The sequence below is a fragment of the Trachemys scripta genome, chromosome 14 (assembly GCF_013100865.1).
Source record: "Trachemys scripta elegans isolate TJP31775 chromosome 14, CAS_Tse_1.0, whole genome shotgun sequence".
Lineage (NCBI taxonomy): Eukaryota > Metazoa > Chordata > Testudines > Emydidae > Trachemys > Trachemys scripta.
Window position 1 is genome coordinate 28,770,414 of NC_048311.1, and position 144,179 is coordinate 28,914,592.

General features: G+C 46.2%; 2 protein-coding genes and 1 long non-coding RNA gene across 6 annotated transcripts in view; 2 read left to right on the top strand and 1 right to left on the bottom strand.

The window, feature by feature from the left end:
- Positions 1 to 25,212: 25,212 nt before the first annotated feature.
- RGS9 (regulator of G protein signaling 9) lies at positions 25,213 to 93,794 on the bottom strand. Of its 3 annotated transcripts, none has more exons than XM_034789707.1 (19): positions 93,656 to 93,794; positions 80,524 to 80,620; positions 72,699 to 72,749; positions 72,432 to 72,538; positions 71,542 to 71,593; positions 70,336 to 70,394; positions 69,081 to 69,157; positions 66,505 to 66,586; positions 65,205 to 65,267; positions 50,620 to 50,649; positions 49,895 to 49,956; positions 45,463 to 45,576; positions 44,433 to 44,548; positions 43,806 to 43,893; positions 42,961 to 43,099; positions 41,981 to 42,066; positions 38,422 to 38,539; positions 30,255 to 30,757; positions 25,213 to 26,556 (listed from the first exon to the last, which is right to left on the bottom strand). In XM_034789707.1, the coding sequence occupies exons 1-19, from the start codon at positions 93,716 to 93,718 to the stop codon at positions 26,400 to 26,402; spliced, it is 2,064 nt and encodes a 687-aa protein (XP_034645598.1). In that variant the 5' UTR covers positions 93,719 to 93,794; the 3' UTR covers positions 25,213 to 26,399. The 3 variants fall into 3 exon arrangements, 2 of the variants coding, with proteins under 2 accessions (XP_034645598.1, XP_034645599.1); XM_034789708.1 differs by having other exon boundaries at positions 26,421 to 26,556; positions 30,255 to 30,392; XR_004648158.1 differs by lacking the exons at positions 25,213 to 26,556; positions 30,255 to 30,757 and having other exon boundaries at positions 38,525 to 38,539; positions 41,981 to 42,069.
- LOC117887285 lies at positions 44,547 to 62,662 on the top strand. The gene is made up of 3 exons (XR_004648159.1): positions 44,547 to 44,723; positions 58,949 to 59,115; positions 61,353 to 62,662. It is a non-coding gene; the product is annotated as an uncharacterized LOC117887285 (long non-coding RNA).
- Positions 93,795 to 105,952: 12,158 nt separating the features above from the next.
- The window catches only part of GNA13 (G protein subunit alpha 13), a 40,175-nt gene continuing 1,948 nt past the window's right edge, over positions 105,953 to 144,179 (top strand). The window contains exons 1-4 of one of the 2 annotated variants that reach the window (XM_034790289.1): positions 105,953 to 106,333; positions 110,882 to 111,108; positions 135,756 to 135,806; positions 144,125 to 144,179. The exon at positions 144,125 to 144,179 is cut by the window's right edge and continues 1,948 nt beyond it. In XM_034790289.1, the coding sequence (XP_034646180.1) occupies positions 105,970 to 106,333; positions 110,882 to 111,108; positions 135,756 to 135,806; positions 144,125 to 144,179 (697 nt within the window). In that variant the 5' untranslated portion in view covers positions 105,953 to 105,969. The remainder of the gene's footprint in view (positions 106,334 to 110,881; positions 111,109 to 135,755; positions 135,807 to 144,124) is intronic. The other variant, XM_034790290.1, reaches the window with a different exon arrangement.

Here is a 144,179-nt window from a genome sequence, read left to right on the forward strand (position 1 = left end):
AAGTGACACAGCTGTTTTGTCAATGCTGGGAACTAACAAATCCAAGGACTCTAAACAGTTCAAAAGGACCCACTCATGCCAAGTGCTGATACCAAGGGAAGGAGGGTGACCAAAAAGATGGAGCAGCTTTTAAAGGAGACTCTCCCTGAAGCAGGGAGAGAGAAATGGTTTGTGGATTAAAGGAATAGATTTTGCCCCACTGGTCCTGTGGGAGTGTCTGAAGAAATTTAGGCCTCCCCTGCCTCCTAGGGATGGCAAGCTTTAGAGAGGCAGATATATGTACAGTGTTTATTGTTTTGAGATCTGCTTACTATGAAATGCTTTTGTTCTAAAGAAATAATGTCTTGCGTTATGCAAGCTGTCTGGTCACTGGTTCCCACTGTCATGGCTCCAGTATGGGACAGAACTGCCGGCCCTGGAGATAAGTCAGGCCTGTTGAGGTAATCACAGCTGATGACAGAGGACTGCTGTGCAAGCCGGGTCTGAGAGTGGGAGAATCGCGTGATTCCCCCGCAAGAGACAAATGACAGCTTGTGACCCGATAGCTGGGTGGGGGGCACTCAAAGAGACCAGGAGTCAGAGGTGACATTAGCTCAGCTCAGTAACTGTGACACACAGCTGGTCAAATATGTGGAAGGAATTAGCAGAGATGGCTGCACAGACTTCCCAACAGGGAGCGGAGAAGAAATGACACTCCATATCCAGAAAAAAACCCACATTTCTTTCTTCTTGCCTGCCTGTGTAGCAACCCTCTGAATGGAAAGCGCCACACTGGGACTTAAAGGAAACACTCCCTGCTCCTGAGAGAGTGCCTATACCGGGGCGGGCAAATTTTTTGGCCTGAGGGCCGCATCGGGTTTCGGAAATTGTATGGAGGGACGGTTAGTGGAGGCTGTGCCTCCCCAAACAGCCAGGCATGGCCCGGACCCCACTCCCTATCTCCCATGCATCTCACCCCCCTAAGGTCCACCCCACCCCAGGACTCCTGCCCCATCCAACTCTCCCTGTTCCCTGACTGCCCCCCCCGCCGTCCCATCCAACCCCATTCTCCTTCCTGACTCCCTCCCCCCCCGGACCCCTGCCCCATCCAACCATCCCTTCTCCCTAACCGCCCCCGGAACCCCTGCCCCTGACTGCCCCCTGCTGCCCCATCCAACCCATCCTCTCATTCCTGACTGTCCCCTGGGAACCCCTGCCCCATCCAACCACCCGTTCTCCCTGACCGCCCACAGAACCCCTGCCCCGACTGCCCCCCGCCACCCCATCCAACCCCCCTCTCCTTCCTGACTGCACCGTCAGGACCCCTGCCCCCATTCAACCCCCTGTTCACCGCCCTCTGACCGCCCCGACCCCTATACACTCCCCCGCCCCCTGGCCACCACCCCGAACTCCCCTGCCCTCTATCCAACCCCACCTGCTCCCTGCCCCCTTACCGAGCATCGGTGGCTGGCGGCGATACAGCCGCACCGCCCGGCTGGAGCCAGCCACGCACCATGCAGCACAGAGCACCGGATCAGGCCGGGCTCTGCAGCTGCGCTGCCCAGCCATCCAGAGCATTGTGCCGACGGCGCCACGCGCTGAGGCAGTGAGGGAGGGGCTGGGGGCTAGCCTTCTGGGCCAGGAGCTCAGGAGCGGGCAGGAGGGTCCCGCGGGCCGGATGTGGCCCACAGGCCATAGTTTGCCCACCTCTGGCCTATATAGTAGCGGTATCCACGGTAGGAAAATGGACACACCAGGCTGTGTCTAGTTCGGGGTCTTCTACTATGAAACTCAACTATAATTCCTCTCAATAAAGCTTTGACATTCCTAACAAAGCTAAAGCCACTGCAACTTAATGAGATGGGAAAAGTACATCAAGCTCATTAAGTAATTATGAGGGAAAATCCCTGAAGCAGATGCCTGTGTTGCCCAAAGTGCAGCTTACTTTTAACTGGCAACTTTGGAAAGGATTCTGCTATTAAAGCGTTATTTGGTCCCAAACTCACAACAAACTCTTTCATTTGCTTTACCAGTGGGAACGAGATGGGCAAACGGTGTGGGCATTGGGGCTACTTCTTAGTGGTACAGATCAAAGAGAAGACTTGACCGGGAAACCCTGGCTGAAGTCCTGGCCATATGGAAGTCAATGGCAACATTCCCATAGATTTCAGTAGGCTCAGGTTTTCACTCAATGTGCAGTAAGCTGCTACGATCTCAAGAATCAAACAAAGAATATCTCTGTATGTGTGTGAGAGATACTACAGACCCTTAAAAACAACGAGGAGTCCAGTGGCACCTTAAAGACTAACAGATGTATTTGGGCATAAGCAGGGATGGCTGTATGTTTTTTGCCTCCCCAAGCACAGCAGTCAGGCGGCCATCGGCAGCACGCCTGTGGGTGATCTGCCGATCCCGTGCCTTCGGCGTACCCGCCGCCGAATTGCCGCCGAAGCTGCCAGACTGGCGGACCTCCCGCAGGCACGCCACTGAAGGCTGCCTGACTGCCGCCCTCACGTCGACCAGCACGCCGCCCACCCCGGCTTGCCGCCCCAGGCACGCGCTTGCTGCGCTGGTGCCTGGAGCCGCCCTTGGGCATAAGCTTTTGTGGGTAAAAAACCCACTTTTTCAGATGCATGGAGTGAAAATTACAGATGCAGGCATAAATATACTGACACATGAAGAGAAGGGAGTTACCTTACGGACCCTTGGAAGAAGAAAAGGAACATGCTACCCCTGTCCAGTATATTTCTTCTACCAATCCCATAGAAATGCTGTCCCTAGAGGCACAGGGCACTAGCTGATCCACATTCTCTCTCTTTTAATTTTTAAAATGAATTTTCATCTAATGCAAGGTCATGGATGTGACCCGTGGAGAATGAAAAGTAGCATGGGCCATGGAAGTGCAGACGCTCTTCTGCTCCCTGACCCCCACTGCCCTCAACTAAATGTGCATCCCCCTTGGCCTAGAGGTATCAGTACTTGGAGTGCTTCACATCTCGCTCAGTACTTATCCTTGGTGCTGAGGCTGCCGGCAAAGGTCAGCTGTAACAGGAGCGTGGGGGAGGTTAAGTCATATTTGCTTGTCCACTGGAAGCTGGGCTGAGATCACTAGCTTATTTCTTATAGCTAACTGAACAGCCATGGGACGGTACCAGCTGCCAGCCACCAACCAGCCTTAGTGATGACCAAGGGCTGAAAGCTTCATTCCCAGGTACCAGTTCTATGAGGCATATAGCCCCCAGGTGCATGTGTTTTGTTCTTTCACGCAACTCTGGCACACTTTGATGTAGTGTCCTTGGTCAAGCTGGGCTTTAGAAATTCATCCAGGGGCAGGCAGATTTAATGGGTGTCAAGGCTGCCAAAGGCTTCATGATCTCGGTGCCCATTGGATACACAAAGGTTTACGGCTCATCCTCATCTGCCAACTGGGCCTTTCATGGACTGTCTGGGCCTTTATCCTCACATCACAGCCCCGCACAGAGTGGTTCAATTGGTCAGTAGTGTGATATTACCATTTGCTGACAAATTGAATTGAGCAGAAACATACTGTGCTATGCAGAAATATTTGCAAGAGCTGGGCTCACTTCAGTGAATACCAATTATATCTTCCTTCTCTAATTGCTGGCAACTGGCACTCAATCTGAAATAACACATGCAATGCGCATCCCTTTGCTTTTCAGCTGTGGCCTTGTGTTCAGGGAAGCAGAAAAGGAAACTGGCGATCAGAAAACCATGCCAGCATCAGGACAATTATTTTTCAGTGACACCCAGGAATATGCCCAACACCCACCCACAAGATTCAGGGCTCGGTTCTGTCATCCTTTCTCGTGTTGAGTTGGACTTTCCTCCAGAAGGATTCCTGTTAATTTCAATTGGATTCCTTGTGCAGCCAATGGTATGACTCAGTGAGAGTAAAGGTGGCTGAAATCGACCCAAAATGTTTTATTGGATGAACCTCAAGTGGATTGGACCAGGGATGGGCCAAGAAGGGGCTGTGTTTAGGGTTTTTCCCCCAAAAAAACTCATCATCTTTATTTTTAAAATGCCCAAAAGAATGCTGGGTGCCTCACAATAGATATAAAGAGACATAATATTTGCTTTGAAGAGCTTAGACTACTTTTTCCAATATGATGTCATAAAGCAGTAGGGTAAGTATTAAGGAGGTAAGGCAGGGGTAACACTGATAAAGATAAGGGAGTTACTCAGCAAGGACTACTGGATGGCATGCAGGATAAAGAAGGTGTATGTAAAAATTGAAATAAAATCCCGTCTTTCCAGGGAGTAGTTTTGTATTAGGACCACAGTGCAATGTCGGGGCAAAAAGGCCTAACGTGATCCTTAGGTGTATAAACAGGGGATCACGCGTAGGGGAAGTGATATTGCCTCTGTATGTGGTACCGTTATGGGAAGATTATGTCCACTTGAAAACAACACTGAAAACTTTGAGAGGCTTCTGTGATGAGCCACAAAAATGATCAGAACTTTGTAAGTGGACTCTCAGTTTATAATGGCCCATCTGAAACAAATCACCCCAGAAACTATGGGGTGACTGATCCATATATTGCCACTTGAGCCCATCTTTACCATGCAGTAGTGTCTGTGGTAGGGGATCTGTTACTGTAGCTACAAAGGACAATTGTTCGGACATCTTTGCTCCCAAATGGTCTAGGGCAATTTCTAAGTAAAAATACCCAGTGTTTTCCATCCTCCCTCTACCTCAGAACGTCTCTAATCATGGGATCTTTACTGTCATGTGACTTCAGCGTGGTAAAATGGCCAAATTCAGAGGCAAATGTTGTTTGCTCAACAAACCTGTCATTAGCTATTTTTTACAGCAATTCATGTTGTTGTTTTCCTTTTCATCGGTAGTTTGTGGAATTGCGTGGTCAAGAAACCTCAGCTATTTTAAGGTCCTGTGAAACCCACACCCTTTGCTAGCTAGCTATCCCTCCACTTATTAGTAACATTATCAATAAGGAAGGTCATAAATCGCTCCCTGGACAGGAACTCAAAGACCAAAGTCATGTAACTCAAAGAGGCTCAAAGCAAAGGGGTCCCTTTAGTGTCAGGGTGGTCTGTGTAAAGTTAGGAGACACCTGCTAGCAAGTCCTGGGACACTAGCATCTGTGTAAACTTGCCCCCTCCCTATACCCGCAATCCTTATAAGGTGTTGAATGAATCCGTTTCATGAAAAAGGCACTGTTTAGAGTAGGTCTAACGCTTACATATACCTAAGTAAAACAGAGCCGGTGCTGTGCAGTCCTGGGATGGATTACCAGGGACCACAGGGAGGCCTATTAATTATTGTGACAGACGGATCTGCTTGCTGACTGGTGGATTGAGTTCCAGGGATGGTGTATTTTTTTTTTTTAAATAACAGACCCCTCTGTGCAAAGTTTCAAGAAAACGCAATGCAGTTGAAAGGATTTGAGGAAACACGAGCACAAGCTGAGAGTCCAAAACTAAATAATTCTTGACAAAATCCCAAGCTGAAAACTAACCAGATCAGTGCCATTTTAGCATTTCCCCAAATCTCATTGTCCGGTTTGATCTCATTCATGCTGGGGGGTGGGGGGGAGCTAATCTTGCATTTTAGGAAATTGGGTGCAGATTCTCTCCCGTGTTGCAGAACTTTGCTGGAGGCAGATGGAGACAGTGGGTGGGGGTGGGGGAGGTGCATCAGGTATTTTAATTCGGTGGGCTGATCTGCCCGGCCCAAGCATGAGTTGGAACAGCCTAGAGTTAGAGCAGCTGAGATCCACCCCCACACTCCCATTGTTTCACTCCTGACACACACCCTGTGCTGGGAGGGGTTGGTCAGTTGGATAAACAGCCAACTATGCCAGTTTTAGGCCCTGAGAGCTAGGGGAATTCTCAGCTGGCCAGCAATAGCTACATCAGTGGTTCTCAAACTTTTTTTTACTGGTGACCCCTTTCACATAGCAAGCCTCTGAGTGCGACCCCCCCCTTCTAAATTAAAAACACTTGTTTATATATTTAACACCATTACAAATGCTGGAGGCAAAGTGGAGTTTGGGGTGGAGGTTGAGAGCTTGCGACCCCCCCATGTAATAACCTCGCGACCCCCTGAGGGGTCCCGACGCCCAGTTTGAGAACCCCTGAACTACATCCTGGCTTCGTTGCACCACCACAAAGGAGCCAGATTGCCAAAGACAATCTGTCCCTTAAAGTTACCTAGGACCTGATCCTTCTCCCACTAAAATCAGTGGCAAGCAGGATTTGAGCTCTGAAAAGAGGCGCCTAAAACCATAAAAATCTTAGGCATGTGTCCTCAAACATGCCTAATGAATTAAGCAGTTGAAGTATCCTGTGCATTAGCCCTGTGATGAGAATAAGAGCTGAAATCTGCAAACAGCAATTTTTTACCAAAGACAATTTTTTAAGAGACAAAAAAATGATGTACGTGATTCTAAAGCCTCTAGCTGAAGGTGAAAGCTTCTCATCACCGACTCTCAATATAGCTTGCAGTTCTCTTGGAGGACATTTACTTTTCTCCATTACTGACGCTAGTTGAATTGTCGGATGACACTTTGTTGGAAACATTCAGACTTAGAGGTCAGAGAGAACCCGGCTTGAAAGTGGGAACACGCATTCTTTTGTCTGAACAAAAGTGCACATTTGGAATTTCAAATGCAAATTCTTTGGAGGAAGAATCACTTTTCTGGCAGGCAAGTACAGACAGAGCATTTGAAAGCAGGTTTGGCTTTAATTTTTTGACAAGTGTTATGAATAGATTCTATTTGCCGCTATTAGAGGAAAGGGATGGAACTTTGTGAACTGCTCCCCTGTAGTAGTAGAGGGAAGATAGCAGCACACGGGACAGCCCCCAAAGGGGAGAACAGGTTCTGGGGAGTACACGTGAGAATCCATCATTCCCATGATGATCGGTTACATGTTTAGGGAAAAATTCTCCCCTCGCATCCATATTGCAGATCTTCTGGGGCCATGGTCTAATGGCTAGGACACTGCTCTGGGAAACAGGAGACCTGGTTTCTATCCCTGGCACTCCCAGTGACCAGGTGGGTGACCTTGGCAAGCCATTGCACCACTCTGTGCATCTACTTCCCCCATCCCCTTAAAGTCTGTCTTGTCTCTTTAGACTGTGAGCGCTTCTGGTCAGGGATTGTTTCTCGGTATGTATTTGCTCAGCTCCTACCACAGTGGGGACCCAAACTCAGTTGGGCCCTCTAGTTTGCAATGCAAACAATAACAATAATACTCTGTGCATGGGATTTACATTGATGTCAATGGAAGAAATAAGTGCACACTTAGGCAATGGGGCTAGCTGGGTGCTTTGATACCATGATGACAGACACTTTTGAAATGCCTTAGATGTAGAAAGAACAGGAGTACTTGTGGCACCTTAGAGACTAACAAATTTATTTCAGCATAAACTTTCATGGGCTACAGCCCACTTCATCAGATGCATGTAGTGAAAAATACAGTAGGAAGATATATATATATATATATACACAGAGAACATGAAACAATGGGTGTTACTATACACACTATAAGGAGAGTGATCAGTTAAGGTGAGCTTTTATCAGCAGGAGAGAAAAAAAACTGTTTGTAGTGGTAATGAAAATGGCCGACTACAAACAGTTTTTTTCTCTCCTGCTGTTAGTAGCTCACCTTATCTGATGACTCTCCTTATAGTGTGTATAGTAACACCCATTGTTTCATGTTCTCTGTGTATATATATATATATCTTCCTACTGTATTTTCACTGCATGCATCCGATGAAGTAGGCTATAGCCCACAAAAGCTTATGCTCAAATAAATTTGTTAGTCTCTAAGGTGCCACAAGTGCTCCTGTTCTTTTTGCGGATGCAGACTAACACGGCTGCTACTCTGAAACCTTAGATGTAGAGCCATTCATCTCTGGGTCATCAGTTCAACTCCAGCCCAGGTTGATAGTGACCAGATGGTGGCTTTTTAATGGCCTACATGGAGTTTCATAGTCTCAATCCCTTTCCCAGTGGGCAAAGGAGGCCGCATCATGAAACAAACCCACCAATTCAGCTGGCAGCACCAGAGAGCTGGGCACTGACAGTCATCAAAGGGAAGCAAAGAGGCACTTGCACCACTTGGTTGTCTGAAACACAAAGCAGCTGCAATATTGGTCCTCTCCAATCTTAGGAGGAGCTGGGTGTGCCCACTGGAGATAGCTGGAGTTATCAGCCATCTCAGGGACAGAGGCCACAGGTAAGGTGGCTATACCAAAGCCACCTGCAGCAAACATTTCCCTCCCAGAAAAACAAAACCCAATGAACAAAAGAACTCCTCTCACTGAAATGAACTGAGACAGTTCAGTGACTATGAATGAGGCTAAACTTCAGCAAGGTTCCCAGCCTTTTCAACTGGCCAAACTCAGAGCTTAGCTACACCTGTGTAACCGCAGTGGCTTGCATGAAAACAAAACAGGCAATGTCTGGGGCATACAATCTAGCTTCCAGAATGCTCCCCACGCTTCGCTTCTGGAGGGGCAGGCTCATCTCATTCTTCTGATTCATGTTTCCTCTTTAAGGGTGCCCATGGCAAAGAGAGGAGCAGGGGAGGAGGAAAAAGATGCTCAAAAATGTCTCTGACTCCATTAGCTGAAACTACCAGATTCCACAGTGTGTGTTGGGATTATTTATTCAGGCAGCCTGGCACCCCAGGATGGCACCCCCTTTTCCCTCACCTGAGATGTTGTTAGGGGACATGCCCAGTTGCAAACCAATTTTTCCAACTGTGCCAAAAATTTCAGCAACGCTTGATAAGCCAGAGGACTTGAAAGAGGATAGGAAGGAACCAGTTCAGTCCCTCTGAATGTGTGTTAGATTACAGTCCAGTGTGCTACCCCTGCATCAACAAGGCACACAGGTGCAAGTGTGAGCCTTGAGTCTACACAGCACAGCGTTTTCCCAAAGTATCACTGTTACAGGAAACTGTGCTGGGGTTGCTCACGTTCGTGCCATATTGTGCCGGGGATAGCTACCTGCCTAGCTACAACTTCAAACGTTGCTTCCAGCTGGAAAGATTCTCCTGGTCTGAGAGAGATTCTCTGTACATAAAGTGAGGAGACTGGTAGAAGCAGCAACACGCAGGAGGGGGACTTTCCAAGTGCCCCCTCCTCCGGTGCCCCTACATTACTACCTGTGTAACAAACTGAACCAAACACAAATCACTTTGCTGCATGCTGACTTGAGTGTGGCCTTCCACCATTACACTGGTACTAAGCACTCGCATGGTGTTATGTCATTTCAAAGTGCTGTACAGATATTCCCCCATTTAATCCTTACAAGACATGAGATGGGTACGTGTTATTGTTCCCATTTTACAGATAGGGAAATGGAGAGATGAAGTGATTGCCCAAGATCACACAGGTCCATCATGGCAGAGCAAGGAACAGAACTCAGTTAGAATTCAGCTCAAAGCCCAAATGTGCCACCCAATAAGCTGCACTGCCTGTCAGCGTACAGGTGTACATAGAAGACACTCATTATCCAGTATAGTACCCATCGCTGTGTTCTGATCTCCTAGAGAAATTCCCAGAATGTCCAGGGTCCAACAGACATTCTCACTAACAAAGATATGTTCTGGTCACCTAAGGTGTGATCAGGTGGGCCATTGTTTTGGAGGGAATACTTCCAGGAAGAGCATTATCTCCGATGGCTAGACTACAGGAGGATAGCTAGCCAAATACCTCCCTCTCCATTAGCTGGCAGGGACCAGCATGGTATGTGGTGCTGAAGACCTCATGGAACGTCTCTGCTGATGTAATGAAACAGTAGGTATAAAGGGGGAATGGTACCTTTGAGAAGCAGGTGCACATTAGTAATAATACTTCATGCTTCTATAGTAACTTCCACCCAAGACTCTCAAAGCATTTTGCGAATTTGGATGAAGAAAGCCTCCCGCCACTCATGTAAGGGAGCTCAGTATTTTTACCCCCACTGTGCAGGCGGGGAGAGTTTAAACTGAGGCACAGAGAGATCACAGCCCATATCCTGAAAAGTGACCTCTGCTTTTCAGATGCCCAACTTCAGACACTTGGGCTGCGACATTCCAGCGGTGGTTCCCAAAGGGAGGCACCTAAATCAAGTTGGCACTTGGGGGGTGCTCAGTTATAGGTTGCTCAGCTTGAAACACCCTGAAAGGAACCTCATTTTCAGAACATGCTGAGCACCCGCCCCTGAAATCCAAGAACCTCTGAGGTGGGCCCCCAAAATCAGAGTCTACTCCTTGAAGATATAAGTGACTTGCCCAGTGGCAGAGATGGGAGCAGAACTCTAGTCACATCCTTCCCCTCTTCATCACAAGGCTGAGAAACAAGACCCAGTTCAATAAGGCATATGCAGCATCTTAGCAACATCCCAGGTCCCGAAAACTCAGCCACATCGTCTGCCAGTTTCACAATCAAAGGCTACTCCTCAAGCCCCTTTTCATAGCGTCCTCCTCCTGGAGAGCTCCTCAGTGAGGATTTGAAAGTTGGATGCAGCGTTGTTTTTATTTATAAATGGCATTATGACAAATGGTGAGGGATGAAATTACACTTCAATCAAATCAAACCAAATCCAGCCGGGATCGAGGTCCCCATGGACAATATACACGGAGTTCCTTAGCTTCCTGATTTGAATCACTTTGTTCTTCCAGAGAGTGGGGAGGGAGGGGGGACATGTGGCCTAAAATTAAACATTTTCCTTTTAAGTTGAACACTGGAAAATAGCTAGGAGGAAAGAGCTGAAATATTGTAACTGAAGAACAGCCCAGGACTTTGGCTGTTTGAAAACAGAAGCCAGGGAGCGAGCGATGGTGCGAAAGAGGCAGCGCTGTGTGTCCTACCCACAGAGAGTGTTTGCTGCCTCCCGTCTCTAGCAGTGACTGAAAACCCACTGCAAGGCACTAATCTAATTAGCTCTGCCGAGAGCTCCGCTGTTAAAAGGCCGCGGCACGGTCTACGGCTTTGGTAAAGGCTATCGAGAGGTTTGCTGTGTCTTGCACTACAGTGACCATCATCAGAGTCACTTCACTTTCTTTTGCCAGATCTTGCCACTGCTGGTACAAGAGCCTTGTTCTCTGAAGCTCCCTCCCGTTATCCTTCTTTGTAGCTCATTGACTTTCCAACTCTCCTCTGAACACATCTCTGACCTGCACCGGCTGTGCCTCTAATTGCTCTTATTATTAACCTTATGACTTTAAGTGGCACCATTATACATCTCTCTCTCTCTCTTACCCCACTGTGTTCTTCAAGTTGCATCATGTGCTAATCGCTCTCTTGCAGTGCTGGTTTCTGGACATGTATCTGAGATGCCGTTCCCAACACACCCCAGGGATGGAAGCCCAGTGCCGTCAGTGGTGTTATATCCGGGATTGATTTGGCCTATGGGGTGTATGAAAGACGCTGTATAAAATCACACTGTCTTGTATCATTCAGGATGGTGGAAATCTCATGAGATCAGGCGATTGCAAGACATTTCTGCTATCGGGGGCCAACATTTTCCAAACTGACAAGACTTGGGTGCTGTTAAATAGGAACCCAAGTCCTAGCCCAGGTTTGGCTTTGAACTCAGACCCCCAAACTAAAATGTGCTGCGTTCCAAGCACTACCTCCTCAGTCCATCATTTCTAATATTAAAAACATTGGGTGTTTCATCAGCATGTTTTAAATAATCTTCTCATCACTGGCCATTCCTATGCGCACATGCATGAGCGCACACAACCACGCACACAGAAACATGCACACACATATTTGCCACCACAACCTCGCACCTACTATCAAGGAACGTGCACACACTTACAAACCTACACACGTGAACACACAATCATCTGATTCCTGTTTACACTAAGGCCAGTTTGCACAACTCTGGCCGTCAATGACATTTGCACTCTTTACACTTCCATGGTGAAATTCTGGCCCCACTGAAGCCAAAAGCAAAACTCCCATTGACGTCAATAGGCCAGGGTTTCACCCACAGTGTGGTATAAAGTGGCCTTACTGTAAATGAGACTGAGGTGCACGCACATGAATGTGCGCACAAACACACACGCTCACAATCTAACAGTCATGCGCTCGTCCATTTCTGAAAATCTATTTGCTACAAGTTTCCTCCCCTAAGCAATAGGCTTTGCAAAGTATTTTAAAGAATAATTTGAGCAATAATTCCCAGGAAATCATTTGTTACCCACAGTTAATATCCAATCTGTTCACATTACATCTCCACTTTCTGACACAGAAATCAAGGAGAACACTTACAAAAATCAGGGGCATTAGATTCAAATTGGTGCAGCCTCTGAGGATAATAAAGACTTAGAAAGATGTATAAATTTAAGTGGTTTTGAATAAAGACGGCATTTCAAAAGGCAGCAGAATTGTTACTTTGAAATAAGCCATTATTTTCTGCTTTTTAAATGCTAGTCTTTAATGGGGGATGAGATCCAGACTGCAGAGCACCAGGGAGAACGTCTGATGCAAATGAAAGTCAGGAGTTGAGAGATAGAGGTATATACCATAATGGGCATGCATCGACTGTCGACCTGGGGGAGCAGGGGCCCCAAGCGCTGCCTCAAACATCTGCAGGGAGAGGGTGTGACGGGTTGGATCACAAAAACCCCCTTGGGAGCTGCCACCTGATGTGCCAAGACTACTTCTATCCCTGTTTTCCCTGCCAGCTTAAGACTCCAGCACCCTGTCTTGCTGAGCCAGACACTCCCGTCTGCTCCAACACAGACCCAGGGTCTGAATTACTTGCCCCAGAGCTGCAGGTTTACCTGAAAACAGCTCACAGAAGTGTACTTGTCTCTAGCACTCAGATGCCCAACTCCCAATGGGGTCTAAACCCAAATAAATCCGTTTTACCCTGTATAAAGCTTATGCAGGGTAAACTCATAAATTGTTCACCCTCTATAACACTGATAGAGAGATATGCACAGTTGTTTGCTCCCCCAGGTATTAATACATATTCTGAGTTAATTAATAAGTAAAAAGTGATTTTATTAAATACAGAAAGTAGGATTTAAGTGGTTCCAAGTAGTAACAGACAGAACAAAGTAAGTCACCAAGCAAAATAAAATAAAATGTGCAAATCTATGTCTAATTAAACTAAATACAGATAATCTCACCCTCGGAGATGCTTCAGTAAGTTTTTTCCTCAGACTGGACACCTTCCAGGCCTGGGCATAATTCTTTCCCCTGGTACAGCTCTTGTTCCAGCTTAGGTGGTAGCTAGGGGATTTTTCATGATGGCTCCTCTCTTTCCTTTGTTCTGTTCCACCCCTTTATATATCTTTTGCATAAGGCGGGAATCCTTTGTTCCTCTCTGGGTTTCTACCTCCCCCCTCCCCGGGAAAAGCACCAGGTTAAAGATGGATTTCAGTTCAGGTGACATGATCACATGTCATTGCAAGACTTCATTGCCCACTTGCCAGCACACACATATACAGGAAGACACTCAGGTAAAACACACCCATCTGCAGACAATGGTCCTGGTTAATGGGAGCCATCAAGATTCCAAACCACCATTAATGGCCCACACTTTGCATAATTACAATAGGCCCTCAGAGTTATATTTTATATTTCTAGTTTTAGATACAAGAGTGGTACATTTATACAAATAGGATGATCACACTCAGTAGATTATAAGCTTTGTAATGATACCTTACAAGAGACCTTTTGCATGAAGCATATTCCAGTTACATTATATTCACTTATTATCATGTTTTTATAAAACTATGTAGACTGCACAACGGCACAGACGGCAGGGACAGAGATTAAAGTCCCCTCCCCTCCAAGCACTTTCCTCATGGGTTAGCTTGTTTTCACCCTGTGCTAGCAACACTGAGCTCAAACCACAACCCCATGTCTGAATGTCCCTGAACTCTGGGGGTACCAATCTGGATTCAAGTGTAAAGAAATCCACCAGGATGTCTGGTTTGTTATCTGACTGCCCAGTGCCTCATGACTTGGGGTGGGATCCTGAGGGACCTGTGAGATTCCCTCATCCTCATGAGATCCCACAGCCCATATACAATCAGCAGCTCACCATCATGGTGCAGTCCTTTGGAGAGAGCTGTGTGGAGCTGAAGTGCCAGAGGTGTGGACCTGAGGGCTTCAGACCCCATTAGTTATATTTAGAGTCTTCACTCCAAAGCTTGCCCGTGGGTCACTCAGGCTTGGCACCAGCCAAATCTTTGCAAACCCTCAAGGCGGGGTAGAGAGCCGCTCTAGGCTGGGATCTTCCCTGCTCCAAAGCAACCAGGGGCGGGGGCACCAGGTCCAAGCCTCTTTTCTCCTTCCTCGCTGACTCAAAGGGAATAGAAGGTGGTTATGGTATCCTTCTCCCACCCCCTGCCCCCATGTTAGCCAGGGCCCGTTTCTAGTTGCCATGTTGTGAGTGTTTTATGGCTACCCAGGGTTTGGCAGAACACAGCACGTTGCTAGTGATTATTCGGTACATGAGGAGAAAAAGTGTTATGTGGTGGTGGGGAATAATATATCCCGTTACAGCCCACGCCTGGTCCGTAAACGTGCTCCATGAATGGGTGTCCTGCGGGGGTCAGACCTTGGAGCAGCACTGCAGCTGCACGGGGGATTCTCCTGAGCTAGGGAAGATAGTCTCTGTGACGGCTGTGCCCCCCTCACCCACTACAGCAGAATTTGGTGGGTGGCTTTGCGACTATGGATCTGCAGTCATCATGGATCTTGCCCCAACCCATCCCTTATCTCCCTCTCCCCCCTGTGCAGTAACAGTGGATGAAAGTGGCCCAAAGTGCACTGCTTCTTGGCCTGCAGGGAACAATGACCCCTATGCACAGGGGGCTCCTTGCATCCTGCCCCATTCCTTCACCCTCCCTAGGGGAGTGGAACTAACATAAGCGAATAGAAGCGCATAGCAAATACGCACGGAAAACAGGAAAAACAGCAAACCCACAGCTCAGATGTTAGTCACATTGCGCAGTGCCCAACAGGAAGGTTCGCATACACTAAGGTGATGAGGAGACAGAACAACCCATGGAAAATGGAACCAAGTAGAATAGCTGAGAAGTGTGATAGCATGGGGGAAAAATATAAATCAGCCATTAAAAAAAAAAGGGAAAAAAAGACCTTTATCCAAAGAAAAAAGGATAGTTAAAAATGAGAGAGGCTCTTTATAAGGGCCAGAACTAGGAGTGAAGGGCTCAGCCTAATTCATATACACCCATTTAACAAGAAAAGTCATTGATAAGCAAACCACCTGATGCTTGCACAGCAGCAAAGAAAACACCTGGTTCTGCCTATGGGTTGATAAGCCAATATCTTTAATCTTGGTTTTTTTCCCTTGATGACTGAAGTACACACTCTGTGAGGCCTTATGCTCCAGCCACATTGGTAATAGTGACAAAGCTTTGATGTCCCCCTCATTCAACAGAATGTTGTTTAGTTCAAAGCGAAGAACAGAGGCGATTCTTTGCTTTTAAATTATTAGCTCCCTAAGTCTTCTGTAATGATATAGTTTGACTGAAGTGTGCAGTTTATTAACTACATAAAGACGATATTATTAGAGCGGAGAAAGGCAGCAGAAAGTTTTGCCTTTCAGCTCAGCAGCAGGGGTTTTTGATACTTTGATCTCAATCAATGCTCAATGTCTTTGTGAGATAGAGGGAGCAGCAGAAGTTACCTTTGGCACCACGGCTACATCAATTATTTAGCTCTTTTTCTTATAAATTAAAGTGTTCTTCAACTTTTACCCCAATTTCTGCTTTTGTTTTTTCCCCCAGTTGATGGCGGGAGGGGGGGAGGGAGAGGCTGACTAAAAATGTCTGGCTGCGTGTGCTAATAATAATCATACGGCGCTTTCCTGCATCCCAGCACTGAGCTCACGTCTTAGATGAGCTTCTTCAGAATTGGGGTAATGGATTCTTGACTACAACAATGAAAGGGTGGTGCTGGTTGATTTGGTGTTTAACCACATGGTTATGGGGGTTGTTATAGCATGATTTAATGTATTTAATTATTGCACCATTTAGTTTCTTATACATCCAGGGAAGGGTGGAGTTGGAGACTGCAACATGAAGGCTTATCCAAAATGGAGAATATACACATGTGCCCAGTGAGTCTTTTAAGCTGAGAGCTGCAGGTGACTGCAGAGGAGGATGGGAGTAAGTGAGCTGGCTGCTAGTGTTGTGGATGAAAAATGTGAGAAAGGAAATTACACACATGCTCGCGTTCTGGATTCCTGAGAGTCTTTTTCCTTCTATGCCCTGTTTCCTTCCGGAGGCTCCTTTCTCTGTACCATCAAAGCCCTTCCTGTGACAGGGCTCTGGCAAAGATTCACCTCTCAAGCCCTTGGGTTTTCTATGTCTGAAAAGTCTGATCCACTCGCCCCTTGGCACCTGGGAACAGAGCCCATCCGGGATCGTGTGAGATTCCATAGCCTGTCAGGAAACACCTGGACCCAGATCCTCAGCTGGTGTAAATCAGAAGTCAGTGACATCAATGGAACTACACCGATTACACCAACTGAGAATCTGGCCCTGATCTTTCAGACTGTACCCTGCAGCATTTTGCGGGGGTTGAAATTCTGTCCCTCTGACTGTGACCTTTTTCTGAGGAGGAAATAACATAGATCTTTGGGGAGAGCAAAAGCATGAACTCTGGGAGCTTTAATACACACACAGCACACTGGAGAGAAACATAATTCTGTTTTCATGGTGATCAAAGTTTTGCAAGAATGAGAACATGAAGCGCTGTACCAAGCTGCTATGGCAACATGAATTTTAAAAAGTAAATCGAATTACAAGAGCTTCCCTTTCCCTTTTTAGAGCGGCACGGAACAGCTCCAGGAACCAGTATCACTAAGAGGATCCCATCTAGCAATCACAGCTGCTTCTGAGCCAGGCACATGGCAAAATGTATAAACCAGGTCACCAGGGAGCAAGGAGGAGATTCCACCAGTGACTGGATTCCCCGCCCTCTCCCCCCATTCACACCCCTAATCTAGGCTCTAGCCCTCCATCAGGGCATCTTCACAATGTATTGGTCCTAATTCTAACTGGGGGGAATTCATTCCTGTGCAGAGGGCCAATACAAGACTTATCCACTGCTTAAGTCCCACTCATGCCCTATTTTGAGGGCGTGAGTGGGGTTTAAGTGCTGCACAGGCCTCTGCACCAAGGTGAATTCCACCCAGAGAGCATGATTTCCAAGAGCATCATTACCCAGAGAGCTGTGCACAGGGGCTCTGTTTACCTCTCCGCTTCCAAGCTGCCAAGGCAGCAGTGACTGGAAAGTTACTGATATGATGCTCTGAGTCAGCTATTCTTCCACTGAGCCTATTCTATATGGATCCCTTTCCTGCAATCATCACTGTGGTATGCACATGGCATTGCAGATAGGAAGAGCTTGCAGGCTGGCCAGAGCTACCCACACAACACAGGCTGGCAAAACTGGGCCAGAAATCTCATGTGAGATATCAGGTACTTCCTGCTTCTGAGGCCTGATCCCATGAGATGCCAAGTGCTCTCTGCTCCTTTCGAAGTCAGTGGGCCTGGAGAGCAGAGCACTCAGCAATGCCTGGTACCAGGTCTCTGACTAACAGGCTCTCTCCCTGTATTTGGCACTTTGGCTGCCGGTCCCAGCTGGAGAGAATGGGGTAAAAACAGCAGTCGGAGGTGCCTAAATATGTAGCATTAGACACCCAGAATCCCAGTTGTGCCACATTGACACGCCATGAGGAGAGCTTGCCCTGATGCTGCCCCTACCCTCTGGGCAAATCACGGATTTCAACCTCCAGGGGTGTCAGGCTGGCCCCTTTCACCAGCATAATTCCCATGCACGTGAACTCCAGAAAACTTGGTTGTGTCTCAGCTACGGGCCCATGTTTGGGTCTGTTTTTATGATAGCCAGAATAAAGAAAGAAATAAACCCAACCCGAGAACTTGATCCCCCCACTGCACTGTGTGTGACCCCCTCTGTCAGCTGGGGATAGGTTGGGACTCACATTGTTAATCAAGTATCTTTCTTCTCCCTGCCACCCCCCCCCCAAAGGAATTCTTGTAAGTCCTTCCATTACCACCCCCGCCATGCAATGTCCAACAGCAAGACCCAGGAGCACAAGAGCCGAAATGTCCTGTCAAAAGCAGTTCAGTAGCAGTAAACACTGCCTGTGGGATATGCACAGATGTCCGCTTCGCAGGGCTGAGGCGAAGGGTAATAGGATCTGAGCGGCTAAGGCTGCTTTATGTGCCTGTGCTGAACGGGGGATAAAATATCTTCCTCCCCCCACACACTCACCCCGTCAGCGAGGAGGCAGGTGCAGCAGAGACCGACTCGCACTAGGGCAAAGGTTCTCCTGTGCTGCCACTGGATTCTTCTTTCTTCTGTCAGCCAAGCAGCAGGGAACTTTTTGAGACACTGCCCACAGGGAGCGATCACTTTTCCCAGTCATTAACCTTACACATCCTTCACGTTATCAGAATACTTTGGATGTCTACGTTGCTGCAGCAAGCTAAATCCTCCAGGTGACTTCAGCCAGCTTTAATTGGGCTACCGCACAGCAAGGGGACCTGAACAACCAGAGCCAGAAGCACGCCAGTCTCTAGCACGTCAAGCCTCCGGCGCACGGGTGGGAGGGAGTATCGCCAGACGTCACTGTGCTAGCCGAGTGTAGTGACATGAGCACTAGGGATCTGAGGCCTCCAGAGGGATAACTGATAAGGTCCCGCCCCCGTGTCGACCTCTCAAAGGTGTTTGCATCCTGGAGCTGATCATTCTTACTACTGGCTGTGGACACTGAAGACCCCTCTCTGGGTGCACATATAAATCCCACCTATGCCCCATTTTGAGGGATTAAGTGGTGCATAGAGCTGGCATTGGCCCTTGGCACAGAGGCCAGTTTCACCCTCTGGGCACAAAGCAGCGTCAGCACGGGCAGCAGCCACAGAAGGCCAAACTTCTCCAAACTTCTCCAGTTTGCCTTGCCCCTAATCTGGAGGCCCCATTAGAACTGTACAGTCTCCAGCCCCATTCAGCCCTGGGCTGCACCGCTGATATTACCAATGGCAGGGAAGATTGTTGGGTGTCCACTCGGAACTGGAAGGAGTCTCCATGGGTCACTTAATGGTCACCACATGGCAGTAGCTTTTGCTCATGTCTGTCGGCATAATTGGAAAGCCAGTGCTGGTCAGTGATTAGTCTACTCTCTGTCACACTAGTGGAAAATAATCAAGTCAAATTCTTTGTTCAAAATACCTAGAAATAAGATGCTGATGTGGTCCATCAAAATTTACCTAGGAGCCTGGGTTATGCAGCAGGACTCCAGATCTGGGGAAAGACCCCTTCTGGTGTTGGAACCAAAGCCATAGGAGTGCATTTGGAAATTCAGCGGAGGCTGAGAAGTCAGATTTGGGAGGCCTACTTGCTAGACTGCTCTGACATTACCCACTAATGTCTTTGAGGGCAACAACCAGTGCTGGGTCTTTCCGTAGTACCTAGGAGCCTGGGTTATGCAGCAGGACTCCATTGTGCTAGGCATTGTACAAACAATTCCACCCTGAAGGGGTCAGTGTTTGCAGAACCCACTGCTGCAATAAGGGATTTCTGGTCTTCTCTGGATCTGTTTTACCGTACGCCCTTTGGGACAGGGATTGCCATGATTACTATGTACGGTACAGCAACGAGCACACTGTTGGTGCTACAAAAAAAAGAGAACAAGCTGTCAGGGATGGCCATGCACCGACCAGTTGATTGTGACATGGTAAGCTCCTGGCAACAGGCCGCACGCCTTCCTCACAAAGCTCAGAGGATAATGTCAGAGCTCAACACATAATCAAATCCCTGTTCCGCTACAGTGCGGGGAGAAGCCCACTAAAAGTGGTTGCTGTCAGTGGCCATCGCTGGTGTGTCTAAGCACTCTGTGTCTGTCACAGGAGGAAACCACACGGATACAGCTGGGTTCTAAATAACCACGTTTACCAATGACATACAAACATACATGGCCTAGATACATGTATACACTGCTACTCAGTTAGGTTCTGCTGGCTTCTGCAATAGAAGAGGAAGGTGGCCCATTAGAGCAGATGTTCTCAACCTTTTTCTTTCTGAGGCCCACCCAACATGCTATAAAACTCCACGGCCCTCCTGTGCCCCCAACAACTGGTTTTCTGCATATAAAAGCCAGGGCCAGCGTTAGAGGGTGGCAAGCAGGGCAATTACCTGGAGCCCCATGCCACAGATGCCCCCACGAAGCTACATTGCTCAGGCTTCAGCTTCAGCCTGGGTGGTAGGGCTCAGGGCCCTGGCTTCAGCCCCATGCAGTGGGGCTTGGGCTTTCTGCCGTGGGCCCCAGTGAGTCTAATGCTGGCCCTGCTTGGAGCCGCTCCTGAAACCTGCTCGAGGCCCCCTAGGTGGCCCAGGACACCTGGTTGAGAACTGCTGCGTTAGAGGGTTCCCCAACTATTTAAAGGGATACTTCCCAATTCCGCTACACCACAAAGTTGCCCTAAAATTGTGAGTATTGGGTTCTATATTACCACTGCGCAAAGCAAGTACAGCAGAGTAACTTGTCACACACACGCTGTTCACGACGGCAGATCACACCACATTTGTCACACTGACGTCAGAGATGACCATTGTCCGTAATGAAGAGCAGTGGAAGCAGATCCTTCCAGGAACTAGAAGGGAATCAGGGAGAGAACACGTTTTCAGTTCTCTTTTTAAATCTGGTGCTCGTGGAATATTTTCGTCTAAGGGGAAAGCTTAATCATGAGGGGTTAGTTGTCTCTGTTCAAAGTCTGAGCCAAATCCAAATCAAAACTCCCAAGGCAGACAATGGGACATTTGACTGCAAGGTCCGGCCTGAGTTATGTTATACTGAAGATATTTTTTTCCACAATAAAATAAATGTTGGATCATATTGCCAGCGGCTTGACACTTGGAACAGAAGGGACTGGCAGTATGTTCAGTCTCTGGGAGAAGGGAATGGGGTCAGAGCAGGACATAACCCAGTGTTATAAAAGAGCAGTCCTTCTTTGTAGATGAGCTTGGCACAATATTTTTTATCTCATAATTAAAGGGTAAACAATGACTGTTTTGCACAGGGTCAGTTAGACACCAGGTGTAGGCTGTGTTGCTGTTGGCTTAAGCTATTCATTGCAACAATGACTGTGCTAACTTCCACCTGAGTTTAAGAGTGCAGGCAGAGTGGTACAAAACAGCTAAGAGTGGCATCTGAACAGAGATGTGGGCCCAGCCGCTGACCAGACACTGCTGCATGATTCCCCTCTTCCCTTTGTGAAACTGTCTCTACCTAAGAATAGCTAGAAAACCAAGTAGGTGTTTGCGGCTTTCCACTACCCAGCAGGGCACATGAGGAGTTGCTGATTGGCTCTGAACAAAGCCCTGTCCCTTTCCGGTATTCTTCAGACACAGGGATAGTGACCTTGAATGTAGGAGGCAGTTAAAGTAGGTCAAAATCTTGGAGGGTTCCAGATTCCAGCAGGGGTCTAGCTCCCCTCCTCACAATGGGGTGAAAGAGAGGAGAAGTGGGAATGGGAGTTGCCAGAAGGACTCAGTATCACAGTGGGAGTCACCATAAACGATCGTGGCTGATTAAAAGGCAACACGTCTAAAGCAGACAGAAGGGAATACATTTATATGCAATGTACCACAAATCTGCGGAACTCACTGCTGTAGGATGTTGGGGAGGAAAACAGCTGAGGAAGTGCTTTAAAAAGTATATGAACATGAACATCTGCAGTGACACTTGCTAGGATAAAATGGTGAGGGAGCCACCAGTCATCATGCTTCAAGGCATAAACTCACAAACAATCAGTGTCAGCTAGAAAATTGGTACAGTGTTACTCGTTGGGCACTGCCTGTTGTCCAAGGCCCCAGTTCAGGAAAACACTTAACTTTAAGCATGTGCTTAAATCCTACTGAGACCAATGGGACTTAAGCACATGATTGAGTACTTTGCTGAACTGGGGCCCAAGGCCAGGATTCCTGAGTAGATGGATTATTGCTCAGCTCCTGTGTAACAATTCCTCTTTGGAAGGTTTCCTTCTGAGAGTACATCTACACTACAGGGGGGAGTCGATTTAAGATACGCAAATTCAGCTACGTGAATAGAGTAGCTGAATTCAACGTATCGCAGCCGACTTACCCCGCTGTGAGGACGGCGGCAAAATCGACTTCTGCGGCTTTCTGTCGGCAGCGCTTACTACCACCTCCGCTGGTGGAGTAAGAGCGCCGATTCGGGGATCGATTGTCACGTCCCAACGGGACGCGATAAATCGATCCCCGAGAGGTCGATTTCTACCCGCTGATTCAGGCGGGTAGTATAGACCTAGCTCAGAGAAGCTATTTCGCAGCTAGTGCTAGGAAAGGGAGGGAGGGATGCTGCACCTTTGGGCTCCTGTCTGATTCCCTTTGGGTCTTTGGGACCCCTGAGCTGGACAGGGGTGTTTCTCTGCCAAAGCAGCTACAACTCTAACAGGGTAGGGCCAGTTCAGAAACATCTCCAGCTGTGTCTGACCAATTGCCTAGGTCACCTTGTCCCCAGTACAGGTTGGGGAAGCTGTCTTCGGGATTCACAACATGACTCAGTGAGCATCAAACAGGCCAGGCCAGTAGCCTCGTGGTCTGTACTGCCAGGCAGGAGACCTGGTATCATTCTAACTCCCTCCTCCTGCTCCCTGGACTGGCAGCAAGTGTGCTCAGCCCTGGAGTCGGAGGAAGGTGTCTTGTTCTACCACGCCCTCCCTGGCTGATGAAGGAGCTGCACTGATTGGCTCCTGTGCGTCCCACATCTTTACCATATGCTGCTGTCTGTCAGGATCCATCACTATACAGGGACTTGAATGCCCAGTGCAGGAAGCCCCCCCGCCCCCTCTCTCTTTCATACCTAAATTAAACATTGGAATTGGAATGCCTCAGTGAAATAAGGGCCGGGTGGCAAAGCCCGTCCGGAAGGTTTTAAGGCTGAAGCCAATATATTACATAGGTACTCTTTGCTGTCCCCCATCTCTGTCTCTCTCTCTCTCACACACACAAACACACACACACCTCACACCCATCTCTCTCTCTCACACCACCCCACACACACACCCATCTCTCTCTCACACACCACCCGCACATACACCTCTCTCTCTCTCTCACACACACAAACACAAACACCCCACACCCCTCTCTCTCTCACACACACACCACCCATCTCTCTCTCTCTCACACACACACACACACCCCGCACACCTATCTCTCTCTCACACACACACACACACCCCACACCAATCTCTCTCTCACACACACACACACACACACCCCGCACACTTATCTCTCTCTCTCCTCCCCAAATATCAGTTTAAACTCAATGGTGAGCCTTATAAGGCCACATCATCTCAGGACCTGGATGCACGGAACCAAAGTCCCCAGCAGAGGGCAGCAACTCTTCAACAAAAACAGACAGGGATAGTGTCCGGCCTGAGAGTCTTACAGAATCTTCCTCGGGAGGTGGCCGTTGTGACCCCATGAGAAGCTGTGGGAAACCTTCCCATCCAGTTGTAAAGAAAGGGAGGGTCCTAGTGACGCCCAGGCTGGGACCCCTGCATTAGAAAACTCCCGGCATATAATGCTGAGCAGCAGGAGTGTGGATCGAGACCAGGTGTGTTTGAAATCTGGCAGGATTGCCCTGACGGGCCACGGTTTAGACCATACACAGAAGAGGGTGAGAGGGTGGTGCTGTGGGGACTACGATTTAAATGAGGGGTCCAGTTCTCCTCCCACTTGCACCAGTTTTGCACGGTGCCAACTTCAGCAAGGTAGGGTTACCATATTTGAACTTTCAAAAAAGAGGACTCTCGGGGGGTAGCCCCGCCCCCTAGCCACTCCCTCCCACTTCCCGCCCCCTACAGAACCCCCAACCCATCCAAACCCCCCTGCTCCTTGTCCCCCGATCGCCCCCTCCCGGGACCCCACCCCCATCTAAGCCTCCCTTGTCCTTGTCCCCGACTGCTCCCTCCTGAGACCCCCCCAACTGCCCCCTAGGACCCCACTCCCTACCTGTCCCCTGATTGTTCTGACTCCTATCCACCCCCCCGCCCCCACCAGATCCCCGGAACTCCCACGCCTATCCAACTGCTGCCTGTCCCCTGACTGCCCCCCCGAACCCTCAACCCATCTAACCCTCCCTGTCCCCTGACTGCCCCAATCCATCTCCACACCCCCACCCCGACAGCCCCCCCACAGAACCCTGACCCATCCAACCCCCCCTGCTTCCTGTCCCCTGACTGCCCCAATCCCTCTCCATCCCCTGCCCCCTGACATAACAGCCCCCCCATAACTCCCAACTCATCGAAACCTCTCCCTGCTCCCTGACTGCTCCCCAGGACTCCCCTTACCACCATGCCGCTCGAGCCACTGGCTCCACGTGGAGCAGGCTGCCGCGCTGCCCTGTGCATAGCTCCTCCCCCACAGAGTGCTGAGGCGGGGGGGAAGCGGGGGAGGGGCTCTGGCTGCTGGAGGCCAATGAAAGCGGCTCAATTGGGCCCAGCCACCCTATCAGCCGCGCCGCACTCTGCATGGAGGGGAGGCGGGGGGGGGGGGGGAAATCCCGGACCTTTCTATCTTATTACCAATTCCTCCCGGATGGCTATTTAAAGACGAAAAAGCCGGACATGTCCGGGGAAATACGGACAGATGGTAACCCTAAGCAAGATCCCTCCTGGTTTTCGTGGAGGTCATTGAGAGGAGAATCCGTCTCTGGTTGTGGGCAGCCTGGCAGCTCCCAAGAGGCAGAAGGGAGCATCTCACATCCACCTGACACAGGAGCAGGGTGGGAATCACATCCTGCAAAGAGTGTGGGTCACTATGACAGGACCATGCCAGGTGGGGGGCACTGGGAGAGCTCCAGAGACCCTCCCCCCTCCGCCTTCCCCCCTCAACCCATAAAAACAAGCTCCTTCAGAGGAGATTAAAGAAGAGAGGTTGTCCTATTACAGCCTTGCCAAGCTGGGCTCCATTCAATGATTCCACTGGTGTCCCTCTGATCCATCCCAGCGTTTATATCTATGTTAATCAAAAGCAAGTGGTGATGGGCCGGAGCCAGAACCATGAATCTGAACAGCCTGAGCTTTATGGTGGGGACTGAGGGTGAGAGGGGGGAATTCACACAATGGCCCATCACTAAAGAGAAGGACTCGAAAGCAGATCTTCAGCTGAAACAGCCAATACAGCGAACTGCGTTGGGCTCAATCAAGTACAATGTGTTAAACAGCAGCTTTACTTCCAGCTACAGAAATTGTCCATGTTATCGCGGGCAGGAGAGGTGAAGACTTTAAATGCTGCAGTCGGAATCAGCGTGTTGAACCATTTCAAATTAACATGGACACATCTCCACATACCATTAGAAAATACAAAATAACGCCAACACCTACAGTTGTGGGCCACGTGGCCTATTTACAAAACAACACCCAAGGTTAGTCATGTTTAGGGACTGCCACTGTACATGGACTCGTCTGTAGAAACTGAGAAGAAGAGGACTCTCTTGATGTACTGACACCGTACAAGGAAGGTGATTTCTAACACTCTTGGCAGAGATACATTTAAGGCGTGGCACAACATATCAGTTTAACGTTCAGATGGGCCCAATCTACTGAGTTTGGATCTAGGGCCAATCCTGATCTTCCCAATCGTTCAGAAGGGTGGTTGGACCCTCGGTGTCAAGGCCCATCTTGGCACTGAAGGTCTATTGGAGGTAAGTGGAAGATAAGAAGTCCTTTGTTTTCTGTGGGGTTCACTTTTGTTGTTGGCTAGTGGGTTATGCCAATCCATCTACCTTACAGTTGTCCCATGAGGATGTCTGAGCTTAGATTTCCCCCCATCCCCAGCCATCAGATGCCTTCAAGTTACATTGCTTTAAAATTCAAAGCTGTTAATAATTAGAGATGGGCCTGAACTCAAACCCAGATTCCAAAGACACCCAAACTTTGGAGAGGCTTAAAGTCTGAATTCCAGTCTTAGAAAGGCCTTCAAGACAATTACATTTCACCAGCACAGCACTTACTAACACCTCAGGATCAAGAAACTACTTACATATGAGAGAGTATCTCCGAGGACATATTTTTATCAGCTATAAGGCAGCAAATAAGGTTCATTTATCAAAAAGTCAGTAACAGATGAGTCTGACTTTCTAAAGATATGAAGGAAAATAGGTCAGGAGACACTTAGAGTTCCCGAATTACACACAGATGTGCGCAACTGGGTCTATTACTCATAACCAGGGTGGTTTGAGCCTCTTTGATGCCGAAGCATAATTCTAATGCACTTTTTTAGCAGCATGGTTCATATATTGAACTGTACGTGGTGAACCTTGCAGAGTCAGGGCCTGGAAAGAAAACATCCATTTATAAGTAGGTCACATCCTGTCTGCCTTAAGAGTTGCTTGTTATCCAGCTTTCCCTTGTTCTGTAAAGTTCTCCCAAGGGCAGATAACTTCCTTCACAGAGTCCTTACAAGCCCGGGGGCAGTCCTCCTCTTCCTCCTCTGAGTCTATTGGGTAGATTCTGCTCTCCAGAGGAATATCCACTTTTATCTGGAAGAAGCTGTGTTGTAAAATGAAAACTCGTCATACACAAGGCACTTTCTGAAGTGCTTTCTGAAGACAACCAACGCGCAGCATGGAGTTTGGCTTTGAGTTTTTCTATTTCATAGAATCATGGAATATCAGGGTTGGAAGGGACCTCAGGAGGTCATCTAGTCCAACCCCCTGCTCAAGGCAGGACCAATCCCCAGACAGATTTTTACCCCAGTTCCCTAAATGGCCCCCTCAAGGATTGAACTCACAACCCTGGGTTTAGCAGGCCAATGCTCAAACCACGTGGCTTGAAGAGGGGAGAATACACATACCAACCCCACTGAAGCAAAAGTGCTGAGTGCCACAGTTCCACAGCCAAGTGAATTAAGAGGTCTTGAATTTGTGCTTCTGTTTTTGCAGTTTAGGTTCAGTTACCTGGTCAGGAGCAGAGATAGACCTAAAAGTGGCAGGGGAGGGCTTTCCATTTGGATTAATTTTAGGCTAGGAGAGGAACCAGGGCTAAGGCCTGAGGGTGATGGAATCTCCAGGCCAACACCTCTTGGGTCATAGGCTGGTGTTGTACTATTTTGACCCCAACTGGTGGAACTCTTGACATCACCTCACTAGGTTCCCCCCATCTTGTTATCTGTTCTTCCACCTCCGTGGGCCACATCTGAACCAGATCTGGGGAAAGACTCCTTCTGGTGTTGGAACCAAAGCCATAGGAGTGCATTTAGAAATTCAGCAGAGTCTGAGAAGTCAGATTCGGGAGGACTACTTGCTAGACTGCTCTGACATTACCCACTAATGTCTTTAAGGGCAACAACCAGTGCTGGATCTTTCCAGGAATGCTGCCACCCTCTCTGCCTATTGTCAAGGTGGCCATTCAGCACAAGAACAAAGTGCTCACACCAGGACAAAGGCATCATTTGAAGATCGACTGTGCCTGGAGACAGGCAGCACAAAAACCAAACAAGCTCTCCTGAGCTGTGGTTTTCAATTAGACTGTAAAAAAAAAATCCCTTTGTGGGCCTGAGTCTCAGTTCTCCTTGCAGGAAAACACATTAGCTCGGAGAGCCCTGCATGAGGTAAGATGACCAGGAAGGATACAGACTCCGAGGAGGCTCAATGTGTGTATGTCAGCAGCCTCCCTCCCTCACCATCAGTCCCTGCAGCTCTATTTGTTTATCATACTTGTATGCTCTCCATCGTCACAGTATCTGTGCACCTCACAATCTTTAATGTTTTGCTCTGTTGGAAGAGGCGAATGGCTGCCACCAGTCACAGATCTGGGTGAAGTCTAAGCACTCGTGTGCTGGATTAATGAAGGAGAAATTAATTGTCCTTTGTTTAGTGATAGCTGACACAGTAGAAGCCACCGCACAAGGCACGGACCAGCACAGCAAGGCTAAACCCTGGGGGCTGAGGTGTTTCCCTGGAGACTGATTGCAAACTCGGGGGCTGGAGCTATTACCGGTTGGCAGCTGTGTGTGGGTGAAAGGAACCCGAAAGCCAGGAGACAGTGACAGAAGCAGTCGTGAAGGCAGCCCTGAGAGGGAGCAGAGACAGAGCTCTGTGGGACAAAGGACTGGCTGGAGAGGCAGGCTTGGAAACTGTGAGCCAAGAAACTCCCTGCTGCTGTTTGTTTCTACTGTGGTGAGGGAAACAGGGCTGTGTCCACATTCTTTGTAAATAAACAGGATTGCACCAAAACCGGACTAATAATCAATTTCTTCTCCTAATAGAAACAGCCCAGCAAGGCCCTGAATATGGGCTACCCATTTGGGCCCTGGGGAAACAGGATTTATCCTCACAGCGGGTAAGGAGGCAATATTATCCTGGTTTTTCAGGTGGGGACAGATGCTAAGGGACTTGCCCAAAGTCATCCAGGGAGTCTGTAGCGGAGCAGGAACTTGAAGCCAGGTCTCCTAAATCCTAGGCGAAAGCCGTAACCACTGAGCCCGAGCCAAACTCCCCATTCTTGTGCAGGCCTGGGCCAAGCGGAGGGTTGGAAGATCCCTGGCTACACCCCCAGATACAGCTGGGTCCGAGGGAGGTGAGGAGGAGGAAAGACGACGACACTCAGGAAGGGGTAGGGTATGTCAAACACGCTCAGGCACTGGGGTGCAGGGAGCCTCAGAATCACAATAACCCAGGCAGTTCGTTCTCACGGACACAAATCCTGCCAAACCAAAATCCCATGCGCTCCCTGCTGAATCCACGGGCAGGGCAGACCGAGGGCAAAAGGAACCCTTTGACAGGGCCCCAAACCAAGCCAGACGGGGTCACAGCATCCCTCTGTCACAACGGAGGGCAGTTGGCCCAAACCTGAGTCACAGCTCTGTGAGCCGGGTCTCAACACCCAGGCAGGAGATGAGCCCAGCCCCATGGGATAGGAGCCAAGTCACCGCTACAGGTGCAAGTGTAACCCACACAGCTCACTCTGCAATACCCCCTCTCCTCCAGTGCTTCCCTCAGTGGTAAGGCTTTTAGAAAGGAGGGGGAGACTCCATTTCAGATTTGGTCCCAGCCACCACCACCCCTGAAAAAACCCTCTGTGCGGCTGGGCATTGCAAGCAGCAGGCTGACATGGGGATTTGCAGCCCATGTAATGCGGGGCAGGAGGGCACAGGGCAGGGAAAGTGAGAGAGATTGCTGAGTTACCCCCTCCCTTGCAGAGCTACGGGCCCCGGGCACTGGCTTACCTTGGGGGCTGCTGCCCTGCAGGGCTAGCTCTGAATCCAGACCGGCTCCAGGGGAAGGCAGCAGGGCCTGCAGGTGAGGCTCATCTGTAGCCTCCCACACCAGCAGGCGGTGGCAGAAATGCTGTCTAGCAGCCTCCCTATCCCTGGGCTGAAAGGGAAACGGGGGCTGCTCTGTTGGCTAATGTGTGTGTTGTCCCTCTGGCTGGTTCCTAGCTTGTCTCTACAGGGTTGGGGTGTCATCCCCATGCCCACCCCATCCGCAAGCTTCCTGTTGGCCCAAAGAGCAGAGGAGATGAATGGTTTCACGCACACAATGGACAGGTGTCTGGGAGTAGGTGTGAAACTGGTTTAGGCACACAGCAGTCCCTCCGGGACTCACCAGTTGCAGCCTCCGGCGATCGTCGTCGCTGAGAGCCTGCCCCAAAGGCTGGTGGTGTTGGGGGAGGAGGTGTTTGCCTACTGGGTATTTCCCTCTTTCCCTTCCCCCGTCTCCTTATTTGAAAATTCTGACAAGTTGAAGAGCTTTTCAGAAGTTGTAGGCATCTTGGCAAGACCCTCTGACTTCTCAGGGCTCTTCCACTCATCGGTGAGAGACAGAGAGCACCATTCTCAGTTACTCTGGCCCTGTGCTGAGTGCGGTGCCGGAGGGGGTGGGCGGGGTGGTAAACCACCTTCACACGCCCCATGTTCTGAGACTCTTCAGTGCCCCTGGTGTTAGAGCCATCTCAGAGCTGTGCTAATTTATACCCTACTTCTCGCAATCCCGTTCTCTGAGAGTATAGCTGTAGCACTGTGAGCTCTGTCCATCTCCCTCTCTGCACCTGGCCCACCCAGATGTTCTCAGGGGGCCATGTCTGCCCCATGGGAGGCCCCTTCATGTGCCAGAGAGCAACATATAATTAGGCGGAGAGAGCATGGCTAGCGAGGTGCAGACACCACTACCTGGGAGTCCCTCTCACCCAGGCTGGACGCCTGTAATCACTCAGAGCTGAGTTCCTTCACACACCACAGGTATACTTACTTGGTCACTTTTTTGGACTTCTGCTGCAGTTGTTGTTCCAGGTCATCCAGTGGCTGGACCTTTCCGTGGGTGACAGCCGGGCACTTCGGCGAGAAAGTGGCAAACACCGGTGAGTTTAAACATCCCCGTTTCAAGAACCTGCTGAAGGACAAGGTCGTCCGGGATTTGGGAGGCACCTTGGCTTCCATGTTCCCCGGCACCTGGCTGTTGCAAGTGCCTGATTCAGAGTCCATGGAAATCTCTGTGCTCTCAGTGATAGAAGGAAAGTGGTTAGTGTTAGACTCATTGGCTTCCCACTTCCTCTCCAAGCAGGGGGTGCTGTCCAGGGCTACGCTAATGGGTGAGGGGCAGACAGTGCTGTTTGGCAGAGTGATGGGTCCAGGGGATTGGGAAGGCAGGTTGTTTGGGATGTGGCAGGAGGGGTGCGGAGTTGATGGAGATGAAGGAACAGAGGTACCGGTGTACACAGCCAGGTGAGGGACCGGAGCAGTGAACTGACACAACTGCAGAGAAGAAAAGGAGACATTTTAGAGCAGGAAAAGCTGCCTGCTAGTCATGGGATACACAACACCAAGCCCCAAAACCCTCCCTCTAGCTACCAACTGGAAATAATTCCCCCGGAGAAGGCAAGTGAGAGATTATGAGCATTTGGGGGGATATATAGTTTACTGGAGCTCAGAGATCACAGCAATGTGGGGCAGGTAAATACCTCAGAAGGTAGGTAGGTAGACAGTGTATTTGAGAGACTGTGTGATGGTGCCCTCTAGTGACTGGCCCTGAGATAGGCTAAGGGATCCACTACTGCTGGCTGCTGGAAGAGCTCTCTCTTAGCTCAAATGATAGAGGCTTGTGTTCTTGGATCTGCAGGACCTGGCATCCCTGCAGGATGTACATAGTAATGGTGGTTGTCAGATCCATAACAGCAGGAACCAATTTATCTGCCTAGCACTGAATTACCCCTGGCACATCTACCGTGCCATAGAAATGCTGAGGATTATTAATAACAACACTCCAGAGGGCGAAGACTTGGATGGCGAATCAGGTTGACAGCTTGTGGCCCGTATTGTAGGTGAGGCTGATGAACACATAGGCTAGAATTTCCCCACATGGAGGGCCTCTGACTAGGCCATGGGTGGAGAGGAGAAGCGCTACCTGACCCCGGATGTGTCCCCTCAAAGAGGCTCCTGTCTGCTGGTTCAAGCTGCTGTCTGCTCCTACAGCCACCCAGGGGCGTTCCTAGCTGAGCAGCATGGAGTCCATGGGGCCGTGAGGGAATTGAGAAAGGGAGCAGCTAGAGGACAGAGCAAAGGAAAGAAAAAATATGGAGAACAAAAGAGAGAGACTGGACAGAAAATTAAAAGGAGGGGAAATAACCCAGGAGAAAAGGAGGGAAGGGAAAGGAGCAGAACACATGAGAGATGGTGGCAGCTGGGTCAAACCAGTAGCTCCACCAAACCAGCGCTGGTAGCTCCACCAAACCAGCGCTGGAAACTGCTTCCACGGGAGTGGCCCCAAACTCACTGCAACCCCAATGCACCCTGGAGGAATTTGGACCTGGATCAGTGCCTGCATTTCACAGGCCATTAATAATGGTCTGAGCCAAAATCCCACCAAGAACACACCGAGCTTGGAGGAAAGTTTGAATCCAGACCCAGACTTTTGAAGCTTGAGCTCACCTCTAACAAGATGGGCCCGGACAGCAAAAAACGTATCCACATGTGGGTCTAGACATTCCAGAGTGCTGAGCTGGGGGATTGCCTTGAGACCCATCGCTCACTGCCTTTTGCAGGGCCTTAGGGCAGCTAACTCAGCTCTGATCTATCACTTTTCACCCCAAGATCACAAATGGCTTTGCGAAGGCGGGTGAGTATCATTATCCCCTTTATAGAGCTGGGTAAAATGAAGCATAGAGATGTGACTTGCCCAGGATCAGAACCTACATCTGCTGATTCCCAGTCACCTGCCCGACCCCTGAACCAGTCCCCTAGATCATTGCGGTATTGTTAATGCAAGTTGCCTTTGCTTGTCCTGTCAGCTCAGCCAAATCTTAGCTGCACAGGAGAGCTGCCAGCTTTTCTTCACTCCAAACTCTGACTCTCCTCTCCAAAGAATACAACTTGGTGTTATCTTCAGAGCATCCTCCCCCCAAAGCACTGTGCACTTGGGACAGGACCTGTCTGGTTTTAAGATTAAGTTAGATAAATTTATGGAGGGAATGGTTTAATGGTAAAACATAGTAGTCAAGGAAAACCAAGAAATGGTAGGTAAATTGTATAATGGCCGACAGGGGTCAGGCTGGAGACTCTTGCCTATATGCTCGGGGTCTTACTGATCGCCATATTTGGGGTCGGGAAGGAATTTTCCTCCAGGGCAGATTGGCTGAGCCTCTGGAGGTTTTTCGCCTTCCTCCGCAGCATGGGGCAGGGATCTCTAGCAGGAGGGTTTCTGCCAATTGAAGTCACCTAAAACAGGATTGGGGACTTCAACAGCAGAGTCCAGGGAAGGGGTAGGGACGGTTTTATGGCCTGCAGCATGCAGGGGGTCAGACCAGATGATCATAATGGTCCCTTCTGACCTTAAAGTCTATGAGTCTATGAGTCTATGAGGACAATCCCCGCCTGTCTGTCCCTGCATCAAAGAGCCAGAGGGAAGCCAGATGCGGAGTTTTGTTCTACCTTGTTGCCTGTGGTGGGTTTCCGCACCATCAGATCAACTACTCTTATTATCTTTTCTTATGTTTGTTAATATAAGAAAGAGCGGGCAAGAGAGAATAGGGATTGAACCTCCTGGAAGAACAAAGGACAGAGGAGCTAAAAAAAAAAAAAAAAAGAAAGAAAGATACAATTCCCTGACAAATGCCGCTGCCACCATGCCACCGAATACAGCACTTTTCAAACCTGATTGTCATGAGCAAACCTGATTCATGACACCCCACGATGTGAGGGATTCTCCTCCCACATTCAGGATAGGTTGGGTGGGATGCTTTGAGGACTTTCTGACAAGCAGGAGCTGTCCCCTCCATGACCTCTCTCCTCTGGCTCAATCAGACTTTGGGGAACTCTAAACTTGTTGCTTTGAGCTGCACTGAGAAGAACTAGCGCTATCCTAGCTATGCAGATGCTTCCATCCACCGAACTCCCTCCCATTGGCCTTGAAGATGGCAGATCTCCAGGGGAATGAGGTATTGAAGAAGTCATCTCTTCTTTCTTTCCCTTACATGCTGATATGGCCATCTGTAAGCATAGCTGGGATTGCACAGAACAGGCCATGGCTGCACGTATAAGCCATGGCTTAGGCCAGAACGAGAATGAATGATGGATTCATTTCATGCCACAGGACGGGCCTTAGGGACGGTGAGGCGTGGAGGTGCTCACAGAATCAGAGCAGCAGTAGGGAGTTCGGTGAGGGTGTAAAGGTCTGTCTCCATGAGCTAGCAGGAAGAATGGATGAGCCAGATGATGGGGCTCCAGATCCCAATCTGCCTTTGGGAAATCATCGCTCTCTAGAGAGTCGGAATATCTCAGCATTTCAGAGACTTGGACAGAGTTACTCTGAAGCATATACACTGATGTATCAAAAGGGGGAGCTAGAGGGGACCTGGGGCCTGATTGAGAATCCACTGAAGTCACTGGAAAGATTCCTATTGGCTTCAACAACCGCTGGATTGGGCCACGGTTGTCATAAGGGAGCTCATCTTACCTAATTCATTAAAAAGAGATTAGTTGTAAGCAGGGAGTTCTGGGAGACTATAAGGCTCTATTGTTGCTAGTTACAACTGGGGAGTGTATCTAGTGACAACCCAGTTAGCCCCCCAATCCATTACAACATGGTTAAAGCATGTAGTGAGGGCGGGACTTTGGTTATGGATGGCATAACCAGGCTAAGATCTGACTTGAAGGTGCATGTGTGACGGACACCATCTTGGCTGACTCCTCAAGGACTGACCCAGGGACCTCCAGAACTACAAAGCACAAGCACCAAGGCTGTCTAGCTGCGGCTGTAAGTCTTGTGACCTCCATGGGAGACCGAGTGTGCACCCTCACCTGTGGGTTACACAGGCTCAGAAGGATAATTTGCCAATGGTTTTATCCTAGATGATGCATTTCAGGCTTCTCCAAGGCATGGCTTTACCATAAGGTTCTAAATAAGTCTCTACCAGCAGAAATAACAATATGCTCAACTGTTTAAACAAAAATGTTAAAAGCAGCAGCACAAAAAGTAAATACACACATGCAAAGAGACAACACAATGAAGGACAAACACAATGGTCTTTTCCATTTTCTACATACACTTTTATTAGACAGATGAGCTAAAGCAAATAAAACAAAGAAATGATGGCTAAAAATCAATGGAGATCCATTGGAATGCAATGAAATCCAATGGACACGAAATCCAATGGCAGATACGGAGTGAAGTTCAATTCATAGCATGCTGAGGGGGATGGCCGATAAACAGGCCTACTCAGAGAAGATGAAGAGCAAGGGGTGAACGCAGCCAGCTACAAATGGAATATACTGTGAGACGGGGCACCAAAAATGAGCTTACTTCTAAGAGTGCTGGCATTTGGTCATGATCTTGCCAATCCTGGGTAGATGTTTCACACTCACAGGGTCTGCCTACGCTGCATCAGAGGTGTGACTGAAGCACATATCAACGCAGTGAAGCTGCAGCAACGTGGGCTGGTCAGGCCCACCTAGGACCTTGGGTATAGATGCAAGCAGCTAACCCATGCTGCTGCCCCTACTGCTGTGCCTTCCCGGCTGCTGTTGTTGGAGTTAGCTACACTTCTATCTAGTCACACCTCTGATTGCAGGGTAGAAATGATGGCTGGGCAGTGTTGGGACTTAGATAAAATCTGGGGAAACCAGTCAATGGAGGTGAGAACTAAAATCGATTCATTAAGCCGACTGACTGGGACCTATTTTATTATTTGTGTTATGACAGCATCTAGGAGCCCCAATCGTGTATCAGGGACCCATTGTGCTAGGTATAGTACAACCTATAGAGAGACTATAGAGCTCACATGGTCCTTGGTTTCCCTTAGCTGTACATAAGCTTACAGGAGATCCCACATTGCCTCGGACTGACCTTGCTAACTGCAGAGTGCCCTCAATAACCATGTAAGTGGAAAGTAGCTGGCAGTGCCCAGCACCGTGCAGAACTGACCCTGCCAAGTGTGGGATACGTTTGAGAATGTAATGCCCGCTCCCGCTCCCACTAAAAGCAATGGGGATAATGCCATTGACTTCAACAGGAGCAAGAGCAGAGCTTTAACGGGCAGGCATCCAAATCAGAGTGAACAAACCAAACACACCACATGTTGTTTCAACTCCTCCGGGAAGACCTAGCTGTCATTATGTTAGCGCAGCTCAGGAGAGCCGCCTGCACCCTAACCAAACGTTAGAAGAGGAGCTCCTCTCATTTTACAGTGATACCAGAACGGGACACAGGGACGGCCAGACTGGATCAGACCAGTGGTCCATCGAGCCCAGTATCCTGTCTCCAATAACAGCCAGTACCAGCTGCTTCAGAGGAAGGTGCAAGAAATCCTGTAGGAGGCAGATGGGGAGTAATCTGTCCCCCAGGAAAGGTTCTTCCTGACCCCTATTAGCTGGAGGCTGGCATATACCCTGATGCATGACCATTTATATCCCTTCCAAAACCCTTGGGGGGTTTAATCATTATTCTTCTAACGCTGCATGTTCCCATTACACAAAAGTTTGTTCTTACCTGTCAGTTTCTTGCCTACCATGCCAAAGGCGGCACTCTAGCATGTTCTGATGTGCACGTTCGGCACATTCTCACCTATGCCCGGGAGGAAACGAGGACTGGACAAATGTAATGTCCACAGTTCAGAAAGGGGCTGCAGCAGAATGGTGATGGTATAGGCTAGAGTGGGAGCAGAACCTGGCACAATCTGGACTCTCGCGCTAGGATTTTTAAAGGAGCCTAATGGAGTCATGTCATTAATAATGGGATTTGTGTGCCTAACTCCCCTAGGCTGATTGGAACCTGGCTTTTCCTGGGAAGGTCAATGAGGTTCCTCCAAGGACAGGATTCTCTATGCCCACTGTTAGCGCCTGACTGCCGATGGGATTCCAACCTCATGGGAGGCCTTCGTTGTTCTAACTGACTGGTGAGGGCATCTCTATGGGAGGAGTGGGGGGTAATAGTAAAAGAAAGAAGCAGCCCAGAATAGAAGCAATGCGTGTGAGAGATGGAAGGACTTCCCTTCTCCTCCTCCCTCTCCCCACTGCCCAGGACATTAGGACTGGCTGCTGTCTCGGACAGCATAAAGTCCTGGGTGGAACACAGCTGCACCCGCTCCCATCGACTTGCAAGAGTTTGTCCTGAGACGGGACCTCACGGAGTGGCCCAAGGTGATAATGGGGAATGTCAGAGGCTCCCCAGCTCACAGCTCCAAACCCTTACATGGTACGGATGGCGTCTCTCTGAAATGCACCACCGCACAGCATGGCGAGAGCCTGATGTGGATGCAGCACAGAACTCCTGAGCAACGACCGCTGAGCCTGTGACCTTGACAAATGCTTGGGGAGCTGAACTACACTGGCTACTGAACAAGTGTACTGGCATGGCTCTGCCCCCAGTGCAGAAAGGCTGAAACTCATGTCCAGATAAAGAGGAGAAACTGCTTCTGGGATTCTTCACCTCCACAGCACCTCAGCCCTGTTGCCAGCCACATCCTCCTCTCGCTGCCTCCAGTAAAATCATCCCAGCGAGAGCAGTGGATGAGCAAGACCGAAAGGATTAAAACGTTTTCTGAGCCTCAATGTTTGCCCATCCCCCAGCATCCCCTAAATTCTGAAGGAGGAGGAAACTTCTTTACCTTCCGCCCCTGGGTTTTCCACAAATCCCATCGTGTCCTGGTGACCTTGGCTGGTCCAGCCCCAGGGGCTTCCCAGGCAGGTTTGTATCTCCCTGAAATGTGTTTTGTACCTAACTGGAGGGTTTAGGTTTCAGGAAGTAATTTCCACTCCCCATCCCCTCCAAAAAGGAACAGGAGAGTATTTTATTCCACTAGGGGCTGAATAAGCCCTTCTGACCTCTCCCGATCACAGCGGCTTCTGGGCCACAAGCCGGGATGACCACTGGAAGCTGAGGTTTGTTCATTTTTAACAAGGGGAAAGAGCATCGCAGGGCAAAGACAAGACAAGAGCAAGACAGGCTTTGCTAAAGGAGCAAGGCACTGCTCTTCCACCCGTCTGTCCTAGCAGGAAGCTGCTCTTCCCTCCAGGTCCATGCATGACTCATTACATGGGTGAGTTCCTGAGGGACAAGGAGAAATCGCTCTCACTGCTAACCACCTCTAGACTGAGATCTTCAAAGCTGCCAAGGGAATATGGGGGCCCAATTACCATTAAAATGAGTAGGGCATCCAAACCGCTTAAGTGCCTTTGGAAATGTTAACCTTGTTGCTCCCACCAGGCATCCACCCCATCCTTCTGCACAGCAGCTGAGCACAACTGCAGCCTCCATGTGCTCCCTCCTATTGCCACATGGGTGCAAGACGCCCGAAGCAGAGCTGGCCAGCTGCTCAGAGCAGTGCTTGGGGTACTAGCGGTGGGCATGCTCCCACAGCATGCCTGAGAGCGCCAAGAGGTGATGGACCTTCTTGTGCTCTCCCTGGGGTGGGGTGGCTCTGCCCCAGCGGACCCAGAGGACGGGGACAGGAGAAGGAGCTGAGTGCTACGCTGCCTTGGGCATCGTAACAGAATCACGATCCGAGTTCTCTGGGTCGCAGGCAGGGATTTAAGAAGCAGAGAGACACAAACGGGAGTTTTGGATCCCGGGCAGGGTTTGGGGCAGTTATAAAACATCCCCTTCCCGGACTTGTAAAAGGAGCACATCGCCCGGGACCCACAATGCGATTCGGACCCAGCCGGCTTTCTGACTCTAGCAGCATTGCCGAGCCTGTGACGTGACATCTGCTGCTAGATGCCATGGCAACCTGCAGGAAGCAGGTTGCAGGGAGGAAGGGGTCTGGAAAGGTAAAGCAGCACTGACACCTGCAGGTGGGGGGCAGGAATCTCAGCCCCGGTCTTGCCAGCAGCCCCTTGTCTTGTCTTTCCCCGGCTTTGTGCCCTAGACAAGCCTACTTAGGAAGCTCCTGCTGGAGCTGGCTCCTACGGTCCAGTTTGCTCATAACCTGGGTAATATCCACGTTTGTTGCTGCTTCTTTGGCCTTGGCCTCCTCTTCCTGCTGCCTCAGGACGACGGGGCTGGGGCTGGAGCGGAGGTGACGGCGTGCGAATGGGAAACTGGAACTAAGCACAGAGAAGCAGGGAGTTACTGGGGGACAGAGGCAAAACTGACCAGAAAATGGGTCTCTGTCACCAAAAGCCCAAGGGACCTGCGTGGAGGGAGGGGGGTTGTTAGTGTCCTCCATTTGGAGTAAACGACCTGCTTAACCCAGGCTGCAGAATGCGCTTGCTACAGACTCACATTCCAGACATCGCAGCAGAACCCAGCCCAAGGGCCCGGCCCTGCCACAATTAACTCCCCTTAGCTTCTTCAGGAGCCAGGCTGGGCCCCAGACTCAGTCCCCGATGCTGCAAACGTTTCTGTCTGCACGTGACTATCGCCCCACCGATGCCAGTGCAGTTCAGCCGCAGAATGCACTGAGCAGACTTTTCCCATGGCATTTCCTGCACCTTCGTCCTCCCGGCCCGTTTTCACGCCACCCAGATGTTCCGTTGTTATGAAATTTCATACCAGCAGTAACGTGATGGTGAGATTGTGCAGGATTAAGACACGTCATGTAAACCCCTTAGCTGGGAAAGGCTCCACTGTGCCATGAAGACATCATGAAAATGGGACCGGGTTTGAATCGGCCAAACGGCTCAAATGTCACGGATTTCAAATTATGCTGGGAATATTTTGCCCAGCTCTATCAATGAGGGCCCAGTTCTGGCACCCGTAATCACTCTGAGTTCACACTGAAATCAGTGGAACTATCTGCACAGGAAGGTCTGACTTATCACGAATAAAGGTGGCAGAATCTGTCCCGAACCAAGGAAAATGGCTGTAAAATAGTAGCAAGCCCCCTCTCCTGTCTCATTTAGAATCTCTTAGAGAGGACACTGGATACAGAAACACCTAAATTCCGACACCACCCCAAGTCCAACAATAACCCCCACATTTCCCTTGGCTGGTGCCAATTATTCCAAAGTAACAGATGTGTTTTCGATACACAGCAAATAACACAGCAATTCTCTGAGCAAGAAGCGCCTGGGCTGAAATCCCTCAGCATCCAGATGGCCCCAGGTAGAGAAGAAATACCAATTACAGAAACAGCCCATTCAATTAAATCCCTGAGGCTATGCATCAGATGTGCGTGTGGGCTCCTGTCACAGCGTCTGAACAAAGGCGGTGCATGTATGAGATAACATATGATGCTGATACTGGACACTTTGATCGCATCTTTCAGCTAAGGATCTCAAGGCGCTTTCAAACAGCAGCTGGTTATGAATTCTACCAGCCCTAGGAGACAGGTGACATAATACCCATTTCACAGAAGGATATGTTGAGATACAGAGAGACAAAGAGCCTGATTTGTAAACGTGCATTAGTGCACGCGCCATTTCCACCACTGTGCCAATTAGGCAAATGCATGTGCAAAGTAAGAGGTGTATGGAGTGTGCACATTTTAAAAGCAAACATGGTCTCAGTGAATGGACTGAAGCCACACAAATCAGTTGCAGAGACAGCAGAACAAAAGCGTCCTTGCTCCTAGTCCCAGATATGGGCATAGCAAACTACCCCTTCATTATACACATCAGAAGGTAACTAACACTGAGCCTGAACCATTGAGGTCAATGGGAGTTGTGCCACTGACCTCAATGGGATTAGGATCAGGGCCATTATGTCCTTAATCATCAAACATGTGCTAGAAGGGATGGGAATGATGGGTGAGATTTTTACAAGTGCTCTCTACATTGGCTAACTGCTAGTGACGTCAGTGGGCACTTCACCATTGACTTCAAGGGGCAGTTATTAGTGTTTCTCAACAAACGGTCCGTGGACCGGCGCTGGTCCTTGAGATCTCCCTGACACAGCTTAGGAAGGCAGCAAGCCAGTCCCTGGTATCAGAAAGGTGGAGAAACACCATTAGACCAATGCTCAAACCCTGCCCTAAACGCTTGCTGTAGTGAAATGCACTGCCTGTTTGGCAGCAAATTACTTCCCTCCCTTCCTGAGCAGTTTCACCTACCGGTAACACCACCCTGAGCAGACCTAGAGCAAGGCTCCTCTCTAACCTCTACTTGCAAGGCATATCGGGCTCTGACGGCCCTCTTTGGCTGTTTAAACAGGAGCTTCCATGTCCTCTGTGATGCACAGATCTCTCTCTCTCTCTCCACTTCCTTTGCTTTTCCGTGATGGAACCATTATCAACAACAATGAAAACAAGTATCAGATAAGCAGCCTTTGATGTGTTTTTCTCTCTCAGCATATGCTGGATGCTGTCTGAAGTGTGAATATATTACATCCTGGGAGCAGCTAGCTGCAAACATGAATGCATTTGCCAGAATTACAAGCGACCTCTCCAGGATGTGCGGCACGGCAGCAAGACAGTGGTGGCAGCTGGGCGTGTTACGGAGCTGCACGTTGCATCTGCTGAGGTGGGGAGGGAGGAATCCTGATCAATTCTCATCTACTATTGCAGTAGTATCTGGAAGAGCCCTGGACCAGGATTCTGCACAGCTTGGTAAGGACCAAGAACCAATCGAGTGCTGGTGTCTCTGCAGAGGAGACACAATCTCCTGGCAGGGATCCCAACGTCCCTGAAGCCTGGGGTAATCTGGCATCTGTATCTACTCCTCAATGGCCGTAACACGACCTGCCATTGGGAGTGGTGGCCCCCAGTAACAACCTCATCCAAAGCCCATTGAAGTTAGCAGGAGTCTTTCCATTGACTTCAATGGGCTTTGCATCAGGCCCTATGAGAGCAGAGCTTGGGAGACCCCCTCCTCCTTACTTGCTGGGTTATGGGCTGTCAGGGGCACAGAGAGGAGCTCCCTGTTCCAGAGGCAGCCGCCACCCCTTTTGGCTCGGACATGGCAAGTTTGGCCTGATGAGACGACTGTACTTAAACCAGGCTGCCTGAAGTCCCTGAAACTCCTGCGCCAGCGGATACAAGAAGCCAGCATTTGATCTGGAAACAGTCTTGTGGAGCCGGATTTTCCAGTGCCTGGCACCTTGTGCCAGCGTTCCTTCCCACCAGTGCAAAAGGGAGTGTCAGACACGATGACTCTGCTCTGCTTTGCACTGGTGTAAACAGCTACCCGAATGCAGGTATGACAGCTAACACCACAGAAATGCCAAGTGCCACGGAGCAGAACATAGTTACCCCATCTCGCCTTAAAACCCAGAGGGCTTTGGATGGGATCCCTTTAACCCTGCGTAGGTTCTCTCAGGCCTGATGTACAGCACCCCTCTGGGGGCAGGTAATTATTAGCTCAGCAGTCACAGCCCTTGCATGCAGACACAATAGACAAAAAAGGATTTAGCACTTGCCAGATAGGCTCTGAACTGCACACAAGCCGTTTCCACGGGGTTCACACACCAACAGGGTAATCAGCAAGACGTAAAGCCACTTTAATTAAACAAATGTCTAAATCACAGTCATTTCGCTGACACTCAGGCTCTTTGTATCCCCAGTACAATCAAAAAGCACATAACCCACAATTACACCCCAATTTACTTGCCTTTTTTTCACTGTCTCTTGGGGCACAATGGCCTTGGCCAACATCTCCTTGTATATTGGAGACTTTAAATAGCGACCGTAAGAGTCCTACTGGGGGAAAAAGGGAAACCGGTAGTTATGGATTGCAAACAGCCTAATTAAAATCATCTTTGAGTGCAGCTGCTCCAGAGCCAATGAGGCTGAGAAATTGGAAGTCTGGCCCAGCAGATCTTATTCATTAAAACCAGCAGCTTCTCATCCGACAGGAAAGTCCCCGATGTAGAATTCAGAACGAAAAGGGGATGGATGAGCCTAGCTCAAGACTAAGGTCTTTTAGGCTACGTCTACACTGCAATAAAAAGCCCACTGCCCCGAGTCGCAGAGCCCGGGTCCACAGACACAGGCTCACAGGGCTTGGCTGCAGGGCTAAAAATAGACGTTCGGGGTCGGCCTGGAGCCTGGGCTCTGAGTCCCACCCCTCTCGTGGGGTTTCAGAGCCTGGGCTCCAACCCACGCCCGAACGTCTACATTGCCGTTTTTAGCCCTCCAGCCCGAACCCCACCAGCCTGGGCCAGCTGACCTGGGCCAGCCAGGGTTCTTTTACTGCAGTGTTGATTTCCCCTCAATGTCATGGCAGTGTACTTCAAGATCCGGATTTGCCCTTAAGTTCCTTTAGGCTTCTCCATACAAATGTGCATCCTACCACATGCTGACTTGATCTAGGATGCAAAATGATAGATACCGAATAGGGTGGGCATCTATAACTCCGGAGTTAAGATTCAAATTTAGGACTTCCTAGCTCATAGCCCTGAGTTCTATCCACTAACTAGAGCATGTTGCCTTATAATGGCATGGCATGTACCATTCCTTTCCCACTGCAGGGCAGCAAGTTGTCTCCTTTCAAATAGGGGTCACTTGGGAGCGCCAGCAGCCAGCATGCAGAGACATGGAAAGGCACAGACAAGCTGGGATGCCTTCCGGATTTGTAAGCAATTGACAAACCTTTTTCATGAGCATGTAAATATGAGTCTGAGCAGCATCTAAAACGTAGCGATGAGGGTGCTTGAGACCTTTGACTGTGATGCCCATCGTTGTGCCATCAATGTTAATCCAGCGCCTTGCCCCTGGAGCCAGGAAGAGTCTGAAACCAGAAACAGTCAATTTCATGAGGTGAGAACTTCCACGGATGGAACGAAAAGTGCTTCCAACTGCCAGCCAGAATTAACCCCCGGTTCTTGGTCATACCCTAGGGTAGTAAACCTCCCTTTTGCCAGAATGACCACCTCAGGCACCACCTACAATCACATGCTTTGATGCCACAATTTACAGTATTAACAGTATTTTGCACTCAGGACCTGCTCCAAAACCCAATGTGGGTCTTTCCATAGACTTCAATGGGCTTTGGGTTAGCCTCTCATCCAGAGAGCTCCAAGCGCTTTCACAAATATGAATTAATGACACCTCATAACACTAATGAGAAGTATGGACATAATACCATCCCCATTCTCCTGACTGGATAGAGGAGGCTGACCATCACAGAATAAGACTTAGACAGAACCCAGAGCTTTTGTCTCCCAGCAAGACTGACTCTCTCCCTTGTATGAATCATTGGGTGGATAGGGGAGGGGGAAAGTTGCTTTATAATAAAACATTTGTTTTCTTTATCTAAAGGGGCTTCCTTCCTCCAGTAGGACTATCCCACATGCGTGCTTCATGCCAGCTCCCAAAGGAAATCCTGGCAGATACGCAGCAATCCACTTTTCCTAGAGGAGAGCAACACAAGACAAGGATGGGGATGGCGACACATCAGGAAGATGGACTGAAAACCAAGGCGTCCTAACACTCACTTGTAAATTTCTTCTGCTTTTTCTTTGACCTTGGATTGGTCTCCATACTTCAGGTCCTCACACGCTTCCCAGAACCCCAGGTTCTCTCCTGAATAATGAGGGATCAGTGACAAGGGTGGGAGAGGGACAAAGAAAATGACGGCTGAGTGAAATAAAAACCCTCAATTGAATTCACTTGATTCAATATTTGTTAGCCGTGCGCCTGAAACTCTCCGATTATGACAGTCGCCCTGAGGCCTTCTGTTTAGCGTAGGCTTTTTGATGGCTCTCTGCACAAGGATGAATTTCACCCTAAGTGCATATAAAATTGACATGTGCGATTTCTTATTAGCATCAGTTGATTTGTAGGTGCTCTGGCAACAAACCAGCTCACTCTGCAGAGTGGGTTCTTTGCTGTTGCATTTTATGTCCTCTGCCACTAGATGGTATTGCATGCACTGACTCCACAGCCTGTCTCCCCAACCATCAACGTCAATTCTTAAGCCTTCCCATTTTTGTCTCAGATCACTGCCCCTATTATAAGGTAATGGCTTTCTAAAAATACCCCGTCAGCTGCCACGGTGTGTTGTAAATATGCTGTAGCGATGCTGAGAGGGTGATGGGGGAAGGACAGGAACACAGACCCACCACTGAATTCTTTCTTCAGGAATAGCTGGAAGTTCTGCCGGCCTTTCGGGTCCCTCATCAGCTCGTTAAAATTAAAGGCCCATCGCTCCACGCGCATCCTGGTAGGGATTTCCACTCTGCAAAGGTTTGAGCACAAACACCACCGTTTCCCTCTGGAGTCAGCTCACTGCTCGCTGCGGGATTGGGCATATTAATTAAAAACAGAACGCCCTTCGCTGGAGTGCCAAGAGATTTCCCAGCGCCGTCTGCTTTCCAGTCCGCTGTAATGAGCTCCTGAGATCAGCCCACTAGGTAAGTGGCAATTAAACAACCTTCTGCACAGTGGGATCAGGAATGACAGTCAGAGGGGCCAATTCTGCTCTGATTTACACCAGTTCTATACTGGTGCCACACCACTGGCTTGCTCCTGATGATTTACATTGGCGTGAGGTTAGAATCCAACACAAAACATCCGTCTGGAGGCTGCAGTGGCCGGGGGCCATTGCATCCCGTCAGCAACACAACAGAGCAGTGTACCCAGTCTAACTGACCAGTTCATGTGTGCACTTGCAATGGAATAGATCCGTTAGGGGACACACTGTCTGGGGCTGATGCTTCAGGCCTTAGGCAGGGAAATCTCTTGCTGAAGTTTTGCCTGCCCAGGACTGGGGTCCACACCTATAACTTAGCTAAGGATGCTCCCTTGCTCACAATTGGCCACATTCTGCTCTCGGGTGAATGGGAGCCCCTCCCACTCATCCAAGAGCAGAATTAGGCCCAGAGGCATGGTATGAATTTATGAACTCCCACGCCATTAAGGAAGACTACACTTAAAGAGAAGGCAGATGATACTGCAAGTACAGACGTCAACACTGCCCAGGGACCACTGACCTTTCCACGGTCAAGCTACCTCACATGCGAAGAATAGGAAAGCATTGCCACTTATCACAGGAGAGTGGATATCATGAGTAGGTCAATGCTTCTTTTATTTCAATATCCCGCAACGTAAAGGCTTTGTAAGCCACAAGTTGGTGGGAGAGTAAATACATACAGCTTTGCATTGAGCTCCCAGAACTCAGAGTCATCAGTTATCCAGGGGTTGCTGGGGAGGCATCCGGACATGATGGGATCATTGGAGAGGAACTGTTCACTGTACTTCACAAGCCTGAAAATAATTCAGATGAAACCAAGATCATAGAATCCTAGACTAGCAGGGTTGGAAGGGACCTCAGGAGGTCATCTAGTCCAACCCTCTGCTCAAAGCAGGACCAGATGATCGGCTGCAGGCACCACTTCAACCAACGTTTATAAACCTAAGGAAATTATTACACAGGGCTTGGACCTCTTCCTAAGTGCATGTATAATGGGGCCCGGATTCTGAATGGGACCTCTGGGTACTAATGCAATGCGAATAATAATTAATAAGAACAATGAATCTTTTCCCATCCAGCCACAACACGCAACAAAAACACTCACCAAATGCAGGCCTGTATGTGGTCTTTCAAAAGTGGCCGGTGATCTTGGGGAGGTCCCAGTGTTTGGGAGCTGAACTTAAGACACACCCAAGGTCACACAGTGACTTCAGAAGCAGAGCGAGGAATAGATTCCCTCACAGTATGGTTGATGCTTTGATATGAGAGGAAGGGAGCAGACAGAAAGGAAAACGGATGTTGCAGGAACCTGAACTGGGATCCAAACAACCTGACTGATGGACTTTGGGGACAACTTCAAGAAGGACCTTGAGCAGCTGCCTTACAAAAATGGCATCTTTTTAATTTTGCTGCAGTGGGTTCCCTCCTGGGGCTGTCCTGTCCAGCAGCCTGTCTGAGTGACCCTTGGGTAGATGGGACATGGCTGAGCATGCCCCAGCTGGCTATCACGTTCCTCTCCACTGTATAGCTCATTACTCCGCAGAGCACTTTGAGCTGTTTTATGTCTGAAGCCAAAGTCTCTTCTGCTCTAGTAGGAGCAAAGCAGAGAAATATTTAATGTCCCACCTCCAATTCAGGGGCCGGCCAGACTTGTAATTACAACCAATTTCATTAACACGCTGTGAACGTTTTTTTTCCCCTTCTTCACTTTTGAAAAATTCATCGGGTTTCTGTGTTTAAAATTCATCCCAGACTACGCTGCTCTCACGTGTTCAAAGCTGGGTGCGTGCTGTCCACAGCAGTGATGCTAACAGATATCTTGGCACAGGTCCTATAACTATACAAGGCTGCTGCACAAAGCATATTGTGGGTTGGACACCAGCACACTTGATACTATTGTCTCAGTGGAAATGCCAAGGCATTCAGCGCTCGCATCATTCAGTCCAAGCCATATATTCTAATCGAGCTGCAAATCTAAACCCGTCAGCTCAGGTTACAGTGCATTTCCAGCTCCTCCTGCATTAATAAAGCACTGTGATATGTGCATACCGTCTGGAGACTGATCCTGCTCTAACCAATAAGGATTAGGGTCAGGCCTGATCTCTGAGATTGGCTCAAGGTCCACATTTCCTCAAAGCTGAGGGAAGCTTGGCTCTAGAGACTGGGTTTGACCCAGTATAGAGACAGGGCTAGTCACTCTTGTGTGAAGAGTTTCATCAGCAAATGTTAGCTAATTAAGTATCACAACACCCCTGGGAGGTAGGCAAGTGCCCTCAGCTTCAGTTCACAGTCTGGGAAACGGAGGCACAGAGAGGTGTATGTGGCCTGCCCAAGGCCACAGAAGGGAGACAGAAGCAGAGGCAGGCACAGAACAAGAACTTCTGACTCCTTTCCCCCGTTATAACCACTAGCCCTCCCAGGCCTTCCTCAAGAATGTACCATTTCACACCCACCTGGGGAAATCCACTCCCAGGTAACATGGCCAGTACCAGGTGGATTGCAGGGTGGGGGGAAGGAATCCTCTCCAGAGGGCATGGAGCAGCCGTACAGCCAATGCATGGAGATTGCTTCAGTCCAATGATAGGAACGGTGGCTTCCACGTGTGAAGGTCATGGGGATAGGGCTCGGGACCCTGCTGTCCTTCCCTGTCTTCCTCCATAGCCACGCACTGCTGGGTAAGAGGTGCACAGCCTCCCAAATCCTCAGGGCTGCACCAGTCCAAAGGCCTGAATGCTCTCCACACCCCCAGGAGAAGGCAGGACTTGTCTGTGTGCAATTCCAAATGCTATCCCACTATGACACGTCACCATCACCATCCCCTCGCACTTTTGGTTGATTGATTCTCTGGCCTGTGTTAGGCAGGAGGTCAGACTAGATGATCAAAAATGGTCTCTTCCCTCCTTAAAATGTATGGAACTCCCAGGCCCACAACTGCCCCTGTCCCAGCATTGCCAATCCCAAACACTCAAAATTCCTGAGTGATAAGCCCCTACGCCACATCATGAGATTGGTTTAAACTCATGAATGTTTAAATATCCTGTAATACATTTGGGGGGAAAGGGAGTTGCTTTCTGGGTTTTGGGCCTCTAGAGGTCACATTCTCAGGTTTTCCTCCACAACCATGAGGGACAGAAACTTCTGGGGGTCTTTTAAATGAAAACTGGGATAGTCTGATGTCATCACATGACTCCAAGACCTGGAGCTTTAAGACAAAACACCAAATTTTACAAGACTTGCAGTAAAATCGCAAGAGAGGATGGCACTATCTGCAAAACAGCTGGCGGGGCTTGATGTGCCTGGACTAGACTCCAACGTAAGTGTCCAGCACATGCAAACCTCTGCGAGAAAATAAGTGACCTATGTCTGAGGTTGGGCATCATCATCTCCATGGCAAATGCCAAACGGATGTGACCTCTTTGCCAATCAAGCACTACCCACATCAAATCTAGCTAGGTCCTTATGACGGTCTGGCTGGATGTTCAGTCAGTGTCTATCACTGGAGATCTTATGCCATCTAAGCTTCCAGCGCCCAGGTCACGTAGCAGCAGTGCTTGGTAAACATGCTTTGTAATTCGTTGGTCTCCCATCCCTGAGAGCACGGCAGGTAACTGACATGATCAGGGATCTGTTTGGGAAAAACCCCAATGGGGAGCAGGGCCGCCCAGAGGATTCAGGGGGCCTGGGGTCTTCGGCGGCAATTCGGTGGCGGAGGCCTCCTGCCACCGAAGACCCAGCACTTCGGCAGCAGGTCCTGGGACAAGAGGACCCCCCAGCCGTGGGTCTTCAGGGCACTTTGGCGGCAGGTCCCGGGGCGGAAGGATCCCCTGCCGCCGAACTGCAGCCGAAGACCCGGAGCGGAAGAAGCTCCGGGGGCCCGGGCCCCGCGAGAGTTTTCTGGGGCCCCCGGAGTGAGTGAAGGACCCCGCTCCAGGGGCCCCAAAAAACTCTTGGGGGGGCCCCTGCGGGGCCCGGGGCCTGGGGCAAATTGCCCCACTTGCCCCCCCCCCCCGGGCGGCCCTGATGGGGAGTGAGGACAGTCTGTCACTCAGCCTACCGTGAGGACTAGCCTTCAGCCACCACTTTTAACAATGTGGGACAACCAGGGTATGCGTCCGTGGCACCGAGTCAACAGACTCAGGCTCTGGGAGCTCATGCTACCACGCTGAAAAAAGCCGTGTAGACGTCGTGGCTCAGGCTGTGAAGCCCATTCCCCTCCTTAGGCTTCAAAGCCCGAGCTCCAGCCTCAGCCTCAACCTCTAAGCGCTGTCCACACAACTATTTAGAGAGCGCCAGCATGAGCCCCGCAACCCCCAGTCTGTGGGCCCGGGCTGGGAGGCTTGGGCAGTGGAGACGCGCCCCCAAGCGACTTCATTCACCGCATTCTGCAGAACACCCACTGACACCCAGCTGATGGTGGCAAAGCGGGTCGTGGAGGGGAAGTGTCCATCTCCATTGGTCACTTAGCCCGCTACAGCAAACAGATACAAGACAGAGACACAGCAAAGCAGCCTGTGATACTGGCTGGATTCCACCACTAGATACATTATCTGTCTAACATACTGGTAGATCTGGTGCTTTCCACTGCTGGAACCAGAGAGTTTTCTTTATTGATGGTGCTTTGTTCCACTCTGTTTTCCCAAATAATCCTTTCCTTTTAACCCAGAACCTGGGTTACGTTCACGGCCCTTCCGCCTCACTAGTCATGATACTGACTTCCTGTCAAAACGATGGTGGTGGTGATGAATATGATGATAGGGTCCCTATTCTTAGTCCCTGCTGAGTCAAAGTTCCCATTGGTTATAACTGGAATCTTAACGAAAGACCTGATCCTGTTCCCATTTCAGTTGATGGCTAATTGCAGAAGTGAGCCTTCATGCCAGGATTGAGACTCAGAGCCTTCTCTGCTTTATGAGTCACCTTGGTTTTACCACCAGTTTCCAATCCAGTTATTACACAGCCTTGAGACACTGTGTCTAAAGAACACTGTGTGAGGCCATGCAATTAATTGCCCTAGTGTGTCACCAGCTGTCAAAGTAAATAGGTTAATCATCTCATTAACGGAAGAGAATTAAAGACTAATTAATGTGTGGGCATAAGGGAATCAGAACTTACCCTCCAAGGGAGACGGAAGACTTCACTGTAGACTTCATGATGACTTGCTGATAGTACATAATCTAAGAGTTAACAGAACTGCAGTCATTTGGATGAAAGCTGATCATCTACTTCATCCCTTCTGCAAGATAGCAGGACAATTACAATCGTTTCTGCATCACTCCTAACAAGTGGGTGTCCATGGAGTCCCAGAGTCACTGAATTATTTTATCGCCACAGTTATTTTCATTAGGGTTTTTCAAATGTCTCGAGAATGTTCTATAATGTGCAAGTAATTAGCCGAAGTTCCCCATGCTCTATAATAAAGGAATAATAGCTACAATGGCACTTCTGTCTGCACAATGAGTCTGATCACCTACAGATGCTCTAGGTGTGCGATTATCATTGCTACTTGGTTGTCTCTATGCTGGCAACTTTTGGGATATTTCCTATCATGGTTCTACCACTAGTGCAGCTCCATCAGTATTCAGCAACGGTGGGAGAGGTTTTACCACGACATTGTTTAATCCTGCTGAGAGCTTTCCCACCATTGCTCACAATGATGTCAGTGCAATGCGGGAACATTTCCTGAAAATGCATTAGACTGAAAGCTTTTGGAGGCAGGAACAACGTTGATCTGTGTGTATGAGAAGCACCTATCTTTGGGCACTAATGCAACACAAATTCCAACAACAACAATAAGAGACAAACACTTAATATTTGCAAAGCCGTGAAGGTCAAATTACCTCTCTTCTATAAACATCAATGGTTTTTTTCTGTAAAACAAAGACGCAAAAGCATTAAAAGCAAAAGCATCAAAGTTGGGTGGGTACTCAAAACTACTCTTTAAAAGAAGAAAATGCAGTTACAGGATTCCCTATTGGGAAAGGTTCTCCCGTTTAACTCTCATTACAATTGAAAACAAATACAGGCTAGCATCCAAGCAGCTCATCTAATCAGGGTATCATCAATTCTTATTTAGTCTGCAGAAGAGAAGAGTGAGGGGGGATTTGATAGCAGCCTTCAACTACCTGAAGGGGGGTTGCAAAGAGGATGGAGCTCGGCTGTTCTCAGTGGTGGCAGATGACAGAACAAGGAACAATGATGTCAAGTTGCAGTGGGGGAGGTCTAGGTTGGATATTAGGAAACACTGTTTCAGTAGGAGGGTGGTGAAGCACTGGAATGGGTTACCTGGGGAGGTGGTGGAATCTCCATCCTTAGGGGTTTTTAAGGCCTGGCTTGACCAAGCCATGGCTGGGATGATTTAGTTGAGGTTGGTCCTGCTTTGAGCCAGAGGTTGGACTAGATGACCTCCTGAGGTCTCTTCCAACCATAATCTTTTATGATTCTATGATTCTAATGCTAAGTGCATCTACAGACCATATGTGGCTCCATTAGATGTATGTATTGTATAGTGCCGCCTACTCCATCACAGCCTATGTGCATTCAATTACAGGGTTATTCTAATGGAGCTAAAATAGATTCATTTAGCAGACACCGATTAGATCATTCAATATTAGTTAAAGGAGACAGGAACCAACACATTGCAAAATATAAACACCACAATTAAAAAGCCTCAGAAACAATATCTGCGGTGGAAAGGTGGTTAAATTGTGATTTGAATAGCTCAGACTATGTTATATGTCATCCACAAACGAACGAGCAATTGAAGGCAAGAAATTAACTGCAGGGTGTTTATTCACGCAGCTTCCTTTGAAGCGCAGCACAGTTATTTTGTCTTGAATAAACTGGAGGAGAGAGAAGGAAAGGCAGGTAATGTCAGGGATCTTCCAGGCAAGCCTCTAAAACCTTGTGTAGGCTTTTTAGCCCTGAGTCTCCCATTAAAGTCATGCTGCTAATCTGCCAGGCGTGATCTTTGGAGCTGCAGCCCAGAATTATCCCATCTAATTAACGCTGTGGGAGAATCAGTGCCATGGATTGCTTTGTGGCAGGCTAGCACTTGCGAAAAGTGTTGGCTTGGCAGCCCTAGATACCCAAGTCCTTTGTCCACTGAGCGAGTACAGGATGGACAACAAGACCAGCACAAGTTCCTCCCTCACTCCCCACAGTCTCGCCAGTGAACTCAGCCTTGACCTCGCCCGCTGCATCTGTACTGAGGCAAAACTCCCACTGCAGTTCACAGGAGTTTTGCCTGGAAAAGGGCTGAAGGATTGGGCCCTTAATTTAAAGATTTGGCAGCAATTTTGATGGGCTGTAGTAATACCATTTGGAAAGTTAAATTTGCAGACATGAGGGTTAGATGCTTCTCTTTTAAACAAAAGCTTAGATTATTCAGAATCTGTACATGCCATGTGGGTCACAGAAATATGTCCAGCACATCAGATCCAATCCAGGAGCCAGGTACTGGACACCTCTGACCTACCCCCCAAAAAAGAATTCATTCCTTCTGCTTTCTCCTGACTGCTGCATACTCCCCTCAGACCACCAGTGCCACGTTTGCTTGCTATGATCAGAGAGCTCCCACTCTCCAGCTGCACACAAGCACCCTTTTACACATATGGAGGGAGAAAATGTGCACACCCAGCTGTTTCTGAGAGGATATACTCACCACCTCAGTGACAAGAGTGGGATATACAGCAGAGCATCCAGCATGCACCGTTCTAACACAAATCCAGCCTGTGTGACGCTAACACAAACCTATCCCGGGTGGTACTGACATAGATCTAACCTACATGACACAAGCAGGAGAAGGTCTTTTCAAGAGACATCCATTGGAAATATCATGAATAGATCTGACCTGCTGCAGTGAAAGCGACCTCAGCTGAAACAAACAAGCTAATAGGAAAATCAAAATGAGAGTGATTCCCCACTCAGGGCGGGCTCCAGGCACCAGCTTAACAAGCAGGTGCTTGGGGCGGCCAAGGGAGAGGGGCAGCACCTGCGGCAATTCGGGGGCGGCATGTCCCTCACTCCCTCTAGGACCTGCCGCTGAACTGCCGCTGCCGATCGCGGCTTTTTTTTTTCTTTTTTTTTTGCTTGGGGCGGCAGAAATGCTGGAGCCGGCCCTGTCCCCACTAGATACATGCAGGACCTGATGTGAATGAGAGTGAGGCTTACACAACAAGGGGAAAATGCAACCCCTCGGAGTACAATAAGATCTTTTCACACATGGGATCCAATGGCCTTAATCTGCCTTTGGAGGACTTTGCATTTGATGGAGGACACAACTGCCTTGCTTAGATGGAAGGGACTGATACGTAGCACGTGCTGGTGAAAGACAGGGAAGGAGAGAGCTTATTAAAAAGAGGGTCATTGCTCCTGTTGTCTGTGTACAGGCAAAACTCCTGTGGGTGTCCGCAGCATGCAAGCAATCAGCTCGGAATGTAAAGCTCCAATGGTATCAGCTGATTAGTATTGGAAACTTGAAGACAATGGGAGTTCTGCTTGAGACTCGGATGCAGGCTCATTATTTGCAACAAGCCCGTTATTCTGCATGTGGTTAAATTGTTAGTTGAAATCTGCACCCGCTGCGTCTGTCATATTGGGCCGGATCCTGAGCCCGGTGAAGTCAATGGGAAAACTCTCGTTTCTTTCAATGCAGCATCAGGTTCATTGTAAGTACTGTGGGAGCTGATAGCATATTACATACGGGGACTAAAGATCAGCCTGTGTTTGCACACATTTCCTGTTCGGATTGGTGCCGCTGGCTAAATAGCACCTATTAAAGCCACGTAAAGATTCCTCACATTTCTACATGGGTTGTCTTTATGTCAGATCCATGGAGGGCAGAAAATCATCTGCTTCTACCCATTCCCATAGGACAGACTGAAACCCACTGCACTTCTACTACCTTAGAAAGTATCTTCTTTGGAGAACTACAGTTCTATTCCAACCAAGCTATTTCATGTATAATGGGAGCTCACTATCTTCCTGAGGAGCCCTGAGACATAATCAGAACCCTCCAGATTTACCAAGTGCTGGCTAAACTATTCCACTGGCTGAGGCATGAGGGTGGCTGGTGCAGTTAATTTAGGAAACATCAATGGGTTGACTCCATTAGATCAGAAAGAAAAATCTTCTAAATTAAATAAAAGGCCCCCCTCACCATGGGCAGTGGGTATCATAGGCAGGAGTAGGCTGTGCCTCCCCAAACAGCCTAGCATTGCCCTGCCCACGCTCTGCCCCCAGGCTAGACCCTTTTCTGCTGTTCCCAGCGCTCTGCCCTAGCTGGCCCAGGCTGCCTGGGGCTGGCTGGCCTGCCTCCCGCAGGGACTCAGGGTGACTGGCGCTGGGGCCGTGCTGCTCGGAGCACCGAGGCTGGGGGCGCTGCGGCCGTGCCGCCCTGCCACCTGGAGCACAGGGCTGGGGACAGCCTGACTGGCTCCAGAGCACCAGCACCGGGGGGCGCTGCCACCCAGCACACGGGGGTTGGCCATGCCACCCAAAGCACCGGGGCTGGTCATGCCACCCGGCTGCCCAGAGCACAGCGCGCTGCTGCCTGGCACTCAGGGGCTGGCCGCCCGGAGCACCAGGACTGGAGCCTCGTCGCCTGGCGCTGGGACCCGTGGTGTGGGTGCTTTGCGCTCCTGTGGGGGGAGGGCAGAAAGGGAGTAGGGGGGCAGAAGGGGAGGGGCCAGGGCTAGCCTCCTCCAACGGCCGCCTATGCCCCACACTGATCTTTATTATCCTGGATGGATATTTCTGACAGACACAGTGCAGCTGGATGAGGAGAGAGGAAAGGAGGACGCCCAGCAGAATGGTTGTAGACGGCTTTCATGGAAGTTAAGATGCTCTAGTCTTCTACAGCGCAGCCATGCCACACGCAGGAGAAACAAATAACTGGTGGGAAAGAGAAAAAGAGGAGGGGGGAAGAGTAAATGAAATGTTACCTAGAGCAATAAATCCATGAATGAAATTGACATTGTTAGTCTTCAGAAAAAAATGGAAGCTCTTCTCCAATCTGTCTGTGTTGTAACACCCCTAACGTCCTACCTAAGCACCTGGCAGTATGCGTCTGGAAAGCATTCCTGAGTGTTCCATTTACATTTAGGGATGGAACCTCCCCTCCCTGAATGCCCGTTGTATTGACTTCAGTGAGAGCGCTGGGTGTGCCAGGGATGCAGGAGAGCCGGCCTTTGACAAGACAAACGGGTTTGTTTCTGAAGCACGGGGAGTGACCTTACTTTGGAAATGAAGGCCCTGCAGCAAGAGGTAATGGGCCACCGCGGTAAAGAGCTTGGCAGTGAGCCCTCTGGGATCTCCTCCATTCCCAATTTGAGGGTCACAAGCAGGTGACAGGGGTCATGGCCCATCCCCCTTCCATATTGCTAAACTGGAGGGTGGTCCCAGCTAGATAGGAGGAGGAAGGGTCCAAACTAGATGGGTGGCGTTGCCAGGGGCATCACAGAAAAGGGGGTCATGGCATGGTAGCTGAGCGCGCTGAATCTGGGATGAATTGAAAGGTGGGCACAGTACAGAACACATGATTCCCCATCCCCTCCCAAAGGCTGGTGGGAGTTTTGCTGCGTTTGCAGGATAACGCCCCCTGTGCCTGGCTCTAGACAGTTGTATTCGCCCCTTGCTTTCCCGAGTACTAAATTCACACAACCCTACACACGGGGATGGGGGCTGTGATTTAAACATACCGATTCTGAAACAGCCACTGGATCCTCCCAAAGGCATGAAACCATTAGGAAGTAACTTCCTTCTTGGTCACTTGGCTTTCTCCTGGAGTGGGGCCCCAAACATATCCCCCAAATCCACATCCTCTCCCCCCCAGCTTTGTGGAAGTGAATTGCTATTCTCAGTCCAGCGCCCAGCGGACAAGCCTTCCTCCACGTCACCAGCGTAATTAGCCCCCTGGTTCAGAGTTACAGGAGAAAGCTCACTGAGACTGGTCTCCCCTCTCACCACTAGAAGTAACAGTAGGACATTGTAAAAAGCGACAAAGAGTCCTGTGGCACCTTATAGACTAACAGGCGTATTGGAGCATGAGCTTTTGTGGGTGAATACTTTGCAGGAGCAGGGAGGGGAAATATGCACTGGCAGCATCCATGCTGCACCTGTCATGTGGGTAGGGAGAGGGCTTCAGCCTCCAGAGCTGTCAATCTACAATCCTTAACTCCACACTAAGCATTTTAAGACAACAAAAGAAGGAATCCCAGCGGCCTCGCCCCCACAGCTGCATTTAGCTCCCCTTAGCTTCCTCCCACAATATTTCCCGCCCCAGCATCTCTACTTTCACTGCTTCTGTCGCTGCTAGAAACCCATCCCAGCGACAGTAAACGCTCTGTGCGTCCTGGCGCTCCTCTGCCACCTACAGCTTGTCTTCCCGGCGATTTAGTGCCCAGCAAGCCAGGGTGTGAATCTACTGTGCACTGGCTTGCCAGCCACTCACTGGCCACGTGGATGCTGCTGCCACACGTTGAAAGTTTCCTTGTGTGCGCTGACGTACTGCTCCTTGGAACTGGAGGATGACAAAGTGCATGAGGGAACTTTTAGTAAGTGGGCGCAGGGTCCGCATGGCCAACAACTGTGCAGCAGCTACTGCATCATAGATTCACCCCCCGGCTTGCCTTTAGGTTGAATTCAGAGACCCACTAAAGATACCGCCACTTTTTCCCAACCCACTCCGCCTACAGGCCCCATTCCAACTCAGAAGCACCCTCCCGCCCTGCCGTGCACCATCTCCGACAAAGAGAGAAATCCTACGCTCGGATTTATACAGGAATATCATTCAGCGGCCAAGGGCCATTTACCATTTCCCCTTAATGAGTGTAAACCAGATTCATTGAGTAATGCCCATCAACCAGTGAATTATCACAATTATCCAGTGCAGAAGCTTAATGTCCCTCTAGGCTTAAATCAAAATGCCAATTAGTGAAGGCTCCAGCCAGTCTCATCTGACCGTCACATGCTCTACAAAAGGTTCTGCGTGGTGAGGTTTCTATCGGCATTCAAGCAGCACACACACCGCCCTGTCACTCGAGCCGAAGCTCCGAAGGCAGCATGCACATACACAGCAAGTGGAAGAGGAAAGGATGAGATGTACCAAAGCGTCTCCTAACCAGGAATCCTTTTGCTGGTCCAAACCTGGAGGGCTGACGGGAGGAGCTCCTGGCACACTGCCGTGCCCTGGCTCTGAACATAAGCTGCCGAGGATTAACCCCTTGTGTGCTGGTGAATATCTCGGCTTGTTGGGGCAAAATGCCCCTGGGGTGCTGTTCACGTGCTGCAGGTAGATCAGTTCCAAGTGGCACGCAGAACATACGTGGATGCACCGATAATCAGGGCAGAGCACGTAAAGGACTAGTTTCTACAGCAACAGAGATGGGCCCAGGTGGTATTTGGATCTGGAGTTCTGGGTCAGGCCCATCTCTTCCTCAAAAGTCTTCCTCTGATACTCCACCATGGGAGTAAAGGGGGTTGGAAGTGACATTGGAAGGTTCTGTTGCCAGTTTTCACTGTGATCCTGATTCCGAGTCGCTGCTCCCTGAAGGTAAAGGGCCAGATCCTCAGCTGGTATAAATCAGCGAAGCTGATCTGAGGATCTGGCCGCACTTGGGAGAAGACGTCACTGTTCAGGATACTGGCGTGATTATAAAGTCTCACGGCGTTTCTGTGTCACTTGTTACTACAGAACTAGTGATCCCTTCAGACTTTCCACCAAACATGCTTCTCACAACCACCCCCTAAGGAGCTGCTACACAGGGGCAGCCATTGGTCATTCAACTCCCTGCAGAAAAGCAATGGGGGGGTTAATCTTCACCTGCAGCTCCCACAGGTCTAGCCAATTTCTGGAGCCTGCTTGCCCAACCTGCAGACTGGCCTGCCATAGGGAGGTGTTGGAGGTGTGCCCTAGGCTTTAGACATAAGTCAAGAAGCAGCAAGATGGCCCCTTGTTGGGGCCTCGCTCAACCAAGCCTTCTTCCCAGCACAGCCTGCCCCTTTCTGCTTTGCTCTGTCGCCATCACCTTGAAAAAGAACATGAGGGACCCAAGCCCCAATGTCTCCACAAAGACAAATGACCTCATAGAAACGCAAAGCGCCTCCTCCTCTCCCTGAAATGCACCTTGTGGGTTACTGATGTCCGTCTGGACCGCCACAAAACTTACTTCATGCAGGGTCATAGCCCACACCCAGGCAGTGCCCTCCTCAGGAGGGATAGTTCAGTGATTTGAGCATTGGCCTGCTAAACCCAGGGTTGTGAGTGCAATCCTTGAGGGGGCCATTTAGGGATTTGGGGCAAAAATCTGTCTGGGGATTGGTCCTGCTTTGAGCAGGGGGTTGGACTAGATGACCTCCTGAGGTCCCTTCCAACCCTGATAGTCTATGATTCTTTGCAGCCAACAGTATCTCCTCAGCAGGGCCGGCTCCAGGGTTTTTGCCGCCCCAAGCGGTGCAATAAATAAATAAATAAATAAAGCTGCGATCGTGATGGCAATCTGCGGCGGCAATTCGGCGGGAGGTCCTTCACTCCGAGTGGGAGTGAGGGACCGTCCGCCAAATAGCTGGACATGCCGCCCCTCTCTGGAGTGGCCACCCCAAGCACCTGCTTGGCAAGCTGGTGCCTGGAGCCGGCCCTGCTCCTCAGAGTCGGAAGAGCAGAAAATGTTTTCCATTCATTTAACTGTTGAGTCCCTTTCTGAGGATATGTAGAGGCTCAGACAAACCCAGTTCCCTGTTTCCAACCTCAGGCGCATTCCTGCCTGGCCACTGCCCCCTGGGTTTCACTCTGAATTTCAAGTTCACGTGGTGCAAAACCAAAACCTCCAGGTTTCATATCAAAACCATACAGAGCTGTGCATTAAGCATGATTTTAATGTCAACCCATAAATTATCCCAAGCACGCTTAGGCATGGCCTAGGCACGCTCAGATCCTTTCAGTGACAATGGTCCAGAGTTTCAAGTCTGCAACACACCCTGAAACCAGGGGGGTAGCGAGCATGTCCTGATTTCCCTGCCAACGTTTTCTGCAGCTCTAGTGCCGACCTAAATATGTCAATCAACAACTAAGTCCTGCTGGCTCATTCCAGACTGGCTAAGAGATGTGTCCCTCACCAGGAGGTGGCCAATCACAGAGCAGAATGTTTCACTAGCTCTTGCCTTTCCCAGATCTCCTGGGCTGACCAAAGTAGAAGGGAACACTGCCATGGGAGGAAGAGGAGCAGAAGGAGTCTCAGAGCGAAGAAAATGCTGTTCCTTTGTAGTGCACTGAACTGCCTTTGATGTACAAAGCCCCACTGGCAAGAGCAAAGGAGAAGCACTGAGAGAAATGACAGGTGATTATTTCCAAGGCTGTGGAATTACTGTAACTATGCTTCTACTTGTGATAGCACTAGCTAGAAGCTGGGAATGAGCGACAGAGGCTGGATCACTAGATGATCACCTGTTCTGTTCATTTCCTCTGGGGCACCTGGCATTGGCCATTGTTGGAAGACAGGATACTGGGCTAGATGGACCTTTGGTCTGACCCAGTATGACCGTTCTTATGTCCCGGGGTTTACAGGGTCTGGAAACAGGCAAATTACACCTACTTCTTCATGGACTCCAGGACGGCGTTTGAAATTAAGAACCAGCCCATGAAATTAAGTGCCCATCCTGCGCCAGTGCACGGAGCTCCATCTCTGGACCTACAGCCTCATTCCCGAGCACTGTCAGCAGCTCTCCTCTCTGCTGGGAGCTGCGCAGAGGGTTGTGAGACTGGAGCTGAGCGAGAGATGGGATCTGGGGGATCTGGGCATGAAAAATGCCAGATTCCAGCTGCACACCCCGGACTTGCATCGCTGTGGCCACACTGCCCGCTGCTGCCCAGATCTCGCTTCCCTTCTCAGCCAGAACCATTCACTGGCAGAGTTGGATCTCAGCAAGAACCAACTGGGGTGGAGCAGCTCTTCCATGCACTGAAAAAGGTGCATTGCACAGTCTGGATCCTGTGGGCTTTGCGACCATCCTGTGGCTTTGGCAAGCCCAAACCATAAGGGAAAATTTGAAGTCTCAGATAAGGCTCTTTTGAAGATGCATCTCTTTAAAATGCATTGGTCACTCCATACTACAAATCAGGGTTTGAATCCTTCCTACCACCCACCTCTTTCATGATTCTGTATGTTAGTTAGTGCCTACGGTATGCTCCTCTCCACTCCTTAATACTGGCATTTGTATTACAGTGTTGCCATTCACTGCTTCTAAATATGAAGTAATTGCTCATGTTGTCCCTGCTTGATGAAACTCCCTCCCATAACTTTATAGCTGACTTCCTTGGCTAGCTTAACCTAAACTGAAAAATATTATCTTTCTCCAATTATTTTTACCCTTAATTTGCTGGATTTTCCAGTTTCTGTATCTTGCTTATTTGCTTTATTGTCCCATCTCCATGACACTCATGAAAGGTGCAATAGAAACCGCGGAAGTAGTTATATTAATTGTAGTAACAAACGCTATCATTTCAATCAGCAACTGAGACTAACATGGACATATTTATCAGTAAACTCTACTGCTATTCATAGATTTTAAGACCAGAAGGGACTATTATGACCATCTAGTCTGACATGCTGCATAACACAGGTCTGAGAATTTTACCCTCTAATCCCTGCATCAAACCCAGTAACTTGTGATTGAAATACAGCCCCTCTTTTAGAGAGACATCCATTCTTATTTTAAAATAATTAAAGTGATGGAGAATCGATCACAAGCCTTGGTAAGTTGTTCCAGTGGAAGACGATGCCTTATTGCTGAAATCTGCATCTCATTGGACTTCATCCAACCACAACCTACTGGGCAGCACTAAAAGCCACCTCAGAAGTGCCATGACTCAGGTACTATTTATTCCCCCCAAAAAACTAAAAAAACACCTAGACAGTGAGCAGCTTGTATAACTAACTATCCCAGGCAAGAAGCAAGCACGTTGATACTGCTCATTCCAAAATCAGCTTCAAAGAAGTCATTTTGATGTCTGAAATTAACTATCAATGGGAATATTTTCTCTTCAGCTAAAGGAAAACCAAGTAGACTAAGCCCTAGGGGGGGGAGGATCTAAATTACGCAACTTCAGCTACGTGAATAATGTACTTAGATCGACTTACCGCGGTGTCTTCACCACGGTGAGACGACTGCTGCTGCTCCCCCATCGACTCTGCCTGCGCCTCTCGCGGCGCTGGAGTACAGGAGTCGACGGGAGAGCGCTCGGGGGTCGATGTATCGCATCTAGACTAGACGCGATAAATCGATCCCCGCTGGATCGATCGCTGCCCGCCGATCCGGCGGGTAGTGTAGACATACCCTAAGATGCAATAGCCTGGGCCCAAGCAGAGTCATGAATAAAGCAAACTGCAGTTGAATTAGTGCACGTTTCTCCTGTCCTCATTGTTCCACATGGATTATAGCTAGATCCAGGTCCTATCGAAAACGTTAGTAAAACTGTCATTGGCTTCAGTAGGAGCAGGATTTGGCCATCAGGGCAAGATCCCCCAAAGAGCTGAGTGCTTGGTGAGAAGACTAAAAGTATCATCGTTCTGCTTAGCTCCTTGCAGATTGAGTCTCAGGAGTTTGGGAAGCTGCCAGTCTAGAGGGGCCAGAAAGCCTGGCATTGTTCAAGAAATGCAAGAAAAGCTGCTAGTCAGATGCTGGAAAAGTCTTGTGTTTCAGCCGATTATTCCGGTGCATTAGTTCCAATCAAACTTTGAAATGGAAAATAGAAACAGGAAGCATCCTATCCACTTTGCATGGAGAAGATTAACGTCCAGAGACAACCACCCAGAGGCGCAGCTTAGAGCCCCAAACGGCTAGCGCTGCTCAAAAGAGTTTCATCCACGTTGGATGGATGGGAAATGGATTGTTCACGAAATGGAAAGCTTCGCTCAAAAACTTCCATTTGCATCTAAAATGTTTGGGTCTTTGTCGAAAAACTGAGGATGTGGAAAATTGAAAACGTTTGCTTTTTAGCAAAAACCCGCAAAATTGCAAAGATATCCTTCCCCTAGACACCCACTGCTCTGCTTATCCACTTTTCTCTCTCCTATTCCCTCTCTCCTTCTGCCCCTTTTTCTTGTTCCACTCCTCTTCTCTTTTCGCCCTCTCCTTTCCTTGCGCTGCTCTCAGTTACTTACAGCAACGTACCAAATCGTACTCATTTTCATTTATTTCTGTATTTACCTTCTTTAGATTTAGAATAAATAAAAAGTGCCCACAGACAGGCTCTGAGCCTCCTGTTAATTATATAAAAATTGAAAAGCAATACAATGAGTTCAACCCATCTACGAACACAAACAATATACTGCCCCCAGACATTGGTCTGTACTGCAATCCACCTGCCTCTCTCCAGAGGCCCGGGGAAATAAACAAGCACTGTAGGGTGCCCTGAAAGCCAGCAAATCTGGACTGGATGTGGGAGGCCTTTACAGAGAATGCCCTGCTGGCCACTCCCTCACTATTATATCCAGGGGAATCTAACAGCAGTGCTTCCACTAACTTGAACTGCAGCAGTATATCCCAGGGAGAGAGGGAACACAAAGGGTCTGATTCTGATCTCCCACTGGTGTTAATCAGGAGTAACTCCACTAAACACAATGGTGTCACACTGGCATGAAGGAAAAGAGTGGAGAATCCAGCTCATAATGTGAACAGTGAGAGGCGCAGCTCCCTTGCCTCTTGTGCTAGTGTTCGTTATTTGTCGCTGGTGTCCATGACATTCTCTAGCCCTGCAGTATGCTAAGAGTGAATTTTGGATTTCTTTGCAGTTGCCTGTTATTACTGCCCCTGGGGCTTATTTTCTGTCCCTAAATTAAAGAGTAAAATCTTTCCTGATAATGTGCAGATATTGCAGTACGGACCGTGGGAACACAGGGTTGGGGTTTCAATCATAGCCTTATTGTATGCGTGTGTGTTGGTGGAAAGGGCCCCCGACAATTCAGAAGCCTGCAGTCCTCTTTCAGCTATGGAGCAGGCACAGCAGGGGCAATAGGAGTATACTCTTCCCACCACCCTGCCGATATACTCCAGCTTTGAGCCCAGAAAGCTGAGAGGGTGTTAAAGTTCACGTGGCCCATTCAGGGCCCGATCAAAGCCCACTGAAATCAATGGAAACTCTCGCATTGACTTCAGGGGGCTTTGCATCACTCCTTGGGCTCTCTGCTGAGATGCTAACAAGGGAGTCAACTGTGCTAGTGAATTGTTTCTTTTGTGGTGGGGGCTTTCGTCCAGTAGGAACTGAACTGCGAACCATTAACTCGTTTCACATAAGCCACTGAATAGCCATCAGAGGGTTAATGACGTTTGAAAACATTTGCAAACGTATAGATGTCTTTCCATGATGCCAGCTATAATATTGTGGGGGACAGTCTATCTCATTACTCTTTTCAGCCTCTGCTTGGATCCTCCAGCCCAACAGCCACTCACGTTTTTATTTCCTTTTAAAGGACATTTCAGTAGCTCCCACTTAGAGCAAAAAGAGAAAATACTAAACCCTAGTATTTTCCTCTGCTTTTCAGTCGCCATGGCAACAGAACCCACTTGCCCAAAGCAATTATCTGCCTCTGACAGCGGAGATGTTTAAGGGCCGTTATGAAAATGAAAAGTTTACCGGAGATAGGGTGAGCTTCGTCAAAGCAACCATCACCTTTGATTCAATGAGAAATGCTCTGCCTTCGCTCACCAAGCACAGGCCAAACATATGTTGTCAGCTGAGGCCCTAGGCATGTAAATATGGGACCACTTGAAATACTGTATATACTCGTTCATTAGCCCGTTCATTTATAAGCCGACCCCACCCCCCCAAAATGGATAGGTAAAAATAGCAAAAACTGTATGACCCTTTCATAAGCTGACCCTATATTTCAGGAGTTGGAAAACTTTGGCTCCCGTCAGAGTAAGCCGCTGACGGGTTGGGACATTTTGTTTACTTGGAGCGTCTGCAGGCATGGAGCCCCTTGGCTCCCTGTGGCCGCAGTTCGCCGTTCCCAGCCAATGGGAGCTGTGGGAAGTGCCCATTGGCTGGGAACAGCGAACCGTGGCCACAGGGAGCTGAGGGGCTCCGTGTCTGCAGACACTCCAGGTAAACAAAACGGCAATGTATTAGCTATTCAATTCAATGATTCCATAGAGTTTAAAATCATCAAATTTTGGTGTAGACCTGTTTATAAGCCGACCCCGCTCTTTGATGCGTCACTTTTTTACCAAAAATATTCGGCTTATGAACGAGTATATACAGTAACTGACTCACAGTCTCCACTGTTCACCTTCAGCAAAGCCATGGGTGAAAGATAAGGACGGTTCTAGCTACCACAGTATACACTTAGTCCTATAGACCAGTGGCTCTCAACCTTTCCAGACTACTGTCCCCCTTTCCAGAGTCCGATTTGTCTGGCATACCCCAACTTTCACCTCACTTAAAAACGACTTGCTTACAAAATCAGACCTCAAAATACAAAAGTGACACAGCGCACTGTTACTGAAAAATTGCTGCCTTTCTCATTTTTACCATATCATTATAAAATAAATCAACTGGAATATAAATATTGTCGTTACGTTTCAGTGTCTAGTATATAGAGCTGTATAAACAAGTCATTGTATGAATTTTTAGTTTGTACTGACTTCACTAGTTCTTTATATGTAGCCTGTTGTAAAACTAGGCAAATATGTAGATGAGTTGATGCACCCCCCAGGGGTACGCATAGCCCTGCTTGAGAACCAATGCTATAGACAAGTCTACACCAGGGCTACATCATTTACATTCTCAGATCAATAGCCCTACTCTGATTTAACTAATGTGGCAAGAACCCACTGAAAAACTGATAAGCGAAGTGAAGCTGCCAGATTCTATTTCTAGGGCCAAATTCTGCTCTCTCTCACACCGTACCAGCACAAATCCAGAGTAACTCCACTGCACTCAGCAGAAGTGAAAATCAAATGGGTTTGACTTCACAGTTCTGGTTCTGGCATAGTTCTACATGCCGATCAGTTGTTATTTGGCTTGATATGGCTCGTTCAGACTGTTGCCATGCAACGCTGGAGATCCATGGAGCGCCATTCACACACAATGAGTAGGTCCGCACTGCAATCGGAGGTGTGACTGCAGCCAGCGAACGTATGCCCAAGGTACCTTTGATACAGCTAACGTGAGTATTAATAGCAGTGAAGCTGCAGCAACATGGATTGGACAAGCCGCGTATGTACTCGGGCAACTAGCCCGTGCTGCCATTGTAATCTGAGCAACCTAGATCAAAGCTAGTTCAAGTGTGTCTACACATACCGCAGAGGTGCAGTCCACACCTCAGATTGCAGCACATAGATAGAGCCTCTGAGTGTCATGTAGATCTACCTGCTATGTCCTCATACGATCAGTAAGTTTGAAAGCAAGCAGCCTTACCTAGTTTACCTTATTTTCATTGGGATCGGTTACTCGGTCTAGTCCGTAGTCGAGGATGTCTTGCATGCCTGGCTGTTACAAATAAGAAACAACAATACATTGGTGTCTGCTTTTTCAAAACCATCTTAAGTCATGTGCAGAAATCTGCGGCTAATGAATAATTCCTCCAATTGGTGGAAAAAGGTAAAACACTGATTGATCTTTCCTGAAATGGCCGTAGGGCTTGGCTGGGAGTGCATGGCAATATATATGGGACACCCAACAGAGCAAGAGACATCTATAGAAGGGATAACCAAGAAGCATCCAAGCAGAGGTGACACCAGGAAACAATCCAGGAGAGTTTTAACAGGAGAGATCCAGAGACATCCAGCCCTTGGAGATCAAGGGTGATACAAGGGGCACGTATATAGGGAAAACCATGCTCAATCCAGCAATAATCTATATAGAGGAGACACACCTTGATATAAGCAACGAGAAGGGACAGGATGGTACCACTGTTATGTCTGCCTTGGGCACAAGTGATTTTTGAGTAGTTACCTGAGCTCCATCATAGTTAGATAATTATCAATAATTAGATCTCAGTAGTGAGCTCTTCTGGGGAAAATGGAGAAACAGACCAGGAAAAAAAGTACTTAGTCTAACTCTAAATTAGAACCAAAAGAACCAAATTCAGCCCTGGTAGAACCAAAGGGATTGCATCGGGGATGAACTGGGGCCAAAGTATTTGAGTGGTGCAAAGAGTCTCCCACCAACCGCTTTATCTGCAAGCAAAGGTCTAATTACTGGCTGACATTTGCCTCAGGCTTGACGCATCCCTGTATGTTAACAGCTGGGTTCTCCACTGGCCACTTACTCAGTATACACCATTAAACTGGCTCTTTGATTATGACTGGGATGAGGGAGTCAAGCTCCTGGCTACATGTCAGAGTCTGACAGCACGCTGGGCCCAGCCTGGCTTCACTCAGGAAACACCCTGGTGACATGTGCCTCCAAAATAACAGCCCCCCGGGGGCAAAGGCAGTTAGGATTCTCTGTTCGCAGCATGGGTGATGTGGTGTGTTGTTCCTTACTTCCCCTTTAAGAGCAAGTCTCAGGGGTTCAGGAAGTTAGTCAGCAGAGTGGATTAAAGTCTCTTTTTTTGCGTCTAAGTGCCCCTCTGCATTTCTGGCAGCTGGCCAAGCACAACCTTGGAGGCAGTGCCCCCAAAGCTGCCTTCTTAAACATGCAGTAAATTGCTCCTGGCTGAGCTCTCTGGACCCTATGCCTCCAATATAGACTTTACAGCTATGGAGGACAGCATTCTACTTACAGGTGTTCGATGCACTAGCCAATAGGCTTTCTCCTGACAATCCAGCGCATACCTGTCTGCCTTTTTCCGTTCCTTTCCTGTCCTGCAAAGCAAAGAGTAGGTTTTAATCCCATCAGAGGAACGTGTGGGTTATTTTTCCCTTTTGATGACATTTTCTTGCATGTTAGCCACAGTTCTCACTGATGGGGACAGCGCCGAAGGAATTTGCACTGTTTTCCTTTAAAACTAGCAAGAGCGAGAACATGATGCTGTTCTGACCTTTTCCTACAGGTTCACAAGGCTACATTCAGAAGGTTTGAGTGTGTGCTGCTTCTTCAGGCCACAGCTAAACTCTGCTATTTCTTGACTGCATGTCGTGCTGTCCTAACTTACAACTGACGATTGGTTGAACCCCACTGATATCAATGCAGGGTGCTAGTTTTTGAGTAATCCACCTCTTCCTGAGCTCAGCTGGGATTAGGTGTATTCTCTTCTGTTTGGCCTGACAACAATTTGTTAGAATTCCTCCCTTTTACCTGCACTCAATTCTGCCCCCTCATGTATGTCTGTTTCCTGTAACATTTCAGGTGCCTACAGTGTCTGCTGTTTACCGTGCGGGAGATAACTGTGATGTCTCTGACACCCATTTGTTTGGGGAACGGGTGGTTTTGATGGGAACTACTGTCCACAGAAGAACATAGCAGACACCATACAGGCCTGGAAGCTAGGTAGTCCTAGGTCTAAACCTCTGATCTCTGACTTGGGGTGCTAGTTCCCAATGCATTCACTGCATAGCGATGAACAAGTCACTTCCCCTGTCACTGTCTCAGTTGCCCCGAGTGAAATTTCACAGAGATGTTGGGAGGATCAGTGTTGGCTTTAAAAAACGCTCTGTGCATCTTTTAGGCTATGTTCACACTGCAGTCATGGAGTGTGACTGCCCGAGCTAGCTTCAATCTAGCTAGCTCAGATCCTGGAGCAGTGATGCCATGGTAGCATGGGTTTCAGCCTGGGCTCTACAAGCCTGCCCGGAACCTGGGTAATTACCAGGGTGACTAGACCGCACTGAAGCCAACACTGCCCCAGAGCTCCACTGCTCCAGCACCCTAACTAACAAGATTAAAGCAAGCTCGGGTATGTCTCCATGAGCTGCAATCACATGCCTGGACTGCAGTGTCGACATCCCCTTAGCCTGAGCCAGATCTGTACCAAACAGTGTTAATTTGTAGCAACAAACAGGAATTGACGGCATGTTTCCAAGAGGCAATCTGATAGATTCTGTTCTGACTTGCTTGACAGGGCCAGCTCCAGGCACCAGCCCACCAAGCTTGTGCTTGGGGCGGCACCTGGAGGGGGGCGGCGCGGTGCTCCGACCCCCGGGGAGAGCGGGGCCACGGCCGGGCTCGCCGCACTCCCCCCGGCGCTCTGGCCGCCCTCCCTCCCGGCGCCCTCCCCCCGGCCGCCGGGGGGAGAGCGGCGAGCCCTGGCTGGGGCTCGCCGCCCTCTCGCCGCCATGCCCCCTGCGCTCTGGCCGCCGGGGGGAGAGCGGAGCCCCCCGCCCTCCTCCCAGGGCTCCGGCCGCCCTCCCCCCGGCAGCTGGGGGGGAGAGCGGAGCCCCCGCCAGGGCTCGCTGCCCCCCCCCCCCCCCCCGGGGGGGGGGGCGGCCGGCAGCTTTTTTGCCTGGGGCGGCAAAAAAGCCAGAGCCGGCCCTGTTGCTTGATGCAATTGTAATGCGGAAATGCAAGTGCTGGGGTACCAGGCAACATCTTATATGCAAGGGCCTAGATGCCTAAAGGTTGAGACAGGAATCCAGGGTTAAGCCCCTAAATAAAAGTGGCCTGATTCAAAGTTCAAAGGTGCTGAGTACATACAGCAGAGAAGACGGCACCACAGACCTCATGCTGGCTGTCGGCCAGGCCACTCAGATGGTGATTCAAAGAGAACCTTTTACAACTCCAAAGGGTCAGGGCCTGATTCGGAAATCCCCACTCCAGCAAAACCGGTATTGAAGTTGCTGGAAGCTTTGCCTGAGTAAGGTCTTTTGCACGGCAGGATCCAGCCCCGCATTTTCAACAGAAGTTGTAACAGAAGTAAAGGCAAAAACCTACTTTTGCATGTGCAATGAAGCATTTGCAAAGAGGTATTTGCACATGCAAGAAGGGTATATGCACACCCACACGTGCTCCTTTGCATATGTAAACCACACTGCAACTCCACATTGTGTGTAAGCAAATTTAGTTATACTTGTGTGCAAGAGCAAATGCAGGTGCAATGGGAGAGTGTGAATTTGTGTAGGCCACTGCCCACTCCCTTGAAAACTTGGGCTAAAAATTCTCAGTTAAGTGTCAAACGAATAGCAAGTATCAGGCTACCCCCTGATACTTGAAACGAATAGCAGGTCATGTGTGGAGGAATACAGTTCATATGGAAACAGTTTTCACCTTCACGTTCCCAAGGGACTGTTAATAAGCAGCTGTAAAATTGTAATTTAATATTTTTAATTGAACTCTATTATTTGATTGCACATCAAGTCAACACCCCATAGTCCCTCATGCCCCCAAATAAAGAAGCAGGTAACAGAATTTGAGAGAGCTCACCTATACTGCTCTTTGGCCTGCATAATAACAAAATCCCATTTGTAGTTTATTTTTTTATTTAGCAAGTTGTAATGTTCCTGAAATTAAAAAATAAAAAACCAGTTAGTACAAAATTATGAACAATTGTGACAGACAACTCGCAATTTCCTGCAATATGCTTGGAAGACTAAGTTTATGTATTATTGCGGGCCAGGATTGGATGTAACTTCTCTAGAGGAGAGATGTGAGACCTTGGAGTTCAAAAGACTACACTGAAAATGTAGCAGATAAGTATGGACTTCTGGGACAATTAGAGTGAAGTGTATTTCTTGGGGAATCCCCAGGGAGAAGTTAATGTGAATTCCCCAGCTCTGGTTATGCAAAAACCAGCCTTCTGAAGCTGTGCCCTGAAGAGAGGGCCATTGTCTGCTGATTACCTGTTACAGACGGCCAAGATCAAAGGTCTGAGTTGTATAAAAAAAATGGCTGTACTGCGCAGACTTTGGGTCTCGTTTTGGGTGATAGATGGATGAATTTGTAACCACGGGGAAAACAGCTTTATGTTTCGAAGGAATAAAACTTACCAGAGTCAAAGACTGGAATCAGGGGGTGATCTCTGGTAAGCTTTCTAGCATGCGTGTAGGGTTTTTTTTTTTTTTTAATTATTTTAGTATGTTTGCTCTGTAATGCTTAAATGTGCTTGCTTAGAAGGCAATGGGTGGTGACGTATATCTGCGGGAAATACACGGGTCATCCCCCTCGGACAGGAAGCAAAATGCAGGCACTGGACTTTTAGGCAGTCTGGCTTGTTGGGGATATCACAATGTAGGCAGGGACCTATGCAGCCTTAAAATTCCCAGTCAGGAGGGAGGGAGATGGGGGTCTCTGCCCAAGAGAGGAGACAGCTGGGAGCCGGAAGCCTAAAGTGATGGACCAAAGAGGGTGAATACAGGTGCAATGGCTCTGAAACTGTGACAACACCATTCAGTTCAGAACTTTTGGTTCTCAACATGCAGAACATGATAAAAACACGCCCTCCTCTCTGAACTAAACAAGGGATAGGCTGGCAATTTGAGCTAGAAAAACTGGGTGGTTCTGAAATGAATTTACTATGAACTACATTCACTCTGAATACTTCATTCCAACCTTTTGGAGAGGGTAACTGCCCCACTAAAATGATCATTTACTGGCAGCCCTTTGTCACTTTCCACCCTCCAATCGCAAGAGCAGCTGGCTCGGAGCTGGCAAAGGCACAAACAATAGAACGTCTTCCTACCTTTTCATACTCCTCCAAAATCCCTTTCCTCTTAATATTTTTCTTTGCTAGGTAGATTGCTGGAAGAAAAGCAAAAAGGTTCAGTTACAAGGCAGATCAATAAAGCTAGTCCCTGGAACTGGCGAGCTGACCCTATGACAAAGAGTGGACCATTGTCCATCGTGACATCTTTCCCAGACACAAGCTCCGATCTCACAGAAGCCCACTCAAGAAAGAGGTCCTTAGAGGCTACAGTCTGTCAAGGATGCTCCACCTGTCAATACAGAAGTGCGAGAATGGCTATCCTGCCTCACTCTCGAGCTTAATGTGGTTGATTATGCAGTAATATGCCAACAAATTGTGCCTTCCTTAAGGCCTGGGCCAAAGTACATTGGAGCCAATGGAAGGGTTTCAATTTGTCTTCAATGGGCACTGGATCAAACCCTTAAAAAGTTAGGAATATTTTTTTTTCCAATTGGAGGGCAATTTTGTTGTTGTTCTAAAGCTTTTAAAATATTTTCTTTTAATGTTTAAAACCAAACTGGGTTATTTTCAGAAGGCGAGGCCTTAGGATTCTAGGACAAATATATAAGGTACAAAAGTATCAGGTAAATAAAAGCTGGTGACCTAGGCGTTGGGAGCAACCCCACAATGAACAAATCAGTGTGCACAGGCGCCAACTTTCCTTGGCGCCGGTGGGTGCTCGCGCCCCCCCCCACCCTGACTCCGCCCCCTCCCTGCCCCTATTGGACCCCTCCCCAAATCCCCGGTCCCGCCTCTTCCCTGAGCACACCGCATTCCTCCTCCTTCCCCCTCCCTCCCAGCGCTTGCGGCACGAAACAGCTGTTTCGGGTGCAAGCACTGGGAGGGAGGGGGAGAAGCAGGACTCGGCGGCACGCTCAGGGGAGGAGGTGGAGGCGGTGAGCTGGGGCGGGGGATGGGGCAGGGAGCTGCCGGTGGGTGCAGAGCACCCACCAATTTTTCCCCATGGGTGCTCCAGCCCCAGAGCACCCACGGAGTTAGCGCCTATGTCAGTGTGTACCCTAAAGCCCATGAGCAGCCCTATAATAATGAACCAAGATGATCAACCCAGTCTGCATAGCCAGAACAGCAGGACCTAGAGAAAACAATTAAGATATCATCAGCATCCACCCCTATAGGGGAGTGTACTGTACATCCTCACGCTCCATTCAGCTTTCACGGAGTAGCTATAATGTTAACACTTACCATAGTCGGTATCATCTGCTGCCCACTGCTGGGTGGGCCAGAAATATGGTGTCTGCAGAAAGAAGGCAAAAACAAAACCTCCGTTTTCATGTAGCCACCATCAGCTGCATCTAGCTCTTTAAAATCATTACATTTGTTGGTATCCTATTGGCTACGTTGTATTTTTGTGTAAACAGAAGGAGGAGGGAGTCACCTGCTTTGCAAATATGCTACAAAAAGAAGCTTATCATTCCCCACACGTCTACCATTTAAGGGGCTGAATCAACACACACACAAAATATCCATCTTCTTAGCTCAGCATACGCAGTTAGGAGGATAAAACAAGGCTATTTTTGTTGTTGTTATTAAATCAGGTTTAATGGAGTGTCAATTACATATCCACTTCCTCTGCTTTGACAATCAGTTATTGTTAACAAGGTGAGACTTTCAAAACCATGCAAGCTTTCAGAACATCAAAGGGCATGCTTATGTCTTACTTTGCAATGTTCTCCTTGATATTGTCAAGATGCTGGAGCTTGGATTGGGGAACATGAAGGGAACCAGACAACTGGTATTAATAACCTCATTTGAAAACTATATGATAGTGCCCTAATCTCTCATTGTATGTGGAGGCAAGTCCAACCATGAACCATGATCCTAATTGCTTATCACATCCTGTTTCTACAGTGTATTCTATTTGCTCATCATACTGTCTCCTGAAATTGTTCCAGTGATTTCATTTGCTAGTGTACAAGCTGCCAGGGAAAATACATTCAGAAGGAACCACTGGCGTTTCGAAGCTACAAGGAAAAGTAATTTAATTATACCGAAGCACAGAAGCCTCCGTTTCTAAGCCAAGATGTAGGGTACATTATGTCCAGCCAGCGTTCTCTGTCTAAGATATGACTTGCCTGAAATCTGTAGAGGCTGCTATCTGTTTTGAGGGTGAGGTTTTTCGGCTCCTGCAGAGGGTAGATGTATCCATACTTGACAATTAGATTCCCCAAGTTTAGTGCCTCTAAAAAAAGAGAAGTCAGATATATTGATGATACAAAGAGACTGCAGCAAATTTCAGAAACAACCCACTACCCAGGAGAGAAGAACGTAGGTTGCATCTAACAACGAATTATAGTTTCACGATTCAAAGCTATAAAAGCATTAGATGGTTACGCTCCTACCTTCCTCAACGATTTTCAGATGCTGGATAATCCACTGCAGTATATCACTACCTGCAAGGCAAAGAAAATACCAGACACTATAAATCAGAAGTGGTGTGCAGCCCACAGAGTCCTGCACTACAGTCATCATCTCCAGTATGGAGATGGAGGCTGTGAAGACTATAGGTCCTAGCATGCCAAACCCTATCTTAAGCCAGGCAACTGGCACATATTAAAAATTAAGGCAACTGCACTGCATTCCCATTTATTCAAAGCAGGTGTGACCCACAGGCTTCTGGCCAATTGCCAGTCCAGCTCTTGGTCGGGTGGTAAATGTACAGTCAAACCCATGCAGTAAAAAGGGATCCTGCAGACTACAGCAGGCCCTTCTCAGTTATCACACTGTCCCTTGAGGATGGTACTTGATCTGATGTTTTCCCCTTGTCAAACTGATCTCACCCGTTGGTCTTCTCAGCATTTCCTGTGTCACTCAACTAACTTGGAAGGACTTCACAGCTAACTGGAGAGCAGAGCACGCTCTGAAATGATGTGAGCACAGCGCCACTGGAAAGTAAATTGACCATGCTTGGGGCAGCGGGGGAGACTAGAGCAGAGGAGCCCAACGACCGTAGCTCCTCTGCCCTACGCTCCTACAGCCCCCACAGAGATGGAAACCCACGAAGCCACCAAAGAGGGGCTGCTGCTGCAAGTCAGGGGCACCGGAACGGGGGGGGCAGAGGGCCATAGCCTCCCATTTTAATCATCCCTAAGGACAAATGATGGGGGGAAAGGGGGTGGGGTCTTAGGGAAAAGAGGCTGTGCGGGAACCGGGTCTCAGGGGAAGGAGCGGGGCAGGGGGAAGGGGCAGAACAGGGGCTGGGGCCATAGTTCAGGTGCCGGTGGGGCCCCCCCCCACTGTTAGGAAGCTTCTGCCACCCCTGCTGCAAGTGGGATAAGAGTCACCCCTCTGAAGAGAGATGACGCCAGGCCTACGCATTATTAAGCCCTCAAAGTAGAGATTTAGTGGGACTTCAGCGATCCATAGGCCTCTTGTGCTGGTTCTCTGAATAGGGTGACTTTCACCCAAGGGAGAGCATGCCACAGAAGCAAAATACCCACATCCTTCTGTAGGTCTAGCCTTGTCTGCTCATGTATGCAGAGAGGAACATGAGGCCCCTAATCTCCCTGTGGCGTAATTGCTCCATGTGTACATGACCGATAATAATACACACCTGTTTCCTTCATTCATGGAGCGCTGAAATTTACCTCAGTGCAGAGGGCCAACAAAAGGCAAACACAGTAAAGTCCCACTTAAACCCTAAATGGTGCATTATGACAGGGTGTACCAGGCCTCCTCTAGCCTGACACACCCACCCAACGGAAGAACGTCACTTGGGAAAGAGGAGCAGTGAGTTTAGTCCTTCCAGCACTGCCTAGAGATGCCACACAGGCTCTAGTACCAGCAGAACCAACCAGACTGGATCCCCTCCCCAGCGGCTAGACGGGAGAGACAGAGGCAGCAGCCAATCAGGATCCATCAGGTGAGATAAGAAGGCTTTGCCTGCTTCTTCACGGGGTGGATGCTGGTTGAATTTGAGGCAGAAGAGGAGCTCTCTGGTTCTAACCCAAAGCTCCCAGGCCTGGGTCAGGGCCTAGCAATCTGACTGCACCTTCAGCTGAAGCGTGCAATGAACTGTTTATTTTCTGTTGTGGAGTTGAATTGCCTGGGTGGTCATTTTCAGTTGAGTTTCAATTCACTGCTAGGGGCTTGCTGTTTGGGGAGGCCTTGCTCCTAGACAGCTTTGACGTACACAGGCCATGTTTGGGCTGAAGTGGGACTTGACAGAGGGGGTGAATTTCAGCCTAACGGCTGCGAAGTACTTTGAGATCCTGAGATAGAAGCACAATGGAAGGGCAAAGTACTATCACTACTTAGATTGTAAGCTCTCTGGGGCTGAGGCGGTCTCTTTTGGGGGCCTGTCCAGGACTAGAGCTCCTAGGCACTATGGCAACACAAATAACAGTAATTGCCCTTTACATGAGGCACCCAGCCAGTCTCGGCACAGGGTATTTTAAAACATCTTCTAGCTGCTGCTATTGTGCCTTTAGAGATCTCCAAAAGCCTCCATTTTACAATTCATATTTCTGATGGTTTTTAATGACTATCTTTCTGCAATGACCAAACAAACTCTTTTATAAAGACCAACAATTTTCAGCGTAGCTAGTGAGACTCCACATCAAAACTCAACATAATTGGAAATGTGAAGTGGATGTGTTCTTTGTGAAGGTGAACTCATAGGGAACATTGTATTGCCAGCATGAAAAGGAAGGGAATGCTCATCAGGAATCACACAACTCAATTAGAATCCTTACTCGCAAATTAAATTGAAGCATATAGAAACAATTCAGGTTTCAAAGGCTGGAAATGTATAACTCAGTGATATAAAAAGCATTCATGAAGCCAAGTTGAAAGGGGATTTATCGTTTGAATAGAAATACATTCAGTAGGCAGGGAGGTAGAAGGCTTGGGGAATTGGTAACGGGGAACAGAGTAGAGCTGGTTAAAAAATGTTTTTCTATAGGAAGTTTTAGGGAACAAAAATCTGTTTTGCAAAATTTTCCATGAGAATTTTTGATTTTCAAAAACAACATTTTCACTGAAAATGGTTTTAAAAAACTAAAAATGTTTTCAGTTTTTTAAAACCATTTTTGTTAACAAAAATAATTGTTTTTTTATTTAAATGTTTGGATTTAAAACCAAAAAGCCAGAAGTTTTTCCTGAAAACTGAACCAAAAAATGAAAATGTTAAAAACTGTAAGATTTTGGTTATCAAAATATTTTCAGTTTCTATTTTTTAGACAAAATTAAAAAAAAAACTGAAAAATTTCAGTCAAAATTAAAATTTATATTTTTCACTTTGGTCAAAAAGCTATTTTTGTCAACAATATATTTTGATCAAAAAATATCAACCAGGACTAATACAAAGCCCCTCATTTTTAGGTCGGCATAGGTTCAAATCTAAGAATTGTTACCATCTGCTGGCCATGTGACATGAGTTTTGTGGGCCTCTGTCCAGACATCTCCATCACAAAAAACGCCATCTGAACTGACACTAAATGGCTAGTCCTATGCAAAACCAAGTATGGAATGGGTCATGGAAACGGAACTACCCTCTCATAGCATCAGATGACAATATCAGCACCACTTCTCTCTTATCATGATGGTCAGGGAGTGGTAGTGATGGACTTTGAAGGGGACCCAACTCAGTCACCCTGAAGGCTGGTGGCTGTAACAGGGACCTCAAAGGTGTGGGGTGTTAAGGAAAGAAATGGGGGGAGGGATCTTCCAAGAAGAATCCCTCCTCCCTAAAAGAAAATGTGCCCAGAAGAGCTGTTCTTTGGAAACCATGAAGGAAGTTGGTGATGAGATGGTTGTAGGGGCATGTGATGGGTCAGGGTGGCTGTGTTAGGTATTTTGGTTTTAACTCCTCGCCCCTGCACAGGGGGGCCACATGAGGTCTGGGAATCATTTAAACCTCAGTGATCTGGCTTACATGGGAGGTAAGCGATGCATAGGTCTTGTGCGCATTTTCCACACAGGGGTGCATTTCTCCCATGGGAATTCCCTGGCGTATGCAATGCATGTGCTTTCCTGTCACCTGCTCTCATAGAATGGGCAAAGGTGTGTCCAAATGATGTCACTGGGGGGCAGGAGTAGGCCTGCAGCCCTAGAAAGAGTGTCTGGGATAAAAAGCGTTCAATGATGAAAGAAAGACAACCTTCACTCGGCAACAGCCTGTCTTCAAAGATAAACCCAAATGCACAGAGCACAGTTCTGCTGTTGCTGCTTTAGAAGGCCACCTCTGTTAAATAACTGATCTTTGCTAGCCCCTGGAGTCGTTTCACTGGTTACTTGCTTTTGCAAATAGTACCAAGTGCTTTCTCTTTCAAAATTCCCTTTGAAATAAATTCTGTCATTGAGTTCAATGGGGGTTAGAACCTAGCTTCTCTGTCAAGCGTGGTCAATAAGACATATCAGAGGGAAGCCAAGTTCCATGTACTGAAATGTACTTCAGCTTTCAAAGGCCTCTCAAGGTGATATGGCCTGTATCCGTCAGCCATACACAAAGTCAGCGTCAGCCTCCACTAGCCCTTTCATTATCTTCTGAGGAGCAAACAAAACTCTGAAGCTCTCGCCATTTAAACAAGGCCAGGCTAAATCGCATTCGGTCCCTGATCAATTACTAGCCTCTCTCTTCAAATGTCACCTACAGCTGCGGATTGAAATGTTGACCTTTCCTGACATTATACGGATTACTTTGCCTTGTACTAGGAGCCTGGAGCTTTTATCCCACTGACTGCTTCCTTAAATAGATCAAATTAAAAGATTATTCTGTCACTCCTACCTAGAGAGCTCTGTAAGTGCTCTCCCTAAAAGACACAAATTAAACATGGGTGACTATCTGCCTTTTGCAAAGAAATTCTGAAACTTTTTAGGGATTTGGCATGCCCCTATGTAGTTTACTGAACACGAAGAGCCAAGTTCTCTGCATTGCCTGCAGTGGAGTTGTGCCCCATTTACACCACACACTCGAGTAACAGTGCTATTGGAAGATGTAGGGCTATATAGATGCTATACTTCTCTTCACTGACTTTGTGCTACACCTGTTTAAGCAAACAGAGGGTCTGCCCCATAGTGTGTAGAAGGATAGAAGGTACGATCTAAGAATAAGATTGACGGCCAGGACCTCCCAAGTTCTGCCAGCTATTCCCTGCCCTGACACCAATTCCCATTGTGCCCTTGAGCAAGTTACTTAACCTATCTACCTCAGTTTCCCCATCCAGAAAATGGAGAAAGCAATATTCCCCTACAGATCTTCAGGGCCAAATCCTCCTCTCAGTTATCCCTGTGTAGCCCCAGGGCATCACTGGAGAGAAGGATTTGGCCGAGAAGAACTGCAGGACTTTCTGCAGTCCTGGGTTCCCAAGGGCTGCAGAAAAGGCAAAGCGAGAGCAGAATTTGGTACAAGGTGCGCAAAGCAGTGAGTATTTATAGTGTAATATTCTTCTGATGGTTTCTAGGAGAGGGAAGTAAAGGTGTTGATAGTGTATTTCCAGCGACGTGTGAAAGGAGCTGGCACACACAAAAGGAGAGTGTGTTCGTAGCTGACGGTAATGACAAACTTGGCACATCAAAGCACAGCTACCTGTCTGCTTCTTCTTCAACCTATTCAAATGAGGAAAAGCTGTAATTTAGAGGCACTGAAGTGGGTTGAATATTTTGCTCCTCTCCAGTGAATTCAAGAAAAATGATTATTACCAGAAAATGCTCAAAGGGGAGATTAATTGGTTGCTATTCATTTCTAAAACTCCGTATTACAGTCTCGTATCACTCTGCCCATTTTAATTCTTTCTGGAAATGTATATCCAGATGTGATGGGGCACACTCTCATCGCCTGTTAGATGTGGAGTTAAGAGCCAGTGAGTGCACCTATGACTGACTGATGGCCTCCTGCCCAGTGGGGGGTGGAAGTAGGTAAGGATCATTAGTACTTCACAAGGAACTGGAGGAAACTCAGTAGGGAGGAGACTGCAGAGGGGACAGGATTCTCCTGTGGAAAGAAACCCCCAGAGAGCAGGTCAGGCTCCTGTCAGAAGGGAGCCCTGAGGTAGGGTCAGTAAAAGCACTTCAGAGGAAGCTGAGAGGTGGAAGGATGGTTCTTCCAGCGGAGAAAGGAGGAGCTAGGAGGACCTGGGGAGAATCCAGAGGCCTGGGAACCAATGGGAGGCTGCGTTAGGCACAAGCTGTAGGAAAGCAACATGGGGGAGGTCAGAGAAAGGAAGTGGCCCAGGGAAACAGCAGCAAGTCTGAAGAAGCTGACCTACCTGCTCAATACAGGGTTCCTGGGCCAGAACCCAGAGTGGGGAGTGGGCCTGGGTTCCCCCACCAGTCCCTCAAGAAGGATCATGCAAGCCCACTGGAAGCAATACTGAGCTCGGGGTGAGGCTGACGACTGACCCCAAAGGATGGGATGGAGGCTCTTTTGTATTGGGTTGTCTTGTGAATTTTCAGTTGGACCTTCTTGTTACCCTGGAAGGGGACTGAACTTAGTGACTTGACCGGAATGCTGAGCCACGGAAGACCCAGCAAGAGACAGACGGCCTGCAGGAGATGCCAGGGACAAGGACCCATTGCAGCATTATACCCTGACACAAGGGGACGCGACAGGTGGAGAGTACATGACCTTACGCCATAGCTATTGAAGATCTCTCCGAAGTAGGTATGTAACAAGGGTGGAGAAGGGAGCAGCTCTTCAGTTCTGACACAGTGTGACTTGTCAAGGCCATATGAGCAGTCATTTGTTCTTAACTAGGAATGACCTTCCTATCTGCTGCTTTAAGGGCTGGGGTGAACTCCTGGTCCCATTTAAGTCAATGGGAGTTTTGCCATTGACTCAGTGGAGCCAGGATTTCAGCCCAGATTCCCAAAGATGGGTGCATGAAACAACAGGTCTATATTTGCAGACACTTCTCGTAAGTGGGCAAAATGTCTGATGTGCATGCAGAAATAAGGTATTTGTACAGGCACATGGCCCATTTTAGGCTCCTATCTGGCACACACTGCCTTGTCTATCCTAGAGGTTTAGAACATTCGTTAGAATGTATTAGTAATATTCTTTTAAACCAGCCTGGCTAAGGCGTTTCTGCCCAGCCTACTCAGAGTTAATCCCCTCTCAGGGGGTTAATTGTATATTAAATGCTCATTTGCGCTGCACTTGTTTGACAGAATTCTCAGCACTCTTTACACCGACCAATCCAGCCTGTAACAAAGGAACAATATTCCTCCCCAGTGATGGTAAATGGAGAAAGGGTCTTGATTTTTATCCCTAACGAACAGTGGCCTCCAACAGTGCTGGATGATGAATAGTCGTGTAAACAAAAGCTAACCAAGAATTTTAAACAGCCTGTCTAAAAGCTCCTTCCCCTCTCAGCCGACCAGCCTGTAGTCTCCTCTCTCATTGGATGGCATCATTTCACTAGTTCTCCAATCATCCATAGAGTGTCCTGGGTGGACAAAACCTGTCTTTCCGGTGTAAACAACAAGCAGATTTTTTATTATTAACAAAACTCTCTCAAGTATTCTGTATGCATCCCAGAGTGAGAAAATAAACCGGGAGGAGGGCGAAGGGCACAAGCCCATTTTTTTTCTTTTTTGCCTGAAACCACCAGCATACACGACAGGAGCATAGCCACGGGTGGGCCTGGGTGGGCCATGGCCCACCCACTTACCATCCAGGCCCACCCAAATTGCACCCAGACCATCTCCCCGGTGGGAGCGCCGGACTGGTTGGTGGAGTGGGGCAAACCCCAGTGCCCGGACCCCGCTCCCTGCACCCAGATCCTGCTCCCTGGCAGGAGTGCTGGGCGGGCAGAACGGGGAAAGCCCTACCGCCCGGACCCGCTCCCCAGCGGGAGCGCCAGGTGGGCGGACAGAGCGGGGCAAGCCCCCGCGCCCCAACCCCATTTCCATGGCACGGGCGCACAGGGACTGCAGTCAGAAGGGGTGGGAGGGACCCCCACTTGTCCTGGCCCAGGCCCCACAAAACCATAATCCCCGTAAGTGGAGGTGGCCCCCCGTCATTGCCCGCCCACCCAAAAGTGGGCCCCACCCAATTTTCCTAGCCTAGCTACGCCACTGATACACGGTGATGGGAGTCATATAAATGCTTGTAAATAGAATAATAGTAAGAGAAGCCAGTTTTTGGTTTATTACCATTTGTATGAAGAAACAGGCTCTTCTCCAGAGGCTCAGAAAAATAGCAGGGTAGTGCCATTGGCATCTTACCTGTCATAGCATGTGGGATATTTGTGATCATCACCCTCTGAGTGTGCATTTTGATGCCAGTGTCTGGATTCTGCATCTCCATGAGAAGGGCTTCGATCTGCAAAGCATGATGGGTATAAGCAGTTTTGTGAGAACGAACAGGAGGGCAAAACAACAGCACAGCCTGACCTGGTCCATTTTGTAAAGGCAACTAATCCAGACTAGCACAAAAGGAGAGAATTAAGGGGCTGGGCTCACTCCCCCACCCCCATCCTCTCCCTCTTTCATAGAAGCTGCTTATGTGAATAAGCTACTTGCACAGGCACACTAGCCCCAGTGGGCAATCCCGCCTCAAAGTGCCATCTTGCAACCATTCCCTGCTAGGCTACCCCATAGGAGAGGCACACGCCTGTGATTAGCTTACCTGGCCCCTGGATGTGGCTGTTCCACACGAATTCGCCTAAGAGGGAATTCAGCTTGGCTTTTTCAGGAGAGATATTGACCAAGGACAAACTACAAACATTGGTTCCTTTTTGTTCTGCTAGCAATTTGCTGGGGCATCAAGAGAACTGTTGCAATACCAGTGGGGGTGAATAATAACCCGGCAGCTAGCTCCATTGCATACCTATCCCCTTTTGCTTAAAGACTAACTTGAAAGTGCATCACTCATGGGGTGAATTAGCAAAGGTGTCCACACAGACTGGGGGAAAGCCAAACCCAAGACTGTCTGTTTCAGGGCCTGCAGAGAATAGCTGGGGTGGATTTTTAAAATACAACAGCAGCAAAAGTACGTTCCACTGCTAACGGGCTGTGCAAAAAGTGCAGGCCAGTTGGAGCCTGACGTCAAAGAGAGCACAGGGTGGCCAGCACCTCTCAGGCAGCACTCAGCATCCAGCAGGTTAGGAAGATGGCTAAGGCGTCCTCCTTTTCTTGACTACAGAAATAAGGCACAGCTCTGAGCAAAAAGGCAGCTTTGGGGTTCTTCCTCCCCTTTTTGTGGACCCCTGAACACCACTCTCCTCTCACAACAGTGAGATCACCAACAACCCCATGGAAGCAAGTGGAGTAACAACAGTGTAACATGCCTATAAGTGAGGGGAGAAACGGGCCCATCCTGCTGCTATTCTGAAGCTCTTATAAAGAGAATAGCTCACTCCTGCACTAATACTTAGGCCCAGGTCCTCAAGAGTATTTAAGCACTACCTCCCACTGATTTCAATGGGAGCTGAAAACAATGGGAGTTATGTGACTAAACACCTTTAAGGTTCTGGGCCCTCCGGCATGATTTTTAAAGGTACGTGAGGCACCTAAAGATGCAGATAAGCTCCCAGGTGCCCATCTGCATTTTCAGCCATCTAAATACCTTTGAAATCGTCCTCTCCGCCCTTTTTAAAGACTACAAAATAATGTTTTTTCCCTTTCAAGATTTGATTTCCTGTTAGCTACCAGACTTTGCTCTGAAGATGGAGGAAGACAGAACAATTGCTCTGAGGAGAGGAAAGATGGTCCGTGCTTAGGGCATTAGCCTGTGACTTGGGAGACCTGGATTCAATTCCTTGTTCTGTCCCAGACTTCCCATGTGGCCTTGGGCGAGTCATTTAGCCCCTCTGTGCTTCTGTTTCCCCCCTGCAAATGGGGATAACAGCACCACCCTACCTCCCAGAGGTGTTGTGAAGAAAAATACACTGAAGATGGTGGGGTCCTCTGACAGTGTAGCAATGGGGGTGTAGAAGTACCGAAGATAGCAGGCGTGCAGAAATCTAAAGGTGCAATGCACAGAAAACAAGACCATGACAGGTAAGTTACAGAGCTGCGAACACCACAGTTCTGACCCCTGCGCGTCCCAGCAGCTTCAGTGGGAGCTGTGCCTTTCAAGACCTGGTCCTTTGAGCCCATGTTCCATTTTGACCCCTCGTGTCTGGAGTGGCTGTACAGGGCTCTCAGCATCTCCCTGCTGGGCCTTAACTAGTCAAGAGCCAATAGCTGGTTCACAAAACCCACTCAGTCTTCTGGTGCAGGATGTTCTCTTTTCCTAATGAGCAAATAGCTCCGGAGACTTGTAGCTTTCCTACCCCTGCTGAGCACCCTCTGGTCATTTAAGAAATAACATATATCAAAAGAAACAAGCGAGACAAGCTAGGGAGCTACATCGGGTGGTGCCTGCTGATTCGGCTGCAAACTGCGCACTTTGCTGATCAAAACTCAGCAGGTCTTTTCCTCTTCTCCTAAGGGAACCGGCTGCTTATTAGGGATTCCTAGAGATTAGAAGTTGCCATCAGCACCAGCTTGTCAGCAGGAGCAAGAAGGGCTGTTTAAAATACAATGAGGACATCTGCTTTCTTTTCTGCAGCTTTGTCACATTTTGTAACATGATTTTGCCCAGGAGTGCTCTCTGGATGGTTTTCATTTTGTATATATTGAAGCCACATCTTGGCCTTGGTCCACGGGTGAAGGCTGCCACTGAGATCAATTCACAGCAGGTGAAATTTACCACAGCGCAAAGAGCCAGCACAAAGTATAAGTACAATTGAAGACCCTCGTCAGTCCTATTTTGAGCGGATCAGTGGTTCCTAAGACCTCTGCATAGGGGTGAATTTCATCTCTGGGAAAGCCTCCCTGGTCTGTATTTGGGAGGCCATCAACTGTGAAGAGGAAAAGCAGAATCCTGAACTCAGGACTCGGGGAAGGAGTTTATTATTTGTTTTATGGTAACACCTAGGAATCCCAGTCCCAGTCCAGGGTCAGGATCCCAAGATGCTAGGCACTCTACAGACAAAGAACAAAGCAAACAGTCCCTGTCCAAAGAGCTTACAGTCTAAGTGCAGGAGGCAGCGAGTGGGAAGCAAGCGGGTGGGAAGAGGAGGTAGTACAGTGAACAGAATTTTGAGTGTCAGCTATTTAATCCTCCAACTCGTTACCTGCTTGGCTTTTTCCCCTTGCTTGGAAATCCTGATAAGGAGAGGCTTCTGCAAGTCAAAGCAGCCTCCAAGTGCTAAACGAGCAAGTGTCTCTGGAGCAATCTCCTGCATTGCTGAATATCATGAGTCACCAGCCCAGCCCCATTGACATCTGGCTGCAGCACTCAGTTTTGGTCCTTGGGGGCATCCCCAAATACAAATGATTAAACTCACAATTTCTGCATTCCATCTTCAATACAGTCACTATGTAAAATCCCTTGGCTCAGTGAGGTTTTATAGCTCATTGTTGTGGCTAAGTGGTTGATACAGTAGCTTATTCAAATGCTTAAGGGCACAACTGTCTTCGTAGGCAGGTTAGTTCTTGTTTCATGACATTGGCCACAGCTTTCATTATGGGGTTGAGGTTTGGGGCTGTTTCATTTTTACTCATCAGTGGGTTCCAACTATTCCGGGAAATCAAAAAGGGACACAGAAAACAAATGAGTTTGAAGAAGTGTCCCAGGCTATCTGGACCACAGTGTAGGAAACCTCCAAGATAGCTCTGGTGGGCTCGAGAAGTCTTCTTCAACATGATCTCCTCTGATTGCTCCTTTTCTTCCATCTGGCATTTGTGTTTCCTTGAGAGGGGCGTGTTTCTACAATAATATAGCATAAAAACCCCCTGCAGATAGCCACAGGAAATAGAGAAGCATGTTCCCCTTATGGAGGCGGAGGTGTTTAATGCTGCTTCAAAGTATAGGTTTGTTTCCTTGCAGAAAAATAGCCTTATTGGAAGGCAATGTATAGAAATGGAATTTTTTGTCCCTGTAGGATTGTCAGTTGTATTTCAAATGCTCACCTCCTGCTTCAACTCTTGTATTGTTTGTATTACAATAACACCAATAGGACTCCACCAAGATCAGAGCTGCATTGAAGTAGTCACTGAACAAACACATAATAAGAGACAACTCCTGACCTGAAGATCTAAATAGTCAAGAAAGGCTTTAAGGGTAGGAGGAGATACAGGGCACAGAGAGGTCAAGATCACACAGCAACTCAGTGGCTGACTGGGAGTGGAACCTAAGTCTACAGACTCCCCGCCCAGTACCCTAGCCACTACACCACACTGCTTGTCCTACCATGGTCAATATAAAACTACAATCTCGTCCCTTAACAGTTTTCCCTCCCCACACACATTCCCTTTCAGTTTTTCAGAAAGGTTTACAGTAGAACCTCAGAGTTACAAACACCAGAGTTAGGCTTGGTCTACACTATGAGTTTAATTCGAACTTAGCAGCGTTAAATCGAATTAACCCTGCACCCGTCCACACAACGAAGCCATTTATTTCAAAATAAAGGGCTCTTAAAATCAATTTCTGTACTCCACCCCGACGAGCGGAGTAGCACCAAAATCGATACTGCCGTTTCGAATTAGGGTTAGTGTGGCCGCAATTCGATGGTATTGGCCTCGGAGAGCTATCCCACAGTGCACCATTGTGACCACTCTGGACAGCAATCTGAACTCGGATGCACTGGCCAGGTAGACAGGAAAAGTCCCGCGAACATTTGAATTTCATTTCCTGTTTGCCCAGCACAGGAGAGCACAGGTGACCACAGAGAGCTCATCAGCACAGGTAACCATGCAGGCCGATAATCGAAAAAGAGCACCAGCATGGACCGTACGGGAGGTACTGGGTCTGATCGCTATATGGGAAGAGGATTCAGTGCTAGCAGAACTTCGTTCGAAAAGACAAAATGCCAAAACTTTTGAAAAAATCTCCAAGGGCATGATGGAGAGAGGCCACAATAGGGACTCAGAGCAGTGCTGTGTGAAAGTCAAGGAGCTCAGACAAGCCTATCAGAAAACAAAGGAGGCAAACGGTTGCTCCGGGTCAGAGCCGCAGACATGCCGCTTCTACGCTGAGCTGCATGCAATTCTAGGGGGGGCCGCCACCACTACCCCACCTCTGACCGTGGATTCCCATAGAATAAGTGTGTCCACATGGAGTTAATTAGGAAGAGTTAATCAGGAATAGCTATTTCTGAATAACTTTCTGAATAGACAAGCACTTAATGTCATAGGCTGCTAATGCTAATGGAGATGTTTCGCTCAGGGCCTGTGTAGCTGGAGCAGAAGGATCTGAATTCCACCATCCCTGCTGTCCCCAGGATATTTCAAGTGGCTGTACTGCAGTGAGCATCACAGTGCCAGGCCAGAAGTTCCAGGTGGCCAAGGATTTGCTCCAGTATCAACTCAATGTTGCCCCTCGTTCATTAAACAGATGAGTTGAGAAAATAGTTCCCTGCTCCTCTCAGATACACTTCAAAACACTACTAAACTCGGAGTTATGCCTATGCATCGGCCTGAAAGAACAGACCACAATCAATTATACATTTTTGATGCTGGAAAATGAACTCTTGGGATATATCCACAATACAGATCCCTTCCTCTTTAAAGGCATAAAGTGGATGGACTCCCGCCACTGGATTACTGTGCTGTTTGCCATGTGTGTACTCCCTGCACTGTGCCTAATTGACCTTTGCTTATGCAAACAGGATTGACTTTAAAGCCAGGTGGAGATAGGCTTTGGGATTACACAGCAATTCCCTTCAGAGCAGACATTTCCAAATTCCAACACCTTAACCCAGGATTCAAATGCTGTTTGCGGAGTGTTTTGCCTGTGATGGCAATGCATTCAGAGATGAAGGGGTTGAACCACGTTCTCACACCAACCCCCTCATGTCTTTCCTTAAGACACACGCTCCCAGTAGACTCTGTATGACGCCAGCACCCACTCGCAGTGCTCTAATTAAACATCTGCCACCTACTCCATCAGAAATGCTTGCCCAACTCTGCTCCCTCACGCAGCCTTCCCTGCTCCTATTTGTAAAGAACACACTCCCAGCTCCAACTTTTGAGGCAGTAATGCACCCTTTCATCTTAATCCCAGCATCATCCTGCTAATTTTATTCTTTTCTAGGCCTGCAATTAATAATCACATTTCGAGACAGGGTAACAAAGTGCTTTTACAAACAGTACACAGCTTGTTAACCCACTGAAACGTTATTTAAAAAAAAAAAAAGTGGAGATGGAAAGTGTGTTTCCCTGCAGTCCTCTCGCACGCGCCCACTGCACACTATTGCTCTTTTGCTACAAAAATCCTACCCGCAAATGCTAACCAGCCTGGAAATTAACAGCCTCTGCCACACAACCCTTCTTTGATCAAGGTTACCCCACACCACTGTAACATTGCCGCCTCATGAAAGATATACGCAAAAGTCAAAATAACATTCATACCTAGCCCTGTTCATCAGCAGAACTCAAAGCACTTTATTTAGGAGGTCCATAATATCATCCCCTCTTCTGAGGCACAGAGCAGGGAAGTGACTTGCTCAAAGTCACCCAGCAGGTGAGCTAGGAATAGAAGCCAGATCTTCCAAGTTCCAGTCCTTTATGCTATCCACTATACTGCCTCCCCTAGAGCCAGGGTGCACAACCTTGCCAGACTACTGTACCCCTTTCAGGAGTCTGAAACCTGAGCCTCCACCACTCAGGGCTGAAGCATGTTACTTGGCTTCATGGAGCCCTTTGTGGCATGGGGCCCTGGGCAATTACCCTGCTTGCTACCCCCTAATGCTGGCCTTGCACTTGTGACTCCCTCCAAACCCATCTTCGCCAGGTTGAGAAACACTGATCTAAATGAGTTGACGTACCACTCAGAAGACCTCTGCATACCCCCAGGGGTACATGGAGAACCACTGCCCTAGATGATGGATTGGAGAGTATAGGACATAGATCCCTTAGACATGAAATGGGATTTTTATGCTCAACTGGTCATTTGTTATTTTGTCTTATGCATGAAAAGTCAGCCCCTCTGTGCTGCTCCATCAGCCCCACTCCCCGCTCACTCCTTCTCCTGCAGAAGATGTGCTATGTGTCAATGCGTTTCTTAAGAGATCTCAATGGTTTGGGACCCAATTCTATGTCAGTTCCAGGGGGAAGGGCAGAGCAACGTCTGCCAGGGAACAATCTGAGAGTCTGTCTCCTCCCGTCCCCAAGAGGTGTCAGGCCCTGCTCCTGTACATTTCATGGAGTTTAAGCCCAGATCATCTAGTCCAGAAGTTCTCAAACTTTTGTACTGGTGACCCCTTTCACATAGCAAACCTCTGAGTGCGACCCCCCCCCTTATAAATAAAAACACATTTTTATATATTTAACTCCATTATAAATGTTGGATGCAAAGTGGAGTTTGGGGTGGAGGCTGACAGCTCGCGACCCCCCCAGGTAATAACCTCACAACCCTCTGAGGTGACCGACCCCCAATTTGAGAATCCCTGATCTAGTCTGACTAAAGCGCAGCTCCACTCATGTCTAAGCCCTGGAGCAAGAATTCTACTTAATGTCTGAGAATGGCAAACCCAGATCAAATACAGCTCTGAGACTGGGAGGCTCCGAAAGGACGATTTGAGGGCAAAAGGCTGTGGAGAGAGTTTGATCTGAAGGAATTAAAACCAAAGATGGAGCTGGATTGAAACCTCCAGTTCTGAGCTCGGAATCCAGGAGTCAGGCCTGTTTCTACTTAAACCATTCTTCCAGAAGACGCTAGAAGGGGCTTGAGAGACCAGCTTGAAATGGAAGCAGAGGGCAACAGGCAGGCCCCATCCTTCAGCCCTATCTACATATGAGTCATGATGCAGCTAACACAGAACCGAAGGGAAATGTACATATCCCACCACCAGCCTGAGGCCAGCTGCTGCACAATGGTGGGCCAGGTCCTCGGCGGGTGTAAATCACTGAACGGTGCCAATTTACACCTGCTGAGGGTATGGCCTGAAGCATGTGTAACTGGGAGGGTTTATTTCTTAAGCTCGCTTCACTGCCTAACAGGCTTTCCTGCCACAGCACTTCTGAGATGGTTTATGAGAGAAAAACGCGTAAATAAAGAACCCCAGCAGCTGTCACAGCACTTCCCATTGCCAGACTGTGCTTTAAAACAGCCAAAACTCATGCCTTGCCTTCTCCAAGGGCCATGCCTGCCATACGCCATCCGGCACACGTGTGTCTTGCTGAAGGCTGGGATGAGTCGGTGTTAGAAACTCCTGTTACCAGGTGTTGGCTTACTGGCAGAGGAACCTACAGAATCCTTCCCAAGGATAATCGCCCAGGTCTTTGTTGTCCTTCGGAATCCCCTGTGCTCCTTTCGCATTAAGCTTCTGACATGCTAACTCTTGTCATCACCTGCCTTTGGGCCTGATTCTGATCCCACGGACACTGGGGTAAAGCAGGAGTAACGCCAAGAGACAGACACTAGAGTAAGTGGATCCAGATCAGGCCCCGTTTTTTCTCTTCTTCCCCTTCTTAGTCCCTTATTATCTTCCCTCCCCCTTCACTTCCAGCTCTTTGGGGATTTTGGTTCTCTCCACGAACCATCTACTGCAGTTCCTCATTACAGACAATCCCTTTCATCTACAATATCACCTCTCTCAGACCCATATCCCTCCACTGGCTTTTGTAGCCTCCCATTTCTTCTCTTTTCCTCTCCTCTTTAACCTACCCTCCATTTTTCTCACTTTTATTCTTCGCTGATGGTAACCTCTCAGCTGGTTCTATACCAGTAACGTGACAAACTAGCACTGCTCCCTGCTGGATGGAATCAGAACTGCTAGACTGTGTGTCATAGACCTGATAGTGCCAACAGCTAATGGAGATTCATCTTAACCTCAACTAGTAGAGGCCTGTGCTTTTTGGAGCAGGAAGGGCTGAGTTCTAGCCCCACTGTCGCCCTGAATTTCTGAATGACCATAGCGTGTAAGGAGGCACAAAACAGAAAAGGCTAAGAGGACACTACACAGAGTGGAGAGCGTCAGAATGTAAATACTTAGGGAAGGGATTTAACAGCGTCTCTTTAGCCTACCACTTAAAACCCTATTGTAAACACCACAGCAGGTGCCTGGCACTGCCAGCCTCCTTTAATACGGCAAAGGAAACTCTCAAAACTTGATTATTTCACGCTTTACACTTCCAGGGCACCTTTTGCCTGAGGAGCTCCGAGCGCTTTACAAAGGTGGGTAAATATTGTCCCCACTTCACAGAGTGGGGAACTGAGGCACAGAGAGATTCTGGCTCACATTTTCCAGACTAGACTCTATAATTTTTGGGCAGGTCTGATTCTGGGTGCCCAAGTTTAGACACCACCCAAAACCCTAGGCATGGTGACTTCCCCTCCCCCCACATGGGGGGAGGGAAATGGGGTACTGCTCTCTCGACTTCCTTCCTCCTCTTCTAACCAGGCAACATCATCAGCCAAACCGTTTGGTAACAACCCCTGAGGTCAGGTTACTGCACTGCCTGTTGGGGATCTGGGATGGATTATAAATTAGATCAGAAATGAAAGTGAGTTTCACTCAAAGCCAATTGCCCAGTGGACATTTGTTCATGTTCCAGGCCTAGAACTAGACCCGCCGGACATTTCTATCCTAAAAAACCAAGCAGGAGGATTAAAGCAACTAAACCCAAAAATCATTCAGTCCAAAAAAAGGGCACAAACCCTTTACTGGCTGCTTTAATTGGTGCTGCTGGTGATTCCTGTAGAAAGCTGTTTGCCCTCAGTTTTAGCAGAGCTGTTGTGGTTACTCACAGCACAAGTAGCAGCAGCGTGTGACCCGCATTTGCTTTCTGGATGCATTGCTACAGCATGTTGCTACACACCCCTATGCCTGGAGCATGACAGCCCAGCTCCCTTGCACACAATTAGCTTAGTGGTGTCATTTAATTCACAACCAACCTTGCGCAGCGTGAAGCCAGTTCAGAGGAGCATCAGTTGCATGGCGAAGCTACAAAGCTCATGCGTGGGGGAAGATAATCCGTTGTCACATACGCCCCACGTTGTGTACATTTCAGTAACAAGCTGATGGGCGGCCCACACGGGCACCGTCAAAGGCGCTAGGATTGCAACTCCCACGCTGCTACCAGGACCAACAGCATTGTGACATCAACAGAAAATCCCCTACGCCCGGCTGGCCCAAACACATATGTGGAGAATATGTGATTGGTGTGGGTGCCAGCTGATGGCAAGGCACTTGCACAGACTTGAGCAATGAAGGAAGACTTTATGCAGTATCTCAGCTTCCTATGGGCTTGATCCTGCAAGGTGCTGAGCAGACACTTACCAAGTATCCTCAAGTCCCGCTGTCAGTGAGATTAAAGGTGCTCAGCACATGGGCAGCGACTGGGGGGGCACTCCCCCCCCCCCCAAAACTGTATACCAGTCCCGGTGCAGGCAGCAGAGCTCATGCTAACTGCAGAGCGCCCTTTCTGCACCAGAGCTACAGTGAGTGACAGAGCCCTGGTCAACTGACTTGGGCTCACAATACAGGGCTAAAAATAGCCGAGTTGATGTTCTTGCTAGGACTGGAGCCCGGGCTCTCGGACCCTCCGCCCTCCCCCAGGTTTCAGAGACTAAGCGGGAATGTCTCCACTGTTGTTTTTAACCCCGTAGAGCAAGTCCAAGTCAGTTGACCCTCACTGCTGCAGGGTTTTCTTGCAGTCCCCTGACGTACCCTGAGAGTCTTTCCATTGATTTCAATAGGTTTTGGATCAACCCCAGGTGAGCTGAATGGGAGTGCCCTCCAGCAGAAATGCCAGAACCTGTGCTCAATATGTCTCAGGTACTTATCGCTGTGTTTGAAAAGAGCTACCCTGTTTCCCCGAAAATAAGACAGTGTCTTATATTAATTTTTGCTCCCAAAGATGCGCTAGGTCTTATTTTCAGGGGATGTCTTATTTTTCAGAAATGAAAAATGCCTTATTATCGGTGGATGCCTTATTATCGGTGGATGCCTTATTATCGGGGGGATGCCTTATATTACAACGAGAGGCAAAACTGTAAGTAGGCCTTATTTTCGGAGGATGTCTTATTTTCGGGGAAACAGGGTAGCAGCATTTGCCAGGATAGCTGTAAATTAGTGTGTACTAGTAAAGCTAGGCATAGAAGCCTCTGTATGAAGCCTCAAGGAAACTTCACTGTCAACTCTACATTGGTACAATAGTGGTCTGATTCAGACTGGTGCGGAGCGTCGTCACCTCCAAGTGATGCCAGTGACACCGCTCTGTATGTGGGGGATGGAACCACTGAAAGCAGGCTTTCCAAACACTGGAACAGCTACCAAAGGTTGGTCTTACTTCGTTTAAAAATGTGTACTCCGTATTCGGACCCCCAGGTGATAATAAAGGGCCAGATTCTGCCACCGTTGCTTATGTTGCATAGCGCTAAAGTCATGACTAGCCTCATGGATAATGATGCATGGCCATACATAGCCCAATATAATAATACAGTATACTCCTATTCATCCAAAACCCTGTTATGCAAACCTCTGCATTATCCAAATCCCTTCTTTCTCCCCTGTGCCGCTTATGCTAGGGGGACAAGGAAGCGATTGGGATAATGCAGTGGCTTGGATATAGAGCAGAGACCCCCAGCCAGGAGTGTGAGGAGGAGGAGCCCCTGGCCAGGGAGGAGGCCACCCTACTGCTGAATGGTTCCTGCAACACAGTGAGCAGCCTGCAGCCCCGCTGTCACCAGACTGAGTGAGCGGGACAGAGCAAAGACCCTGGCCAGGACTGCAAGGAGGAGGACCACGCTGCAGGGGAAGTCACCCCGCTGCTGAACGGCTCCTGCCCTCTTGATTATCCAAACTCCCAGATTATCTGAACAAAATCCATGTCCCCCCCTGCTAACCAGATAATCCAGAGTGTACTGGCATTCACTGCACCTATATAGCCCCTTCCGTTTTAGAATCTCAATGCACTTTGCAAAGGTTGATAAGCAGCATCACTCCCATTTTACAGCTAGGGTCACTGAATGCTGTGCATTTGGTTTTGTTTTCATATATAGGCCAATTCTCTGTACCTCCCCATCACCTTCAGTAGAATTTCACAGAGTACAAATCAACCCCGAAGTTGGCCCACTATTTTTTCTTCTTGACAGGACAGAGCTTCTCTGCCAAAGCCACTAGAAACAAACAGCCCCAAAGGAAGTATTGTGTGTACCTCCTTCAGCGTGAAAAGCGCAAGTGTTAGTTGCTATAGGACTCACATTGAGACTGCATAAATTCACACTCCATCTCATCTCACCTTTAAATTTGTGTTCCCACCATTTCCTCCTGTTGGGATGTTTACATACATCCTCTGCCAAAAAAGTTGATGTATAGACTTTTTTTTTTTTTTTGCTGCCCCTGATTGTTTTGGAGTTACCTATATCACAGACCTGAACCAGACAGCTGTACTTGTCACTGGAAATTCAGCTAATTCCATTCAACAGGATAAGCCATAGACAAGAAAGACAGACTACTCATGGGAGAAAAGCTGGATTAATATCTATCCTGTTTAAAATCTTTTCAAATACTGGTTATATTAAAATGCTTTTAAATGGATGTTGAAAAAAATAGAAACACTTTACAAAACTATACATTTCATCCAAACCATAGTTTTTCATCGTCATGCTCTGTAAACGTCTAACCATTATAAATACACACGCCTTCCAAAATGCTGTAGAACAGCCAGACCACAAACCTTTTGGTACGATGCACCCTTTGAAAATGTACATTGGCTATCTGACATATGTAGCAAAGAGTGACTCCTGGGAGGGACAATAAACCAGATTATGGTTCAAAGCAGAATTAGGGAATCGAACTCTTGGGATAATGATTTTTATCCCAGTGAATGATATAGTTAGAGGGGCCCTCAGGGAAAAAAATAAATAAAAAAAACTTTCCAATAGGAGGCATAGTATAAAATTGCATGATTAGAGGAATTAATGTTTTTCGTGGCGGTTTTTAATATCCATATTAAGCACCCCTTCCCGCTCTGTTTTAATACAATGCCTCTACGACTCCCATGATGCAAACAGTGCCATGTAACAGGTTGCCTTCCTCTGGAGCCTGCAGAAAACGAGGACGCTTGCCTCAAATCCTTCAGTAACACCAGAGCAGGAAAAAAAGGATTTCGAAACACTTAATAACCAATAAGTCACACGAGTGCCCTTGAAGACGTTTAATGCAACAAACGATCATAAATCATATGTAATAACAAAATGCCTCTTAACACCGTGCCCGTCCTACTGCCCCCTTGATTAAGCCATACAGGCAGCAAATATTTTACAGCTGTGTATAGGAGTCTACAATAGGAGTCTACAATAGAGAGGGATGTTCATGCTATCAGGTAGAATTTGCTATTATTTTTTTCAAGCCCCTGTTACCTTTTTCAGGAATGCCATTCTTGGCCTGTAATGCTGCCCTTGGTCCACCCGTTTGACAGTCATCGTGAGTCAAGGCAACAGTCACAAAGAAAGCAAACTGAAAACAACAAAACAATTCAAAGCCAGGTTTCCACTCAATTGCAGGGAAGCTGAAGCTGCTGCAGACTGGAGACTGGAGCACTCCCCAGTCTAGAGACTAAGGACAGCGGTGAGCAAACACTGCTCCGCCACAGCCAATCAACAAGCAGCTCCGAGGAGCTGATTTGCATGGCCGGCCGGCCTCAGCGCTTCCCACTTCTCAGCGCTAGGGGGAGCTCGCCTGCACTCACAGCGAGGAGAAAGGCTCAGGAGTGGGGGGGCGAGGGCGTGCCTTCAGCCAATCAGGTCTTTCCAGCGTCTCAACGTTCCAAACCCGAGACATTGTTACATGCTGTGGATTGGAATGCCAACTAGTCACCTCAATTTTTGATGATATTTTAAAGGATTCTTTTAACTTTACAGCACGTGAAAGAGATTTAATCAAAACTGTCTTTCAATCAACATATGTTGCTGATGTATAGTGATAAGAAGTTGCTTTAAAAGACAGTCTAAACAAATACATATTTCTGCCCCTGCTTAACATTTCATTTCTAAAAAATAAACCAGCATTTTCAGTTGTTTAATAAAAAGTGCCTTTGCCAACAGTTCTGCCGAAGTGTAATAGGAAAGTATTTTTAAAATCAACATTCCTGATGGTGTTTAAATGTTGTAAGTTGTGAAAAAGTCAACATTCTTTCTGTTTACTGGAAAACATTTAAAAATATTTTCCTTGTTTAATAAAATGTTCTACTACTAGTAACAAAATGCCACTTTGTATTTAGATCATTTTTCTTATTATTCACGTAGTACTTCTATATAAACACCATTCCACAGAAAACAAAAAAGACAAAGAGTTCCCTTAAAGAGTTCCTGGTCAAAGGGCCCAATCTGGCTCCAACTGAAGGCAAAAAGAACAGGAGTACTTGTGGCACCTTAGAGACTAACAAATTTATTAGAGCATAAGCTTTCGTGGGCTACAACCCACTTCTTCGGATGCACAACTGAAGGCAGTGGCCAACTCCCAGTCAGTTCAGAAGCAAGGTAGGGTCCTAAATCAGCCACATACAGGGGACAACAATTAGGTTCTAAGGGCTACAGCCTAGCAAACACTTAAGCATGTGAGAAACTTTACTCACGTGAGTAGTTTCATTGAGGTCAATAGATCTAATGATGTGAGTAAAGTTACTCATGTTTGGAAGACTGGAGCTTAAAATCATGAAGGGATAATGTTGATGAAATCAACAGATTTCTAGAGGCCCTGATCCTGTTACAATGCTGAATGTTTTCAACTCCACAGAAGTTAACAGGGGTTGATAGAAAGTGATCCTTGCAGGCTCAGGCTCTGAGGGCTGTGTCTTAGCTGACCTCAGTAGTAGGTCGCGCCTCAGGAGAGGGAAGGGAAGGAAAGGGACCCAAAAAAGAATGAGGCCAGCCGAGTACTTAGGACAAAAGAAAAAGTGCAGAGCAGTGGAGTCATAGGGACAAAACATGGGGACCCCAGGCAAAGCCCACTCCGAGATCATGTCAAGGGAGTCAGTGGATGTCACCAAGGGAATTCTGCCCACTCCAAAAAAAAGGCCCTACAATCACACAGAGTCTCCTCATGATTGAGCTTCCTCCTCCAGGGTTGATTGATGGGTGAATGCTGTCTGACTGACAGTACTGCGGACTGAAATCCTTCATTTATCCAGACAGGTACAATGGAGCAATGGTCACGCAAACTTCCTCATCTCTCCCAAGTGATGCGCTTCAGCCCTGATCAGGAGGGACAGCCTCTGTGGGTGAGACAGAGGAGAAACCTTGGTGCTATACGAAAACAATAATTGTGCCAGGTTTCATATCTAATACATTTAACAGAAACACCTGCCATCCATGAGGCCACATACCCCAATACATGCCACACACACACTCACCATAAATGTGCCCATACACTCACCACTCACATGTGCACTCATCCATACATATAACACATACACCAAGCACATGCACTTATATACACTCACCATAGACACAATCCCTCCCACCACGCCATGTGTGCATACACCCACATCCACACTGCAAAAGCATGTACATATCACACACATTAATGAATATACACTATGCACACACTCCTTTGCATGCACTCACATACATGCTACACCCCCATATACACATCATACAAGCAAGTGCCAACACACCATACATGTGGATGCACCCACAAAGAGATCAAGCCCATACATACACTATACACACATATGCACACCAAACAGATGCACATATACACTACACTACAGTCAAACACATCTCTCAGCATTACACTCTTTTGTGATTTCCATGACATCACGGCTCCTACACTTCAGTAAAGTACATTGGCTCTGAACTCATTGCAATGTTGTCTCTCCATTAACAGCCTAAAGGCACTAACGACCTCCTCAGTTGCATTGCAGCTCTTCGGAAGCATCTGAATGAACAGGTTTTCCTCCCATAGCCTGTCTCTACTCATGAAGATTCCCATGGGAACTACCTCCCTTTGGCATCTCTCCCAGCCATATGACATTCAGCACGCTTGCTTCACAGGTGGTTTTCCTCTGGAATTCTCTGCTTCCTGCTGCTCCGTGATTTAATGATTATTAATGACATCTGTAGTTCTGCTTGCGAATGCGAGGGGAAATAGATCTCTGACTTCAGGGCATTAGCTGATTGTCACGGGGTTCAGGAGGGATTTTTTTCACCCATTTTCATCCTCTCACAATTGAATCGTCTCATTGTTGTTTTTCCGAAAGGAGTTCATCTACTGGCGATCCTCATCCGTTGACAAAAGGACAGAAAATCTAGCAGCACAGAAATCTCCTGAGGGCAATCAGCAGGAGACGGAAAGGACTTAAGAGTAGACTCATGCCTGGTCTACACCTAAAACTTAGGTCAACCTAGCTACACTGCGAAATTTCACACCCTGGGTGATATAATTAGGTCGACCTAACCCTTGGTGTAGACACAGCTAGGGCGATGGAAAAATCCTTCCGTCGACCAAGCTACCGCCTTTCGGAGAAGTGGATTACCTACATCGATGCAAAAACTCCTTCCGTTGATGCAGGAAGCATCTACACTACAGCTCTACTGCTGCAGTGCCATGCCTCTGCCACTCCAGCCGCTACCGTGTAGACATGCCCTAAGTGAAGTGGAAGAGTAGTGAAGTTGTCTAGTCATTTCAAGGACTATAGTTAATGGAAATTATTTGGTTTTCTCTACAGGAAGAGAGATACTTCAGGAGTGTTCTATGCCTGTATATACGTATAGAGATAGAGCCACAAAGGAACATAGCTTTTAGGTGCCTTGCCACCCAGTGGAATAACTCTTTTGTGATTTCCATGACATCACGGCTCCTACACTTCAGCAAAGTACATTGGCTCTGAACTCATTGCAATGTTGTCTCTCCATTAGGTGCCTTGCCACCCAGTGGAATACACAGCCCCAAGCTAGACATCCAGGCTCCCTATACCCTGCCTGGAGAGAACTAGGAGCCTAAGAATGTGGTCCACAAAAGCCAGTGTGCTGAGCGGGGAGCTGCCAAGGCTAGGCAGAAGGAAATGTCAAGGAGAGCGGTGTTGCCTATGCCACGCCCCCTTAAGTGACTTAGGTGCCTATTTCTGGCCCAGCGGGAGGCATCAGTCTCTGTTTGGGATTCCGAGCTGTGAACCCTCTTCTAGGACTAGGCACCTAAGCTGCCAGTTCCCCTCTTGTAATGTTTAGCCCCATGGTTAGAGAACGCACCCAGGATTTGGAAGACGGGGGTTTAATTTCCCCCTCTCCTTCATGTGGAGAAGAGATTTGAAACTGGGGTCTCCCTCCTCCCAGGTGAATGCCCTAATCACTAAGCTATGGGGTATTCTGGGCCATGTCTCTTTCAGCCTCCTGTTGAAGCGGTTCCACTGTAGATAAATAATTAAATGTTAATTGGCTCAGAGGAATTGGAGCCTCCCCCTTTCCTCCATGCCCTGGTGAGTCCACCAAGAGCAAGACAAGAAGTAATCGGTTTAGTTAGCAGCAAGGGAGATTTACGCTGGATATTAGAAAAAACAGTCTAACTCTATGGATAGTTCAGCTCTGGAACAGGCTGCGTAGGGAGCTTGTGGAATCCCCATCACTGGAGATTTTAAAGAACAGACTAGACAAACATTTGTCAGGGATGGTCTAGGCCAGGAGTAGGCAACCTATGGCACGGGTGCCAAAGGCGGCACGCGAGCGGATTTTCAGTGGCACTCACACAGCCCAGGTCCTGGCCACTGGTCCTGGCCACTGGTCCGGGGGGCTCTGCATTTTAATTTAATTTTAAATAAAGCTTCTTAAACATTTTAAAAACTTTATTTACTTTACATACAACAATAGTTTAGATATACATTATAGACTTATAGAAAGAGACCTTCTAAGAACATTAAAATGTATTACTGGCACACAAAACCTTAAATTAGAGTGAATAAATGAAGACTCGGCACACCACTTCTGAAAGGTTGCCGACCCCTGGTCTAGGCCTACTACTGACTCCTGCCTCAGTGCAGCAGGACTAGATGGCTGCCTGAGATCCCTTCCAGCCCTACCTTTCTATGATTTCACACCATTAAGTGCTGATCTAAGGGTCCCACTGAGGGACACAGCCATCCTACTAAAGAGTTCACATTTGAAAACTGGGGCCATATGTAGCAGGAGTTCCCAAACTGGTCTGCAGATCTGCTCTGTTCCAGCAGAAACATTTCTTCACCTCATAGAAACCCAGCGCAGGACTCTTTCAGGGTTTCTAGAAGTTTTCTGACTGGCAAAACTTAAATCTACATGCATCTCTGTGCCCCTCTGCATGGCTGCTTCATGTCTTCATTTGTCAGGAGTCTCTGGTGTAAATTCAGCTGAGATCAGCTTTGCAAATGACACCAAAGTCAGAGAGGTAGCAAGTACACAAGAGGTCAGAGATGAACTGCACGGAGACCTGTTGAGATTAGAGCACTGTGGGCTGCTGGCAACATGAAGAGTTTCGATACTAATTATGGAGGAAGGCTAGTACTCCATAGTTAAGGTTGCAGCAGGATTTCTCTTTAAAGTCCAATTTAAATGTAAGGGTCTAAAACTAGGGAGAGGAAATAAACTACTTACACACCAAACCATTCTCTTGATTAGGCATCAACAGATAATGATATTTCCTACCTTACATTATTAAATGATGACACAATTACTCAACTGCCATTAGATCCTACTCCTTATAAAACACGTGCTTCAAAATCAGCATATGAATAAGCACCCTGAGGGGGCTGAAGCATCCAAAGAATAGGGCCAAAATCAGGAATGGATTCAGGGCTCCATGCTGTGAGTCAGAAAAGTCCGGGCACCTCACCGAAAAGCTGCTCTCCATTTGTGGGCCAGAAAGGTTGCCCTGCTGAAGCAGAAGCATCAGAAGCAGACAGCCGACTGTCCTCTTAGATCAGATGTAAAGTGGCAGTTAACTACCAAAGACTAGAAATCAGTAAATCCTGGCCTGTGGTGGCTGGGTAGATTTTGAGTTTCTTTGATTTGATTTTGTGTGCGAGTCTGTTGGGACTTGGGCATGAAAACAAGGGGCTAAAAGCATTGGAGGGAGCCAGGCAGAATTAAGGCAGGAACTGTGCAAGATTTCCTTCCCACTCATTGATTTTTGCCAATTTCCTTGCCACTCATTGATTTCTGCCAAGGCACAGTACTAACCTGCTGCGCTCCTGCAAATTCAGTCCAGAAACATACTTACTGGGGAAATCACTTTCTCTCCTGTCTCAATTTTAGAATGGAGCCTGTTATACTTATGTAGTTACGTGCTTCATAAGAGTATTGGGAAGCTACATTTTTTAGGGCCAGATTTTGCCCTGCTGGTCCACAGATCCCTGAGTAGCAGTGGCAACTGCAGATCCTGGACTCGCGAGGGCCCACAAACTGTTACCTCTGTGTGTCCACCAACGTGCCACAAGACACCACCCTTCCTCATCTCTTTTTGGCGAGGAGCGGGCAGAATGCTAGATGCCTGGAGGCAGAATAATGCAGAGAATCCTGCCTGGGGTGAACAACTCCACACCATACCCAATGAGGCACCATGCCTTAAAGGCAAAATTGAATCCTTAATGATTGAAAAATGCTCTAGATCTTCTGACAAAATGCATAATAATAAAAACTCCACAGCAGCTTAATCCAATGAAATGGCAGGGAAAGATCTCATTAGAACCTAACTTTGTGTCATTGTCCTGATGTTAAAGTGCATTGAAATTAAAATCAATCTTGACAAATCTGTTCAGTCTATTCACATCTAACTAGTCAATTCTCCTTGTTCTCTCCCCTCTGAATGAATAGTACAATGTTTGAAAGAGGAACTCTTTTTAATTCTATTTTTTTAAGAGCAAAGTATTTGTTTTTGGTTCCTAAATCACAATCTGCAGTTTGCAACACCAAAACCATGCAGTGTGTGACCCCCTTCTTATCTGAGGAATTGAGGGATAATAGAAATGACGCAAGTAGAATGATATTGTAAGCATGTCAAGCATATACTTCAGACTGAATTTCATTATCTAGCTTTTTCACCAGTACATCTCAAAGTTCTTTATGAAGGTCAGTATCATTATCCCCATTTTACAGATGGGAAAACTGAGGCATAGAGAAGTAAGCAATTTACCCAAGCAGTCAGGGGAAGAGCTAGGACTAGAACTCACACCACCGCTGTTCCAGACTAGGTCTCAATCCGCTAGGCCATAGTGCAGAAATGAAGATGCTTCTACAGCAGCAACATAAAATCTGTGAGCAGGAAGGGGCTGTGTTTGTCTATTTCCTATCTCCCCCACAGACAGGCCTGGCAGCAGTAGCGAATTAGCTTTGGTGCTGGCATAAGTGGGCACAGCGCCTGCTGACTTCACTGGGAATTGTACCTGCCTAACCAAGGCTGAATTTAAAAATCTCACTGAAACACACACATTGCAACAAACAAAGCAAAAGCAAATCATTCATTCCAACAGGGAGAGACTTTAAAAGTGATCTGGAAATGGACACAAAAGGATGGAGTTTCCATCAGATGAGTGGGATTTGGCAGGTCTGGGAGGCACATAGTAATGAAGGCACAGAACTCACTCAGTGGAGGTAATCAGGTCATGGTAAAATCCCTCCTTGGACTGGACATTGCATAAAACCTTGTCTACATGGGAAAGATTTGAATCTAAGGTGTGAATTTAAACTGATATTGTTATACAACCACCCTTGTAAACACTTTTCTTCCAGTTTAGGAGTGTGTGTGTGTGTGTGTGTGTGTAATATCTCTATTTGTTTAACGGTATAATTGGTAAAACTTTCCCATAGACAAGGCCTAAGGCTTCGTTTCAAGGAGACAGAGAAGCAAACAAGCTGGTGGGGGAGTTGTTATGCCAAGTGGTGTAGGAAGAGACTTGAGTAGCTAGAGAGTTTTCACCCCTGGTATTAAAAACAATGGTCCAGTTAAAGTCCTCTGAACAAAAAGTAAAACCTTGGAATGCATTTATCATGCACTCTCCTCTGAAGTGCAACAAAAGATAGGAGTTTTGGGAACATGACACTAGAATGAGGAATCCGAGGAGGTTCAGGCTTCCGCTGTGATGTTTACACAAGGGTGGGGATGGGAGGGAAACAAAGAGGAAATGGAACCTTTCGTTCTTTATTAGCATTTTATCAAAAATGGAGAAAGGGCTTTAACATCTTTAAGACTTGATTATTAGCTCATATTACAGGAATGGTCCCCATTTACGGATGGAAACCCTACAACTGCTAGGTGGAGTGGTTAGTGTAGGCTCAAGGGAGTGCAGAGTTTGCAATCACATATTTGATCTGCCTCAGCTTTGGTCATGGTCATTTTCGTTGATCACCTGTGCATCACAATGGGAATTTAAGCTAACCTACCAACATACGGCCAGTTCCTCGGGTAATTGCTACTACTCAATTGACTTAGATGGAGGTATAACCGCTTTACACCAGCTGAAGATCTGGCCCAAAAGGTTAAAGGGCAAAAAGGTCAGTCATCTTTTTCTTATAGTTTCACTAGTGGCATATTTTGGGTCGTATTGCTCAAACACACACCCAAACGTCATATTGTTAAAATGCATGCACACACTGGTCAATCACACACAAACAAAACAAAAACTGAGCTACGTGGTGCCATTTTTACAGTTACTTGTCATTTTTGGATCAGTCATATTCTTTAAAGGCACACAGACACATACAAAACTCACATCACAGTAAAACAAACACAGGTGCATGGGTCATCTAACTCAGACACATGCAAGTACACACCCATAGCACCTCACATCACTCAGACATGGTCATATACAGGTCATTTTACAGAAACCCACTCACTGATTATATCAAACATTCCTTTTCTCTATCCTTTCCCCATCCCTTAATCCCTAACTTGGGCATCTAGCACTTTTTCCTCTTTCAATACTTTTCTGCCTTTTGTTCTCTTGAGAATATTTTAGGTTTGGAAAAGAAAAAAAAGCCGGGGGAGGGGGTGAGGGGAGAAATGGTTGTGGAAATTGTGACTGTGTTTCATGTGGGGAAACTTTGGCAGTTTATTGGAAAAACTATTTCCTTTAAATCAATACTTAAAAGTATCAAAGTTCACATTCCAGAATACTGGGTATGGTTTGTCTGGAAGTCTTGCAGTGAGTTTATCATGGTTAGAGTCCGTAAATACTAAGGATTAGATTTTATCGGTAAATGTCAGTAAACATTGTCCAAAGAGCCATGAATTTTGGGGGCCTACTTTTCTGAGTGCTCCCTTTGAGCCCGCTGGTAAACAGCACAGAGAGACAAGAAAGGGGTAGAAGCAGGCGAGGAAAATCACGGTTGTCCAGCAGAACAAGATAACAAAAAACCCATTCTGGAGAAAGGGAAACGAGTATAAGGCATTATGATCAAAAGAAGTTAGGCTTCTAACTTCTACTGAGGCTCCTAACTTCCATTTAAATCTTTGGAGGATTCAGCCCTTACTGTCTGTCAGGCAAGCTACTGACCCGCACTTAAAAATCTTGCGTTCATTTTTAAACGAAGACGGTTGAGCCAGAGTCCCCATTTCTGAAAGTCACAACTGCCACCGTGTATCCCCTGCACATGTAACATCAATATTATCCTCCCGATCTGATTTTCCCCTTGCCAGAATGAATTACCATCTCATAGATGAGAATTTACTCAGAGGGGAAATAGAAATAGTTGTTTGAACAATAAAACAAGCAATTCAACCCTGCTCCCCAATTCCGTCAGAGAGAAGAACCAGGCCTCTGCACTACCCTTCCAGCGGGATCTCACAGACTGTTTCACTCTCTGTCTAGTTCTCCATGGTTCTGTTGATTTCATCATTTTCCTTCCTCTCTCACTTTGCATCACTTCACTTTCCCATCCCTCACCCTGTGTTCTTCTCACACAGTTAGTCCTGCAGCCTATTGGCTGTTCCTCACTGCCTGTTCCCCGACTTCCTGTCCTGCTCCAGGGGGTCAAACTGCTGAAACGACACTTCTTTCAGGCTCCTCTCTCGAGCTGCCCACTCCCAGCTGTCCAGTTCTGACTGTCACCATCCAATTGTCCATTTCCAGCAGTCACTCTCAGCTCCCCAGACCCTACTGACATTCCCTGTCCCAACTGTCAGTCACTCCACATTTCCAGCTGTCCACTTCCCAACTGTCAGGAAAACCTCCAAAGCCTTCTAATCACGATATTGCCCCTCTTCTTTTATCAAAGTGAGTGTCACGGACTGACAACATCCTGGAATATTGTGGACAAAGCTGAAGTTGGCCTACAGTGTTTTGAAATCATGCTCCTTCAAACCATCACAGACGCAGAGCTGCCCTGCATATTGTGTTTAAATGCTCAAAAGAGATTTGCATTTACAGATACAAATAAACTCCTGAATTGTTCCATTATCAGTTTGATGTACACATTTCCATAGGTACTGGAACTAGGGATTCCGGTGCACCCCCTGGCTTGAAGTGGTTTCCCTCATACACCGGGTTTACAGTTTGGTTCAATGGCTCTCAGCACCCCTACTATACACATTGTTCCAGCACCCCTGTACTCTTCTGCTTCTAATTATCCCCATTCCTTAATTAATTCCCTATTCACAAGTGACACCACCTGCTCCACTATGCCTACGCAAACACACTGTGCAAGATTCCCTGGACAATTATGTTCCCTTTGCTCTGGCCTGGGAGAGTGACTAATTGTATCTCCCCAGCAGGAATAGAATTGATGTAGTGGCTCCTACATCATTTCCTTCATGTGTAAGAAAGGTCAGAGCATGTTTTGCTATGATTATCCTGAGCTGGTGGACAGTCCCACCCGAGATGCTCTAACCCAGGGGTAGGCAACCTATGGCACGCGTGCCAAAGGCAGCACGTGAGCTGATTTTCAGTGGCACTCACACTGCCTGCGTCCTGGCCACTGGTCCAGGGAGCCCTGCATTTTAATTTAATTTTAAATGAAGCTTCTTAAACATTTTAAAAACCTATTTACTTTACATACAACAATAGTTTAGTTATATATTATAGACTTTTTATAGAAAGAGACCTTCTAAAAACATTACAATGTATTACTGGCACATGAAACCTTAAATGAGAGTGAATGAAGACTCGGCACAGCACTTCTGAAAGGTTGCCGACCCCTACTCTAACCTTTAGCAAGACCAGACTTGGAGGAAGGGAAAGCTGAGCAAAGTGACTTGCTCCCTGGTAGCCTTTCTTCTGCTGCATCGACTGGATCTCAGCTGCAACAGGAAATCTGGCCACTTATTTTATTGTAGTAGTTATGATCCGAAAAGTGACTGTAGAAACGGCAGCCTCTTACTCCACAGATCTGCTGTCTCTGTGCTAATCTACTTACTTTATTGAGTAAACTAAGTTGATTCATGTTTAGTCCTATGAGATGTGTTAGATCTGAACCACTAAAGGGAGACTGGTATGCATTTTGGTCTGGCTATGTAACTTCAACAGAATGGCCAGATAAGATGTATTTGCAAAATATTTATTATTACTGAAATGTGTGGACAGAACCCATTTTGACATTCTGATCCCAGGCTGAGTTTGCAGTAGTGGATGTTAGAAAAAATATCTTACTTGTAAACTGAAGATGTGTAATATGGAATCATAGAGACACCAAAAAACAAAAGTAAACAGGAAAAAAAATGGAGCCACATGATGCCATTTTTCCAATGACTTGTCTCTATTTGGATCAAAACATTAGAAACTGCCCCACCCCACAAAAAGTCCATTTTTGAGTCTTTCCAAGCCCCAAATGACACTATTACTACGACAGCGAAGTGAACATGAAAGGGCAGCAGAATCTGGTAAAACAAGAGAAGGGTGAGTGTGCAGGCAGGCCTTGAGAGAGAAATGTAGGGCTCGGTGTCACAGGAGCCACACCCCTCCCATTTCATCCCAGTTACAGATAATGTGGAAGCCCCCATGAGCAGGGCTGCCCAGAGGATTCAGGGGGCCTGCAGCAAAGCAATTTCGGGGGCCCGTTCCATTAAAAAAAAGTTGCAATACTATGGAATACTATATTCTCATGGGGGCCCCTGCAGGGCCCGGGGCTAATTGACCCACTTGCCCCCCCGGGCGACCCTGCCCACAAGCTCCCTCGTTCCCCCCTCTCTCATCAGCCCGGGGCACACCTGTACATGCACGAATGTCCCTGTGTGCACAAATGTGTAAAAGCACGTGTGTGCATGCACGTACACCAACGGGTGTGTTTGCAAACATGGTTAGGGCGGTGTGGGTGGCACACAGGTGCGCTGAGTACACACACTTCGCAGGCCTGCTTGTCTGGGGTCCTGCTCTGCTCGCACCCTGCGCGTGCCGCAGGACACAGCCACGGGCTGTCGCGTTGCACGCGCGCGGGGAGCACGCATGCGCAGACAGAGGCGCGCGGCCGGCGGGACGCTGTTGAAGGCGGAGTCGCCCCCAAATACCCTGGCTCGCGCGACGCCCTCCCATGAGCTCCGGCACCGCCACACCCCGCGCAGTCGGTCCCTCCGTCCCGCCCAAATAGACACGGCCGAGACCCAATAGGCGGCAACGCTGTCACGTGATGGGGCTGGGTCGCGGAGGGGAAGGGCGATCACGTGACGAAGCGCAGGCGGCGGCGGATAGGGCGGCACAGTCACGTGGCGGGGGCGCGCGGAGGCCCGCCCCCGCGGTCACGTGTCTCTTTCCGGGCGGCGGCAGCTGCGGCCCGCGAGGCGCATGTGCAGGCGCCCGCGCCGAGGGGGCCGTTGGGCTGCAGCTGCGGCGCGGGGCGGCCGCTCCCTGGCAGTCTTCGCTAAGATGGCGGACTTCCTGCCGTCCCGCTCCGCGCTGTCGGGCTGCTTCCCCGGCTGCCTGCTGACCAGCACCGAGGCCGAGCAGCAGCGCAAGTCCAAGGAGATCGACAAGTGCCTGAACCGCGAGAAGACCTACGTGAAGCGCCTCGTCAAGATCCTGCTGCTGGGCGCGGGCGAGAGCGGCAAGTCCACCTTCCTCAAGCAGATGCGGATCATCCACGGGCAGGACTGGGACCGGACGGCCCGCGAGGAGTTCCGCGCCACCATCTACAGCAACGTGATCAAAGGTGGGCGCGGGGCCGGGCCGCGGGGCCGGGAGAGGGGGCGGGGCTGGGGGCCGGCGACCGGCCTCCCGGGACGCTGGCCTGGGGTCGGCACTAGTGTCCGATGGCGGGAGGGGGAAGGTCTGAGGGGCGGCCGAGAGAGAGCGCGAGGGGGGGGAGTGGGTCTTGGGGGGGAGGGGACGAGAGGGGGGGTATGGCCCCCCCCAGGCGAGGGAGTTGTAGGGGGGAGAGGTGAGTGTGTGGGGCGGCGGAGGGGCGAAGTAATTGGTCTCCAGGTGTGGGGGTGGGGGGGAGAGAGCGCGCGCGGGGCTGTGCCGGGGAGGTGGGGGGGGGGGAGAGAAAGCATGGGGGGGGTTGGCCCCCGGCGCAGGGGGGGGGGGGATGAGAGCATTGGAGTGGGTGGGGCACAGAAACCCCACCTCCTGCGGGGGTCACGAAGAGCCTTTATTGGACTATTACCTTCCTCCGACTTCTCCAAGCAGCAGCCCTGTCTCTTACCATCTGATCGTTTGCTGCCTGCTCGGCTTGGTTTTATTTCAATCACTTCACACTTTTATACAACCCAGCACTAGTTTATGCAATAACCACTGAGGGGAGAGTCTCCGGGCTGGCGGGCCACCCTACAGGAAGCAGAGATAGCCTGGGCTGTAACCAGTGACGTACCGTGCTCTCTGATGTGAGGTTCAGTATTGAGGGATTCTAGCTTATTGTGGAGTAGTTCCCTAGCTTTGTTCATGCAAAACACATACAAAAAAATTCATTCTGACATCTTTCAGCTTCACCACTTCCTAGTAAGGTGTCCCAGTGTGGAAAGGAGTAAACAGTGCACTTGAAAGTTTATATATATGTGTGTGTGTATGTATGTGTGTGTGTGTGTGTGTGTGTGTGTGTGTGTATATATATGAGGTGTCCTGTGTTTGTGGAGAGGGATTTGCATATCAAATTGATTTAGTAGAAGCTGCATTGCTGTAAATGTGGAAACTTAGACTGAACTAGTTGTTAAGAGAAGCCCACATATTCATCCTGCTCTGTGCTCCCTCCAGAACCAGAGTGCCATAACTGAGATGTGCATGTGAGTTTATCCGATTGCTGTCATCCTTTTATCTTTTTCTTACCCAAGCCCCTCTAAATTTTTATCTTCACTCATCTCATTTTCAGATTAGACTATAAAGTTTTCAAGGCAACAGGGATAAGATTTTCAAAATATATAAGTGATTTAGGAGTCTTAAATCCCATTTTCAAAGTGTGCCTGTGATTTAGGAGTTAAGTTCCATTGACTTTCAGTAAAACTAGACTATAAGCCTAAAAGTCACCCTTGGAAAAAGGGACCTAGACTCTTAAATTAATTACTCAGTTGAAAATTTTACCCCTAATCTTTGTTCCATTGAGTGCCTAGTATGTGTTCAGGAGCTGCAAAAACTAAATAATAATGCTTTCCCTTACCCTGAGCAAATATGTATTGGGCAGATGCTCGGGGCAGAGTTCTGTTTGTAAATTCAGGTTGTTCTGCTGTAAAACAGTATGCAAATAAGGGCTGCAGTTTAATCTTCTAATACTTTAATTTTCTTTTCATTTGCCAATCTGGAGGGTATGGTTAAGTGTTACCTGAAGAGAATGAACGTTTTAAAAATAGTTTGTATATCACCCTCATGATAAAATCAGACATTTTTCTTATAGAAGTGGTTCTCACATGAAGATATTTTGATCCCATGTGCCTGTCCTGTACTTGCGTCACCATGCTGATTTCCTCTTTTCAGACTTTCTCCTATCTATCAGTAAATCTGATGGTAGCATTAATCCCTCAGTCATGTTATTTTTTAGTAATACTGTGTAGATAGATTTTAAAAGGTCAAATATTAAACTAGTTTAAATTGCTTAGTTCTCTTTTCTTTAAGAATTCATCAGGGTAAAAAGTCAGAGTAGGGAAGTAGTGTGTGTGTGTAATGGCACTAACCATGATTAGTTGTTATAATCAAATCAAAGTCTATATCTTTAAGAACAGAAATCTACATTTTATGAAGTGTTGATTAATGTCACATTGGTAAACGTGTTGACTAACAGTATCTCTGAAATCTATAATTTCAGTGTTGCTACTGTCTTTAGGCATAACTAAAGGAGGTTTTGGAACAAATTGATACATTAAACTGTAATAAGTCACCAGGACCAAATGGTATTCACCCAAGAGTTCTGAAGGAACTCAGATGTGAAATTATAAACTACTAATTGTGGTATGTATTGTTTACATCAGCCTCAGATGACTGGAGGATAGGTAATGTAATGCCAATTTTTAAAAAAGGCTCCAGAGGCGATCCTGGCAATTAAAGGCCTGTAAGCCTGACTTCAGTACCAGGCATATCGGCTGTAGTAAAGAACAGAATTATCAGATATAGAGATGACTCTTCCTCAACATATTGTGTTCATCACGGCTTTTGTAAAGGGAAATCATACCTCACCGCTCTATTAGAATTCTTGAAGGGAGTCAAAAAGCATATGGACAAGAGTGATCAAGTTGATATAATGTCCTTGGATTTTTCAGAAAGCCTTTGACAATGTTCCATACCAAAGGCTCTCAAGCAAAGTAATTTGTCATGAGATGAGGGATGGTCCTCTCAGGATCAATAACTGGCTAAAAGATAGGAAACAAAGGATAAGTATAAATGGTCAGTTTTCACAATGGACATAGGTAAATAGTGGGGACCCTCAAGGATCTGTACTGGGGCCAGTGCTGGTCAACATATTCATAAATTGTCTGGAAAAGGGAGTAAACAGTGAGGTGGCAAAATTTGCAGATGATACAAATTTACTCAAGATAGTTACATCCAAAGCTGACTGCAGAGAGTTACAAAGCGATCTCATTAAACTGGGTGACTGGGCAAGGAAGTGCAGATGAAATTTAGTGTTGAGTACAAAGTAATGCATGGTGGAAAACATAATCCCAATTATACGTAGAAAATTATGGGCTCTATCTTGCCTGTTATCATTCAAGGAAGAGATCTTGGAGTCCTCATGGTTAGGTCTCTGAAAGCATTTGTACAGCAGCAATTGAAAAAACTAACAATGTTAGGAACCATTAGGAAAGAGATAAGACACAATATCATAATGCCACTGTATAAATCCATGGTACCCTGACACCTTGAATACTGCATACAGTTCTGGTTGCCCCATCTCAAAAAAATGTATTGGAACTGGAAAAAATATACAGAAGGACAACAGAACTTACTAGGGCTATGGAACAGTTTCCATATTAGGAGAAATTAAAAAATTGGGACTGTTCAGTTTGGAAAAGAGCCAACTGAGGAGGGATGCGATAGAGGTCTATAAAATCATGAATGGTGGGGAGAAAATGAATAAGGACATATTACTGTATTTATCTCTTCACATAACACAAGAACCAAAGGTCACCCGGTGAAATTAATAGTCAGCAGGTTTAAAACAAGCATAAGGAAGTACTTCTTCACACAGCCCACAGTCAACCTACAGAACTCCTTTCCAGTGGATGTTGTGAAGGCCAAAAGTATAATTGGGTACAAAAAAAGAATTAGATAAATTCATGGAGGATAGGTCTATCAGTGGCTGTTAGCTAAGATGATGAGCGACGCAACCCCATGCTCTGGGTGTCCCTAACCCTCTGACTTCCAGAATCTGGAACTGGACAACAGAGGGTGGATTATTGTTCTTTTCTTTCTCTCCAAAGCATCTGGCATTCGCCACTGTTGCAAGACGGGATATTGGCCTACATGGGCCATTGGTCTGACCCGTATGGCCATTCTTATGTTCTTATCTAACAAGTATAATACAATATATGGAAACAAGGAGATGCCTTAAAGCAGGACACTAGAGACTTCATTGTATTCTGAAATGGTGCTTAGCATAACTAATTTATAGGCCTGAAATCTTGGGCTCTTGCCAGATAAAGTCAACTGCCATAAACTGGCTTCAGAGTTTTGACAAGTGACAAATAGGCCTTGTAAAGTGACGAAGTGAGTGAAGTAATATATTTTACTGGACCAACGTCTGTTGGTGAGAGAGACAAGCTTTAAAGCTTATACAGAGCTCTTTTTCAGGTCTGAGAAACTAACTCCTTGTCATTTGTGTCTCTCTGACTGAAGTTGGTCCAATAAAAGATGTTACCTCACCCAAGTTGTCTCTAATATCCTGGGACCAACATGGCTACAAAGCTGCATACAAATAGGCCTTGTGACATTTTTAATTTGCCAGCTCAGATTGCTTACTCTGTCGTTTAGAATATTATTTACGATCCATACTAGTCATAATAAAAGATAAAAAATCCTTGTAATATGAACCTTACAATAATGCTGGTTCTGTTCTTCATAAGGATCTTAATTTTCTGATTGCAGATATTGACAGCTTTCATAGTATGCTGAGATACAGAGCATTAATAGCTAGGATCCCAGCCCTGCAAATATTTACACATCATGCATATGGTTACATGTGTGTTTAAGTCTTTGCAAGTTCAGGGCCTAGTGTAATAACTAGACATGGCAGATATGGAAAGTATCTAATCATGGCACTTTTCCATTTTTTTCCAAGGTGTGAGAGTCCTCGTAGATGCTCGAGAGAAACTTCATATTCCCTGGGGAAATCCTGACAACCAGAATAATGGGGATAAGATGATGGCTTTTGATACTCGGTCAACAATGGTGGCACAAGGGATGGTGGAGACTCAGGTTTTTTTACAGTACCTTCCAGCAATAAAATCACTGTGGGCAGATAATGGAATCCAGCATGCCTATGACAGACGCAGAGAATTCCAACTGGTAAGCTGTGGCTTTCTTAATACTGTCAATAAAATCTGTATGATGCATTGTTCCTGTATCATTTTTCAGTAAACACTAATTTAAATCTGCCTCCTTCAGGCTGTTATCGTTGATGTATAATGTATATCATGAGGCCTACCTAAAATACTAGCCCATGGAATTACAGATTAGTTATAGCTTTTACTTTTAACCAAGAAAGACAGATCGAGCTGAAACAAAACATAAGGAAGTATTAGTCCCCACTTTGCAGATGACAGAGGCGAAGTTCAGTAAGGTTGACTTGCCGTCATGCTCTGAGTCTGTAGCCGACCTAGAATTGAATCTAGATGGTTTGTCTCATTCCAATGCCTTAACTGCAAGACCATTCTTCATCTTTGGTGCATTGAAACTTTTTAAAAACGATGTGGAGAAGAGAATTAATACCTAGTATTTTGTGATTATTCTTCCTTTAAAAAAAAAAAAGGTGGTGTTATACACTTGATTTTTATTAGAAAAAGGGTTTTTAAACCACTCTTCTCTATTCCAATCTGAGAAATCTTGCAAGCATTCCCTCTGTACATTTCCTGATTCATGAGTGTTATTTTCATGTGATCAGCTATTTTGTTTTGTTGAAGTTCAGTTGGAGATATGGACTTCTAGTTGAATAGCTTGATTCTAGGATGGGTAGGTGTTTGTGTGGGATGGCAAAAGAAACACAGGGTGATTAACCCATTGGAAGTTGCATTTTTAATATAAGTGATATGGAAAGGAGACGAAATTGTCATTGTGTCTTTAAACGAGGAAAAGCCTGGTTCTGATTGAAAATCAAACTCTAGCATAGAATAACATTAAGGTGATTTTCCTAAATAGTAGAAGTTCTGATATAATTTACAAATAAAAATTGTGCATTTGTAACCTTGATCCCTTCTAAAATACTACTTAGTATGCAGGTGAATTTGCCTAGTGTTGCATGCTTAGTAACAATGGGCTTCCATGTCTTCACTTGCTAAGTAATGACTGTAGTTGAGATTGCATTGTGTATCCCATGTAATTCTCGGATTCGTTTTATTTGACTTCAGGGGATTTGGATTTTCAGATTCACTACACATTATGTAAGTAGTTGACCATGCATACTCACTAGACACCAAGTTTAAGGACTAGCCAATCTTTTACTCTCTCAGCCAAATTTAACGTTTCCTCTCCCTCTTTGATTAAAAAATAAATAAAAATCAAAATTTAAGCTCAGACATCTATAAAATTTGACTTTTAAAAGTTCCCTCTTAACACTAAAATGAGATAGCCAGGTGGAACTTTTATCAGAACCATAAATGTGTAGTTTTAGAAGGGAAATTTGGAATGTATAATACTTTAAATTGCAAGCATGATTTGATTTTTGGCTCATCTCTAGTGGAATAAATTTAGAGGAAAGAAGATATGTTAACCCATCAATTTCATTCTTTTACACCAAGTTTCTCTTGTTACTATTGTGCTTTTTAAGTATTCGCTTTTTGTATTATATTGATTGGTATATAAAAAGTTAAACCACTTCAGTCTTGGATACAGGAACTCTGTATTTAACTCTTTGTTTAGTATATCGCTTCTCGGCTCTCTGAGCTGTGGTACAAGTGAAGTATCTCAGGTGACAAAGTTCTGCTACCTACACTGATATTGTGAAACAAAATGAAAATTCAAAGTTAAAGCTGATGCTGTTGGACTAGCCTGTGACAGTGAACTGTTGCAGTACATAGGAATGTCAGAGCTTGCACTTTTTGGCCACTACTGTCGGTAGATTAAGGCTAACATTTTCTTAACTTGATTTTTCACTTGCAGTCTTGTTACAATTTAAAATACACAAACCTAGATTGTTAATTTCATAGTCTTACCTCAAATATGGGAGTTATTTTTATGAACAATAGACCATGATGTCTCCTAAGCTTTTATGGGTTATTGTATACACTGATTTAACATAAGCTGTGAAAACACTGTTATAAATATGTATTGGCCTGAGGCTAGACTGGCTTCTAGAGAACATAAATTGGGTGAGTATTCAGGCAGTAGGAATATTGTGGACCAGCTTAGTAGCAATGCCATATGAGACTAATTCCTGGCAAATGTGCTGTCTGTGTTATCAAGATGTTGGACTGTTGCTAAGGCAAGTGTGATTGGCTGTAAAGGGAGTCTGGTCCAACACAGGAAGTTGAAGTGAAACATGGCTTTACCTTCAGAAAGAATTATAAAGGAGTAAAAGTTTTATCAGTGCTCGGGATTCTCTTCTGGTGTGGAGATGATATTCCTGATAAAGTATTTACTATATATCTATATCTAGATATAGATATCTAGATATTTAAAAAAAAATTAATGAATATGCTCAGTCCTTTAGAGCAAATAGTTCATCTTGAAAACCTTTCATGGAAAATCTTTTCATTAGTCACACTTGGTGTTTTTAATCAGTCTTTAAGCTGAAGAACTCCTCTCCCTTACTATCTTCATTTCTTCCTTAGTCCATCAAGTACACTTTGACGACAGTTGTGACCTATGCACAGTTTTGTTTTGAGTAGGAGCTAGAGTAGGTGCACTCTTCTAAAAGTCACCAGAAAGACTGATTAAACTGTCCCCAATTAGATTCTGTATGAATGTACATCTGTTAAAGAGGCTACATTTCTGGCCTAACCATCTGTATTTTTAAAAGTAAGTTATAGCAACTGCCTTGACTGAATTAAGACTTCAAACTTTTGTTTATACTTGTATTGCTTATTGCCAAAGTTACTTAAAAAAATCTCATTCCAAGGTGTGTATGCCAAGTTGTAAATGAGAACCTAGCTAAATATCAACATATTGAGTGCAATGTGTGTGTAATCATAAGGAGACATGGTTCTTGCCCCAGGATCAAGATCAGCTCTGTCATGTACCAATGGATGATATGCCAGTTTGGTAAAGTACAGGGTTTTTGATGGCATTGCTGAAAGGCTTCGTAGAGGTCTTTTTAGTGGGTTTGATTAAGAGGAGGGTTGTTCAAGCATGTGGCATGGTGTGGGAGGAACATATGGAAGGGTTGCATAGGAGGAAGTCTCAGGAGTAACTAAGGCAGTGGGAGGGAGAATATGAAGACATGAGTAGAGAGGTAGACAGATGAGTTGTGCAAGGCCTTGGAAGTAAGGACTAGAAACTTGAACTTGATGGGAGCACAGGATGAGATGCATACAAGAAAAATTTGCACTTGCCCAGGCCTTGTTCACCTCACAATTTGACAAAGGCTGTTGTGGGGGGATGATGTGACGCCGCTGGAGGAGTTGGATTTTTGGAGATGTAGAAGTAATGACAGGATTTGGTGAAAGTGGAGGAGAAAGGAGTGGAATATGACATTTGAGGTACTGTAGTGAAAGTTTAAAGGTCACGGACAAAGTTTTCAAGAGAAGATGAGGTTCAGTTTTCATTGCCCTGAATTTGAGGTTGTATAGAAACAACAGTTAGGTGGAGATGTTGCAGGTGTAGTTATGAGACTGGACAGAAGGAAAAAGGTTAATGAATAAGAATGGAGTCATCTGTGTGGACATAGTAAACTGAAACTATGGGAATGGATGAAATTTGTGTGCATGAAGGCAGAAGAAAACCAGCTGAGAGCAGAGCAGTGAAGGAAATGAAGTGAGTGAAAGCAGTGAAGATTGCCCAAAGAAAAGAGTGGAGGGGAGAGATCAACTGATTTAAGTGACAGAATATGGAGGGTGAGTACTGAGAAGAAAGGCAGGTTGAGAATGTTATATGAGGTACACCTCAAACTTGTTTGCAACAGTAGAAGAGCTCTTAGGAGAGAGCATTGAGTTTGTCCTTATAACAAATTGATGAAACCTGGGGGAAGGAAGGTTTTGAGGAGAGAATTAGAGCTAGAGATGGGAGCATGGCATTGAAGAATCAACCTTATAGCAGTGCTGGTGGGATGCTAAAACTCAGTTGCAGCTTCTTAATAAGAGGCAGGGTTACTCTGTGGAACTGATGATTTCTAATCCCTGCTTTGCCACTAATTGTTTTGAGCAAACCATTAACTGGGGTTTCTCAAGCTGCAAAATGGGGATGTTACTTGCCTACTTCAGAGGTGCTTATGAAGATCCATCAGTTAACCACGCTTTGAAGATGGAAAGAGCTATGTAACACTTTTATAATGACTAATTATCCTTCAAACAAAAAAATTCATTTAAAAACCAATTCAGGCTGTTCAAGTGATTAATCCACTAACACAGTTTATAAAGCCAGGAATTTCCTAGTTAACTTCTCAGCCATTCCTTGCCTTCATCACGTTCCCTTCCCACATCCACCGCACTCATGCCACCTCTTCCCTCTACTCAGACCATGCAATGCTAACTGACCACAATCACTGGCTGTTGAGAGAACCCACAACATCCCACATTTCTATCACCTAATAAATATTACAAACTTCTAAGCCAATACATTCTATTCTAAACTGTTCCCTCTGTCTACCTGAGTCATGTTGGAAAACATAACCAGCTAAAATCTGCCATATACACGAACAATCTCCTTCAATGCAATACCAAGTCAACATTCCAATCAGTTACAAAACCTCCCTTTGTAACCACTCCACGTGGAGGGAGTGAAATTTGCAGTGTTTTGTGTGGAGGTGGAGGGAGGAAGCGTGTGTTTTTGTGGGTGGTAGATGTGGAAGAGGTAATGTGGAGAAAGTGAAATTACAGTTACAGATTTCAAGTGGTGGCTGACAGTTTAAATAGGGATTTCCTTGCTTTTATGCTTGTGTTGGTGGAATATTGGCTTGTTCAACTTAAACTGTTTGCTCGTTTGGGGGGTGGGGGAGCTCTCTTCAAAGTTACTGGCAGCTGAAGGGGAAACTTCTAGTGCCAGTGCTGTCTTGCTTTTATTACTGAGGAAGGTGCTTCTGTGCAAGAACACAGGTGGGAGAGTGCATGCTAGTAGAAGGATCCCAGGGCAGGTTAAGGGAAAAGCAAGCTCCCAGCATGGTGGAGAAGTACTCTGGTAGGAGTATCTCCAGGCAGGATTTCCTTCTAGGATTTTCCCACTTTTTTGTGACATAGGCAGGACAAAGCTGAAAACTCAACTTTTCAGTCCCGTCATTACTTTGACTCAGATTTTAAAGGATTTGCATCAGGTGAAAAAACTTTGAGATGGATTTAGTTTTGGTATCAGCACTTCGTGAGGTATCCTTTCCCCATTTTGCATACTTTGAGTGACTATTCATCAACACATCCCTTAATAATCTGGAGATATGATTTTTTGCTCTACTTGTGATTTACAGGGATTGGTGGTGTTAGGGCTAAACAGTTTTAAGTGCATGGATGCAGTAATTCCACCTTGGTCTGTGGAGTCACCATTTACAGAGAACTGCAGCTAATACCAGTGTTGAAACAGGGTGGAAACAACTGGATATGCATTTTACCTCTGGATTCCTGTTTACTTGTGGCATTGCCTCTAAGCGAGATCAGATTACGGTATAGAAAACCGGAAAAGGCGTGTTCAGTTAGAATCTTTCTTGCTAGTTTTGCTAGTGTTTCTCTGTAGCTTTACATGTTGCAAAGGAGAGGGGAAAATCTTATGGGATATTGTCCATACTGAGTTCTCTGCCTGATTCAGCTTATTATGAGGAGATAAAATGGTACAAGTAGTCCTGATTCCAGATAGGCTTCTCTCTGGAAGGAGTGAGTCCCTAAATGGCTTGATGAGAGTAGTGAACAGAACTTATGTAACTATTTTTTATGGGACTGGGTTGCTGAAGAGATTGGTATTGAGATAAGTAACCTCTCTCCTCAATGTCACTGGCTTGGAAGTTGGTCCAATAAGATATTACTTCACTCTCCGTTTCCCTCTAATATCTTGGGACCAGGGACATTGCCATTTATGCTACCCATTTTGGGGGTAGGGTGGCAGTAAAGATTGCATTGCCTATAATTTTGTGAAGTGGGGGAGACAAACCACTTCCAAATTGTCTTTCACAATGTCTTTCAGATCTTCAGAAGAGTTTTAAAGTTCTTGAGAATTTGCTATGTATTCTCCCTCTTTAAAAACAAATTGTTGACTTTAAAATATCACAATTTGATTTTGATTATAGGACTTCACATTTGGGTTAAGTCTAGTTTTAGACAATATGAAGAGGCCTGAATTCCTATATTAGAGTATTCTGGGCCTCTGGCCCAAATGTTGGCAATTCTCCAGGCCTCTTAATTTCTGTGGGTATATCTACGGCACAATATCTGCAGTGCTGCAATTACACCACGATGGTGTAGACCCTTACTCTAGTAACAGGGTTTTTTTTCCATAGCTGTAGTAAATCCACCTCCTTAAGGTGGTAGCTAGATTGATGCAATACTTCTTTTGTCGACCTAGCGGTGTTAAGTTGACATAACTATATCTCACAGAGCATGAAATTTTTCACTGCCCCGAGTGACATAACCAGGTCAACTAAGTTTTAAGCATAGACTAGGCTTATGCAAACAACTAGATACTCTGATTTTTATAACACTTTTATTGATCTGAATAATCTTCATTCCAGTGATACTTCATGCTAATTTAAGTGCCAGCTCTCCTCATTTTCCAAAATGGGGCTAGTTTCCCTTTCAGACATACAAGTTCTGCAGTAACTCCATTCTGGCTCTGCATTCCTTCCTTATCCAGCATTCTTTCCTCCTTGCTTATGACTTGTTTCTACTTTGCAATTACTTTAAATTTTGTAGCTGAGTCCTGGTGTGGTATAGCGCATTGATCTCCTAGTGAGAGTTGGTTTTGTTTGCATTGTAGAGCAGTTTGTTCTGCAACACATTTCCAAAACACGTAGAAAATAAATTTCATGCTGCAAGTTGGTAGGCTGTGTTCTGAGCAAGCAATAGTGTGCTCCTGGTGGCCTTGTTAGTCTTGTATGCTGCCTCTTATGGTTGCAATTCTGTATCTAGCCGATGATGTAAAGTCTGTTCAGTGTGGTTTGTCTTTACACCTACTAGTTGTTTCCTTCTGATGCATTTGTTCCTTTTGTAAAGGCAGCTGATAAAATGGTTCACATGCAGTTTGGGATTTATTAAATATGGACTATATTTTGATAGGTATGGACTGGGTATCCAGAATGTTGCAGTTGGCATGCTGCTTCTACACTTGGGAGATGCAAACTCTTCCCAATCGAGAACACCACTGGCGGCTTGCCAGGGGAAGACATTTAATTTGCATATGCGGACTACTTTATAGGGCGTGGTAAATTTCATGGGGAGAAGGATGGCCCAGTGGTTGGGGCACTGGCCTGGGATGTGGGGAGACCCAGGTTTAATTCCCTGCTCTGTCACAAACTTCCTGTATCACTGTAGACAAATCACTTAGCCTCTTTGTGCCTTAGTTCCCCATCTGTAAAATGGGGTTTCTGGAGAGGAGACAGGCTCCACCGAGATAAAATCGCCACCCATTGGAACATCCTGAAAATGACACGCCTACAACCAAGTCAGTCACGGATACATTTCCTACAATCTCTTTAATTCAAAAGAAATCTAACCAATATCTGTTTTATTAATAAACTAAAAAATGTCATCATAGCCCAGTGATATGACACCAAGTGGTAATTAGGAGACTAGGTTTTAATCCTGACTGTGCCATTGATGAGCAGTGTGCTTCTGGGCAAGTCACTTGATCAATCTTTTTAGATTCTCTTAGCATTTTGTCATAGAGAAGTGAGAAGCACCAAAAAGTTAGACTTGTTATAAAGTCATCCTTGTTAAATTTGGTTATAGAAATGAAATTTGACTGTCCTCTTGATTCTGTGTATATCTGTGCAATGGTCAAAAAGCCTGGTCTGAAAGGAAAGGTTTTTTTAATATCTGCTGGTGAAAGGTAGTGACGTATTTTCCAAAGCTACTAGATTACTTGTGGTGGTCATAGTTCAAGGTGTCTCTGCTGTTGATTTCTGCAGTAATTATTTCTGCAACTTGTGAAAGCCTGTTGGAGCAGCCTTTTCCACACTCTGCTTGCAGTGCGGTGTTTGAGATGTTGGCATAATGCATTCAGAGCTGACTTCCTTGTTGGCCACTAAACTTGAAGGTAGCCTGTCTTGTTGGATCACATTACAGGGGTAAAGATGGCAGTGACCAGGGGACTAGGTAGCTTAGGGATTTTTAATTGGATAGAGAACTATATATCTCTCAGTTGTCAGTAGAAATCTAGCCCAAAATGGTGGTAACAAAGCTCACTGTTGCACTGTATAGGTGGAATAAATTTGGTCTCTGTGCAGTTCTAGTCATTCGTGTCAAACAGTACCTCCCTTGAGAACAAGGTTGTCATTTTCAGCAGAGACCAAGGAATGAAAGACTGTGGAGAGTGAACCTCCTTTGCATCTGGATAGTGACTTCCTTGAGGATTGAGGCAAACTGGCAGGGCAGTGTTGGGTGTGGGAAAGCTTGTGCTGCTATTGCCCATGCTGTACCTGCTCCTTGGATAAATAGGATTCAAGTACTCAGAGCTGTCAAACTTGCACCTTCTCATGAGCATTGAATTCACAGCGACTACACGGTATTACAGCTAGTTGCTTTCACATTTGTTGTAGACCCAGACTCTACTAGATTCTTTTTTATTTAAAATGTTCCATGTTCAGTCCATAACCCTTCTACGAACCTAGCGTAGCAATAGAAAGTTGTAACTTTGAGCATCTTCCCCAACCCACAAAGCAAGTGTGAGGAGACCGAAGCGTGGCGGACCTCACTGCATTGTCTAGGAGGAAAGCAGTAGAACAGTTGAAGTGCTGCTGTTGGCTCTGGCAGCAAAGTAGCTGCTGCATTTGTTACTAAATAGTTTAATTTACCTAAGCAAACTGATCTGCCAATTCAGTTTGCATTTGCTGGTCTGTTTACTGATACATTGTGAAATGTATGAGTGTAGGACTGATCTGGAGCTTGTACTTTTTACCAGATCAGTAATACTTGTAACAGTGCTGTTGATCCTGGATATTGAGTATTAAATTAAGTTACAACGAAGTCTTACATTATTCTAACACTAGGTCTCCGTTTATTCCAGTTTTTTTTGCCATTAATATGGAGTAATGAGAGGGAAGGATGGATAATAGGAGCTTGGAACATGCACTTCTGCACTGAACACAAGCAGCTTTGGTTGTCAAATATACTATAGCCAAAATATCATTATTAATGAACATTTGAAGTTTGGAATCTATTCTCCCTACTAAACTAAATTTACTACATTGATTAAATGTGGGGGGGGGGGGGAAGCAAACCTTAATTACAGTTGCTGGCCGTCCCCTGTAGATGCACAAAGACCAAGGGATGGGGGCTTGGCAATTGGAGGAAAGGCCTACGTTACACAGGAAAGTATTTATCTGTGGAGGTATTGGAACTGATGCATGTATTCATGACAAATGTTACATGCATCTAAAAAGAGTAAGGAATTTTGAAAGCTAAAGAATTCAAGGTATTTTCTAAAAATCTCATGACCCATTTGGCCTCACAGAATCCTGAGCCCATGATAGATTTGGATATTTCAAAGCAAGCAGTCTTGAATGCTAAAAGATAGTGAACCCATTCAAATAAAACGCCCACTTTCACAACCTCTTAACCCAGTGTGCCATACTTGCTTTAAATGTCTTCCCTGAATTCATCTGTGCCTGAAACTAAGCATGATAAATTTCAATGGAAAAGGAATTGAGGAAATTATAATGTAGTGTGGAAAATAAAGCTGGAAACATCACTTAACTAAGGCGTTGCTAAGGAACTGGAAAGACTCAAAAATCTCCTTAATGGGCTGCTACAGGATCAGAAATGATACACAGCAAAGTGATAGTCTAATTGTATTTGCATAAACAGACCTGAACTTCTGTATTGTATCCCTTCCCTAGGAGTGCCACAGCAATAGTTTGAAAGTGACTAGAATCTCAGCAGTTTGAAATTGATTAGGAAAACACTGCTTGTCAGAGCACAGATATCATCATCTACTGCTGACTGTTGAAGGGGAGTGGATGCAGAAATTCTAGCCAAGAAAGTGAGAAGCCCTCTGGCAAATTAACATCAGATAAAACGTGAACAGAATTATGCTCTATTTGACTGTCTTACACCGGGTTTCAGATTTTTAATAAGGATTGTTTAAACCTCTTTCCAAAAGCACAGAGGAATTCTTGCCCTAGTACAATGGTTCCTCAACCAGGCGTACGCAGAGGTTTTCCAGGGGTACATCAACTCATCTAGATATTTGCCTAGTTTTACAACCAGTTACATAAAAAGCACTAGTGAAGTCAGTACAAACTAAAATTTCATATAGGCAAGGATTTGTTTATACTGCTCTATATATTATACACTGAAATGTATAGTACAATATCTCTATTCCAAGTGATTTATAATTGTATGGTAAAAAATGAGAATAAGCAATTTTTCAGTAATAGTGTGCTTGTGCCAATTTTGTATTTTCAATATCTGACTTTGTAAGCAAGTAGTTTTTAAGTGAGGTGAAACTTGAGGATATGCAAGACAAATCAGAGCCCTGAAAAGAGTACAGTAGTCTGGAAAGGTTGAGAGCCACTGCCCCAGTATATTAATTTCTGTTGTGAAATCCCATAACTAATGTAAAATGTTGGTTGCCTTATGTGGCATATGGGTGCTGTAGGATTTTCTGAACGTTTTGACTTCGATATTTAGCTTTTTATTTCAAGGATTTTGTAGGCACAGCTCTTATGTCAATTTTTCAATGGTTAATGCACAAAATTAGTGATTTGTCCTGCATTTTGCAAACTGTAATGATTTCACATCCTTAAATGTAATCAAAAGGTTCATAAGTAGTCAACACACTTGTTACACAAAATGTTTGTTTAATCACTTTGGTTTAAGCTTCTTTGTTCAACAAAAAAATTAGAACTTTCCCTTACTCAGTTCAAATAGATTCTCCTAGATGTAGTCAAAGTGACTGACAGAGGTGGTGAAAAGTATTTGGTCTGCGGTTTTTCTCATAAAAGATTGAAGGGGGGAGTGAATTCATGCTATTAAATAGAATCCTCATAAAGGATACTTACCCCAAGTGCATGAGTCAGTCCATATTCTTATGAAGTTCTCCTTTCCTAGTGCACTTGTCTTCTGCATAGCATACACAGCACTAAATGTAACAATTTCTAGTTTGATTGGCAGTTCATAGTATGGGAAGGTGATTTAACAACATTACTGTTCTAACCTTTGTAACTCTTATTCTAATGCAACACACTATAGTGCTAGCATGTTTCCATATGTCAGATTAGTGCTTCTCATACTTTTGGTACACTTGAGAGAGTCCTTGCCAAGCTCTGCAAACTAGCTGCTTTTTGGAAAGGAGCATAGTTCTGAATGATGAGCGACAGACTTGCAGACTCACTGCTGCCTCAGGGTTAGATTAAAAGCAGTTTGAGTTGCAAATACATGAAGTCATGGAGCCAGGGGGTCAGTGCACTGAGGGAAGAAAAAAATGTTTACAGTCTGGTTCCAGTCTGTTTTGCACATAAAACATCTGAAGTTTATAGATGCTTCCAGAGTTTAAATAGTAATTGGGAGGTGGCAGTTTGGTCTTGGATAGTACGTGGTCAGTACTTGTTCCCAGTTGATTTCTGTAGTAGTTAGAGGATGCCCTGGCCTGAAATGTGTCAAATCATTGTAGAATGAGATTCCAAACAGTCATAGTTCAAAAGTACGTATGTGCCATGCCCCATCCTCCCACCCGCTGCAGGCAAGTACTTCCATAAATGGCTCTAAGATTTTATATGGAGGGAGAAGATGAAGAAACTTCTGCACTAAGGAAGTGCAACAATAATCATTTTGACAGAACATCCCATTTCTTTACTTTCATGGGTTGGCTTCTATTCTGGATCTGGCAAACTAAAACAGCTGAGTGCTTAGTATATAGATCATTTGGTATCCTGGCACTTGCAAGTCCTTCACGTCACACCCAGCATATTTCCCTTTTTTTTTCCATATTCCTTGGGCTGACTTGAACCTCTGTGGAAGAGGTTGGAATGGTCTTAAGGGGGTCATCCTCACAGTTTGAAGCAGTGCTGTGGCAAAACTGTGAGCTATAGTGATGTCTTACATCCTTAAGTTTTTGTCAGAGTTTAAAAACTTGCTCCAGGCTCAACAGATGTTGGGCTTTGGATTTTGTCCTTAAACTCTGTGTGCATGTACAAAATCTCTCCACAGCTCAGAGCTGTTTAACTTTTGTTGAAGCCTTGGATTGGTTGGGTGATTCTAATGTGATATGATGCATCTTGCTGTCTGGGTCTCTGGCTTGAAAGTACAGGTTGAACTTCTCTAATCTGGCACTCCCTGGTCCGGCAACATCTATGGTCCGGCATAGACGTCGACTCTGTGGGTGCTCCAGGGCTGGAGCACCCACGGGGAAAAATTAGTGGGTGCGGAGCATCCACCAGTGCCAAGCTCCCCCCTCCTCTCGTGTGCCAGCAGCCCCATGCTTACCAACTCCTCCTCCTCCCTCCCAGCATTTCCGGAGCCCCGTGAACAGCTGATTCTCAGCATTCAAGCTCAGGGAGAGAGGGGGAGGACCTGGGGCTGGTAGCTGGGACCCAGGCGGGGAGGCTATGCTGGGCGCAAAGCCTATGGGTGCTGCAGCACCCCCACCACCACCACTGCTTCCCACACCTATGGAGACCCACTGGCACTCTGCATTGACCTCCCACCAAATTCTCTGGTTTGGCACCAGTCAGGTCCGAACGGTGCCAGACTAAAGAGGTTCAACCTGTATCTCCAGTTGTTAGTGACTGAAAGCTGTTACATGATGGCCGTTTGCAAAACAAGCTGGAGTTTTGCATCTGGTTCATAGGAAAATTGTGCTTGTTCTCACTCTGAAGCAGTAGTAAGTGAGTTTGCAAGTTTTGTTTATTTAAAATAGTTTTCTCCTCCCCTCTTACCACCTCTCCCCTGCCAAAGTGCACACAACCCCAGCTTGTTTGTACACCGCCTGGCAGGTTTCTTTTTTGGGCATTTTAGAGAGAATTAAAACCCTTATTGATTGCCTGTTGGGGAGAGGATAATTAAAAACTGGAACAGCTTGCTTTATTGTCAACTGAGCTGTGGCTATGGTATCTCTGGTACTTAAAATCTTAACTTGATCATATTTCTTTGAACAGAGTTATATGGGGTTAATTAGGATAGTATTCAGTGAACTCTGAAATAATGAAAGTGTTAATTGGAGCAAATCTAAGACTAATTACAGGAGATGTTTACTAAATTCAAATTAGTGAGTTGTTTTGAATAACCAGTGCAAAATCAGTTTTAGGATTTAAAATAACAAATTGACACCTTGGATTAATGAAGTGCTTTTGTTGGACTGCATGTTAAGTTAGAACAGGGATCGGCAACCTTTGGCATGCGGCTCGCCAGGGTAAGCACCTTGGCAGGCTGGGCCGGGTTGTTTGCCTGCCGTGTCCACAGGTTTGGCCAATCGTGACTCCCACTGGCTGTAGTTCGCCACTCCAAGCCAATGGGGGCTCCGGAAAGTGGCAGCCAGCACATCCCTCGGCCCGCGCTGCTTCCTGCAGCCTCCATTGGCCTGGAGCGGCGAACCGCGGCCAGTGGGAGCCGCGATCGACCGAACCTGCAGACATGGCAGGTAAACAACCCAGCCTGAGCTGCGTGCCAAAGATTGCTGATCCCTGGGTTAGAATCACTGTCGTGTCCATCCCTGCTTCTCCTCCTATTTGCAGCAATTTGGATTGCTTTATGACAACTACAGCAGATGTTTCTGTAGAAGAGTAATATCCAGAAAGTATTTGGTGTTTTTAGTATATTTTATGTAGAGTAAAAGCTCAAAAGAGAATAGAACAGCATTTGTTCTCCATGGGACCATGGTTTGGGAACCCCTAGATTAGTCTGATTCTGCAGTAAATGGTGGATGGGAGATTAAACAGGTATTACCAGTTTACAACCTCCTTTTTAAAAGCTTCTTTCCCCTTGTTTCTGCTAACATGGTTAATGTTCAAACTGAAAATGTTAAATTTGTTTCACCAATTACTTGTTTGACCTCCTTTGTTTTCCTTGTCAGTTGCACTTTAACTCATGTTTAGTTTCACTTTTTAGTTTTCATGTAAGTATCAAGTTAGTGTAATGGTTGGATCACAAATCCCACAGAGGTCTCTCTTTAAAAAAATCCAAATTACAGTTTGAGTTTTGGAAAATAGTGCTGTTGCTTATTTCTTGTGAAATCCTTTCAACAAATAATAAATGCGAGGCGTAATCTACGTGATAGGAATCAACTCTACTGTTAAAGAGACACTTTCTGCTGAATGAACAGTGAGCAGTAACAAGCAAAACATTCACATTTAATTCTGTTTTGAGTCTAAAGTTTACCTTGTTCTTTCAGGGCAGATACTGAGATAGGAGTTGTGTTAAAGCAGTCTAGAAGTGAAGCCTTCTCTTCCACAACGGAGTTCTGATTGGGGTTTGGCTTTTTTTCTAAGCATGTAATGTTGTGCACAGAAAGTGCTTAAAAAAGAAAAAGAAAAAAATAAGATGTTTTGAGCAGAGGTGGGACGAGCTGTGATGTGCTTGTTACTGACATGCTTACCCCAGGAAAAGTACTTTGGTGGTGGTAAAACAGGAGAATTTCAGTCAGAGATTCAATCTGTCTAGGGAGCTACACAACCAATCTAACACTTAGTCAAAAATCAGAAATCACCCTAAATTGCATATTACAAACTTAAAAACTGAATATCATACTAATGTATTCAGGAACTGTGACGAGTGATGTATTGTTTTTTGTATCTGATCTCTATATACAGTATCAGTGCTTTAGCTACTTCTAAATTACATTAGACAAAGATTTTTTGTTTACAGTTTTAGGCCTTGACACTGCTACATTTAAAACTGTACAAGCAGTAACCGTGTTTTGACACACTGTATTCTTGAATGGCTTTCTTGCTATTTTGATCAGATGTGACTGGAGCTTTTACTGACACTGCTCTTTGACTAGTCTAGCACTTTTGTCTAACTGATTTTTAAAAAATCTGTTTTAGAGAAGGGACAGCCTCTTCAGAGGCTAGAGGATAATAGTGGTAGTTGGTACACAAGTTGTTTCCCTTCTTCCACTGACTTGTGTGATGTTGGGCAGGTTGCTTAACCTTCCAGTGCCTCAGTTTCCCTATCTATAAAACAGGGAATATTCACCCGAGGCCCTGCGTTCCTTGGTGAAAGGCACTTCTAGCAGTATCCACATGGGAAGCAGTACAAATTTAATAAAAATAGGCAAAGATTGTATACATGAGAGGAACCCACTACTGAACTGTGGAAAGGTGGGAGGAGTGACTAGAGTGAGAGTAGTTGGATATGAGGTGAGGGGGGGATTACGCCATAGAATCCCTGAAAACTCAATGGGAAGTTGTTAATGGATTCTTGGCTGAACTAGGAAGTCAGTGAGTGACTGATGTGGTGATGGTCCTACCAATGTCTGCAGAGTAGCCTACCTATGATGTTAGACATTCTAAAGTTCACATGGCTTCAGGAGGCCATGAGGCTGGAATTGGCATAGCTGTGGCTGTATATGAATGTGGCTTTCAGTGGATGTAGGATCAGGAGTTCAAGGTCAAACTCTCACTCAGTCTTGATGACAAAGGACTTTAATCTGGCCTAGTTTTATTGGTTTAACAAACACAAACCCAAGGAAATTCAGAGTTGAGGTGACTGTCTAACTCAGCAATAACTGAACTATATTTATTGCTAAGATTCCAAAATACTGCAAATGTTACTTAACATTGATGGCAGCAGTGTTGCTTCATGATCAACCCACTTTGAAATGAGCTGTATGCGTTTGGGGAAATGAAAACTAAAGGCCCCTTGCTTTGCTAAACCCACACACACCTGCTATGTATTTGGATAAAACAGTAACCAAAAGCATGCACACTTAAACTGTAGTTTTGAGGTTTATTAAGGTGCTGGGATGCTACAGAATTAAGGATCCTAACTTCCCCCCAACCCTGTTTTCATAACCAGGCTATCTGTGTTAGTTTTCATGGTTTGGGCACTATCTGCACCCCAGACACACCCTCTAATAGTATTAACATTGTGATTACCTGTTGCTCTTAGCGCTGGCCAGGGCTTCTGACTACTTAGCCTTTTCTCCTCTTCAAAGTACAAATAATGTAGGGGAACAGGAAACATTGATAGTGAAGAAATTAATACTGAGTGGGTTCCTTAAATTCCAGACCACTTGCAATTAGAAATGTCCTTGGTTTCTCTTTCTTGCCCTACTCAAGGATAATCCAGTTCCTTGGGGGAAACCTGCAGGTTTCCTCTTAACATAACATAAGACTGGCCGTACTGGATCAGACCAAAGGTCCATCCAGCCCAGTATCCTGGCTACCGACAGTGACCAATGCCAGGTGCCCCAGAGGGAGTGAACCTAACAGGTAATGATCAAGTGATCTCTCTCCTGCCATCCATCTCCACCCTCTGACAAACAGAGTCTAGGGACACCATTCCTTACCCTTCCTGGCTAATAGCCATTAATGAACTTAACCACCATGAATGTATCTAGTTCTCTTTTAAACCCTGTTATAGTTCTAGTCTTCACAACCTCCTCAGGCAAGGAGTTCCACAGGTTGACTGTGTGCTGTGTGAAGAAGAACTTCCTTTTATTTGTTTTAAATCTGCTGCCCATTCATTTCATTTGCTGTTCTAGTTCTTATATTATGGGAACAAGTAAATAACTTTTCCTTATCTACTTTCTCCACATCACTCATAATTGTATATACCTCTATCATATCCCCCCTTAGTCTCCTCTTTTCCAAGCTGAAAAGTCCTAGCCTCTTTAATCTCTCCTCATATGGGACCCGTTCCAAACCCTTAATCATTTTACTTGCCCTTCTCTGAACCATTTCCAATGCCAGTCTATCTTTTTTTTGAGATGAGGACACCACATCTGTACGCAGTATTCGAGATGTGGACATACCATGGATTTATATAAGGGCAATAAGATACTCTCCATCTTATTCTCTGTCCCTTTTTGAATGATTCCTAACATCCTGTTTGCTTTTTTGACTGCCGCTGCACACTGTGTGGACGTCTTCAGAGAACTATCCACAATGACTCAAAGATCTTTCCTGATAAGTTGTAGCTAAATTAGCCCCCACCATATTGTATGTATAGTTTATTTTTTCCAATGTGCATTACTTTACATTTATCCACATTACATTTTGTTGTCCAGTCACTTAATTTTGTGAGATCTTTTTGAAGTTCTTCACAGTCTGCTTTGGTCTTAACTGTCTTGGGCAGTTTAGTATCATCTGCTTCCTGGCTCTCTGAGCTCTGGTCAAGTGAAAAAAATCTTTAAGTTTTATCTGCAAACTTTGCCATCTCACTGTTTACCCCTTTCTACAGATCATTTATGAATAAGTTGAATAGGATTTGTCCTAGCACTGACCCTTGGGGAACACCACTAGTTACCCCTCTCCATTCTGAAAATTTACCACTTATTCCTACCTTTTGTTCCCTGTCTTTTAATCAGTTCTCAATCCATGAAAGGATCTTCCCTCTTGTCCCATGACAACTTAATTTACGTAAGAGCCTTTGGTGAGGGACCCTGTCAAAGGCTTTCTGGAAATCTAGTACACTATGTCCACTGGATCCCCCTTGTCCACATATCTTTTCACCCCTTCAAAGAACTCTAGTAAGACATGATTTCCCTCTTCCACATGTTTAAAGTAGACGTATCAGTCCAATGTTGTTCTGTTGGATCTGCATCCAAACTGGGACAGGTGAATAAAAACATGTACACTTAGGCTATGTCTACACTACATACATTTTAGCGACACAGCTGTGCCACTACAGCCATACCACTAAAAGGCACACCGCGTAGCTGCTGTTTGTCTGCAGGAGAGAGCTCTCCTGCCCACAAAAAAACTCCTCTCCCCCTCCCCCCCCCCCAAACAAGCTTTGTGGGCAGGAGAGCTCTCCTGACAAAGCCCTGCTCACACCTGTGATTTTTGTCAGCAAAACTTTTGTCATTCGGGGGAGGAGGGTTTCAGACCTCTGAAGGACAAAAGTCCTTCAGGTTCCAGTGCAGATAATGCCTCTGGGCTTTTCTACACTGGCACTTTACAGTATTGCAACTTTCTCTCTCACTCGGGGGTGTGAAAAAACACCCCCTGAGCGCTGCAAGTTTCAGCGCTCTAAAGCGCCAGTGTAGACCATGCACCAACGCTGGGAGCTATTCCCCTTGTGGAGGTGGGATTTTTTTAGCTTTCTCCCAGTGCTATGCCATGACCGCACAAGCGTGGCAGTGCTTTAATGTTGCCAGTGAAGACGTATCTTCAAGTTGTGTTATTTCAAAGTCTTAGGGCTCTTTAAAGGCTATCCCTATTGAACAAATAGCAAAACACACATGCTCTACTAAAGTCCTTTAAAATTTAATTGTGAGAACAACTTGGCCTGGTTTTAATTTTGATTACTTGGTTTGCATGTAAATTAACTCACTTTGTTTTTGTCAGTGAATTGGTGCCACTCAGTAACTATTCTGGTTTAAAGGGAGCATTCATTCGTTTGCTGTGCGTTTCAGTCCAAGGAAAAGTTATTTACTTGTTCCCATAATATAAGAACTAGGGGCCAAAATGGTTACTTTCCTTTAAATGCTAGCAGTATACTTGGGCCGTTAGCAGTTTGTTTGTTGTTGAAAGTTTTAGCTTTTAAGAGGAGTTCCCAAGAAGTGTATTAGACTTTGGGAGCTTGCTAATAGTTTTTATAACCCACTGGTGTCTCATGTAAGAAGAATGACTGAAAGCACATCTAGTTATTGCTGCTGTCTTTTGGTGAAGGAAAATTGGACTATGCATCTATGACTTAGGTAGAAACAGGCTGGATTTGTAAAAACTTAATACAACACTGAAAGGAAAGCTGCTGGTTAGAATGTCTGCCTTCATAAGGACATATTAGGTGTTTTCCTCATAATTTGTTTGAAACATAACTTGTGTGATCACACTAAAAATAGTTTGCTTTGACTTTCTTCAGTAGAGATCACAAGACTTCAGGAGGCACACAAGCTGTCTGAATCAAACCTTTCTGAAAATGGAATACTTGACAGTTATGAATCAAGTTATTTAACAGTGAGCTTCCTGTGGTTTACACAGACTTCTGAATCAGAGGGAGGATTGAGGTCTGCAGCTGAGCTGAGCCTGGACAACTTTGATTCCAGTTAAACAAAAGAACACATCTATGAGCATTCAAAGCAATTGGCTGAAATCCAAGAGAATGATAGAGGTCTATTTTAGTTTTGTACCAAAGGTGCAAAGGCTGATGTTCGAACAGAGGAAGATCTTGTAAGGCCACCCTGCAAACCTAATCTCCAGAAAGCCATGCATCTTGCTGTATCATAGTGAGTGTATTTTAAAATACTGCTTTATCACACCACTCGTTGCTTGAGCACATTTGTCACCAAAGTGAAACACTTCAGCACATAAGTTGTCATGCAGAATTCTGTCCTTGGATCAAGTTGTTTTACCTCTTCACTGATATTAGCATCTTCATGTTTATACTTAACCATTCCCTCATTATGCGAGATCCTTGAACTGTGAAAATAAAGCTTAACAGCATCTTTCAAGCAATGTGTAGATATACCACTCTGACAATGAATTTATGTAAACCACGCTTTTGGAGATCACTGCTTGAAATTCCCATATTTTCAAATGTCAGAACAAAGTAGCGTTCGCTTCAATTTCAAGTACATTGAGGCTCCCACTTAAGCTTTGCCTTAGCCGCGCGATAATGTTGTATATGTCTGACCAAACCAATGCCTCGTTTACACTTAAAATGTAGGCTGACATAGCTACATCAGTTGGGGTTGAAAAATCCACACCGTTGAGTAATGTACCTATGTTGACATAACCCTCAATTACAGATGCAGCTAGGTCGACAAGAAAATGCTTCTGTCAACCTAACTACCATTACTCAGGGAGGTGGTGTTCCTATACCAACAGAAAAACCCCATCCATTGGTGGAGGTTGTGTCTGCACTATGTGGTTATGCCACCGTAGCTACAATGCCATAGCTATGCTGGTCTAATCCCCATAGTGTAGACATTTCCCAAGTTAAGGGAACCATGCTAGAATGCGAATTTTCCAACTCATTACATCCCTGATTCTGCTAAGTTGATCCCTATCTCAGTTTTGTAACAGTTCCCTGAAGCAAAACTTGAAAATTCGGTTTGTGTTGGGGTTGAGAGTTTTTTGGTGGGTGTGTTTTTTGGGGTTTGTTTTTCAACTTTGATTTTAAAAAAGTAAGTCCTGAAAGTTTGTGTTAACCTTAAAATATCAAAAATCCAAGTCTTGTCTTCGTTGACTTTTGCTCATGGACTTGGTGGGTTTTTTTTTTAAAACTGATCTTTATTTTCCAGAAATATACAAACTTATTCTCTCATTTCTCCATCTTCTTCTTCTACTTCTCTGATGTACAGGACGTTGTTACATCTTATAAAACTTCACCAAGGTGTCCTGACAACGCACCATCTATGTATTCTTCCGTGTTTGCAAGCTGCAAGCTGCATGTTCATGTAGCCGTCGACAGACACCAGGTAGCGGATCTCAGGATAGATGATGAGCTTTTAGCTTAGTTTAGGAAATAGAGGTATTGAGTTTTTAACAAAGGTTTCCTGTCTCACAAGTGCTCAGTAGGCACTAGAGTTTAAATGAGTGTTAAATTGGAGTTAAAAAATGTCTGTTCCCCTTTCAGTCACTTGGATTTGTCTTTCATGATGACACTTCACTAGTTTTCCAGTCACCATAGACTTGGTGTGCCCTCGACTTTGTTCTCATTTTCTAATTCTTACTAGTGCCGCTCTAGCAGTACTGTGAGCACTCGCTTAGATGGGGCGACTCTTATTCTTGCATCATGTCATTTAGATATACTCTGAGCAGCTGTTGGAAAAAAGATTGTTTGGGATCTTTGGATGCAAACTGATATAAATACTAAAGTTCTCTCAAATGCAAACTAAACTGGGGGAAAAAATTCCTAATCTTTCACTTAGCCATCCTGGGTATTACAAGTAACAATAGTAGATTTAAAGAAAAAAATTAGATGTGACTGTATCCTTTAAACAGAATTGTAATAGTTGCTGTCTTAGTCCTCTTAAATAAGGGCACACTTGTCCTTTAATCCACATAATATGCATAAGACTTTTCTATCCTCTGTATTATTAAAAAAAAAAGGTGTATTAGTGAAGAATATTGTCTTATTTTTGGCCTCAGTAGGTCTCATCATATCCAGTTACTATACCCCCCCCCCTCTCTCTCTCTATATTTATATATACATACACACACACACACAGCCCTGAAAGGAATTATTAAATGTGCCATATTGTCCTTGTACCCCTCTCTCTCTATACACACACACACACACACACACACACACACACACACACACACACACACACACACACACACCCCTGAAAGGAATTATTAAATGTGCCATATTGTCCTTGTATCTTACCTGTACATTCCAAGTGCTCTGTGGGGACTAGATATTCTATTTTTTCATGAGTGATATTTACTGGCTTTGCATGATTGGGAATAGTGTGTTTGAGCAATTCTTAAATCTACCCAAACTTTCTTATTAGACCATTCAGCATGGACGACTAAGTGAACAATGGTGGGGCTGTAGTCAGAGCAGTGCTTAGTCCACTAAAATTGAAGGGGTGCAAGGGAGGCTGAAATGATCAGTAGTCAAGACTCTAACTTTGAGTTGTGTAATGTATAGAAATGACCTGGGTAAGGAGAAAAGACTCTAAAGCTAGAGACACAAGGAGGAAAATGTAAATTGAAGTCCACAAGAACTGAGACTCTTACCTTCTTAGAGGTAATATAAGGTTGAAGCCTATTGTCGGGAAGTTTGCCCCGTTGCTGTCCCATCGGTTGTGTGAATGGATTTCGGTAGATAGGGTGGCTATCATTCCAGCCCAGAGCATGGACTCTCAGGGTACGTCTTCACTAGCAATGCTAAAACGCTGCCACAGCAGCACTTTAACATGGCTTGTGTAGTCGCCGCGGCATAGTGCTGGGAGAGAGCGCTAAAAAATACCTCCATGAGGGGAATAGCTACCAGCACTGGGAGCGCGGTCTACACTGGCACTTTACAGCACTGAAACGTGCAGCGCTCGGGGGTGTTTTTCACACCCCTGAGCGAGAAAGTTGCAGTGCTGTAAAGTGCCGGTGTGGACAAGCTCTCAGGTTAAAGAAGTGGGGGAGGAAAATCTATACTTTTATATAAAAGCATCCTTGTAACTGGAATATTTATTTCCTTTTGTTTTGTTTCATAGCTTTTTCTGACTCTCTCTTAAAATGGCCATCTTCAGGACACATCTTCTGATGCAGCAGCAAACAAGCTAAAAACCCAAGTAGAAGTAGCTTTCTCAATGCAGCTGTTGAAGCTTTTGAGCATTAGTTTGTAAACGTACTGTCAAATGCGTAGTTATAGAGCATTGCCATTACTGTGTGCTAATGTATTTTGCATTCATGTGATCAGGAAATCCCCTCTTCTGGAAAGCAGCTTTTGGTGCTGCTTTATGACCTTTATATGCTGTGGTTTAGGTTGTGTGCTTTAACAGAACAATCACTAGTGTGGCAATAAGCTCTCAGGACTTAAGTGAAAAGGTAGTAACAAATTCATTTAAATGCAGAAGAGTTAAGGCCTCATTAGAGCAATATAGATTCCTTAGACCCCACTATTCTGTTTGATTTAAAAGTTATCTTTGAAGGTTCTTGGGACAACATTAGACTATCTAAGTCCATATTTAGGTACCTAAATAGTCTGATTCCGCCCCCCCCCCCCAAAAAAAAAAATGTTGAGCACCTAACAGGCCCCATTAGAGCCTAAATAAGGATTTAGGAACTTAACTTTAAACATGCTTTTTAAAAAATCTTGTCCTAAATCTTTAAGGTAGAAAAGGTGTTTTGGATTAAGAAAAGATGGAGTCAGGAGACCTGGCATTTCCTGGCTCTGCTGCAAACTTCCTGTCTTCGAGCAAGTTGCTTTTCTATATTTTTCCTCATCTGTCTAATAGGAATGCCCGCCCACCTCTCCCTCACAATTTATGAAGCACTGAGCTTTTGTAGTAGATGGCATTGCAAGTGTGAAGTCATGTAGTCCTGTAGTCATGCTGAACAACCACTGCCTTCCTCCAGCAAACTTTGAAATCTGTTACTGTTTTCCAATACTGTAGTTTGTCAGTTTATGAAAAGTATGTGACATTAAACCCGATATAATATTATATATGATAGTGGTTCTTTAAATACTCGTCTCAGTGTCTGTCCCTTTAAGTACATCAAGCATAGGATGACTCACACCGAAGTCCCTGCCTTGTCTAATTAAAGGCTTGGGTTTTAAAACTGCAGTTTTACTGTGAGTATGGTGTATACTTGCACCAGGTGACTTCTACTCCTACAAATGAAAAAGCTGGCAAAGATACTTAACTTCTGAGCCTGTCAGAACTAGTCAGAAGTTTCTGGTGTCTTGATTACGTTAATGTCCTAATGCCTGCTCAGACTTCCCATTTTAATGTTGTCTGCTCTGGAAAGGACTGACCTTCTCCATCATTTTTTAAAATATTCATTCTTAAGCAAGGGACCTTATCCAAGATATAACTCTGCTCCCTTATCTTTAGTTCTGTTATGACTAAATGTAGTACCTCCTAATCTTGAATATTTTACGTAATTCAAAGTCTCTTGATGCGCAGATTAATTTTATGTACTGCAAAATCTAGTTGACTTCCTGCGCTTACCTTCACTGGCAGAGTAGTATAGACTGCTCTCTAATTGAATTGATGGCCAAGTAAGCCATATTTGGATTGCTTTGTAGTTAAGAATTGGTGAAGTGTAACTTGTTATGACACTAACTATCTCAACAAGGCATTTCAGTTATAACACTCTAAGTTTGTCATTTGGCATCAACCAAAAATAGAATTATTCAAGCATCTATAAATTTTAGTATTTGCACCTGAGGGTGTTCAGAATTGCAATTGCCACATGCAAGGGTTGGTATTGTCTTGAATTTGAAAGATAGTCTGTTCAGGAGAAGAAATATTATACAGAATTGCAGCGTGGACCACTATTCATAACTTCCTAAACAAGGTGTGCTTATCCAGGTGGTCTTTGGCAAGAAGGCTTATATCAATGTTTTAGATTCATCCATTCATTGTGGTTTTACCTTTCCATCTGTTGCTACTTGCTATGCTCAACAGCTAGCAGGGCCTGTAGAAATGGGAGCTGACTTCATTGTGCAGTTTAAATGAGCTTATCTCAGTTGACCTGTATGTACCCAGGCAGCTATATACAGACTACTCAGGAATAGCAACAAATATTAAATGCAATATTTTATGCTGAAGTTGAGTCTGAGGTTTCTACAGTGATTACCCAAATGCACAGCCCTAATAAAAATGTGACCATCCTAAACTTTAAAATAGTTCTTTTTAACTATTACAAATTAGACTGTCCCTGCTTTTTTACATGGTTGAATATTAATCTCCATTAGTATCAAGCTCATTAAACTTCTTTACATACAGTTGCATACAGAATTTAGAAAAGTCGGTGACTAAAGCTTTTATACCAAGAATGTTTTTGGTTTCAGTAACTGGACTTCAGAATGTAAACTGCTGTGACCAAGTATGCCATCTGTGAAAAACACTGATGAGTTCATTTTGTTTTTTAGGGGGAATCTGTAAAATATTTCCTGGACAACTTGGATAAACTTGGAGAATCGGTAAGTTTAATTTAGTTGGGAAGTTTAAATCCAGGTTAGTCTTGGATATCATTAGGGATTTTGTTGATTCAGTTTAAATATGTAACTTGTATGTGGTAATTGGGGAATAGTGCTTTCATCTTGTTTTAGTAATTTACATGTCCTACAGGTTGACTGGTAAAACAGTCAAACATGAGTGGCTGTGGGTATGGATAGGGCCGTACCAAATTCGCAGTCCATTTTGGCCAACTTCATGATCGTAAGATTTTAAAAATCCTAAATTTCATGATTTCAGCTATTTAATTCAAAAATTTCATGGTGTTGTAATTCTAGCGGTCCTGATCCAAAAAGGAGTTGTGGGGATGGAGGGGGACAGTGCTACTGTAGGAGGGGTTGCGGTACTGCTACCCTTACTTCTGTGCTGCTGCTGCTGGCGTCGCCTTCAGAGCTGGGCGGCTGGAGAGCGGCGGCGGCTGGCTGGAAGCCCAGCTCCAAAGGCAGAGCTGCTGCTGCCTGAAGACCTGGGCCTTCAGTCAGCAGCGGCCACTCTCTGGCCACCCAGCTCTGAAGGCAGCAGCACAGAAGTAAGGGTGCCATGGTATGGTATTGCCACCCTTACTTCTGCGCTGCTGCTGGTGGGGTGCTGCCTTTAGAGCTTGGCGGCCAAAGAGCAGCAGCTGTTGGCCAGCCTTCCAGCTCTGAAGGCAGCACCCTGCCAGCAGCAGCGCAGAAGTAAGAGTGGCAATACCGTGACACCCCTAAAATAACCTTGCCCCACATACACAACTCCCTTTTTGGTCAGGACCCCCAATTTGAGAAACACTGGTCTCCTCTGTGAAATCTGTATAGTCTAGGGTAAAAGCACACACAAGACCAGATTTCACAATCCGTGACACATTTTTCATGGCTGTGAATTTGGTAGGGCCCTAGGTATGGAGTAGAATAGGGTGATTGTCCTGTCTGGTAAAACCCGCAGAAAACAGCATGATAGTGGCAAGGAAAAGTCTGTGGATACAAATTGCAGAGTCAAGCAACAACCACGGAACTCTACAGAATATATGAAGTCAGTAATTTTTCCATAGAAAGCACATGGTGCTGCTGTGTTCTGAAAATGTCTGCGGAAATAGCACTGTTTCCATATTTGTTGTACTTAATTTGAAAATCAGATGTGCTCTTTTTACAAATAAAAAAATATGGCTTTTTCTACCAAGCTCCCACTGGGATCTAAAAGTCGAGCTGGATTTACTGGGTTCACATATCCCTTTCAATAAAGGTTCTGACGTTAGCTACTCTCTAACTATTCTGATGATGCATGAGCCATGTTTAAATCCAGCTCAGCTTCTTCTAACACTACTAATAGGATTCAGAAGTGGTAAGCTTATTTCCATGCACACCGGGAGCAGATCTGTTAAATACGGTGGTTTTATTTTTAGTCATTCTTATGACCATAAATGTACATTACAGAAAAAAAAATTAATTTGCTCTTTACAAAGTGGTTATCCAGATTGTGTATTTTGGTGTCCTGAATTTGCTAGTAACACTGTACGTCCATTGATCTGGATGGCTCTGGGACAGTACAGATCTAATTATTGACACTCAAAGATGCCTCTTGCTAGAAAACTGTGCTTAGATGTAAGAAACCTCTAGAACAAGAAATTGTGACTGTACGGATCACTGTTACGTTTTATAATGTGCCTGGCATACAACACAGTTAATATAAATTTAACATGGGATGGAATCTTTGTGTCTGCTTTGGAAAATGTTTCAGCGTTCCATTTTCCATGGGATTGTATTGCCTCCTAATAATGACAGCCATTTTGATTGTAATTTTTGGCTCATGAGCTTGTGTGTATATTCATGTCCAGCGGTCTTGTTTTGCAGAACTTGTGCCTGAAAATTGGCCTTACAATGGGAAGATAACATCAAACCTAACTGCAGAGACACTGCATCTCTGTTATATTCCCAGCCATAGGTGCCAACTCCGGGGGTGCTCTGGTGCTGGAGCTCACACATGCCCCAGGGGGGGGGAAGGGTCCTCAGCACCCCATCAGCCACAGCTGTTTGGCATCAGGGGGAGGGCAGAGAGCCACGGGCAGGCTCAGAACTCTGGGAGGGGGTGGACTGGGGGCAGGAAGAGGCAGAGTGAGGGCAGGGCATTGGAGGGAGGCGAGGAGCGAGGGCGGGCCTTGGTGCAGCACCCACAGGGAAAAATAAAGCCAGCACCTATGTTCCCAACAAATGCTTTGAAGCCTAATAATACCCGATACTTAAGAACATAAGAACGGCCACACTGGGTCAGACCAATGGTTCATCTAGTCCAGTATCCTGTCTTCCAATAGTGGCCAGTGTCAGGTGCTTCAGAAGGAATGAACAGAACACTCGGAGATTGCCTGATCCATCCCCTATTGTCTGCTCCCAGCTCCTGACAGTCAGAGGCTAGGGACGCCCAGAGCATGGAGTTACATCCCTGACCATCTCGACTAATGGCCATTGACGGTCCTATCCTCTATGAACTTATCTAATTCCTTTTTTGAACCCTGTGATAGTTTTGGCCTTCACAACATCCCCTAGCAACAAGTTCCACCAGTTGACTTTGCATTGTGTGTGAAGAAGTACTTCCTTTTTGTTTGTTTTAAACCTGCTGCCTATTGATTTCATTGGGTGACCCCAGGTTCTTGTGTTGTGATAGAGTAAATAACACTTCCTCCACACCGTTCATGATTGTATAGACCTCTATCATTTCTCCTTCTTTAGTTGTCTCTCTCTGAACCATACCTCAGTCATTTTTGTTGCCTTTCTCTGTACCTTTTACAATTCAAATATATTTTTTTCAGATGGGGTGATCAGAACAGCATGCACCTAATTCTTTCTTTTCTTTTTTTGCAATGATTTTGAGTGAGGAGAGTCTAAGCTATCATCTAAACTTAAACTATATGTGGAACCAAAACAAAACCTTTCCTAACTTGATTATCAGGTTAGATCTCGCATCACTTACCGAGTCTCATTTAGAAGTTCCAACATCAGTGCTGCTTGTTTGCCTTTTGCCTTATGGCATCTGTCTGAAGCAATAAAAGGAGTACTAATTGTTTGTCTCTAGTAGCCACCCAGGTGGCTTTTTTAACTTCGTTCAGATTTTTCACACCCATTGTTATGCCTGTCCACACATTACATTTAAAACAATCATTTTGAGGGCTGCTTCTGTTTTGCAGCCACCTTAAAGTTCTTAATCAGAACTATAAAAAGGAATGATAGCAATATACGAAATTCCAGTTAACTATGCCTTAGAGTCTTTAGCTATAAATACAATAAATAACTTCATTTCTTTAGAAATTGCATCTTGAACTAAAATTATTTTAGTCACTTATCAGAATGGTGACTTTGAAAGTTGGATAATAGTATTTAATTGTAAATCACAAATCTTAAGAGGTGTAGTTTTCTTCAAAATCATTATCTTTTGACGGAAATGACTAGATATATTCAGGCAAATGCAAGGTAATTTTGTTATGAAAATGTAAATATAGCTTTGGGTAGGTTCTCTTGGTTTATTCTTTCCCATTTGTGTATTAGAGCACAGCTTTTTGCTGGAGGTTAAAGATTATTTTTGTACTTTGGAACTGTAACAGTTTATGGGTAGAAACGCTCACTACTCCTGTCTCATGCAAACAGACCGATGCTATGAAGTTACATTGTTAATGAACAGATATGACTATGGTCTCTTCTCCTTTAACATAAGGAAGCTAGAGAGATTAGCCTGTCTAAAACCTGCTCGTTCAGATTGTTTGACCAGGTCAACAGAATAAGGAAATCTGTTCTTGTTTACATACATGATTCTAACCAGGCGTGTTTATTTCAAAGCTGAATTGTAATTTTCTGTATTTTTCTGTATCTTTCTCGCTATTGGTCAAGTAGAATATTAATTGTAAACATTTTATATAGGACCTTAGCTTTGCCTAGCATGTTAGATTATGGCTATGGTCCTAGTTCTCATCAAGCTGCTACATGTGCGTGTACATGAGCAAGTATAAATAGCAACGTAGCCAGGTAGCACAGGCGGCAACAGCAGAGGAACAGCCAAGCCACGCAGGTACATACTCTGCACAGCTCTGTCGTCTCTCTGCTTCCTGTGTTACCCCAGCTAGACTGCTATTTGTATTCGTTCTAGCTCTCATTGATCTATCACGAACTTGTGTGCATGAGTAGGGGAATCATATCCCTACCTCAGCATGGACATATCCTCAGAGACATGGTCCCTGCCTTGAACAGATGCCAATCCAGATTAGGCAGACACAGTGAGTCACACTAGTAAGTGACACATTCTGATATTTCTAAGTAGGTTGGGAGAGCAGACGGTTCAGGAGTGGAAGTAGAGGGTGGAAAATAAGGCCAAAGTAGTGGGTTTTGAGGAGGCATTTAGAGGAGTTGGAGTTTGGCTCCTTGGAATGAGAATGTTACAGACCAAACAAGCAAGGTCGGAATAGGTAAGTGTGGGAGAGCAGGAGAAAAGGAAATGGCAAAGCTGAGAAAGGGGGCGGAGTCCTAAGGACAAGGTTGAGAGTGACAGGAGGTGAGATGCAGGCTGAGGAGATGATTTTTTAGCTCATGGACATGGGATGTTTCAGGGAAGCCAGTGATGGAGTGTCATTTGTACTGGCTAAAAGAACAGTAGCGTGATCCAGAACGTTGGCAGTGAGGATTGAAAGGAGGGGACGACTTAAGAAATTGTACAGGAGCAAGAAGGCCTCACAAGTCTTAAATGTGAAATAGAAAGGAAGGAATTGGTGCCCTGTGGTTGCATGTATGACAGGGAAGAGTGGATCAGACTGTGGGGATGGAGAAAGGAATTGGAAGGAGGTGAAATTCAGCTTTTTTTCCTATGCTTAGGCATTGGGAAACCTATGAGGAGATGGGAATTGATGGAATCTTCTCAGTTGGTGGTGCCTTCAACTATGCACAGACTACTTGACATTCACATTGCCCTTTACAGACTGTGTACAATTTGATTAAATGTAGCCAATTGTGAAGTAAAATGTGGTGGCTTTTATATGCCAGTAACACTAAACAGTCTTTAAGAGGGGAAGTGAAACACTTTTTTTTTTTTAATTGAAATTTAAGCTGAATGTTAATGCCCAGTTATGAGCCTAACCCAGGTGTCCTGGTCACTGATGGTGCTCTTGCGGGCATATGTCTCTTGGGAGCTCTAATAGGTGGTCAGGGTCTTGCATTTTATCTGCTGGAAAGGAATTGTAGAAATATGCTTTGTGCCCTGTTTTGTGTATTTGAAATATGTGTTTAAAAAGTCTGCTTGTCTTTTACCTTAGAAATATCAGGAATATCTGGTCTTCCCTGGCTTTGATGGAGGACCTCTTTGAGAGGGAGTTGATCTCAGGAATGTGTCTGATCTTTTGCTCCTTCACAGAAAGGGTGGTAGTGGTCACTCTGCAGCAATGACAGCCGCTCTCCCAAATGTTCATAGGGCACTGCAGTTAAGTGTGTGTGTTTTTATTTAAAAAAAAAAAGGCATTTTAAAATGCCATCTAAAAATCCTTTCTTAGTTTTCAGTCTGATATAATTTCTCAGATTTTCCCGTGTTAGTCTTTTCCTGGCAGACCATTTAATGTTGTAAAGCAAGCAGGAAAACTTATTAACCTTTCAGGCTGCTTTTATCCATGAGAAGGGCAAAAGCCCAGCTTTTTCTTCCATGGGTCACTTTTAAGACAGTAGGTGGAGTTCTAAAGGCTTCACCTTTCCTTCTGAGAAACTAGGTCACGCCGTCATGGATGTATGTCAATACCTAAAGATGAGAGCAAAGAGGGGAGTCTTGTGGTGGATCAGAAAGTTTCTTGGTAACTGGTTTTTATCAGAATCACCCAAACATCTCAGTTGTGGCCAGCTTGAATAAAAGAATCAGGAGTTTAGAGAAAACTGTTGCTGTTCCCTCATTAGTTTCACTTTTTGATTTTCATGCATTAAAACAAAGTGCTCCTTAAAATCTTCAAACCCATTTTTAACCTCCTAATTTGTAATTTCTTTTAGCAATACTTTTGTTTTAAGCTTAAACCCTTTTAAAATTTCATTTTAACAAATGTCTGTTAAAATAGAATCCCCTAATTCCCTATCTGTAAAAGCTTGCAGTGATGTATCTTCTCGTTAATTGTTTTTAAACAGTTTGTCTGAAATTTTATAACAATCCCTTATTGAAAAGAATTAAACCTTCAGGTTTTGTATAGCTTTAATTTAAAGCAAAACAGGCATATTTAGGCATTTCAAAATCTGAACTGTACTACTGTTAAATTCTAGTTTTGTTTATTTAACTATGTTTATCCAGGGGTTTCATAGATTCATAGATTATAGGACTGGAAGGGACCTCGAGAGGTCATAGAGTCCAGTCCCCTGCCCGCATGGCAGGACCAAATACTGTCTAGACCATCCCTGATAGACATTTATCTAACCTACTCTTAAATATCTCCAGAGACGGAGATTCCACAACCTCCCTAGGCAATTTGTTCCAGTGTTTAACCACCCTGACAGTTAGGAACTTTTTCCTAATGTCCATCCTAGACCTCCCTTGCTGCAGTTTAAACCCATTGTTTCTGGTTCTATCCTTAGAGGCTAAGGTGAACAAGTTCTCTCCCTCCTCCTTATGACACCCTTTTAGATACCTGAAAACTGCTATCATGTCCCCTCTGTCTTCTCTTTTCCAAACTAAACAAACCCAGTTCTTTCAGCCTTCCTTCATAGGTCATGTTCTCAAGACCTTTAATCATTCTTGTTGCTCTTCTTTGGACCCTTTCCAATTTCTCCACATCTTTTTTAAAATGCGGTGCCCAGAACTGGACACAGTACTCCAGCTGAGGCCTAACCAGAGCAGAGTAGAGCGGAAGAATGACTTATCGTGTCTTGCTCACAACACACCTGTTAATACATCCCAGAATCATGTTTGCTTTTTTTGCAACAGCATCACACTGTTGACTCATATTTAGCTTGTGGTCCACTATAACCCCTAGATCCCTTTCTGCCGTACTCCTTCCTAGACAGTCTTTTCCCATTCTGTATGTGTGAAATTGATTTTTCCTTCCTTTCGATCTCCAGTAGAAGTTGGTTGAATCAGAGTTCTCTTGACATTGCTTCACAAGTTTTTCCAAAGGTCTCATGTTGAGCAGTGAGCCCTTCATTGACTAGGATTATTAGGAAAAGATCTTTGAATAGATTAAGTGAAGAGAGACTTGCTTTTAAACTTCTCTAGGTTTCAAACATAGCTTTTTTTTCCGAAACTGCCATGAATACCGAAGCATGACATGTCTGAACAGTGAAGTATAACAAAGGGTTTATATATACCTGGAGAACAAAGCTGTGAACATAAAATTTAGCAAACTGGCTGCTCAGAGGTAAATGCACAAATCAGTAAAATGACTTCTGTGAAAATGGAGAAGCCAAAAATGCATTAGCTTTCTTTAGGGATCAGGTTCCACAACTTTGGCCTCTTGGATTCATCTGTTTAAATTCCTACACTTTGGAAACACAACTCTTTGCACTGAGTATTTTCATTCCATTGGATGTCGCTACTCATAGTGGAACGCCTAGAAACTTTCTCATGCTGCCTGTCTCCCATGAGGGAGAAAGATAACAGGGTGCTGTGCAGGCATCAAGGAGTTCCTTGTGTTTGGATTCTTTGTGATGGCATCTAGGGATTCAATAAAAACTTGGGTAGTCTCAATACCTTGTCAAAACAGTGGTTCTGTTCTTTAATTATGAATCATGATCAACTGAGCAATATGCCAAAGAGGGGGAAGCTAGTGAATGAGTGCTTACTGTTAGAATTGGTAGAATCATTCTAATGCAGCCCTCTGGGGTAAAGGGTGGCAGCCAACAAATGCATATTGTATAACAGATGGGGGAAGGAGACTTGTTACAAGAATCTGTAGTGAGGGAATAAAAGAAGCTGGTGGCATGAGAAACGGGTAATGCTCCTTCCAATATTGTTTCCCTCTGCTACGTATCAAGTGACCTTGGTAAAGTTTCAGTTCTCTAAAGCAGTGTTTCTCAACCTTTTTGATACCAAGGACCAGCTTGTTGCCGCCTTAAACTGCATCAGGGAGATCTCAGGGACTGATGCCAGTCCACGGACCGGTCGTTGAGAAACACTGCTCTAGAGGGATTCTCATTTTAGGATTGGGTGTGTTAATCCCAGCTTTAGCGCCTGAGATCTTTTTAAAATGGAATAGTGCATGGAGACTCAGTTCAAAAATAACTTTCCTTCCAGCTTTTCTAGGTCAGAAGTCTGCTAAAGCCACTATGCTCATTATTGTTCCCTAACTGGCAAACTTTGCTTTATTTTTTAGGATTATCTTCCAACGCAGCAAGATATTCTGCTGGCACGAAGACCCACAAAAGGGA

What these genes read in the sequence shown, in the direction of transcription:
- RGS9 (XM_034789707.1), bottom strand. Translation starts at nt 93,718, where the DNA reads ATGACTGTCAAACGGGTGGACCAAGGGCAGCATTACAGGCCAAGAATG. An exon ending in TTGATGTTTATAGAAGAGAG is followed by an intron (nt 49,957 to 50,619) that starts GTAATTTGACCT and finishes GTTAACTCTTAG; the next exon opens with ATTATGTACTATCAGCAAGT. An exon ending in TGGGAGCTCAATGCAAAGCT is followed by an intron (nt 44,549 to 45,462) that starts GTATGTATTTAC and finishes AAACCTTTGCAG; the next exon opens with AGTGGAAATCCCTACCAGGA.